The 126,900-nt window shown below is 40.7% G+C and overlaps 8 protein-coding genes and 1 long non-coding RNA gene across 17 annotated transcripts in view; 7 read left to right on the plus strand and 2 right to left on the minus strand.

Annotated features, from left to right (window-relative positions):
- Positions 1 to 2,746, plus strand: part of LOC121176986 (E3 ubiquitin-protein ligase ZFP91-like) — a 5,335-nt gene extending 2,589 nt beyond the window's left edge. For both annotated transcript variants that reach the window (XM_041031160.1, XM_041031161.1), the window contains exons 8-11: positions 16 to 94; positions 336 to 450; positions 608 to 707; positions 1,050 to 2,746. In XM_041031160.1, coding sequence (XP_040887094.1) covers positions 16 to 94; positions 336 to 450; positions 608 to 707; positions 1,050 to 1,872 — 1,117 coding nt within the window. In that variant the 3' untranslated portion in view covers positions 1,873 to 2,746. The remainder of the gene's footprint in view (positions 1 to 15; positions 95 to 335; positions 451 to 607; positions 708 to 1,049) is intronic.
- A 4,259-nt stretch (positions 2,747 to 7,005) lies between these two features.
- Positions 7,006 to 13,991, plus strand: LOC121177427. 2 transcript variants are annotated; one of them, XM_041031763.1, is made up of 8 exons: positions 7,006 to 7,136; positions 8,988 to 9,097; positions 9,274 to 9,358; positions 9,445 to 9,640; positions 9,856 to 10,922; positions 11,032 to 11,831; positions 12,351 to 12,554; positions 12,635 to 13,991. In XM_041031763.1, the coding sequence occupies exons 2-8, from the start codon at positions 9,073 to 9,075 to the stop codon at positions 12,877 to 12,879; spliced, it is 2,622 nt and encodes an 873-aa protein (XP_040887697.1). In that variant the 5' UTR covers positions 7,006 to 7,136; positions 8,988 to 9,072; the 3' UTR covers positions 12,880 to 13,991. The 2 variants fall into 2 exon arrangements, with proteins under 2 accessions (XP_040887697.1, XP_040887696.1); XM_041031762.1 differs by having other exon boundaries at positions 7,014 to 7,123.
- A 756-nt stretch (positions 13,992 to 14,747) lies between these two features.
- On the plus strand, positions 14,748 to 19,473 carry mfsd8 (major facilitator superfamily domain containing 8). Its single transcript, XM_041031854.1, has 12 exons — positions 14,748 to 15,146; positions 15,396 to 15,478; positions 15,758 to 15,801; positions 16,079 to 16,319; positions 16,433 to 16,546; positions 16,672 to 16,816; positions 16,951 to 17,009; positions 17,156 to 17,264; positions 17,388 to 17,522; positions 17,611 to 17,714; positions 17,869 to 18,095; positions 18,231 to 19,473. Exons 1-12 carry the CDS (start codon positions 15,088 to 15,090, stop codon positions 18,435 to 18,437), a joined length of 1,527 nt encoding a protein of 508 aa, XP_040887788.1. The 5' UTR covers positions 14,748 to 15,087; the 3' UTR covers positions 18,438 to 19,473.
- Positions 19,474 to 20,032: 559 nt separating this feature from the next.
- LOC121176945 (tetratricopeptide repeat protein 31-like) lies at positions 20,033 to 29,809 on the plus strand. Of its 2 annotated transcripts, none has more exons than XM_041031087.1 (18): positions 20,033 to 20,205; positions 20,383 to 20,399; positions 21,709 to 21,772; positions 21,943 to 22,184; positions 22,306 to 22,386; positions 22,477 to 22,545; positions 22,630 to 22,815; positions 24,026 to 24,190; positions 24,367 to 24,430; positions 24,561 to 24,651; positions 24,747 to 24,888; positions 25,494 to 25,598; positions 25,881 to 25,980; positions 26,096 to 26,345; positions 26,854 to 26,928; positions 27,070 to 27,172; positions 27,969 to 28,084; positions 28,378 to 29,809. In XM_041031087.1, exons 1-18 carry the CDS (start codon positions 20,181 to 20,183, stop codon positions 28,448 to 28,450), a joined length of 1,968 nt encoding a protein of 655 aa, XP_040887021.1. In that variant the 5' UTR covers positions 20,033 to 20,180; the 3' UTR covers positions 28,451 to 29,809. The 2 variants fall into 2 exon arrangements, with proteins under 2 accessions (XP_040887021.1, XP_040887022.1); XM_041031088.1 differs by having other exon boundaries at positions 20,052 to 20,205; positions 21,714 to 21,772.
- A 3,647-nt stretch (positions 29,810 to 33,456) lies between these two features.
- On the minus strand, positions 33,457 to 58,566 carry LOC121176946 (zeta-sarcoglycan-like). 3 transcript variants are annotated; one of them, XM_041031089.1, is made up of 8 exons: positions 58,528 to 58,566; positions 52,246 to 52,440; positions 49,919 to 50,020; positions 43,701 to 43,788; positions 42,273 to 42,395; positions 41,512 to 41,584; positions 34,612 to 34,735; positions 33,457 to 34,017 (listed from the first exon to the last, which is right to left on the minus strand). In XM_041031089.1, the coding sequence occupies exons 1-8, from the start codon at positions 58,564 to 58,566 to the stop codon at positions 33,826 to 33,828; spliced, it is 936 nt and encodes a 311-aa protein (XP_040887023.1). In that variant the 3' UTR covers positions 33,457 to 33,825. The 3 variants fall into 3 exon arrangements, with proteins under 3 accessions (XP_040887023.1, XP_040887024.1, XP_040887025.1); XM_041031090.1 differs by lacking the exon at positions 49,919 to 50,020; XM_041031091.1 differs by lacking the exon at positions 42,273 to 42,395.
- On the plus strand, positions 36,539 to 39,399 carry LOC121176947. Its single transcript, XR_005893129.1, has 3 exons — positions 36,539 to 36,664; positions 36,766 to 36,905; positions 39,297 to 39,399. It is a non-coding gene; the product is annotated as an uncharacterized LOC121176947 (long non-coding RNA).
- A 1,735-nt stretch (positions 58,567 to 60,301) lies between the features above and the next one.
- Positions 60,302 to 62,801, plus strand: LOC121177064 (dynactin subunit 6-like). Its single transcript, XM_041031261.1, has 7 exons — positions 60,302 to 60,416; positions 60,722 to 60,786; positions 60,913 to 61,018; positions 61,117 to 61,205; positions 61,583 to 61,630; positions 61,950 to 62,092; positions 62,193 to 62,801. The coding sequence occupies exons 1-7, from the start codon at positions 60,379 to 60,381 to the stop codon at positions 62,289 to 62,291; spliced, it is 588 nt and encodes a 195-aa protein (XP_040887195.1). The 5' UTR covers positions 60,302 to 60,378; the 3' UTR covers positions 62,292 to 62,801.
- An 8,035-nt stretch (positions 62,802 to 70,836) lies between these two features.
- On the plus strand, positions 70,837 to 105,426 carry LOC121176975 (RNA-binding protein with multiple splicing-like). Of its 4 annotated transcripts, none has more exons than XM_041031144.1 (9): positions 70,838 to 71,272; positions 84,932 to 85,009; positions 85,754 to 85,792; positions 88,041 to 88,103; positions 91,296 to 91,446; positions 92,724 to 92,851; positions 95,715 to 95,778; positions 102,276 to 102,395; positions 103,038 to 105,426. In XM_041031144.1, the coding sequence occupies exons 1-7, from the start codon at positions 71,210 to 71,212 to the stop codon at positions 95,775 to 95,777; spliced, it is 585 nt and encodes a 194-aa protein (XP_040887078.1). In that variant the 5' UTR covers positions 70,838 to 71,209; the 3' UTR covers position 95,778; positions 102,276 to 102,395; positions 103,038 to 105,426. The 4 variants fall into 4 exon arrangements, with proteins under 4 accessions (XP_040887079.1, XP_040887080.1, XP_040887078.1 ...); XM_041031143.1 differs by having other exon boundaries at positions 70,839 to 71,272; positions 95,715 to 95,784; XM_041031145.1 differs by lacking the exon at positions 92,724 to 92,851 and having other exon boundaries at positions 70,837 to 71,272; positions 95,715 to 95,784.
- A 4,966-nt stretch (positions 105,427 to 110,392) lies between these two features.
- Positions 110,393 to 112,801, minus strand: LOC121177027 (fatty acid-binding protein, intestinal-like). The gene is made up of 4 exons (XM_041031214.1): positions 112,653 to 112,801; positions 112,115 to 112,287; positions 111,623 to 111,730; positions 110,393 to 111,500 (listed from the first exon to the last, which is right to left on the minus strand). Exons 1-4 carry the CDS (start codon positions 112,717 to 112,719, stop codon positions 111,450 to 111,452), a joined length of 399 nt encoding a protein of 132 aa, XP_040887148.1. The 5' UTR covers positions 112,720 to 112,801; the 3' UTR covers positions 110,393 to 111,449.
- Between the last annotated feature and the right edge of the window lie 14,099 nt (positions 112,802 to 126,900).

Below are 126,900 nucleotides of genomic sequence, written 5' to 3' on the forward strand. Positions count from 1 at the left end.
TTTCTGTCGTCATAGGAAAAAGCCCCCCGTGCAGTATGTCCGCTGTGAAATGGAAGGGTGTGGTACTGTCTTAGCCCACCCGCGCTACCTACAGGTTTGCCATCCCGTCAGCCGTAACCATGACAATCCCAAATATTTTTAAAGGCACTTCCTGGAATTGCCCACTGAAATATAATGGATATATTTTCACATATTATGTTTAATCTGTGAACTTTTCTCAAGTTTCAAAATCTTGTTAATGTTCAAATGATTAAACTAGTTTAATCTGTTAAAGACTGTTAGCATTATTGCATCTGTAACTAACTGATTCTCTTTCTGTCATTTCTTTATTTCAGCACCATATAAAATACCAGCACCTGCTAAAAAAGAAGTATGTGTGTGATCACCCTTCATGTGGGCGCTTGTTTCGTCTGCAGAAGCAGCTATTGCGCCATGCAAAACACCACACAGGTGATATGTCTATGTACAAACTACTCATCTGGTTTTGATTAAGAAAATAAACACACCATGTCTGAACTGCTTGAAATCCCTAGTTGAACATGTCAAGCCAAAACATGAAATGAGGTAATGTCTAAAGTTGAATTTCTGCTTTACATTTATCCTTCAGATCAAAGGGACTACATCTGTGAATATTGTGCTCGTGCATTCAAGAGCTCCCATAACCTTGCTGTGCACAGGATGATCCACACAGGAGAGAAGCCAATACAGTAGGCACAACAGTTTGCTTATTTATTTAGCATGGATTAATTTAATATAACCATATAATACAAATGTATAAGCAAAGGTAATGATCCAATAGTATAATTAGTGATCCTACTTTTACTTAAGAAAATTTTGCTGATATTACTAATGTGCTTTTACTTGTTTTTAATGGAGCAATTACTCGTATTGGAGTATATTTAACTACTTTTACTCAAGGATCTGAATACTTCCTCTATCACTGGTTCTGAGTAAATTGCAGTGAAATTGGAGGTGCTGGGTCATAAATGATACTTGAGTGTTTAATCAGTTTGGACCATAACCTGTTCTCTGTCTCCTCCATGTGGCAGGTGTGAGATCTGTGGCTTCACCTGCCGTCAGAAGGCCTCCTTAAACTGGCACATGAAGAAGCATGATGCAGAAGCTTCCTACCAGTTTTCTTGCTCCATTTGTGGCAAAAAGTTTGAGAAAAAGGACTCTGTTGTTGCTCACAAAGCCAAGAGCCACCCCGAGGTTCTCATAGCTGAGGCCTTAGCAGCTAATGGGGGTTCTGTAAGCAGTCCCACCCAGGTCCCAGAGACTGTCCCTGTGCTCACCCAGCCAGAAGGACTCTCTGTCAGCCAAGAGAGTCAGGAAGCGGTGGGTGGTACTCTCACTCCGCTGCAGCAGGTTATGCTCCCGCTCGCTCCACAGACTCAGATAGATGTTTCTCAGGGCCACTTCCTCCAACTGCCAGCGCATCATATGGTGCAGGGAGCACAACAGCAGCAAGGCCCTACCTTGCTGCAACTCACCACTGCTTCACCTGCTCACCTGTCCAGCACCAGCCACCCCCAGCTCATGCAACTCCCTACCCTTCCTGCCAGCACTGTTACGTCCATGACCACCGCAGATTCCCAGAGCACCCTCCTCACCCTGAGTTCCGTCACCACCCTGGCCTCCCAGCAGGCTGTGCAGTGGGGCAGGGAAGCGGACGAAGTTGCACAGATGCCCGAGGAGGGTGAGTTGTGGGACAAGGTGATTGTGGGCGGGGGTCATCAGGATGTTGGGGAAATAATGTGGGAGAGCAACAGGGAGAGGAGGAAGGAAGATGAGGGGATTGTTTGGGAGCGGGAGGGTGAGAGACAGATTCTGTTACAGTGTGCTGAGATTCATGGAGATCATTTAATCTAGATAAACGGCTAGAGAATGAGGAATGTCACGTAGAGTAAGCTGAAGGGACTGAAGAAAATGTCAAAAGTTAAGCTGACAAAAATATTTCAAATAACAAAATTGATCTCCATGGACTATAACATAGTAGTTGCTTACTGTACACAGTTACAGGGCTACTTCATGTCAGGGAGTATGATTTATAATATTATAGATGACAAATGCTTCTTTTACCACTTAATGAATATTTTATAACTTTTGGTTTATCACCCTGTGTTTGTATATTTGTGTGTATGTTAAACATTTTTCATGATTAAACAGACTGAAAAATAATTGTACATAATGTACAAGAAAGTCCAAAATGACATTTATTTTCCCATAATATCACTGTTCTGTTTATATGAATCTTATTGCAGCAACAGCTGCAACCAAATGAGGTTCTCTGCGTGAAGGAATCTTTGTTGTAAAATTATGTGGCTTTTTTTTTTTTTTTACTATGGCATTCTGACATGTATTAAAAAGCATGTCAAAGTGTCTTTGCATTTTGTGACGAAAAGATCTAAATCATCTTCCGTGTTTGTTTCACTTTCCAGAACCCGAATATTGTCACACTTTCCATCCAAACTGTACTTGATGCATTCTGATTTAATCAGTTATTACAGATCCTTGCTTTAATGTTTTTTCACAGTCAGGATTATATAGTCAGCAGTGTTATGATCAAGAAATCCAAGTGGAATTGTCTAAATGGATGAGAAAATTATTTTTTGTCAGCAATTTTTTTTTTTTTTTTTTAAATCAATGTTAAATAATAAAATATACCTCTGTACACTGCCACTACTACTGAGTAGGATTCCGATCTTAATTTATCAGCAAATGTGTTCATAATAACTATAATAAACAAATTATGTTCTGAAATCTTTGGGTGGGAGTATTTTTTTGGAAAATCAGACACTTATTTAAATTGTTAATCTTATCTTTTGATTAAAAATAAAATAAGTTCTCCATAGGGACGATCCAAAAACGAGTACCAAATCAGCTTTTTTGTGATCTCTACCCTGTATTTGTGAAAAAAAAAGAAATTCTTCCTACTTTATTGGTCACAAATATTTATATGCTACACTCCGTGCGGTTCTCCACATTAGCTTGCAGGCAGTGGAAAAACTATTCCTACTATAATGAGCTTTTATTATGTGCGGAAGGATGGGTGGGCCACACGGTGACGTTTTTTTTGGGAGAGAGAGAAAGAGAGGAAAAAAAGGCCCTCCTGTGCATCCCCCTAAAAACGCCCCTGTGGCTTGCGGAACCAATTAAATCCCCTCTGGCTGCGTGCATGCCAACATGAACTCCGACAGAAACGCGCTGCGTTGATTCTCGGTGTAAGGATCTCCGGCTCGTGCTCAAACCACTAAAGTATCCGCGAAGGTTCCGCGTGGTAAAACGTTGTTTCGGGTCCAGCATTTTACGACGTTAGGTGGGGGGGTGGAGGGAGTTATTTCTCCGCTCGGTATTCATCCAGCTCGTTGCTAACCCACCTATATAAACAGGGCTGGAGTGCAAATGGCAGAGCAGGAGCAGCAGCCGATAACCGCGCTGGACGCGCCGGTGGCTGGCCGGTCGCGGACGGGGAGTGCGGTGGCTCTTGCCCGGCTACTGCACCACGAATGTACTCATCTGCTCCAGCTATACGTGAGTTATCAGTTTACATACCCGTTATGTCTACTGCATACTCGGCGGGCGGTGTGGCACACTCCCCTTCCCGTTACTTGTGGCTATATTACAAGCATGTTTTTATACTGGGGCTGCTAGCTACCTGTCGCATCTGAGTTATATATTCGACTTTAAATTGGTGTACACTTAAGGTTCACCAGTATGCACTTATGTGTTATTGAAATGGATGCTGTGGTGCAGTGTAATCACACTAAAAGACGCCCCCACCTCCCCTCCATTTCCCTGGGGCGCCTAATGGGTAGAGTGCATTGGATTTTTCCTGCTGTCATGCTTCTGTGTCTCATCTTCCTTTTAGTACACCTTTTAATTGATCAATATAATCAATGTGGTTTTCTCTCAGTGTTAAATTTGTAGTTGATGTAGAATAAGATTGAAGACACAAGTGCAAAGCCAGTAGCATCTGGTATCAGTCTGCTTTGCAGTGAACATTAATCAAATCTATTTTCCTCATCCTTTCCAGAAAGAGAAGGAGACTTTCTTGTTGAACCACACCCCAGACGGCGGGCGCATCGTGTCCCTGTCCCCAGACTCGGAGGAGCCCAGCACTGAGGAGAAGGTGCAGTTGGTGCATTCAGCTCTGCGGCAGTGCCTGGGGCTGCTCCGCTGTGTCATCCTGAAGGAAGAGGAGGAATTGGGTAAACTGGAGGGCGACTATGAGACCATGAGGAACAATGTCGGAGTCCGGCTGGAGTACCTGCTCCACAGAACCAAAGATCTGGTGGAGACTGAGGACAAGACCCTGGAAGTCAGCCCTGACCATCAGTGTAATGAGGTGCAGTATTTGCTATAGTTAGTTAGCTAACATATAACGATCATCTTCCAGTTACTCATATACAAAATCAAAACAAACACCAGTTGCAGTATTAAATGTAGCAGTGAGAATGATCACCTCACCTCTACAGAGCATTTTACCAGCTTTCAACAAATTGTTTTGGTTTTCCGAGCCCAAACTGCACTGCTTTGGGTCACTCTCTTGGCTCTCATAATGTCATTAAAAATTGTTATTGCAGGTTTAAATGTATTTAATTCTGTGGAACACTGAGTCAGGAATCTAGTACAAACACATTAATATAGAAATGGCCATGTTGTCTCTTAATTATTCTTCCACAACTTGTTCTCGTATTGTGCATCTCATCTCCATTCCTCAAAACTTTTAACGTAGTACAGTGAAACTGCATACACATTTTTAGAGCATCTTTTTACTTTAGCTTACGTATCCACTAAACACCTTGTCTTACCTTTTGGCCCGTATCTTGGTGTAATGAAATTCTCTCTCCTGTGTAGGAAACTGATGGTGCTGGGGGAATTTTTGGGCTCAAAATGTGGACCTATCGAGTTCTGCTGGAGCTGGTTCATTGGGCAGACCATGCTGCGCAGACCCTCCACCTCTTACACACAGAGAGGGAAGGAACAGAAGAGATCTAATTTTCTTTGTTTCAATCCAGCAACATCTATTAATGAACTCACACTACCAACAACACTAACAGCCAGCTTTCCCTTTTAGTTATTCCAAATTAAATATTCAGTAATATGGAATATTCTCTGTGAACACTTAGAGGTTAAAAACTGTACTGCTTAACTAAAATCACAACTAAGCTCCTTTAACAAAGCTCAGCTGACAGCTTTTCCCAGACATTGGTATTTCCACAGCAAGTGCTAAAATGACCTCTAGTTTGCCACAGTTGCTATTTCCTTTGACAAAGAAGTGAGTGCAGACTTTTAACTGTATAAAGGTTGGTTTGCTTTGTGCAGTGGGGGAGTTAGACTGTTTGGAAATGTCTTCTTTTGTATAGTGTGTAATTTATTTTATTTAAGACAATATACCTTTGATGACTAAATATCTGCTGTTCATAACACTCCAAAATCTACTAACTGCTAGAATGTAGCCAAAAATACATAATTGATAAACTGTGACTGATGTGCAGCTGAATCTGTAGCCCTTTGCCATTTTAATAGGACTGTTAGCGCTTCATGTACCACATTATTAACATATCTAATCTAAATAATTCCATGTCAACTGTTTTCATAGATAGACTGAATGCTTGAACAGTTTATTGTTTAAGTGTCATATTTGCTGCTCTGGTCACCAAGTTCTCTCCTGATGTTATACTTGAATGTGCTGCTACACTGTTCACAGGTTTGAACTATTAGAACAGTGGTTCTCAAACATTTTCTGCCGTGCCCTCCTTTGGAAGCTGAATAAATGTTGGAGAACCTCTGTATTAGACTAATATTCGATGGTAGGATTGTACTGTCTGTAGCTAAAAGTATCAAACACTCTGCACCACAGTAACTTCACTGTCGTGTTAAATGCCTGACACAGAATAGACTCACTCCGTGAATGAGCTGTGACTTCCAGACTTGCAGGTGTGGTGAATTTCTAAATGCCATGCTTTTCTTTTATCTCTGTGATGAATAACTGGATGTGCATTGACGATTAAAACACCATCTTAACCCTTGTGTTTTGCTTTCTCAATATTTTTTACCAGTGGAAAGAAAACCAGGAGTAGATTTAATATGAGTTAATATGTTATGACCAATGGAGAAAATCTTAAAAAGTGTGTAGATGATTTATCCAGTAAACCAGATGACATTTGCGTACAGGAAACATGGCTGGGACTAAATTTGGATTTCAGAATAGCTGGATATGCTTGTGTTAGATATGATGGGGGGACTGAGTAGGAGGAGGGTGTGCAACATTTATTAGAGAAGATTTCATTTAGAGAGAGGTGAGAGGAATCAGAAGGGAATGGCAGTCTCTAGTACTGAAGATAGGGGAGGAGGCAGTGTCTGATGAAGAGAAGGAAGGGATGATAGTGAAGGCACTTACACAAACCCATAGTTCTGATAATGTGACTTGAGGAGGCCAAGAGTGGAAGAGTAATGACGAGATCAGATTTTAGGTGTTTCACACTGCCATCTGAATGCAGGACTTGTAATATAAAATTTTTATATTAATGCACTGGTATTGCAACACATTTATATGAATCGTTTTGGACTTTGGTTTCAACAAAATAGTGACTGCTAAAATCTTAATCTAAAATTATCCAGTAGTTAAATTTTTCATACAAATTTTCCTGTTAAATGTAGTGGATTGGAAGAATATTATAGAATAAAATGGCAATTCTCAAGTAAAGTGCCTCTGAACTGTGCAGTGCTAGAGTACTTGAGTGAATGCGCTTAGCAACACCACAGGAAACAGCCTTACTTAAAATCAGAGCATTGATTTATTTGCACTCCCACGTGAACGCATGACATACATGCTCTACTGAATAGCTACAATGCTGTATCTTCGACCGGTGCGTCCATTTAATTTTGACTCTTGATGTTATAATAGGTCTTTATTTTCCTCAAAGGTGGGTGCACCCCATTTTACCATTAGAACCCCAAAGGATGTTGTGCACATGCGCGTTGTGCAATCTACCGGAGCGCGAGAGGTAGGGAAGGGAGTCCTAATGGCGGAGAATGTACGGTCGCCTTTTGACTACCGGGAGCCACCGACCCTCGACAGCGACGGGGATGGGAGCAAACCGCCGCCACCACGGGGGTGAGTGAGCGCGGTGAGCCTCCGGTTTGCCGCCGCGCGGGGTTGTTTTCACCAGGGATTTGTGAGCAAAATGCAAGAGCCCGAGACGCACGCGCCGCTGCAAGCGTGCACGTTTGTTTAGTTAACGTTAGAAGCCTTTATTCGCGTGCATGTCTTCAGCGTTATGTTGCAGAAAACGAAGCGGAGGAAGTGACTTTTGATTGTTTTTTTGGTTGCAGCCGCCGTGTCCTGTGAGGTCGCGCCTTCCCCTGGCCGCCTCGCTTCGCATTTGATCGCCAGCCTTTCATTTTTGATGTTTTGACGGGACAGAAGTCTAACGCTAGCTGCTAGAAGCTAACAGGCTAGCATTTAGGTTTAGCATTGATGTTAGCATGCACCCAGCAGGAATCATCAGTGTAACTAGCTGATCGGTGATCTGCTCTCTTGTCGCCAATATCTGCCGTATGTCTGATTTCTTTGACCGCAGATCGCTGAATATATTATTCACCGATGTCAGTACATTCATGCTCTCAACGCTGCCTGACTGTGCAGCTGGTGCAAATCATGACTCGTGGCTTGTTTGGCTTTGAGTAAACAAAGTTGCTGACCACGACCAAAATGCATCCGAAAACAGTGGACTGTCACCCGGCTCATTGAATTAAGCACGCTTTGTTGTGATAATCAGTCCACTGTAAATGCATTTGTACAGTCTGACGGGATTGAAGAAAGGGGTGGGGCTATTTCCAATAATTTGATTAAAAATCGTAATATAAGTGAGGTAGCTGAAATCAAAGCTTCCACATAGTTTACAGAAGAACAGTGTTTCCCAGTTATGGTCTGTGATTACCACATCTCTGCTGTTTGGGACTGATTTACACCTGGTTTGACAGGTAAACTTGCTGCACGGACGGCAAACCAGCATTATTGGGCTGAAGTAAATTCCTCTGTAAATTCAAGTAAAGTCAAGGATGGCGGTCGGGCTACATTCCTTGTGTAAACTGTAAATGAAATAATGGATTAGTCGATCAGCAGAAAAAAATAAGCTATTTTGATAATGAATCTATGAGAAATGTTTCGAGCAACAATGCCAAATATTCCCTACTTACAGTTTTTTTATTGTGGAGATTTTGGAGTTGTGGAGTCTAATAAACAATAAAAATGGTCAAAAATAGCCATCACAACAAAATATCTTGTTTTGCTTGACCAAAAATCTAAATACCCACAATTTTTTTTACTTTGCAATGATATTTGATGAGGAAAAGTAGGAAATCCTCTTATTTGATGATCTGGAATCAGACAATAATTGCTATTGTTTCACTATTTTTGCTTGAAGAATGCCTTAAGTGTGATGGGCATAATTTTACAGACCAAACAATTAGGTGATTTAAGTAGAAAATAATCTGAAGATTACTTGATATGGGAAATAATTCTTACTTGGAGCCATAAAGTGACATGATGAACAGTGTGTATGTGCAAGCCTTCACTTTAATGTAATATCTGATTTTGCACAGTAACACTGAACATCCAAAACCATCAATATAGGTTGTGCAACAATCCAAATTTCCATAGGGCTTTGCTTTGATTGCTTATGAAATCAAAAGCATTTAAAATTTTCTTAACTAGAAGAACAACAAACACACCGTTGTCATCACTGTTGCCATCATCTCTAGTTAAATAGTTCATAGCCTTATTGTTATAGTGGATGAGTCACCCACCTGATAGACTCGCTCTGTGTGCATATTGAAGTATCGCTTTTCCACCGGTGTCACATCCTTGGCTCGTTTTGCCTGCCCTCCATCCAGACAGTTCCTGGAGGAAAGTCTTAAGCACCGCTTTTTCTGAATGTGTCATCATGCTAAACAAAGCCCTGGTTTTGTTTTTACAGCCGCGTATGTGGGAGAAAAAGGAAGGGGACACCTGTGAAGGTGTGTGACCGAGCGTATGTGACAGAAGATGAGGAGGAGGAAAGCATGTCAGAACACAGCTACAGTCCTGGTATATATAGAAACACACACACACATTTTTGCTACATGCTGTTGGTGTTTTCTAATGGAAAACAAGTGTTGTTGTGTTGTAGTAAGGAGAGGGATCTTCTGTCTTTCAAATATAAGGCCTGTGGTTGTTGATGAATGCTAAAATATGCTAGATTGAAACAGTCTACTCTGCCCCAGGTGATGGCCAGTACCCAGAGGGTGCAGAAGACCGCCTCCCTCCACCTGGCAGTCCCTATTACCTGCCTGACCCCACTCAGCTCTGGTAAAGAGGACGCCATGGTCTCTGTGATCTGCTTCTTTTTTTAGGCAGGGGATCCACGTTGCTAATGTCTGTTTTATATTTTTCAGTGTGCCAGAGCTGGGGGAGGAAGGGGCGAGTGGTGTTCGGGGGCCTGTGCTCTTCCATCCACCACCCAACTGCCGGATTCGTGAGGTCCACTGTGGGACCCAGGTGCGGTTGGTTGTCATAGCAATCCGAGACATCGCCAAAGGGGAGGAGATCACAGTGGACTACAGCCTGACGGACTGGGGCGAAAATGCAATGGTGAGCAATGCAATGGGAATAAGGAAAGTCATAAAATATTGCAAAATGCAATGGAAAAATTATTTTTTGTCATGGGTATTGTGGGCAAAAACAAAAAAAATGGGAATTGTGTATTAAAATTGAACTTAAAGTGTGATGAAAATGTAAATCCTGTTAATATAGCTACACGTTGAGCTAACAGGGTTTGTTTGAATATGAAATCTCTCTGTCACCAGGAGGATGAGGCTGGCCCCCACCCACTGTCCCTCTCTGTTTCTGATTACCTTACTCCCTCCTGGTCATTATCACCCTCATCCTCCCCACTCACCCACTCTGAACCCAGCGACTCTGATCGTGAGGAGGATGAAGAGGAGGAAGATGACGATGATGACGACGATGATGAAGAAGAGGAAATTGAAGAAATACGGGGCCGAATGCTGCGCCGCCGCAAGAAGCGCAAGATGCCAGCTGCTGTCAATTCAAAGAAGAAGAGCGCGCCCACCTCCTCCAGAGGACCTGGGCGCCCGTGTTCATTTTCCCGCCCAGCACCAGTTGCAGCCCCAGTTAGATCCCAGTCCCAGGCCCCAGTCAACACCTTGGCACCCCCAACCACCAACATCAACAATAACATCAACATAAACATTGGCAGCTCCAGCGGTACCACAGTGACCAGACGGCAGCACTGCCCATACTGCGGCCGCCACTATCGCTCTCTGGCACGCCACCTGGAGAAGCACCACGCCAACCAGCCTGAGGTCAGGACAGCCATGGAGCTGGCACACCTCCACACCTCTTCAAATGGTAGCGCCTCACACCCTCAACCCTCATCGGCCTCCACCTCTGCTCCTCACAGTCATTCCTTTGCTGTCCCTCAGCCTTCTGCCTCAAACCCCACACCGCCCTCTCTCTTCTCCAGGGAGAGGGAATCACCAGCTACTCGCTCGAGCACTGGTGCCGTCTCATTCTCCCTCTCGCTTTCACCGCCTGCTTCGGCTCAACCTGCAGCCCCCAAGAAGGGGCCGAGCTTAAGCCCAGGGCCCAACTCAAAGCGCCCTGCACCCCCAATGGTGTCCAGGGTAAAGAGTCCATCACCTCCTCCCCCATCTACTCCAAAAAGGGGTCGGAGGATGAAGAAAGAAAAGCATGAAGAGCCGCAGAAGGTGGAGGTGGAGAGCTCAAGAAGTCAAGAGGAACTGGTCCCACCTCCCACTCCAGAGCCAGATGTAGATCCAGATGAAGATCTGGAGCTGAGTGGGGAAGGGGAAGATGACGCACCAGAGGAGAAAAATGGAGAGATTGTAAGGTGTGGTTGTCTCTGATACACTTTTCTTTCCCATTACATATTTATGGGTAACATTGGTTTTTAGGTAGTGCATTGTGATTTGAACTGCTATTTCTCTCTCTGTTTCCAGCACAAACAGACATCACATGTCTCCACTGCTCTCCTCCCTCTCTTGTCTGGTCCTCTACCTCCGCCGCCAACAGCACTCCTCTTTCCTTTCTCTAACCCGCTCTCCTCACTCTGCTGAAGCCTGGCGCCTGCTCTGCCATTCCAGCCTCTCCCTGCTCATCCTCTACAACCGCCACCGTGAATGCGAGGTGGCCAAACTCACTGTCCAGGACTACCGCAGCCGTATCACCCCACAGACCAGCTCCAACACCAGCTCCCCCTCTGGCATGGAAGCCCTCCTGTCTCCCTTTGAACGCCAAGTCCTCTGTCATCTCCCTCGGGCTGGTGTTTTGGGCAAGCGCGGTCGCATCCAGCCACTAATTCTCCCGCCACACTGTGAGTCCTGCCTGGACCTGCTTCTTCAAACCAGTCCCAATGTGGGCGTGGACCCAGAGAGCCCCTATGTCTTCTCCCGCCCCTACCACTCTCCTGCCACTCCACTGCGGGGCACGGACCTCCTGAGAAACCTGGCTCGAGCCAGCGGGGCCAAGAACCCTGGAGCACTGACAGCGACGCGAGTGCGGCGACAGGTAGCCATCCTTACCCAGCTGCTGCTATTAGAGGAGGGTGAGGGCCAGGGTGGAGCTACCAAACGCTTGGAGGACTTCCTTGAACGAGAATATCATGTGACTCAGAACTGTTCCACTATCATTCGTGACCCAGCACTCATGGGTCGTGTGGGTCGTGTTGTTCTTTATGGAGAGAGGGAAGGTGTACTTTTCAGAGGGATGAGCCTGCAGCACATCTGCCTTGAGTTGGATGGTAAGGAATTACATAATACATTTTCTGACTTCAATAAAAAATGGTTAGACACCTGGGCCCATCTGCTACTGGGTAAGGTAGGTTTGAATTTCTGACATCTGTTTTGAAATGTTAACTCTTTATTTTCAAAGTGAAAGTATTAAATTTTTTGGACTTCCAGCCACTTAAATGACTTTAAAGGGGTCAGATTAAATTTGTTTGTAGTTTTACCAATGTTAAGTCATCTCCTTTAAAGTTAAAAGAACACTAAAGATTTAACTTCATTACAGAATCCAGGACATAATTTAATGGCTTCATTATAACATTACATTTTAGAGCTGAGCAAATTTTGATGGCACAACATGAGTTTATGATAATGACTCTGCCAGAGGGTCTGTGGGTTTTGCATATTTTACAGCCAGATTCTACTAGTATGCACCATTTTATTAAGAAACATTTTTAATCACTAACAGTTCTGCAGTCGACCCTTTTGCTTAGAAAATGTTAAGCTGTAGCCTCTATTTTATCTCGGTCCCACAGTGATGTCTGGAAACTCGGCAGACTCCTTTTCAGAAGATTCTGAGGCAGAAGAAGAGAAGGAGGATGTTAAAGAGAAGGCTGAGGTGATGGTGAAGAAGAAAGGACCGGGCCGACCACCACGGAAGAAGAGAGCACCCATTCCTTCTCCTGTCAGCCCAGTGATAGCTAACGTCCATAAGAGGCGATGTATTCCACCTAAATCAGGTAACTGTCAGTGTGACTTCCCAAACGTCATCATTAATTTGATGATGTGCACCCTTTGTAACACCCCCTTTATCTTGTAGGGAAGCGTGGTGTGCTGAAACGGCCCTGGTCAGAGGCAGAGCGTGTAGCAGTGGAGACTCACCTGAAGAGAAACCTTATGGAGCTGCGGGTCCCTGCGAAGGCGGACTGCGAGCGCTGCCTCGAACTCTGCCCTCTGCTGGTGAGCAATCAGCGAGACTGGCGGGCGATCAAGTTTTACGTCCACAACCGCATACAGCTGCTGAAGAAGCAGGGGAGGAGGGAGAGCGCCGCCGCAGTCTGCTAGAGCAAGGCAAAGTTTTGGCAGAGGACACATACCATAATGTATAAACCACCAGCAATCACGATGAAGAGAAAAACTCTCGGCCATGATGGAGAGCAGCTTCTCCTTCTCCTTTCTTTAATGGGTGCAGCACCTGAACTTAGGTGCTTTCACAGTATCATCACCCTGGTCATAAGGGAGTAGTGTAATAAAAGTGACTAAGCTAAGAAGCAGATGGGTTGCTCCAGAAAAGGATCATTTGTTCTCAGTGTTGGGGATGCCAGTGTCTGTTTCTGAGATGTGTTTTTAAGTGGTTGGACAAGATGTACTTGTAAGTGTGAATATGAGTTCAGACACAGTGAATGCTTTTTTTTTTAAAGGTCATTTTTCATGTCATTTTTACTTTACTAGATAGTTGACAGTGGAGTGGAGAATGTAGGAGATATGGAAAAGAGAAGGTGACATGCAGCAGAGGTGTTTGGAGTGATGCGGTACACGCTTTAGACTTCTAAACCACCAGGACATGCTACAACTCTTGGTCCTTAGTCTAGCATTTACTTCCACAGAAGGCTGATGACCAAACATGAATGTGTAAAGCTTTGAAAGAAGAAACCAATGGTTCTGATGTTTAAAAATCCCCACAGAAAAACGACATGTCTTCAGGACTTAGACATGTATGAACTTGTATAGTTTGTGTTTGATATTGACTGGCATTGCGCCCCCACCCCATGGCACCCAACTGACAAGTGTATTAAAAAAAAGTATTCTTCAAAGTCTTGGACCATGATGCACCTGTGAATTGGTTCTTGCATACCTCTTATACCATGATCATAGTCAGACTAGTATGTATCAAGGCACGCCTACTTGAATTTATTGCGTATCTGAATTTTTAAACAAATTTTATTTCAGATTCAACATATGGTCGTATTCACAATGTAAATACTTCCTAATCTATGAAAAGTATACAGTAGTGATTATAAAGTTAGTATTGTGTTATGGTGTACATACTGTAAATATTACCTGTACTTATTAAAGTGTATGACATTTTGCTGTGTTTTCTTAAACTGGATTGTAAAGTGAGTTTTACACTGTGGGCACAGAGTGAAACAAAGAAAAATGAAAAATAAATACAGGATCTCAGATTGATTGAGTTTATTCAGAAAGCTGGCTGAAACAATGTGCATACATTAAAAAACAGTTTTAAGTTTTAACAGCAGCAACAATAAATCAAATGTGAAGTGAAACATAATTACTTTCCATCACTCTAAAGCTTCCTTGTCCCAGATGTCAAATACAGTATACTGCAGACATTTACTCACAATATATATGGACTACAGCTGTGATCAGTGGTAGTGCCATTATAAATATCCCCTGATTCTAGGTTCTCAGTTGTGAAGATTGTCTACAGTCATTGATCCTATGAGAGTAAATTTAATATATTTGGCTTATGAAAATCATTGCATGCTATTGTAATGAGTGTGTTCATATTTCTCTGAAACATGTAAAACAAAGATGGTGCTTTTAGTAGAGTATAAGAAAAATATCTTTATGTGCAACAGATGTGCCAACATGTGACAGGAGTGTTTATGTGGTTTGTCAATTCTCACGTGAGTCTCCTGCGTCAAGGTAAACGGCGAACACCAGAATATGCCCGGACGTCATACAACGTTGGCTTCAAAATAAAAGCACAAAATCGGAATGATGTAAAAATTCGTGAATCGCATCTAGGCTGCTCAATATACACATTGTCACATTTACAAAAAATATTTAGCTGTGCAATAAACGGCCCATTGTGGAATAAAATAGCAATTTCACCTTGGCACAATTCCGATTTGAAATTATTTTGAAAAGACTAACTGGAAGTTGCTGTTTTAACTGTGATTCACTTGATAATAGTCATGTCTAAGTGACTCGAGTATCATAGTCCGATTTTTAGCTTTAAGGTGGTACTGTCGTTTATGTACGTCGGTTGGAAATTACTCCACTTAACACTATGTGTGGAGTTAGTTAGCCTGACGTTTTTTGTAAGAATGCGAAATGTTGGTTTGAATCGCTAACGTTAGCCGAGACTGTAGCTAGCTCTCCAGAGCTTTTCGGAAGAGTTGTAGCTAGTTTGCGTTAGCAGCGTAGTTCACTGACCTTCTGCTAAATGGCGACATAGCAACATTTTTTTTCTCATCTCCAAAGTCCGGGACAGCGTCGTAATTTTGCTGGGTTTCTGCTTTAACTAAAATGTCACAACTGGCTGACTCTGACGATACCACTCCATTGCTCAGGGACGATGCGAGCAGGTGAGTGCAGTGATCAGTAGCCACTGACTGGGAAAACTAGCCGTTGTAACTTAGGATGAGTAAACATTCAACAGGAAGCTTTGCAAGTGCATTGTTTACCAAACAGGTCGGCGCTGCTATCACTAACATTGTACTGTATATGATGTTATCCATGCATTGTGTAAACCATTTGGGTCAGGTTGGCTTGCTAGTTTTTATAACAGTCGCCTCAAACTACCCGTCCCTTCTTGTCCCCTTGCCTGTGCGCAGTGATGCCTCTCAGGATGAAGATTTCAAGAGTCGGTGGAGGTCCATCCGAGTCATGTACTTCACCATGTTTCTCAGCAGTGTAGGTGAGGATGCCCACGAGTTATAGAGAATGTAACACTTATACTTTTATAATGTTGAATTCCAGTTGCAGAGACACTTCAATTGGGTCACAACAACTTGTGCATATATAGGGAGAAAAGGCTTCCCTCATGTGGTGGTCAATAGTGATTAAGGCGACCTATAACTGCCCTGTCTGTTGAAGGACTAAATCAGAACCAGTTGTGCTGTTCTGCAACTTGATATGCATCTGATTGCTTGTGTTTCCAGCATGCAAATCATCAGTGTTTTATGTATCCTTTCAGGTTTCACTATAGTCATCACATCACTTTGGCCCTATTTGCAAAAGGTGTGTATGAGGAATTATTTTCATTTGTTTAAATATTGTTGGCTGATGAAATTCAGGCTCTTTGTTTTTGATATTCAAAGGCAATTTTAGCAGGGTAAACAGGAAGTGAAAAAAGAATAATAACACTTAATTTTGCATTTAGCAGAAGTACTCACTTACCCTGTGCTCTAGTCAAAGTGAACAGTTAAACAGTTCTAAATACTTGGTCACATCCTGGTTATGTGTCAAATGTGACCCTATACATCAATAATAGGACTTATATTGCTCATTCATACAGATTGATGATAGTGCCAATGCCAGCTTCCTGGGTTGGGTGGTGGCGGCCTACAGTCTTGGCCAGATGGTGGCCTCACCTATTTTTGGCCTGTGGTCTAATTACCGACCACGCAGGGAACCTTTGGTGTGCTCCATCATCATCAACCTGTCAGCCAATATCTACTACGCCTATGCATACCTGCCCAAGACCAATAACAAGTTCCACATCCTCATATCTAGAGCCTTTGTGGGCTTCGGCGCAGGTGATGTGTGAGATTCTTATTTGCTGTACATATGTCCTAGCTATTTGCTACCATATGATGATGTGGTCTGTGTCACACATACCCCTAAATTAAATTTGGTCTTTTCATGGCAGGCAACGTTGCTGTGGTGAGGTCCTTTGTTGCTGGAGCTACATCGCTGAAAGAGAGAACCAATGCCATGGCAAACATGAGTGCCTGTCAGGCCCTGGGTTTCATCCTGGGACCAGGTAAAGATGGCTATATTTTTTGTCCATTATACTATCAGTTTTGTGTATATAGTGTATGTTGCAAAAAAAGAAGGAAAATGATGTGGATTTAATATTTAACATTTGCACTTCTTTGTATACGTTAGCTCTACAGGCATGCCTATCATTCATTGGAGAGCGTGGTGTGACAGTGAAGGTCATAGACCTGCAGCTCAACATGTACACCTCTCCTGCTTTACTGGCTGCAGCTTTTGGGCTAATCAACATCCTGCTGGTCCTCTTGGTGCTGAGGTGAGGCTTATGTAGTTTATGTAGTAAAAGTAACACTTTTGTTGGTTCATGTATTATGCTTCTCAGTGGTCAAAAATCTTCCTTTAATTTCATCACTGATACTAATTATGGCCTGTCTTGACTCTCACTAACAGAGAGCACCGTGTTGATGACAATGGAAGACAAATTCGAGCCATCAACTGCACATCAGAAGGTATGTGTTGTCTCTTTTTTATATAATTTTTCATACAAACTGATGAAAAATTCACATCTTAACACTCCTCACTTTAGCAGCATCTGTTGGAGAATATTGGTCAGTGTCTCTTGGTTGAAACCTTTATTTTCCCCTTTCTCCTGCAGACAGAGTTGACATTAGCGAAGAAACTGAGGAAACCATTGACCAGGTAGCGGTGCTGACATCCAACATCCTCTTCTTCATCGTCATGTTCATCTTTGCCGTCTTTGAGACGTATGTATTTCATTACAGAATACAGAAGCAGTTAAATCAAATTCATATTATCTTATGCCTGCATCTTTATACTCAACTACATATGTTTTCAAGGCCTGACTGTATATGTTTGTAAATTTTCAGAATTGCCACCCCTTTGTCCATGGACATGTTCGCCTGGACAAGGAAGGAAGCTGTTTTATACAATGGCATCATCATCTGCTGCATTGGATTTGAATCCATCCTTGTGTTTCTGGTTGTAAAAGTAGCTTCTCAAAGGTACCATTACTCATGAACCTGTTAATTATGAAGACACCTCAACTTGCTAGAGTTCAGTTTAACACGAGGAATGTTTATTTCCTTCCAGGGTTGGGGATCGTCCTGTGTTGCTAGCAGGCTTGGCCATAATATTCTGTGGCTTCTTTATCCTGCTTCCATGGGGGAATCACTACCCCAAAATCCAGTGGGCAGGTATGCATTGTTTTGAATTTAACAAATGGTTTCAGTTTCTGTGTTGAAGTGAGTAATTGCTACTAATTGAATTTTCACTTTATTTTGACTGGAATAATAAAGCTTTGTTTTTGAGGTACACTTACATATTTTATTTTTCTTCTTCATAATACAGACCTCAAAAACAACTCACTGGTCAGTCAGATATCTAAGGCCACAACAGCCTCCAACAGCTCTTTGGAGCCAACAGGCTGCCCGTATGAACAGACCTGGTGCCAGTATACTCCTGCAATACACCTAGCCCAGTACATCACATCTGACACCTTGATTGGCGTGGGATACCCAGCCTGCAACGTGATGTCCTACACACTGTATTCCAAAATCCTCGGGCCAAGGCCTCAGGTAAGAAGATTGTAGGGTAATGGAATTGTTATTTTAACAAAGTATTTCTCAGATTGTTGTTTTTATTTTGAAATATGATCTTTAATGCATCTTCTGAGATCCCATAATGTGGATTTTTACTGTTGCCTTCTGCAGGGTGTATACATGGGGTGGTTGACAGCCTCTGGCAGTGGTGCGCGGACATTGGGCCCTGTCTTTGTCTCCCAGGTCTATACCATCCTCGGACCTCGTTGGGCCTTTAGCCTCATCTGCGGCATGGTGGTAGGGGCCATCATTCTCCTCGGCTCTTCTTACCACAGACTCATTGCATTTTCTGTACGTCATGGGAGGACTATAGAATAACAGTTGCCACTGGAGAGACTGATGGCAGTTTCCTACTTTTATCCTCAAAGACTTTTAGCCTAAATCCTGGCTATGATGATGGCTTCTTGTTGCTGTTATTCACTTTACAATGTTGCAACTGATAAGCCTTTGAGAGTTTGAAACTCAGGGTCGACCTTTAAACTTAAAGGTGAAGAGATAAGGCCAGGTTATTCCACATGACTTGACCAAAGATGGCTGCTTCACTTTGAGTTCAAAGGGAGCTAGAACTGCAGCTGCACTTTCACCCACTTGTTGTGAAAGAAGCCATGTGACACATATTCACAATCATGTAAGGCATTGCCTTGTATGAGGTGGGGGCATGATCTCAAACAAATTATAGTTTTAAATCGAGTTACTAAATTTTTGTTACTGGAATATTGTAACTTATAGCACAGGCACAGCATTGTTGGTTTTAGGGATAAATTCATTCTAACATATATGAATACAGTGACTACTTTAGCAAAGCATTTGCAAAACCTGAAAAGGGTTTGAGACTATCTTTGCATTAAAAGAGGAAATTAATTTTTGGAATCCACAGGCACATGAGCAGTCCATGTGAACAACCATGACCTACTTAATGGTCTTGAAAATAAATACTGTCTAATTGTTTATTTAGTTTTAACTGACAGAAACTGTGCTCACTGTTGAAACATGTTTGATTCATTGGTTGTAGCATTTGTTATGCTGAATGTACTAAACTTTCAAAGTTGTTATTTTGCAGTTTCACTGAAGAATATCAAAGATGTTAGTCTTACTGTGCGATGATTTTTATCTTGCAAGAAATGTGACTCTTGAGACATAAACAAATATTACATATAGGGGGTATAAATGAAACATTTCCACATTGAGCTGTTTTCCTCAAAGGGAAAATACTGATATTATTATTCCTGTTTCTGTTAAAAGCTCTACTTGTGGTTGTTTAAAACTACAGGTTGCCTGAAATCATTCAGAAAGTGAAGTGTGAATGTATGTGTGCTTTTGATTAACTGAGTGATGCATTAAAGATTTGATGTTATCTTATGTTCCCAATGTCACTTCATTAATATTGTCATTTTCAATTTAATCTGGATTGATAAAGCAATTAAGTGAGAAAATGCTTTTTCATACCTTATATGCAGGATGGAAGATAATAAATAGGATTATATAGATCATCAGGGGGAATTTCAGTGTTACAGCAGCAAGAGTCAGACAAAGAGGTACGAAATCCTCTTAAGAACAATTTACAAAAAATGAATGAAATTAAAGAAATAACATTTAATTGTCATGTATATTACCTTACCTCGAATTGTGCAAATATTTCTCTGAATATGTGCAAAGGAAATAAGCTTAGTGCAACTGTAATGCATATGTACAAGACAATGTAAATTGTAAATAGACAAATAAAAATAGGACAGTGAATAATGTACTGAAATGACAACGTGAAAACAAAAGTAATGTAGAGATGTCCGTCAATGATTTTAAAGAGGGGGTGTCCATGAAAACGCCTGTATGACCATCTGTCCTGCAGGGGGCAGCAACGGCACCATGGTAGCACCACAGCGCGCATGCGTTTAACAAAAGCAAAGTTCTGGCCGTTCACGCGATGTTAGTTGAGAGCGAGAGCGAAACATGTAGCAGAAGTTAGAAGCGAGTAAATATTAGCGTTAAAGTAATGCAACTTAGTGCGCAATTAACCTTAAGTTAATAGTGTATGAAGCTGTGGGATGGCATGTTTTGCTAAACATGGAGTTATTTAGAGACGACACGGGTAAGAAAATGTTTATTTGCCTCTTATAAGAAGTTGGTGGGTAGTTCAGCTAACAAGCTAGCTCGCGCGTTCTTGTTGACGGTAAATACAGATAAATCACCGTCTGAACCTGTTGGTTTTTATTAAACGTTGAAACGGAAGGATTTAACAATGCTTGTTTCTCTCCCTCTTTTTCAGAGTATAATCACATGATCGTAAGTATGCCGTTTAAATGGTCATATTTGATATTTTTACATCTAAAAGCTATGTCATTGGGCAAGCGCCCACATGTTGGCACGTCTGGTTTATGTGTGGCGATAATGTGATTAACATTGGTATAATTCTTGAGCCAGCACGGGGGGGACATGTCCTCGGTGTGGCAGCAGCTGTCGTGCATGCGTGTACAATCAAGCTACAGCGAATTCGTCAGACTCAACTTTGATCAGAGTCTTCCTGGCTATTTGGCTTTTTGGAGGCACATTAAACAGTGCACGTAGCCACTTCCTGTGAATATTTTGCGCTCAGAAGTGCCTTGTGGGCGCATCCGCCTCTCATGCAAATCAGTGAGCCAATCGGCGTTTTACAACACCAGAGGCAAATTAGCTTCATATCATTTGATCGAAAAACATCCATATACGAAGACCGAACTTAATGGTCACAGAGGTCTGTTTACCATGAACTGCGATATTGTTACGCCCCCCTGTTACTGTTACACAGAAGTGGCACATATCCGGAGGTATATTTACACTGTGTCCTGTCTGTTAAAATTCATCAGAAATGTTTTTCTGAACGTGCACTTGAAGCTTTGAAACTTATCCTTTGCTGTTAAGAATGAAGTTGATACTTAAAGATTAATTTCAATGCAAACATTGTTTACATGCAGTATTTTGCAGAATTTTTCACATATGAGAAAACAATAAAACCTTTGCAAAGCCCCCTTTCTTCTGTTGAATGCTACATTTTTTGCATTAGTTTTTATTGAGATATGACTACATGTTACAGTTGCCAGCACTATCTGCAGCCTGCAGTCTGGCCTTGGCATGCATGTTTCTCCTTGTGCATTCTGGTAGAACTTGATATGCAAACAATGAAATACTTCCCTTTGTAAGCAGAATATAGGAGCCACTGGGGAATCCAAAGGCATCATGCTGTCAGCACCCAAAAATCATAATACAAACAATACCTTTAACAAAACCACATCATCTTACACTACAGATGATCACAAAGCTCTAAAAATACTTAGAGCTTTGTGAACTTTATAACCTGTGAAACAAGCTTGGTAACAATGTTTGGGTGATTGGCTTACCTAATGTAGAATACAGATTATTAAATCAGATTAGATGCATTCTTTTGTGCCGTCACAAGAAAAGTAGTGTGAATGCTGATGTTGGTCCAATGAGTCAACGCCCCCCTCCCTGTGCGTAAAGGAAAGTGAAACTTAAGGATGCAGCCTTTTTCCCCCATTCTGATGGTTGTTTGCAACTATGTGGAACTGACTTTCATATTTCTGTCTCTTCTGTCAAGCAAAGGGTTGTGGATATGTTTGAGAGACGTCCTCATTTTCAAAGGATAGTAAGAATTGGTCTTGGTAAGATTCACATTGAAGATTTCACACTGTACATCTGCTACACACATTTAAATCTGTATTCAGTGTTTTATTTGTGAAATTGTACTGTTTTACGCATTAATTGTGGAACTCATTTTATGAAATGTTTTGGGTAACTGCATAGAGTTATAAAACATAATTTTTCTTAACAGGTATGGACTACAGCAATGAGCTAGATGATACAGGTGAGGATGATTATGAAATTGACAATTGGGTACATGGGCATAACAATTTCCATGGATACTCAAGGGTCTCTGACATGAGTAGTGATAGAAGATTTAGAGGACCCCATACAGGATCATCCAGCTCTTTTTATCAGCCTCCATTGCGTTACTACAGTTCAGTTGATGACCTTCCTCGCCCGCTCTGTGTAAAACTTCCGGCAAAGGAAAACGTAAGCTCACTTTTGTTTTGTCTGCCTTTCCAAAGTTTGACAACTTCATTATGATATGAGGTGATTCTGGAAAGTTCTAATGGTAGAAATCTCTGCAATGTTTGTTTTACATTTCTTGCAGGATACTGAAAGGAAGGCCAGATTATTACAAGAAACGAAAAAAAGCAAAGAAAAGGCTGAGAAGAAGCGGCTTAAGAAACAGGTGAGTTCTGCTTCCTCCAGTAGGAGTTTCATAGTAATAAGTGAAGTTCAAATTGTGTAGACTAAGCATTTGTGTGTTCTTGCCTGACAGAAACAGAAGGAAAGAAAACGGCTTGAGAAGATGAAGAAGGAAAAACAGGACCCCGTAAAAAATGAGGAGGTAATGACCATTTGTGCTCAACATCTTTAAAAGTACATCAAGTTGTACTCAGATTTCAACGGGTGTGTTTTTCTCATTTTACAGGGGGAAAATGATGCACAGCAGTCTAAAGCAGAGGATAATAAACCAGTTAATGACAAGTCCAAAGACAATGCAGATTCCAGTGTTAAACAGCTGGCTTCAGCTAAGGATACAGACAACAGTGACAGCAGTGAAGATGAATCCAGTGATGAAGATAGCGATACCAAGGACGACGGCTGTGACTCTGAGGTACCAAGTGCTTTTATTACAGTAATTCAAACACCCATAATAAAGCAGAGAGGTTTGTCAATGGACTATTGTATTGGTGTCAAATGGTTTATGTATGTATGTTATATGCCTTAAATTCCAAAATTGCACAATATAATAACCCTGTTTATACGCTGCCTGGCCAAAAAAAAAGTCGCCACCTGGATTTAACTAAGCAAATAGGTAAGAGCCTCCTATTGGATAATTACTGCATGGGTGATTATCTTTCAGCTGGCAACAAGTTATTTAACCCCAGCTGATGAAACGAGTAGCTTCTCATCATGGAAATAAATCTTGTAACATTGCAGAAGCTTATCGAAACAATGCCACAGCGAATGCATGCCATAATCAAACCTGAAGGCGGTACAACAAAATATTACAGTGTCTCACCTTTTTTTTGGTGGCGACTTTTTTTTGGTCAGGCATTTTATTAAATAGTTAAAACTTTAGATGGGATCGTATGGCTGGAAAAGTGGTGTTGCTTAGTGATTATACCACCACATGACTGTAGAGGGCGATAGAGCTGCACAGGACTGTTCACCTCCATCATGTGCATTGTTACAGCAGCAGGAAGATGAGGCTGAAATTAATAAATTGAACCTCAGCCACATTATTTGTTCCCGTGAACTTAAGATGAGCGTTGTGGAAGTTTTTCCTCCTGCTGGTGAAGAATGAAATAGAGACTTCTGCCGGCCGACAAGGTTTTATTTTCTTTGCAAAGAAAAGGTCAATCAGCACACAAAGCAGTCTGAGTGAAGAAAGACCCCGAACATGGGGAGACCTAGGCATTTATGCATGAGGAACACCCCCTAAGGTGTGTTTCACATCCTTTTGTCTGCTGTAGGTATTGGCATGGACTCCCTGGGGTGTGTCTCACACCTGGGGTATCCTGCAGGATTTTGCATCCAGGCGATAGGTATTAAGAGGTCTAGACACCACAATCTAATACACAAAAAATCTGATATCTTGCTGAAAAAAAGAAGGAAGCGGGGTACCTCATGGAGAGAACCAAATTGCGATTACAATAGGTATTAAGAGGTCTAGACATTCCAATCTAATAGACAAAGGATCTGGTATCTTGGTGAGAAGGAAGGAAGAGATCCAAATTGCAATTACATGAGTTATGAGTATTTTTCATTTCACAGTGTCTTTAATAGATGACCAATTGTGTTTGTTATTTTTATTTTTTAAGGAACTGGACATGACAAGTACTTTTGTGACTAAAGCTGCTCTCATAGCCAAGCGTAAAGTGGAGCAGAAGTCCAGGCCTGAGCGGAAGGAGAAAAAGAAGATTCCGGTTAAAGAACGTAAACCTGTCCCTGAACAATCCAATGAAGACCCAGAGGTTGAAAAGAAGGTGAGTTATCTTGCATGCAAATCAGTGATTACTTTTTTTTTTTTTTTTTTTTTTTAAAGAACTGAACAATGAATTATTGTTCAATCAACTGCAGTTTGGCCATGATACAGTAATTATTTCTTTGTGTCTTTTGGTAAGTGGGAAAAGGTTGCTCATCTCTCTTACTGTTTGAACAGGAGTCTGCTGCCCCTAGCGTTCCCACTTTAGAGGAAAATATAAAAATAAGTACCGAGCTTGCAGGTAAGTTTAGTTTATCTCATGCACACAAGCTCTCATCCAGATATGTTGATTGTGATTTATATATAATTTATGTATGGCTTTGTGTCAATGAGATTATAATTTTAACTAAAGTTTTTTTTTCCGCCTGCAGTTATTGGAAATAAATTTGCAGGCTCTGGAGACTTTAATATGGCTGTGAAATACTTCACTAATGCAATTAAGTTCAACCCAACTGAGTTTAAGTAAGAGCACCTGCTTTACTTCATTCATGATAACTTTACACATGGTGCTTACACAGCCACTGTTGCAGAGTTTAAACCTGTCATTTCTGTTGCAGGTTGTTTGGCAATCGCTCATTTTGTTTTGAAAAGATGCAAGAATATGAGAAGGCACTGACAGATGCAGAGTTGTGCCTCAATATGTGTCCAGGCTGGGTTAAAGGTCTGTTTAGGAAGGGCAGAGCTTTGGCTGGTCTGAAGGTAAATGGTTTCCCATGGAATCTGCACCAACCATACATATATGGAATACGCACCTTGTTTTAAATACTGTGTATTAGCAGCTGAGTGGCAGTTTGTGTTGGAGGCATGTGTGCTGGGGTAGACAAAATAATGTATTATGCATTCAGAGTCTTCTGCAGCAGCACCACATGAGTTAAGTGGTTACACAGTGTTGACTTTACACTGTTATATTGAACTGTGACCCTACAATCATTGTATCCATCAGTCTGTCTTTCTAAATATGACCCACCTTTCAGCAGTGTTTGTAGCTGTGACTAAACAACTTCCAAGTTGAAGTGCTTTTTCATGAGTGTTTACATTGTTTTGTTTACCCTCATTTCATGTTGGATTGACTTTGGGATCCCTTTGGCCTTGTTGCTACACTACTGAATTAATTCAAAGTGTCACTGAGCTGCACAGGCCCACATTATTTACTCAGACTTGTTTTGACTAGCTGTTGCAGTAAACATTAATAACTGAGCTGATTAGTCCAGCAGCATGACAGTGAATGTGTCTGAACTTTGATTTAGTTCCAAGGCAGAGAGCAGGGAGAGCTAATCTTTTTCTTCTCCCTCCTCCTCCTCCAGAGGTACGGGGAGGCTGCCCAGGCCTTCAGGGATGTTCTCAAACTGGACAGTTCATATTCAGAAGCTGAACAGGAACTAATGCGGGTGCAGATAACACAACTAATGGTGTGTAACAGTAACTTTGTGTTTGTGTAGTCACCAGTGGAGGAGATAGGAAGGAAAATGATGTCAAATTTAGTGATGTACTCCATGTAACCCTTTTTTTTTTTGCATAAATACAAAAACACAGCTTTGTTTATCAGTTCAGTAGTCACCTCTTTGAAATTCTAAGTGATCCGTATGAATATTTTTTTTAACTTTGAGAAATACTGGATTGTGTTCACAACTATTCACTAAATATGTTTTCAACCTGTTTAAAGTTAGCCAAGTTTTTTTTCTCCCCTTCAGGAGTATGGTTTCACTCGGGAGCAGAGCTCAAATGCTTTAATTATTCACGGGACAGTTAACAAAGCGCTAGAGGTGCTGTCTCAATTAAACCATCTACCAGGTGAGGATTAGACTTTTTGTGTTTTAGCATCACTTGAGACACTGCGAGGGAACATTAGTGTAGATTTTGTAGAGTTAGTTACCAGTGTGTGTTTGACGCTTTTTCTTGTGTGTAGGAGCTGTTCAGAATCCCACTCTGCCACCAGCTCAAGTAGTGAACGTCACCGGAGTTTCTCCAGTCCTTTCAGCCAACACGAACCCTGCATCCGCTGCTCCGTCTCGTCCTCTTCAGTTCCAGGACGCATCAAAAACATCACTTAAGAACAAACCTTTAGGCTCGGTTCAGAATATGTCAAATGTCCAGGGGCAACTAAAGCCTGTTTATAATCAGGCCATGAAGAGCAACGAATACAGTCGGTCACCACTGTGAGTATAAATTCATTCACTCTGCAGTGTTTGAATGTCAAGGTGTTTCATTTATAACTGACTAATCAAAGGCATAGCTTTTTAGTTTATCACAGTTGTGAGGGCAAAGTACTGAACTGAAGTGGGGCAATTCTCCCTTAAATGGTTAAAACATAAACTTCAACACACAGATCAATATCAGTGATGTATACATTACTAAGCATTATTGATACCAGTATTAGCCAGTATATTCTGAAGGTTAATTTCATGACTCTTGATCGATTCTCATAGTGGACAAGCTTAATTAACCTCTGCTTGTGGTTATTGGTATTGCTTCACCTAACTAGACAGCAGAAAATCACTGAATGATTTTATGCACTTGAAACTGTTATGAATGATGATGGTTTTATTTAGAAAATGGTTTCTCATAAAATACCAATCAGGTTCTCTGCATAGGTTGTGTCTCATATCATCTGTCACCTTTATTTTCTTTAAATGTGTTCAAATAATCGATATTTTCTTCCGACAGGGAGCTGTTTCCAATTTGGGTGGGAAACTTGATTTCTCCAGTAACTGATGCCGAGATAACCAACCTGTTTAGCGAGTAAGAGAACGTTGGTTTAATGTTCATTTTAGTGAGACAAGCAATAACATGAAAAATTGTTTATTTAAAGCCAGCCTTTATGGACAGCTTATTTAAGTCGCATGGTAAGGAAGCGCTCACACATATTGTCTTCTCCTGCAGGGCTGGGGTTGTCTATAGCGTGAAGGTTCTGGTTTCCAAACGATGTGCCTTTGTAAACTTTACAAAACAAGAGTATTGTGATGAAGCAATCCGGCGCTTTCATGTAAGTATGTCCCGAACTGTTTTTAATGGGACAGTGTGACTACAAACTTTTAAGTAGAAAAAGCTTCCCTTCCTGTGAACCCGTTTCTCTGATTTCATGAGGCCAGTTAGATGTGGAAAATGCTTAGAAGCTGCTACATAATTGGAATGAAAACCTACAGTTTCTTTCAGTGGCTTTTGCGGCATTGAACAATCACCACCTTGTCTTTAGATGAGAATGTATTTTTATCACAAAGTGCTGTCACCTGTTGTTCTGCAAGACTGGCGACAAGGCCAAGTTTCTTCTCTTAATTTAGCTACAAATACCCTCTGCACTGGTCCTAATGAGCCCTGCTGTCTCTTCACGCTCCCTTTCCTGTGTGTGCATATACAAGGCATGGTCAGAAAGATCAGACACTGTGCCTATATCAAGCAAATACTGTACGTGATTTCAATTTGGCTACCATCCCCTTCGAAGTAGTCACCTTGTGCACCGATACACTGCCATGCTTATAAAGCTTCCCGGAAGCCCTGTTCTGTAAGCACATCAAGCACCATCTGCGACTTCTGCTGGATCTCCTCCACTGTGTCAAAATGGCGACCCTTCAGCTCGTATTTCATTTTGAGGAAGTCGCAGGGAGCCAAATCCTGTGAATGTGTGCATTGGTTTTTTGTTGCAACAGCACAATAATCACTCCCCACTCCCCTGATTCAGGCGCAGTCAACTTTTTGATGTCACCTCGTACATAAAGAATAGGATGGCTGATTGGAATGTACTTCTCCCGTAATTAAAATTTTTTTTTTGTACACTTCGTCAGGGCTTTGAGTTGAACGGCATCAAGATTGCTGTGAGATACCCAGACAGGATTCCTCATGGCATGGGCATTTCGAAATCTGCCCTCAAAGCTGATGACCTGCAAGATGAAAACGCGAGGTGAGTGCTTTTTATCACGCATTCATTTTAAAGGAATAGTTCATGATCATTCACTTTCTCTCTTTGTGTGAGATGTTTGCCAAGAAATAGTTCCAGCACATGAACCACAAATTGTTGTTTTTACATTTGTTTGTGTATGCAGTAGACAATGCTCAGCTGATCAAAGAATGATCACTTAAAATTAACTGACCTGAGGAAGCTGGTTGTAGTTTATGTGCTGTTATTTTTTCTCACTGATACCAAATATCTGGCATCTTACTCAACTTATCTGCTTACTAATCCATTTCTTACAGGCAAAATGCAGTTGGAAGCCGAAGACCTTTTCGCCCTTACAGACACGACCACAGAGACGACCAGAAGCACTGACAAGGACACAAGGTGCCTTCGAGCTTCCACAGGTCTGACATATCTCAGTAAAAGCAGAATCACTTAACACTGTTCAGTACAAACAAATTAATGGGATCTACAGACTGAAGTATTGTCTGTTTTAGTGGACCACTGAAATCAATGCTTAATTGTTTTTTAGTTTTTTGTTTTTTTTTTCACTGAAAGTCACTGAAAATGGCTCCAACTTAATAGATAATTATCTTAAATATTTTTTGACCAAAGGTGTAAAAAAAAAACTGATCAAGTATTTACAAAAGCTCTTTGATGCCAACTCTGTTAAAGCCTGACGGTTATTGGTATTTTAAATGTCAGTATAAGGGAAAATCAAGTTTATATTTTACATACTTGCATAATTCATCCAACAGCAGCATTACAGCTGGCACAGTGTTAAAAATATCATACACAACTTTGAAGTTAACTTTAATGTTTTTGTTTCCAATTAAATTTTCTTTTTATTTTTTTTCTCGAGATGCAGGAATCATTATTGGTATACTCAGTAGTGATGCTGACCTTATTTACGTAGTGAAACTTACAGGTATTACAGGAGCCTCACATTTACAACTAAATGATCTTTATTCAGTATCTATTCAGAATCATCATCTATTATTCACTATGCTTTTAATGCACCAGTATCCTATCTATCTATGAACAAGGCTTATAATCCTCTATAATACAGCAGGAACTATTTTGTTGCATAGCTAGTTACTGTTTAATTGTTCATGGTTGATTTTCATCTGTAAGATGACTTGGAGATTAGTTGTTCATCAGTGGTTGGTCATGGGGTGGCATATCTTATGTTTTATTCAGACGCCCTGATTAATGATAGAATTTGTCTTCTTAATTCAAGAATGAAAGATCCTTTCATATTCTGAGTTCCTGTCTCATTATTTAAACATGGTCTTTAACCAACAGGGGGCCCAGAGAATAGATGGGCTACTGAATTTATGAGTTAACACCCTGTTTCCTCGAAACACAAGGGACTCATCACGGCTTCTAATTATATTTAGTCGTATTTTAGATTACATGCTGGAATACTACCTGGTGCGTGTTTGCGGCGAGCGTTGTCACTGGTCAAGTTCTAATTTTAAGTATGCGTACACAAGATGTAATGTGAGTTTAAACGCAATTTCATTAACATTGAACAAGTCTCACAATTTTTCTCCAGTTTGCCAAACTTTGTAACCCAAACATCTTCCAACAGGCCGATGATGGATTAAATCCTTTGGGTAATACAGCACCGTGTTGTGAAAAAGACTTGTTTAATTTTGATGGATATGTGTTGGAATGATGTCACATGTATGAACAATTTAAACTGAACTAATAAAACTTGTAACTGGATCCCTCTATGAAACAGATTGCTGCAGGACCCCACCTTTAGGTGCATTTTTTTTTGTTGTTGATGCATTTGAGTGAAGCATATTTCTAAAGAGATTCCTAATAAATTCAATTATGGCAGAGTAGTTTGACTTACAGTGCACCTGGGGCTTTCAAGGTTGCTGGGGACATTTGGCCTCTGTGTCCAGGCAGTAATCCAGCTTTGAACTTGAGTTGATTGAATTTTCTAAATGTAATCTTCAGGTCTACAAGCCAATAGGTGGCAGCACGTGCAAAGCACTGGATCTGGGCTGAATTAGCAAATTGGAGATTCTTTGAAATGGACTGTGTTGAAAATAATTCCCAGAAACCACAGCATAACTTCCTAATAAATTATGTAGATTATGTATTGAATAATGTAGATTATAAACTTACCATTATGGCACATGGATCTGAAGTCCAGAGTGGGATACAGTGCTCTGCTTCTGCTGCACCTGGAATAACAGCACAAGCTGTGTGAATACAGACTGTCCTGAGCTTAATGTGAAACTGCAGTAATGAGGAGTAGCTCTGGTAGGTCTGTGTGCTTTGTGCAAATGACATTTCAGTGCGGCCTCAATTTTGACAAAGTTCACTTTCATCTAACGGCAGCACAGCTGGTTTACATGAAAGTGTACAAGTAGAACATGTATTGCTTAGGAACCGTGAGAAGCTGCATTTCTGCCTGGAACAAACGCCTTGAAAGATTACCTGTTTGCGTTTGATCATGTAACATCAGCCATGAGGCAATCTGTGGATTGAGAGTGATATCGTCAAAATACGGAAGGACACAAGACTGGCATCCTAGCAACATGGCTACATCTACGCATCTCATCACCTTGTTAAGTCTTCAGCAGCTGCATACAACAGCCTTTAGCGGTTCTAAAGATGCAGAAATGTTCCATATTAATCCTAATGTTCGCCCTGAGGATGTGACTTTGGTGCTTATGTCAAAGTGATGTCTCAAAGGTCACAGAGGAGTTCTCCAAAACTAACTTTAAAAATATAAAAATCTTTTTTTGGATCGGGGATCTAAAACTTAAAATTGTGGGGAAGGTTGGCATGGGCTGAAAAATAAGATAGTTTCCTTTTCCAGGACCAGGTCCAATTATTAATCTACCTTCAGTTTTTAAACTGATATGCATATAAAGGCATGAATCCAAAGCAGTCACAGTCTCAGAGGTCTTTACCAAATGAATGTTTCAGTATGATCAGAAATGTAGCAACTGAGGTCTTTAGCTGGCAGCAAAAACATTCATCTCCCTAATGTGAACTGATTATTGAATTTTTGCAAGTCTAGTGCACCTTTCACCTGTCATCCTTCTGACTTGATATGGGCTTTACTGCTAGTGGAGGGGGGGGGGGGGGCGGAGTGAAGTATTAGTTTGGAGATTTGATGTTACTTTCTAAAAAGCCCCCAGGTCATGCAAATGTGCCAAACAGCTCTTTGTCTCAGTGTTAATTATGCGACTTTTTAAGCTAAGTTGCAAAACAGGCAATGGGGCCTCAAACTCCAGCCTCATTCAGGTCTAACTACCCGCTCTGCTTAATTGTCAACAGAATTAAAGCATAGGTTTAAATGGATACTAAAGAAACAGATGCAGTTTGAAAGCATGGCTGTGAGTCAGCACACACACAGCAGCACTAATGCTTCAGCTGGCGTCACATTTTCACAACTCCTGATCAGTTGTCCTCAAAACACCTGCTGTTTGCAGAGCTATTCCACATGCTTTTTGAAAAATGAGATTAAAATACAAAATCTACAGAAGCTCTGGCAACACTGATCTGGCTTTTTGATGGCAACTTTGGGCTTAATTAAAGCCAGAAAGCCTGTGATGTGCACCCAGCCGTGACTGTGCAGCAGCAGGATACAATAATATCTGTTTCTTTAACCCTGCGCCTTAAAGCGCTCTCCTCGGTCCAGTTCTGCTCAGATTGCCTGTGGCAGAGAAAAGATTTTATCATGTTCCAGCTTCCACCAGGTGAAATGCTGAGGCAAGATGCACATCAACATTACAGGGAAGGAGGGGATAATGAAATACAGTATACCAGGTGATAGCATCTGTAGAACGCAGGTTTGAGTAATTTCCACTCCTTTTTCAGGTTGATGTTTGCTCTTCTTATGGCTGCAGTAAGACATGGTTTAAAAGCCCCAGAGATTTCTTCTCTATAGAGTAAGTTAAATTCTAAATATTTTATCCAAAACCTTCCCTTTTATATCTTAAATCTCTCAAAGTCCAGGATAATAAAACTCAAACCAGACTTGGTATGATTGATAGGCCTCTGACATAAATGGTATTGATTCATATCACTTGGCCTGTTTTGTTTTGAGTAATGAACACTTATTTCACCTTGCTTATTTGGATGTTTTTTATTTTTTTATTGTTGTTGTTTTGCTTCACAGCCTTGTTGAACTCTGATATGAGGCTTAAGTGATTAGTGGTGTGACAGAAAATTAATCACCAGCTATTTTGATTCTAAATTAATTGTTTAAGTAATTTTTTTTCAGCGGAAATGATCTGGTTCAGGATTATAAGATGTGTCTGTTTGCTGGTTTTCATTTGAAAAGGTGATGTGACGCGCCCTGAATTGCATGGTCAAACAACTGTTCTAAATAATTTAATCTAATGTGGCAGTAGAAGTTTAAATTAGATGTAATAATACAATTCATGTTTTTTGGATTTGTCACTCTGTTTAGCTGGAAAAGCATCAACACAATATGCGACATCAGCCACCATGCAATCTGGGCAAATGAGATGAATCTCAATTTACACTTTTTTTTTTTGTTTTAGCTATTTGGAGTGATTGTATGGGTGTTTTTTCACTCACAAAAAAAAAAAAAAATGGAATACATAACAATGCCACTGAAAAAAGACTCAGTAAGCAGGAAGTGGACAGAGCAGCTAAGCTCTTGTTAGAATGCCATCACGGCTCTCACCAAATCAGGCGGTCTCCGTCGGAGGCCGATGATGGAGGATGAGGAAGCGTGGCGGAGCGAGACTTTGCGCTCCAGCAGGCCTGCTGACACATGGCTGCCTGCCTCGCTCTCAGCTGCAGTGCCAAGGTCAGCCAGACTCCTGAGTCAAACTCCACAGTGGGCTGCTGCCTCAGAGAGGAGTGCAGTTCACACACTGAGAGGGGGTTTAACATGTAAGAGTTAGCAGGCAATTAAATGAGAACTAACAACGCTCTGCTCCACTACTGTCCAACTGAGTCTCTCATGTTGTGGCATCAGCATCATTTACAAACAAAAAAAACCAGAATACCTTACCTTAAAGTGGGCGTGTCTTTTTGAACGTTTACCTCAACATTTAAAACAGCATGTTTATGTTGTTTCACACGTCTTTATCAAGGTTAAACTTCAAGTACAATGTGTGCCACATAAAAACATGTTTAATTTCAAATTAAACGGCTGCTAACACAGTGGAAAAAAAAACAAATATCTATTGGGAATACTCAAAATCATCTAAATTCTGGAGTGTAAGGGGGGAAACATGACAGAATTGTGCTTACTTCACTTTCTACCATCACAGCTTCAGAAACCTCAGACTCTGACACAGATTCAATATGACTTCTTTCACAGCTGAAGGCACCTGTGTTATGTCTTTTCTTATTCCCTCTGAATCCTAAAAACAGTCACTGCATGTCTACGATGAACCTAGAGTAGAAAAATAAAAGTTGTGTCCTCTGACTCTAATATAAGGTAGTGGAAATGTTCTTGTTTGTATGTGATATTCCTGATTTCAGAGAGCTGCTCTGGCTGCCTGTCCTCAGACACCGTCAGTGGTGAGTCCTGACCTCAGGTAGACCACTGCAGGTATCAGACTCGGATTCCTCTGTACTAATCTGAACTCAAACAGCTCAGACAGTGAAGAGTTTGAGCTCCATCTCCACCCAGTCGAGTTCCACTCTCCGTCAAATGTTCCAGCGGAGGAGACTCAATGTCAGCTGCAGCAGAGCAGGTGTTAGAGGTGTCCCTGATCACCGACACTGCTCCCAGGTCAGCTCCAGAGGCAGATGTTGCTCATGGCCTGGCATGTGGACTTGCTCTCTGCAGGAGAGAGGTAGAGCTTGCCGCTGGGGCAGACACACACCTCGTACACGACCTGCTCCTGGGACACCTGGCTGGAGGACGCTGTGTAGACGCCGAGCGGGAGGCTCCCAAAGTGTATGGTGTTGGCATCTAAAAGAATCTGAGAGGAGAAACATCCAAGACATGCTGGAAGTCATTCAAATAACATCACCAGAGATGCCCTGAAGTGATGCATTACCAACTCAAACTGATAAATGACTGCGGTGCAATCAGGAGTGAAATACAGCAGGACTCATCTGGTGAGTAAGCAGTGAAGAAGGAAACTTCATTTCTCTACTTAATATTTTTATTTGGAACACTGTGTTTAGTGCTAATTAGCAAATGCTAGCATGCTAACACAAAACACTATTGTGAACATCAGCATGTTAGCGTTTAGCTCACAGCACCACTGTGGAAAAATGCAGCCTCACAGAGGCTGCATTGGCCTCACCCCTTTTATTAATATAAAAGGGGTGGACAAAATAATAGAAAATCCTGTCAGTATAACACAATACAGTTCAATTACACTGATCATGAAGTTGAATCAAATTTTCTCTAAAATAATTTCAACAAAAATTTAACATTATAAACATTATTGCTGGACTACTCTTAATTAAAAATATACAACAAATATAAAAAAAAAGTTAAGATGCACATAGGTAAAGGGATGAAAGAGGAACGTCTAATTTTCAGTGAAACTTCTAAGCCTTCTCACCTCTCCCTCTGTTGACTCCAGCTGTAGGTCCTTTCGACCGCTGACCTTCAGCGGTCCCTTGGCGGAGCTCACTTCGACCCCTCTGGGAGCCTCCATGGTCAGAGTACGGGTTGGAGACTCCAGTCTGACAAAAAAAAAAGAAAACGAGCACATGCTCAGAAATTTAGAGCATGAACCCATCGATTTATTCTGTTTATACTTTATTCATTCTGGTTGCATTATTAAAACTTTGCCTTTGAGTATGATTTAATTGTTAAGGATACAAGATTCATTCAAGGTTAAATTGATTGTTATTCAGTTCATCATTTATGAATATCCCTGTGTAATTACTGATTTAGGGCAGGTTGATGGAATTCAATCATATTATATTTTTCATAACAGACCCAAAGGCAGCAAGGCATTTAAAATTGAGTCAAAATGTCTCACATTTGAAAAAACAAACCGGCTTATTGATATTTCTGCTTGACGCCTGCTGCATAAATGTATTTTGGGTGTTAGTTAAACCAATGACTTCACCACCTGTGGAATATTAAAGCTGCTGTTCATGTTTAAGTAACTTTTCTCATTGTTATAATCCAGTATGGCTCCTAAACACGCCATAATTGTATCAGCTGATTTTGACCTTCAGCAACACTGAGGCTAATGCAATTTGCATTTTCCTCCTGTGGACTATTTGTTTACACGGGGAAAGATAAGTGTGAGAGCCAATCAATGTGGAATTTGTTTTCATAACTCATAACCGTTTCAAATTGATTTTCTCCCCCCATCTTCCCCAAATCTGTTTTCAATGAATTTTAAATGGAAGACTTTAAGGAGCTGTCTTGAAATCGCTTAAATCTCCAGACCTTCTGAAAGTGACACACATTTCGGATTATGCGCTTGTGGAATAAGGGGAGAAAAAAAAAAAAAAAAAGAAAAAGAAAGGCAAATGAATTTCATCTGCATTTGAAAAGCCTCTTTGACTTTAAATCAGCTTTCAGTAGATACAGTTTGGAGAGGATCTGTGAAATGTGCCTTTGACCTGGGACTGTTTGTGCCTTACAACCGTAGGAATAAAGAAGACAGATGCACTTTTTATTGTAATTTTCAGAATGTCTTCGATCTTCTGTTGCTCAGAATTGAAATTAAATTAGCAAACTCTCAGTCCATCTCCAGTAGCAACGCAACCTGCCATTTCTTCTCCTGACACCATGCCGTTCATTAGCAAGCCACGAGGATCTGTGTTTTCCGAGTGCCCCTCAGCTTCGCATGTTTAGATAATTATTTCTCAAGCATCCACTGATTATCCACGGCTTGGATGGATGAGTCATTAAAAGAGCCATTAAAAACACTCTGCACTGAGCTGTGCAATGAGAAGTTAGTGATATGTCTGTGATATTTTCACTTCATTCAAAACAGTTCTGTCATCACCCACTAGGCTCACATACACACACACACACACACACACACACACAGGCGTGCAGGAAAATTCTGCCAGAAGACAAAGTATTCAATTTCGAAGAGTGCTTGTTTCAGACAGAGTCCAAAATAAAGCATTAAATGAATTAATTTAAAAATGTCTTGGGTTTTACAACCACCTCAGCCTGCTTCCAGTTTCATATACAGAAAACTTACAATCTACTTTTACTGACTGATAAAACCAGTAACCATCACTATTACTGAGCTATAATTTGAAATACACAGTGGCTGCTCAGGACTTATATTCCATGTTAAATGACACTGTTTTATAACTGTGTTAAAATGTAATGAATGAACTAGAACTTTGTTTCATTGCATGTGTGAGTTTCAGAAGCTCAACATGTTCTGGAAAGAAATGCTTGAATTTCCAATTTAACATAAAGTGTTTACATATTTTACATATATGGTTTTTGAGAGTCTTAAAACTTGAACTAAACCTAACCTAACCTAATAAATTCCTCTATTTCTTTCAGATCCAGTCCCTAAAATCCATCCTCCTCAGTACCAAGCTTCTTGTACCAGAGTAATTTGAGGACTTCTGGCTCCATCCAGAAAACTCCGATCTGCAAAGCCCTCACTACAGATAACCAGTGCGGTATGTGCAGTCATAAACCCTGTTTACAACAGGTTCTCCCGTTCTCTCGAAAATCTGACCAGCTTTTCTTGATGCATTCATGTTGACCTTTACATCCACAGAAAGGTCACGGCATCGCAGAGCTACGGAGGAGAGAGCTGTGCTGGACACGTGCTGATGGCCAGAGTTGATGTCACAGTGGATGAGGCTGATTTAAATACAGCATATCTACTCTGGTCGTTGAGGGGACTCTGACGGCAAAGTAAGGTTTATTTTTATATTTCACTGTCACACACACTCTGTTTTGATGGACTTTATACACCACCACCACCATCATGTTAGTTTTACCAAATAAAATGCATAAATATACACAAAAATATATCAAGTTTACAGCAAACCTGGACTACATCCAACCATCATCTAATTTAACCATCAATGGCCCACGTTTCCATCGTCCTCACCGATTTTAAATTAAACCATCAGTTGACTCAGCATTTAACTGACTTTAGAAGAGTTTCAAGCCTCAGAGCCTGAACTTTTGTGAAGCAATGATAGATGTTTATTTATACTGACAGATGGAGGAGTGAGTATGAAGCAAACCAATTATTACCACTGTATTAGTATGTAATGTCTGCTGTCCAAACATTTCTCTCATGGCCAAGCAAGACTCACACAACAACAAGAAAAACGCCATATTTCTCTACTGCAGTCAAAACTAGTCAATAAAAATACACTTCTGCTGCACTATATCTCAATCCCACCAAACTGGGGCTGGAAAAATCTGACCAGAGCTAAGTGGTATCAAGAAAAGTTGTTCTCCTCTGCCTTTATCTTCTTAATGAACCTGTCACTCTCGTGTGGACACAGCTCCTGCTGAGACTGTCCTGAAAGCTGCTCAGATCAACTAGAGAGGAGTTTGTGTAGCTGGCCGCACTGCAAACGGGCTTTAAACTTGAAGAGGAGGACGAGAGCTCTGGTAGCAGAAAGTTGCACAGAAAATAAAATGAAAAGCTTTTTTCCTCTGATGCCAGGCCTGGGAATGTACCATGTGATGTCTGCACTGTAAGGAACCACAGAGCCTTCAAATCCTGCCTGGTCTGCTTTCGCTTTTAATGTCAGACTTGTCTTACTACAGATTCCCATGTGCTTTTAAACAGCAGTTTTATTCACAGTCCGCAAAAAAAAAAAAGTCTGTTCTCGACACAGCTGAGACCTGATCAGACGCCCATCCACTGTCTGTCCTGAATAGATGTTGAGAGAATAGACATGTCTCTCTGAACGTGAACACACTCGATGACAGAAGTATCACAGTAAAATGTTGAAAGATTCTACACTGCAAACCAGCTTCACCGAGAGAAACACCGCAGCGTTCATCCCACAGCTTCCCTGCCTTTTCTGACGGATGTGAGACGTGCATCAGGAATCAGAGCACCATCCTCCAAAACGAGATACAAAATGTTCTGCTTATGTAATTGACAGAAATATTTTCATATTCAGACCCAAATTTTCTGGAAATAACTGCTGGATTTCTGTCCTCAAACTCAGCACCAGAGGATTCTCTGAGAGTGAGACTGAACTACAGAGGTGACTGTGAGGTGAAGGAGCTGATCAGAGCCTGACAACAGCTGTGACTAAAGGCAACAAAGCTGCGAGCTGGACATGACAAACCAACGCATCTCCCCTGCAGGACCATATCCACTTTATAACAGCTCTCCCCTTGTTTTAGAGACCTCAGCATCAAGGTCTCTGTTCCTGATAGGTCCTCAGCACAGGGACAATTATTCACAAGTCATCATACACAAACTTGTTTCCAAGTTTTTTGGGCACACAGATGACAAAGAGGACGAACTAAGGGAGTAAAAAAAAAAAGAGTGAAATAGGAGCCTGTCAGCTGCAGGGACCAAAAGTAATGGACTATTAATCAATCACACTATTCTACTGTTAACCTTCTACACTCCTGACTTTGCATTGTAACATACTAACTTCACCTAAGCCTAAATGATTAGTCAATTAATTGATTAGATGACTGACAAAATTAAATCAACTTTCATGACTGATTAACATTTGAGGCCTTTTTCAGGCAAAAATGCCAACGAAGGGTAACTGCTGCTTTTCTGTTTTTTTTGTTTGTTTGTTTTTTAATCATTGTAAATTAAATATTTCTGGATTTTATACTGCTGGTTAAATAAAACCTGACATCTGAAGATGAATGCTTAGGCTGTGGGAAATTAGAAAGTGCATTAATTATTATTTACATTTCATAGACCAAGCAAGTAATTAATCAATCACAGTAATAATAATCATTAGTTGCGCTCCTGGACTTTTGTTTTTGCTGCTGCAAGTACAACAACTGTATTTGATGCTGTCACACTTCTTTACCCGCCACATCCCAGTCTCTTAAGTGCATTTTTTAAATTAATTTATTTATTCATATTAGTATATAAAAAGTGTTTATACTGTACCTTTTATTTTTGTTTATACTACATTTTGTGTATGATGATATAAAATGTTCACATGTTCTTTATGCTTCCCTTCCTATGCCGCTGTGTAAGTACTTAATGTCCATTATGTAAACACCTACTACGAAGCTTTCAAAGATTGTAAATCTTTGACAGCTTTTCTAATTATTTTTTTTGCAATTATATTTATGCAGTGTTTCAGAAGCAGCACGACGATGACAAATGAAGACAAACTTGAGTGTGAGTGTGCACAGATAAAGCCCTCCGAGAGAAGAACAGGTGTTTCAAAGGGGAGGAAGATCTCAGGTGGGTTTGTTTGATTTTGCCTCCGCTCTGTTCTTCTCCCAAATTTCCGTTGGCTTGCAGAGAAATAAAACACATCACAAAGAGAATGATCTCAACTTTTACAGAGGAAAAGAGGAGTGACATGGAAGCGAGCCAAGATGTGTCTTTATCATCCAGAGAGGTCTACTGACAGGTGGTGAGTGGTTTGCAAAGAGGGTTTAAGTTGTCACACTTTCAGGGAGGTGGAGTGAGGGGAGGAATTCATGAATGTGAACAAAAAGTCCATAATCACACGCAAAAAAAGATGCACTTTCCATTTTTAACACAAATGTTGGGCTTTTAGAAGAACCTACATGTTTGCTTTACAACATGGTCAAAAAGATTCTTGACTCGCCTGAGTTGGGGGTAATAGAATAGCATAGAAAATGGGTGCATTAGCTCTAATAATTTTCATTTCAGTGAGTCAATCTTTTCTGATACTGTCACCCTAATTATACAGTATGATGTCATCATATCAGATGATAAATTAGATTTATACATGTGTAATCAATCATCAGGCTATTCTGGCTCATAACTGTGTGGTTGTATAATGAAAAGCGTGTCTGCTTTGGTACCATTAGAGGAGTCAGTGCTTCTTTTCTGCTCCATGGTGGTGACTGGGTGTTTATGTCAAATCAAGTTAAATAGGGGTATAGACTAATCTGCCATAACTGCTGGAAGAGTTATGTATTGTGCTCTCAGGCAATGTCACCATTAGTGTGGTGGCATAGTCTAAAGGCCAAGTTGTGTGCATGTGACAGAGCTTGTAGGAAGGCAGAAGCATTTCTGAGCGGCTGTACTCAAAAGTGGGGTGGAAGAACCCGCCGTAGCCACAGAGAGGGGAGAAATACAATAAACATTTAAATACTGGGATAACCATGCACATTTTCACAGTGTTTTCAGTCAGAATTTGCAAGGTAATTATTGTACATCAAAAGTGAAATTCTCAGCAGCTTAACCAAGTGGTGTGGAGTTGGAGTGTGGACGTTTAGGAGTTTATTTAAACTGGAAAAACATTTATTAAAGGCTTGGAAAGTTTTGTTTTTTTAGATTCCATAAAACATTGCCAGTCTTTTTATATATAATACCACAAGATGCTACTGCAGTGATGGTTTATTGAACAGCCTTACAAGTACAGTTTGTGCATTTGCTTGTTTGGAAATATTTAAGTAATTTGTTAGTGCAGGAAGCCAGTCAACAGCCTGCAGAAACGACAGATTTTTGAAAATGCAGAATGCTTTTAAACTCAACCACACAAACATAATCAAACTTTGACAATGTTTAAATTAAACATCTTTGATCAGACGTGCATTTAAATAGGAGAAAATGTGAATCCTGTTCAAGCAAAAGTCACGTTGCTGTTTTCCTGTTCGCTTGACTCTCGTTAAGATTTTGAACACACTGCAGATGGTCACCCCTGAGCTGAGCCTGTGTGTGTGAGTCCTGTATGTGTGTGTGTGTGTGAGTGTGTGTGCGCTTTAAAGTGAACCTCATCAGTATTCCTCTCACTCTGGAGAAATTAGCTGCCAGAACACTGCTTTTTCTGCCAACTTTGATCCCAGCCCTCCCTTCAGGACCAGTAAGGTGGACAACAAACCACACTCGTTATAGCTCGTTAATGGACCGGCACCGGGCTCAGAGCCTCAGGCGGAGTGCAGTGGGGATCACATGCATGGGAGTGTTCGAATCTAATACGCATCTCAACCTTACCCACTTTCTCTGTGCTCTCTCTACGCTTTAATCAATTTCTGCTATAGAGAATAACTAACAAATTAGCTCACCCCGCTGTGAAATTAATATAATGGTCAAATCTAGTTTTAAATTTGTGTGATAACGAGCTAAGCAGTAGAGGCTTGAGTTTACAAGAGGGTGCTTGAGGATAATGATACTGTTAAATAATGGTTCCTGCCAGACCTTTTTTTTTTTTTTTTTTGGGTGGTGGGGTTTCAGTGCAGACATCAACTTTGAAATGCCACGGAACATTTATCATCATTATTTAAAGATCGTCATTTTAATTGAACAGGATATGAACATGTGACATTAAGCTTTAATGAATTTCTGTAAAGTCAAAGAAAATGAACTTACTTCAGGTCTTCAGAAGTCCTCGCCTGGATCAGGGGAGTTTCTACTGAATGTCCAAAAACAGCGCCTTCGGAGCCTGTACATAAAAGGTACACATCGAACCTTCAACACTTTTTTTGGTACCGACTAACATGTGTCTAACACAACATGTGTGCTTTAACACTGTACGTTTAAGCTGGTGTAAAATCTGTCTTTCAAACCCTGGTACCTAAACATCATGAGGGAATTGCTACTGTGCAACAAGCTCAACACACCTTTGTTTTAACTCCCTTCACTTGGCATGTGGTTGTAAATAACTGTACCTCAATCCACAAACCAACCACACCAGAAACTATTGTTGAATCAGCCTCAGAGCTTAACTGACAGATTTCACACCATCCTAAACAAATGTAACCAACTGGCCAAACACAGCAGAGTTTGTTTGAACCAAACTACACGGTTTACTTACTCTTCCATTCAAACATTTTAATTAAATATATCAAAATATGACTGACTGGATTTCATTTCTGCAAAGTTCACATAAAGCGTGTTGTGTTTGACTCACGTTAACCAAAAAAGATATGAAAGTAATGTTTATATCGCTCAAAATAAAATGTATTTTTAAAAAAACTATAGTTTTGGAACCAAAATTCTGGTACTAGTTGTACAAGAGACTAGTAGGATATACAACACCCAGCACTGACATTTACTGTTGGACCATTTCCAGTAATTCTGTATTTCTGATGTATCAAAGGATAGTAAGTGGAGAGTAAGGCACATTTTACCTGTGACTGTGAACTTTTCTGTTGTCATGATAACTTCTTCTTCATCTGCAGTGAACAGCAGTCTCCCTCCGTCTCTACTTCGCACCTCCAGCCTCTGACACTGGGCCTCCACAGCCTCAGGTCCTGCAGACAGACATGTGCAGGTTGGACGAGAAAAACTGTAAGCACTGCCGAGGGCATTTAAGTAAAGTGCTGGAAATAAAACGGCAAGATGTATATGCTAAAAATTCTACCTTTTCGTATTCATTTTGTTCTGCTGTATTGTTCATGTGTTTTACGAATGTTTCTAGGACTAAACATATATTTTACTTTGATATTTAACAAGCATTAGAGACAGATTTCCAATTAACAAGTTGTATTGGTCTGTAATTTTAACATTAATGTTCTCTTTGCACTGTCAAAGGTTGTCTTATGTGTTTCTTGCAAATCAGCTTTAGGAAACTATGTTTGGGCTTGTAAGACTATTAGCAATCTGAAATACTTTGTGAAGTATTTCATTTGCACTGCAAATGAAAGGCGCCCAACAAAGCTGGATCAGCCATGCTTTTACAATAACTGGAGACAAATCAGTAATCTGTTCCGCTGGTGAGGAATACTAATTCCTGTTCTCCAGACTTTGGTGTTTTTCCAGATGTGCATGCAGAAACTTTTAACGTCTCCCGTTTTCTCTCCCTCCCTCTCTCCTCCTCCTCTCTCTACCATTAATCCACGGACTGCGACGGCTTGGGAATTTAATTATTCTCGCCAAGTTTCATCTCATTTCAGGCAAAATGAACTTTCTACAAAAGCAAGGCGCTAATTTTTGGAGGAAGGTCAAGCGTGACCAAAAAGTGTCATATCACCAGTCTTGTCAAATCAGCATCAACTCCCAACTTATGTTGGCTAAGATCAATAGCTATTAATGTTAATAAGCAGGTCATTTGCTTTCCAGTGGTCATTAATCATGTAAATGACTTTGGTAATTTGGACTGACTGATGGTTAAACTTGATGATAATAAGAGGAATCCATTGCCCTTTCAATAAGCGTATCAAAGGTTAGCGTCTGGAAGAAACTACTGAGAGTCTTTAACAGGCACAGACACGAGCACAGAGAATTTAAAGATGAATTGTTGTGCTAATGCTGATTAAAGCCATTAATAAATAGGATTGATTGGGTAATTTACAGCCAGGGCCAGATTAATCTAAGATCACTTTTTAATAAGTTGTACATAGAAAAAGATAGATAGTCATAAGTGTAAATGAACCTGAGTTTCAAATGACACTGGGGCACAAAACTGTTGCTCTAGGGCTTAAAACGACCTCTGGGCCACACCCCAGACAGTGACATCGCAGCAGGTGTGTTTCCCATCACCTGTCTGAGGCAGGTGGCAATTTACTGTTTCAGGTGAGACATCTAGATATGTACAGTGATAAGAACAAGAGACTCACCCACTGTGAGCTGGCCCGTCAGCTGGCCTTGGTTGTTTCTGGCGTTCAGAGTCACGTTCTTTTCTGATCGTAAGACCAACAAGCTGTCCTACAGGAAGCATAAGTGGGGACGGAGAGAGACAAAGAGAGGAAGTGAGCAGAACTTTTAGTATAGGATAATTATGGTTTGTTATTTCTAAAGCTTTGGCTATTGTTTTACTGGTTAAACGTAACACTCATGAAAGCTGGTTGAGTGACACTTGCCGTGTGCCTCCAAAATCTATGTGGCTGTGCTTTCCCAAGTGAGTCTTTCCCGGATATAAACCACTAAATGAAACTAAATAATCTAAAGATGAGTAATGATGTGTAGGTAGAGTTTTAGGAGAAAGGCGGTGGCAGGGTGGTTTAGCTGAAGATGTGTGTTTTCCATCTGTGACAGGCGTAGGTGTCTCCTTTTCTTCACTGCAGACATTGTAACTCTGGACCTGTTCTGCTTTCTGGCAGTTTTGCATTTTGCAAGTTTATGGCTGTTTGGCATTTGAATGATGGCACACGAATGTGTGTCGCTGTGTGCATGCTGAAAAGGCTTTGATTCCGTGCAACCGTTTTACCTCAGTTGTCTATAATTCTGCAAAGAATGAATTTAAAATACGACTAGTTTCTTTGTGGTGAAAAGTTATTGTTCATTAGTTCCCTCTGCAGGTCCCTTGACATCTATTGTAAATGACTGTTATGCAATATGACAACACCCCACCTCCTTATATTTTACAAAGTTCATGTTAATAGTTTTTCTTTGTTGTGTTATTGGTAAATAGAGGTGACATTTATATGAATTCGGTTGTAGTTTCACCCTGAGCCAATAGCTATGCTGTGACGCAGTCACAGGTGTGATTAACTACGCACTCTGTCAAAAGAAGCATCGAATTGTGTGGTGCGTAACTTTGCGGAGGTCATTTGGTTCATTTTCATTCCCGGTTTGCTCCTCCCCAATATAAATGCGCATCATGAACCGAAGTTCTCCAGGAGGCACGGCATCGTGAAGAAATTTGAGTTCTTGATTTGAAGTATCCCTTTAAAGAGTTTATAGGTCTTAAACCGTTTCCCGAGGGGCCGTTACTGAGACACCGTCGCTCTTCTCAACACTTCTTTGGGATCACATAAAAGGCTTTTTAGTCGCTGCGCCTGTTGAGGAAGGTCAAGTGCAGATCAGAGTGAGTGCACATAAATGGAGCTTGTTGTTGTTGTAGGTGCACTGGGCCCCATCAGACTGAAAAATTACCATGGCTGCTGTAAGGCAAAGGATGCTTTCCTGCATACAATGAATAACATCACAGCCGAAAGCAAGAGCACGGCACACTGCTTCGAAGAAAGTGTTTAGAGACAAAGCAACCTCATATGATGCGACTGCCTTCCTGTGAGCGAGTGTAAAATAAAATGCTGAATTTTAAAGCACAGATGAAGAGCTCTGCTCAGGGTTTAACTGTAATCCTAACCAAATATTTGCATAAATATATTTAAATTTTAATTATATTTGATTGTTGTGCCAGAAGCCAATTTGCATTCTGAGCTGAACAAGTAAATATAATATTAAAAAAAAAAAACATGTCACAAGTTGAAAGGGTATGCTTATTATGACTTAATTTCCTCATTGAAATATTAAATCTTGCAGGCAGGCTCTTTGCATACAGGGTACGAGCTGTTTTTGAACATGTTTGCAAGCACATTCAATATTTCTCATATTAAAAAGCCCCTCTATTTCAGTGTAATACCGTTGGCCAAATTAAATTGGTTCTTGCAAACTGAAGGATGTTCAGATTTTTAAGGCACTGCCGCCGCCGCTGCTGCATTTTGCTCCTTTGATTTTATTTAGTGAGAGTTAAACAAGTGGATGGTTTCAGTCCTCATCTGCAGAGCTGAGTTCAGAATTGGTGCTTACAGTCGTCTCTGTCATGTTTATACAGCGCAAGCAGGTGAGATTTAGTGAGGGAGAAGTTTCACTCCAATAAAGGTACACCTGCATCTGAGGCTATTTATAGATCAGTCAGGGTCCCCCGAGACGATAACGAGAGCCAACAGTCTGAACAGCAGAGATTGGATTAACGGTGTTTGGGCACTGTGTTGCTTCATACCACATTGTTTTCAGACTGAGGCAGTGACAGCGCATACAGTCATGATTTTAGCAGGCTTTTCTGTGTGTGTTTTTTAAATACAACAACAGACTGTAACTGCTCTCACACCCAAAGAAGTGGACTTGTAAATTCTCATCTCTGCAGTGTCGTCACTAAGCAATATTACTAGAAGATGAAGCTGGAGAGGGTAAAAAAAAAATTCAGGTCAAATTATTCAGAAATTATTGCTACTGTACATCCCTGGCCTTCTGCTTCTCTTCACGCCCAGCCCCTGTTTGCATCAGTGGACTTCAACCAGAGGCTGCAGGCTAAACACTCGAGCAGCTGATTTTTTTCCTCTCTGAGCACGTTCGAGCAGACAGGAGGAGGAATCTATTTTGACCTCTGTTGGCCTTAAACCGCAGCAGACAGTATTACCCTGATCAATGTGAAAAAGAGGAGCTATTCCAGCACAAATCACTAAACCCAGAACTTGTCTCCTTTGTGTATTCTTTTCAAGTGTTTGCAGAAAATCTAGCAAGAATCTAAACAATGCATTATCTCAACGAGATGAAATATGACTGTTCCCGAAAAAAAAGATTTTGAAACTCCTTATTGAAACAGAAGCAAAGTCTGCAAGGATTCACACATATTCTTGTCAGAAAGATGTAAAAATACAGATATAAAACTTTCTAGGAAAATCTTTTGAAAACTGGAAAGCTCCAGGAAATAAAAAAAAGAAAACCCAACAGTAGCACTGTGGCAACATTATCAAGTCTGACAGAAATGTAAAATGGAAGTTTTCTGGAGTGTCTGAGGCTAACAAATTTCACAAAAAAAAAAAAAAACAACAACAAAAAAAAAACAGCCATTACTCCAGCGTTGCCAGAAACCAAACTGTTAATGGCAACAACATCCACATCAAGTATCACAGACAACATATGACAAATATGTTGTTGACTTATTGAACAAGCGTTATTTGATCCATTTTAAATTTATGGATGACAAAAGTGAAAGGGTTAAGAAATGCCTGCTGAAACATTTGGTTTCTCAAACACTTGAAATTATGAATGCAATGTTCTGCCGGCAGGTGAAATTTCAAGTGTGACACAGATTTCAACAAGCCTGAAATTACAGTCGCTTTGTAGCTGTCAGGTGGGTGAAATTTCAAGTGTCAAACTGATTTCACATGCCTGAAATTATTGTAGTATTGTGGCTTTCAAAAAGGGTAAATTGGAGCTGTTGTGTGGCAATCATATGCTTGAAATTTTAAGCGTAAAGTGGATTTCAAACATTTGATATAAGGTTGTGTGGTGGAATCTTTTTTCCTTGGTCCTCAAATTGACCTCTGTTTGCCATAACAATTCAGATGTACCTGTGCTGGGCTGTCTGTCAAAGCTGACAGGTGGATGGATGGATGGATGGATGGATGGATGGATAGAAAGATGGATAGACAGACACGCATAGGGGAAGCCCCCCGGGGCAGAAAAAATAATATACAGAATATTTAATCCATCTGCCTGTCAGCTTTGACAGACAGCTCAGCACAGTTATGACTAAAAGCTACAGCAAAAAAGAGGCTGACATTAGTCTCACACATTAAAACGATCATAATATCGAGGGTCTGCAGTCCAATTTACACTTGAACCTTCAAACCATAATACCCATAATTTCAGATGTGAAAGAAACAATGGGGCTCTAAATTTCAAGTGTTTGAAATCAGCTCTGCACTTGACATTTCACCTGCCAGAGGCACACTGTTACCAAATCAGAAGTTTGGAGAGGCAGTTGTGACGACCTGGGATCACACACTGCTGTGCACAGCAGGCAGGAAATTTGAAGCTTTAACACCAAGGCACTTGAGTCTGCACTTCGCCACCACAAAGTGGGAAATATTGTGAGATCGGTCATTACGTTATGTAGCATGTAGTCTGCATCAGTCCACAGTCGGGCTGAGCAATATTGTTTTTAACAGTATCATGATTTTAATAACATTAATGTTCATCATCATTATGTAGTACATCGTGTTCAGGGCTGAGTATTAACTTGTAATACTACAGGTTAATACTACAACTACTACAACAGCAATATTTGCTCAGGATCATTAATTTGGACGACAGGATTTTGTAAAAATAACTCAATATTTCCAAATCACCACAATATGGTTTCACTGTATGGCTTAATGACTTTGTGTGTGTGTGTTTGTTTTTTTTTAAAGATATTGTTGGATATTCATATTTATTACCATCACATCCAGCTTTTAAGTGCACAGCCTTTGGCTTTGTGATTAACAGTGTCTTTGCTTTCTTCTCATTAATAGCGGGTGCATTTGTTGACCTGGGTGCTGAGCAGCTGCATGCAATTGCCAGTGCAGCGATAAATGAAGATGAAAAATGGAACCAACTGAACTGAACTGATAACACTTAAGTACAGCCACATACAGCAGAAATGCAGCGGCATGTAATTCAGAATGACTGCAAATTACAAATACATCAAAACATATGCATCACATATGCACATTCAGATAATGTTTTGCCTCAAGGGGAAAAACCTCCATGTTTTATCTTTTGACCTGAAAAAGTGTCTGCAACACTCTACAGAAAACATTAGTTGTGTTTTTTTTTTTTTAAAGACTGGTGAGGATTAGCAGCAGTGTAAACTGTATGTGCACGGTTAACGGCTCTCATTTCACTACATGCTACTGAGAGCTCTGATTTCAGGGGCTACTTAGCCTGTAATTTGCTGCCAGCTATAAGAGTTACTGCCAAAAAACACTGCGGGAGCTATTTCCACTCAGTATTCACAGATTATGGTTTTGGCCATTGATGAAAATTCAAAGCACTGATTGATCCATGAGAAATAAGACTAAAGCTACTTTGAGTTCAGCAACTTGTCTGTATAGCAGCTTGGACTCATTAAAAAAAACATACTATATTTAACTCTAAGATATCTGGTGCACTACAGGAGTCCACTGATGTTTGTGGTAATGGCTTATTGATCAATGGTGGTTATCTGACTGAAGAACAGCACTGTGCACCGTGGTGTAAACTCATTGGATAACCATAATCCCTGCTCTCTCAGTGCTTGACATATTTCCTCAGGTGAGAAATATCGAGTGACCCACAGAGATTTTTGTCCTGCAAATATCTCTGGTGCCGGTAGATAAGGTGGCCACTGCACAGCCTGTCTGTAAAACAAGCCAGTAAAAATGTCTGCAGGTGGTATTGCACCGGGGGAAGAAATATTGGCTTTGTCCAGTGTTCAGCTTGTGCGTCTGCTATGGCCTTGAGGTGTTTGCTACTGCTAAGCACACAAGTGTTATATTTAAATCAACATTTAGCTCCAACTATGACATCAAAGAGCAAGAGCGGGCAATTCCAAGTTGTTTCTCAATCTGCTGTGGCAAATTGTTCCCACTATCGAGCCACTTCCTCCGTCTACGTCCCTCAAAAATCAAATTTACATGGAATCCCAGCTTCCAGTGCTTGAAATTGCTTTCTGCACCATGCCTAATCACTGAAAAAGAGGATGATCCAATAGACTGTCTGTGATTCGTGTGGGAGAAGGATATTTGGATCAACTTTGCACTGGAGCTGTGTTGGTTAATCTACTAAACATCAAAGAGGAGAAAGGGGAGGGTGGAAGTGGAAGAGGGGAATTTATCGCGTGGGCTTGATTGGAAATCCAGCGGGGGGACTCTGGTCCCTCTGTAATCGTCTGTAATCTCCTGTAGGGTTGTATGTGACCCGAGGAGAGCCGAGAGGCAGCCTATTACCCATTTCCTGCTGATGGGAGGCCCTGATAGTGCACTGTTGGGGATGACAGGAAATGAGGAGGACTATGAGGAGAAGAGCATTGGACAGAGAGAATGTAATCTATCCTATCTAAGCACAACTGCAAGGTAACATCAAAGTATCATCAAGTTCGAGCTCAGAGGGAAGTCGGCCTTTGTTGTTAATGAATTGATCACAACTTCCTCAAAACTGAGGGATCAATACTAGAGAGTCTGCTCTTTCTCTGTGCGAGCTTTTCACGTGTGTTTCAGTCGATGGAAGTTATTCCTTGTTCGTCAGTGCTACAGAATAAACAGGCAACTGGAAGTTGGCATGAAGAGCACAGGGAGCCACTTACCCCTCTGGACTGGATCTCGTTCACGTACAGAGGCAGGAGAAACTCTGAGATTCCTTCCAGGCGAATCCCATCCTGGGTCAAATGGAGGTTTCCCATTCCATCCTGAAAAATAATCATGATCGTCAGTGATGTTGTGATTGTTTGATTCAAAGGATTAGAACTTCCCAGAAGCATAAAAAATTGACTCCTGCTGTTGCTCGGCTGCATTAGGCAAAGCAGGAGCTGCTGCGTGCCAGACAGGTCGGTGGACAGGCAACAGCGCTGAGTGACAGGGAAGAAGTAGGACATGACATCGAGGTGACAATGCCACAGACACTCAGCTGTGTCAGGGTGACAGGCTGCATGCAGTGGGAGGCAGACTGAGGAGAGCCAGGCTAATGTGGCAGCTGTGGATGTGAATGTTGAGGAGGTTCATGGAAGAAAGTACGAGATTTAGAAATACAGAGAGATGGCTTAGTACTAATGCGAACATTACTATAATGATGATTATTATTATCAGTGGTGGTGGTATCAGTTGTCATAGTAACATTTGGATGTGTGTGAACAGATGGGCCCTGGGGGACGTGTTTAAAAGGTGCTACATGTAAGTTTTAAGCAACTTCAGTCGAAGAAAAGAAATTATAGAAATAGTAACAAGACAAGAGTTAAACCTGGTGTTGCTTTCCACCTCAGGAGACAGCTCTTAGCAAATACAGGAATGAAGTTTGATGCTGAACTTGCAATGTTTATTGTAGGCCGGTAAGTAAACAGCTAGAAATGCTAATGTTGGCTTTGTAGCAAGAGCAGAAACCTTTACAGAGTCCATTGTGCTGGCAGCACAAGCAGATAGAGATATTGAATTACAGAGTTGGAGTGCAGTGGGGAGAGTTCCATCAAAAATGGTAGAGAGCCAGGACTGGGGACAGACAGGAGGACAAAGTCAGAGGGGCAGAGGAGGTGGGTGGCTCGGTGTGGAGTTCTTTGTGTGTCAGCAGCCAGACGGAAAAGTGAGTCCTGTGCTGAAGTCGAGGTGATTTAGTGGGTGGGAAGAGCTGCGTACATGCTGCAGTCAGTCAGAAGAGTAGGTGTGAGGCAGGACAAACAGGAGGGCGTTACAACAGTCCAGCCATGACGTGCTGAAGGCGTGGAACAGCCCCTCAGCATCAGTGACAGAAAGAAATGAACAGGCACAGGCGGAGTTTCTGAGGTGGACAAAATGACCACTGGCAGATTTTGGTTTTGTGAGGTTTAACAGAAAAGTGTAGAGCCAAAGACAATCCCCGAGGTTACCCCGTTGTCCTTAACAGGACGGCAAAACTTCTGCAGTTTTGAGAACAACTTCATTTTTAAAACCAATGCTTTGGCGCAGTAGCCATGTACACAAGCAAGGGATCAGAACAACTTACAGTGGTAGTAAGCCAGAGAACTATTCTCCAATAGCCTCTTCATTTCAGTAAATGGCTATCAGTGACAACCTCAAAATCAGAAAACACGCCATGACATACAGTAGCTGCTAAGAACTGAATATAATAGCAATAAAAGGGGGAGTAGTTTGGCTTGTGTTTTCTTGTTGAGCTCTGGGAGCAGTAAAGTATATTTTCTGGAGCAACACCAACAGCACTGATAAGGTCTTTCAGTCATGACACAGATTGATGGGGGGGCGAAGGAGTAGAGGAATGATAGCAATAGTCAGGGGACGCATCCGTCACAGAGGGAGGATGCTGCCATTGGGAGTTTGTTGACAAAATGGTAAATTGTGTGCATTGTCCCTGAAAATGTCACAGGAGCTCGCAGCATCTGTCTGTTTGGTTTTCGTCCGAGATAAACACATTCTGTGTCAGCCGGGTCCTGATGCCAAGTCTTTACTAATTCTTTATCAAATCCAGATGAGACAAAGCACACAACATGAGAGATGGTGCCTGTTAACACATTTCAAATGGGCCTGTGTGAATAAATTCTTCCACTATGGCTTTGTATTAAGAGAGGAAGGAAGAAAGGAAGAGAGAAAGCAAGAAAGAAAGCATGCTTGACCTTTGTACTGTTAAATTAATGTTAGTTGATAAAGTTTTCATTAACCTTAACTTACTCAGGCTATGGGCTAAACAAAACAATCGGTTAATTGAAATATAATTTAGAGATTGAAATATAATTGAAATATAATTTAGAGATTAAGTGATAATGGATACACAGTGGACTTTTTTTTCCCAGGGAAAACTAGAAACAGTGTAAAGTCATAAAACAAATGTTGTCTCACATTAATTCATTAACTCCACATGAATTCATTAATTCCAGACTCATAACTTCACTTGTCCAACTGACCCGGCCTCATTTTGGACGGTGCCACTCACCACTGAGAAATTCATGACTTTTATGATCCAGACAGTGAGGGCCAGGTTAACTATCATGGTGACCAGGAGCAACAGCAGGAAGAAATAGAGGCATCTTTTCCTCCAACCGTACAGACCCACTGGGTAGACGGCATCACAGCCTGGTCGCTGGAGGTGCAGGGACTGGGACGCGAGGATAAACTGCTCCTGGGTAATCTGGAAAACAAACACACACACACACACACATAGGAACCTTTATGTTGGCTGCCTGTCAAGGATATTTTCATTTCACAGAAGCAATCACATATTGTAAGCGGTTATTACCTTGCAAGCAGCACTAAAAATGACTCTGAGTCGAAGCTTGGCTGTGTTATTTTACAGTTTTTGCAAAATGGGGCTACTACATTAGGCACAAAAGGTGAAACCACACCATGAATGTAAGCTGGGCACAGCCTGAAACATCCATGTGTGAGAGAGGGATTTCAATCTGTGATATACTAGGAACTTAGGAGCAGAGTGATCATCAGACTGTGTTCATAAAACACAAGGTCATTTGGATGATTTTATTTTATTAAAACAGATACCAAATCAAAGTGCCCATCCTCTTTCATTCCATTATCAGTCAAGATTAACTTAACTAATAATAGGGATTAATGTAAGTTACACTAGTGGAAAGCGAGGCGTTTGGCATTTCTGCTTGTATTCATGTACTTTGCAATGAAAATTCATTTGTATGGATTTAATAACATGTCACGGTTTTATTTTAAATGCTAATTACTTGTTGACATTTTGTCAAACTGGATCCCCGTGTTCAAAAAGAAAGTCACTGTGAGTGACGGCTTCCTGCAGCCGACCTGTTTACTGTTCCCCTCAGGCTGAGATCTTTTTAATGTTACTGCCCATCAGCCTTCCACGGGAAAATGTTTCACATGCCACATGTATTACGGAGGCTTTATAGATCTATGTCCAGGAGAACATGTGAAACAGATGGAGAGGGTTGCCATGGCAGTCAGTCCATGGCTTAAGTAAAGACCAGTCTTCACATATGAAATTCCACATTATGAACAAATTTCCCAATACTCATGAAAGCAAGGGGTGAATTATGAGAAGCCAGAAAATGTTCTCCACTCTGGCTGAGATAGTAACAAGTGCCTGCCAGCCACCGAGAAGCTGCTACATGCAAGCTCTGATCTGAGATCAGAGGGGGATGATGTCTGTCAAGTGCGGTTGTCCAGGCGAGGGCGAGCAGTTGCTGCTCTCCAGCCGATTGTGACCGCGAGCTGACAGTGTGAAACTCCCCATCACAGGTTGCAGGGCTGGCTGAGCTCTGAACTGTTCTGCTCAGCTGTTGTTGGGATGAATTCACACTGAGGCAGCCTGCCATCCCACTCGCTTGCATAGATAATGGATAAAATGTCCAGCAGCAGCAGGATGTTTTATTTTGTCAAATTATGTAAACGACTGTTGTGACCCCCCATGTAATGAATATTAACAGATGACACATTGTACCTTTTGTTAAAATCGAAAGCTGTCTTTAAAATAATTAAAATATTGCTAAGTAATCGTACTGTTTTCCAAAATCTTTATGGCTTGGTGTCTCAAACACTGTGACCACGCTTTCACTTATGTGATTGTCACCTGTGTATGTTGTATTTTCATGAAGTCATTTATTTACATATGTAATCACTGCAGTTGTTTTTTCCCTCTTTTACTTTTGAGTCTGGTTGGATTTGACTCAGTGGTAAATCTGGAAATGGGTTTTTCAGGAGTCACTATTCATTTATAATATCATATATGCTATAATATGCTTTAATTGCGTGAAACACACATCCATAATTGACACACCTGTGCACAGTTTTTTCCCAGAGGGACTCCAGAAGTGTAATGGATGCATAACCCAATTCAGAATCCATGCCCCACATGCTTTATTCACATTCAGCATGTCAATAGCACTGATGGCAGCTATCATTAGACTGTGTTTTCATGACAGACTCTCATTAACCGTGGCAGAGCAAGAAAAGACTCTTTCCCTCAGCTGAAGACTTTTCCAAAGAGGAACTAAATTACTTGACCGAGGTTTAATTAACAGCCAGGACACGGAGTCACAGCCTGTGATGGTTTACTGTATATTACTGCTGGAATAAATCAATGTCTCTCACGAGGGCCTGCAGTTGATGCATGTTAGTGATAAGAAAGCCACAGACACTGAATCCAGTTTTGTACTTTGTAAATACAACTCCTGATTATTTTCATTACTGACTAAGCTACCAGTCGTAGTCTCAATCCAAAAAAATCTAAAAGAAATTCAGCAATATTTGCAAAAATTTTTAACAACTCTTTGTCAAGTAATTCACTGGCCTATTAAAAGAAAATTTCAGTCGTTTAAAATTTAACAAACCAAACTTTAATGTTTGGGCTGTGGACTGAAGCCTGTATTTCCAACTCCTTCCCATTAGTGACACCATTGCTTGGAAGAGCATGAATAACTGGACAGTCTCCAAACAGGACAAGGGTCTTCCACAGCCTTATCACTGCCTCACAACTTAATCCACTCTTTAAGTGACTGTTTCCTTGGACAAACACTTTGGGTCACTTCTGCAAGTGGTGGCAGATGTCTAACAAATGGGTGTTGCGCCTTTGCAGCAAATACAAATGACCCATATCTCTGGCCTAGAAATGTCAGCGATTCCAATTTAACCAGTGATACAGCCGAGGGACAGGAGCATTATGAGGGGTGCTTACACAGTGGGTGAATATAAACAATGCAGTGTCACAGAGGACATTTTCACAACTACAACTTTCCACAACGACGCAACACAGTGGTAAAACCATTAATGGAGATAGTGCTGAGATCCTCAAAGTACATTGAACATCCTTAAACTTAACTGGAATCTATGAGACACTAAAAATGAAATAAAAATTCAAATGTTACCAAAAAAATTTTAGTTTAAAACCAATATATTAGACTATAGCCAAGCCCCTGCTGGACAGATTAGGTCTATTTTCAATCCACTGTTGCTAGGGGAAACTTCAGCACTTGTAATTTCTATGGCAACCCACTGTTCCCAACGCTAGTGGATCCTGTGATTTCTTTGCAAGAGTTTTAATGCATATATTACCCTGGTCGAGTTATGCCTCCTAAAGCTTGGTTATTCACAGAGCAAATGGAGGAGTGCATAGAGGCTGGCGTTTTGTCAATCTGTCATTTCAGCATGCCGGTCACAGCTGACTCTCACAAACACGCTGGACTGGACTGATCGAGATGTCCAACCTCAGCGACTGTGAGAAACTACTTTGACTTTTAGGAAACAAAATATTGATTACGAAGCAAGCTGTGCAGGCATGTCACACCATGGTGAATCCCATTTATCAGTTTATGTCAGCTGTAGTAGGTTTGACAGTTACCTCTTAATATGCAAAAGCATTAAAAAGCGGTGCAGGTGCATCCACTTCAAAACTGTACAATTAATAAATTTGAGCTTTTAACGCAGCAAGCAGGGAAACACTCCTGATAATCATTAGAAAATAGGAGCAGTGGTCAGGTAAAGGTCACTGCAGGGACAGATGGACACTTAAATAAAAGAATATGGATGCAACACAGCCAACTCAAACTTTCACAACCTGCTGGAAGAAGCTAAAAAAGCTGACCTCCTGAGCACTAAAATAAATAAATACATAAAAATAACAGAACCCAGGCTGGTGAGTTGTCTGTCACCCTGTTTCTTGTATCTCAAGAAACAGTGTCAACAGATTATGATGAACAGATTGGTCTGAAATCTACTCAATGCTACGGATGGTTTACCTCCCACAGTCCTGATTACATGTAGTTTCTATTAATAGCAACTAAACACCTACACAGCAACTTGCTTCTCTAAGGCACAATAAGCTATAAAAGCTGCTATCTGTGTAGATCACGCACTGAGCTGGAGAAGGTCCTCATGACCGTATTCATTTTGTCCACACGTGGTATACGCTTAATCAATCCCTTTGTAGTTTCTGTGGAGATCTATGTCACTTTCCTTTTTGCTTTTTGGGGGGAGAGGATTTGAGGGGTGCCGGTCCTCAGAGCTTTGACTAAAGACGTTACAACTGGATCCAGCCAAAGCCAGCAATTACCCAGCAGTCCCTGCCCACTGCCAGCACGCCTCATCTTCACCAATTAGCGTAGAGGGTGATATTCTACATGCTGTTTAGATCAAACAGTGACATGCTGCAGAGGCAGCAAAATGCAGCTGAGAAGCCCCTAATGAAAGAAAATGAGACGTTATTAATGCTTGATAATGTTAATCAGCAAATCGGTGAGTGCTCTCTCACTCAGCGGTGCCACAGGAGTCCCGCAGGGCCGCCGCAGCTGGAGGTAAGAAAACATTTGAGTTGCACTAATGACTGTAAAGCTTGTACTCATCCATCCCAGATATGAACACGGCACAATCGCTGAGGCAGCAGCAGGGAAAACGAATGGACACAATCGTGCTACAAGTCTGACATACAGTATTAAAGCACCTATTTATTTAGGTTCTGTGGGCTTTTTAGTTTGACAGAAAGCCCAATCAAAGAGACAGAGAATCCAGAGTACACGGCTGGAACTGGGAAAGCCAATTATATTTCTCATATGTGCAACTCAATGCATTGATGTAACCATTTCACATTTTGTTGATGTGACAATCAAGCATGTGGGTGAGGGTGCTGCTGTCGATAGTCACTCCACTTGGATGTGAAATCCAATTTTTGCGGCTCCATCATCTCTGGTGGAGTCACTGTATCGGTGGAGCTCGTCAATGGCTTCATCTTTTGCAGCGTGCTTGCCCTTTCTTTATGGATGGATGGCAGTGCACTTCCTTCAGCTGAAAGCAACAAGGTAACTCCACTGTAAGTACAAGACCGGCGGGGATCAAAGATCTTCAATAAGTCCGGCACAAGGAAAGGTCGCAGCTGTTCAATCAGAGCGCACAGCCAACAAGACTGAACATCACAGGGTGTTTGCAGGGAGAATTTCCTTTTGCTGTTCATGTGCAGCTCTGCTTTAGAGGACACTTTCATGAAAAACATTTGTGGTTTTGCAACACAAGTGTGTGCTACAAACCTCATTGGCATTCTGCACCTCTGACCTTTGCATCATTTATTAATGTCGAGAGCTGGTTTTGTTGGGTCTCAGATGTTCGCAGCTCTGTCAGTTCCTTCCTCAGTGTCGATGATGGCTCCAGCAGGGAGGAAAGATGACAAACTGCTGATGTAAACAGACAGACACTTCTGCACAGTGCACTAGCTTTCCTTGCTAATCCTTAGCAAATCCTTAGAGAGCCAACGGGGCCATTTTGGACAGCACCCCATAGGCGTCATTTGCATTCATCAGTCGAACGCACAGGGGAAGTGCCAGCCTGAACACAGCACTATCAAGAAAAATACTGGCACAAGGCATCCAAAACAAAGCCTCTGTTTTAATTAGAGAAAACAGGGGATTCTCACACTTTAAAGTTTCCTTCTTAGAGTTAGAAAATAACATAACTCACATTAAACATGACAAATTAGCTGAAAGTGAAAAGTCTGCAAGTTTGTCTAAGTGGGAAGTGCTAGATCAGCTCAGAGCCAGGGTGAGCGGGAGTGATTTCTTGACTGATAAGCTTGACCCAGCCACTAAGCCCAGAGCTGTGTGTGTGTGTCTCTCTGTGTGTGTGTGTGTCTCTGTGTGTGTGCCTGGCGGACCAATAGATAGACTTGAGTGCCCATCCAAACAGAGGCTCTGCTGTGTGGGTTTCTGACACCGAGCTGCCTTTTTGCACTGCAGCACAGAGAACGAGATGCACATACTGTACCCAGAGGTTACTGCCTCCCCTGCTAGACTGGAATGATAATGAGAAACCATGCAGGCAGAATATTCATAGGCTGTCACATTACTGTGATTCTTGAAGAGGAGAATGCATAGAATATGAGGTATAGTGGAAGAGAGAGATACAGAACTCCAGGCAGGCCTCCTGAGGTGTTTGAGCGCCGGTCACTGGTTATTAATCATCATATTCATGCCCGGAGAGAAATGCAACTACTGCAAGACTGAAAGAGTGAGCAGACACTTTCCATTCATCTTTAATTAGCTGGGATTTTTTTTATGGAACAACTGAAGCAGTGGCTGCACCTGTTGATTCTGGGCTGCTGAATAAAACAGCAAAATATGTAGATAAAATAAACACTTGCGTCCGGTAAACTGAGGTTAAAATAATGGCAAACTGTTCTCCACTCCAAAGATAAACTTGACTGTTTCAGTTTAAATTATATCCAATAGGTACTTTATTGTGGTTGCAAACTTACCTTCAGCGTCTCTATGTCGAGAGTAGCCGACTGCTCCATGTCACAATCTCATTTGTCCCAGTTACATATTTACACAAAGTTCAGACAAGATCAGCCGCCGCTGCGGGAACTGAAAACAGAAACTGCGCTTCTTCATTCCCATTCACAAAAAGAAAAAAGAAAAAATACATATATCCAATGTTTTAGGCAAGTGAGAATTTTTAAAATACATATTAAGAGACCATTTAGTTTTAAGTCTGCTAATGTACCGTGACTGGGGCTCAGACAGGCTACAGTCTAATTAAGATACGCGGGCTCAGATGCTCCGGTCCGCTCCTCAGTTTACGGTCAGTCGATGAGACCAGCCGCTCTCCTTCAAAACTCACCGCTGGCAAGACACACAGAGTTACGCTCACGACTTCCGGTAGCGAAATTAAAAATAAAAGTCTTGAAAATGAGCAATCGCATTGATGCCCGCTACATTCCCTCTCACCAACTTTGTGATTGTGTTTGATCAGTTTTATCTTTTACTTATTTGATGTGTATTAGTGTGCCTAATTGGAAAAAAGGTTTTATTATTGCTTTTTCAGTTGTTGTACTATTTACATCTGAACTGTCTTATCATCAGCTTGTCAGTCATCTCTGACCATGTGCTCTACCTGTGAGCACTATACAAATAAAGACTGACTGATAAAGACAAATGCAAAACTGAAAATTAGTACAAAGCAACAAAACATCTCAACACTGTGAAGTATTTTAAATGTTTTAGAATTAATAACAGGCATTTCTAAGCATTTTGAAAATAAAATGGTAACTTGATGAATAAGAAGAATTTAAGGCGCTGTCTGTAATGAATGAGACTGGGGAATTGGGACTTTTTTGGGGATGTTTTTCATTTGTCGTGAAGTATCGCCTCTGATTTATTCTGAAAGCAAGGGACGTTCAATTTCCGATTTGATCATAGTGAATTCTAGCTGACTTGGCAGAATTCAAATCCCACTGAACAGATTATCCGCTGATTAAAAACCAGATTCATGAGGCCAGAGTTTGTGGCCGGAGCCACCAGTTCATACCACCATGAAGACATCAGGGAAAAAAAATCTCCATCAGTCTCTTTCCATTTACGGGTCGTTTTACAATCACTGTTAGAAAACAAACTTTATGCTCTAGCAGAATGTTATGATGGCATGATTTTCCATGATTTTCCTTCAGTATTTCCCCCACATACGGAAAATTTAACAGGCTTATTCTGCAGCTGAATCTGTTCCCATTGATTAGTAAATGTTGCACCCTGCAGGACACACAGTGATACTGCAATGAGAGATGTGGATCAATACCGTATACAAGCTGAACTTGCTGTGTGATTTGGTGTGTGTTACTATTAAATTGCCTAAAATACGCTGCCCACTTTTGTATTGTGTAAGTGTAAGAGCGCGGACTAATAATGGGATTTTAAAAAATGTCTAATTAAAGGAAAAACTTATTTGAGATCCAGTGTATTGTCTGATTTTATGAAATCAAATAATAAATTCATTTAATGGAATGAATATAAATGGAAGAATATAAAAACTGACTTGAAAAAATAAAATTATATAAAGTATTTTAACCTTTTTTGTCCTTCACAAAATTAATCATATGAAAAATACTAAAAATTTAGATTAAAATTTAATCTTACGTGTTACTTATGAATCTAAAATGTTTGCACCAATTGAAAAAAAAAAAAAAAAAGTTAGTTAACATACTGCATAAATACAGTAGAGGGCAGTAAAGTTTCAGGCTGACGTTTCCAGACAAACGCAATCAAACCAGAGCTCCAACATCTGAAGCAGGGTTAATAATCAATTGTCGACAAATTAATTCCTCACCGCAAGGATGTCAGACGCCAACAAGCAAATAATGGCACAGAAAAGGTACATGGTTATATTTGATCAGCGTTAACCTTTTATGTCTCGAGATCATGTTTAGGATCAATGTAAGCGGTCAGGAAATAAAAATGTAGTTTCTTTGTTTAAAAATCCTGCAGAATCACTGATGGCGACACCCATATTTATAGGTCGTGTGGTCGGTAATTATTGTATTTACCAACTCTGTAACAGCTTAGAGATGATTAGTCGCAGACTGGTAGGATATTTCCTGCCGGTTATTCTGCCTGTAATGTAGCGTTTATGTTTACAATGCATCATTGGTTTGAATATTTCGTATAAATTTCTCGCAGTGCTAAAATTGCAGCAGGGGCTGTTGTGTGTGTGGAGAGCGAAATAAGAGGAGATGTGACCATTGGTGAGAACTTTAATTTCATTACAAGCTATAACCATTTTTTATACAGTTAATCTTTTATCCATGTGCCGCATGCTACTGTGAGATAAGACACTGTTCAAAATCTTTATTTTTTATATATTTTTTCAGGTGCCAGAACAGTTGTCCACCCCAAAGCAAGGATCATAGCAGAGGCAGGCCCCATTATCATTGGAGAGGGAAATCTAATAGAGGAGCAAACCCTTATTATTAACAGGTAGTGTTTGTGTGTGTGTGTTACCATTCTCATGATAATTTCCCTGATCATGACAGTTTTGACTCATTTTTATCTTTCCATATGTGCTTTGTTTGTAGTTATCCAGAGAATATAATGCCAGATACCGAGGGAGTTGAGCCAAAAACCATGATTATTGGGACCAATAATGTGTTCGAAGTTGGATGTGGTATCCTTTGCAACCCCCCCCCCCCCCCCCCCCCCCCCAAAACCAAAAAAGTTGATAATGTCTTACCATAAACATATCACAAATATTTCTGTATCTGAGTTAAAAAAAAAAAAAAAAAAAAAAAAGCAAAATAACATCAACAACAACAACATTCCCTTCAGAAAGACCAAAGATGTGTTTTTAGGTCATTTAGAAAGTGTTGTCATTACAGAGTTTGTCCACCAGAGAGCACTGAAAAGATTATTTCAGCTCTAAACAAATTTAGGGCTCAGATCCTTATATTGTTATCAGTATCAGTCAGGCTGTAGTCTGCATTGAATATTAATTATTTAAAATTGCTAATTTATAGATTTAAATCCTCAATGATTCTGCCACAGTCTCTCAAGCTCTGAAAATTGGAGACAATAATGTGATTGAGTCCAAGGGTAAGTACTGTACTGACTTAATGTATCCTTCTAGGCCAATCCAACGTGGGCAACATCTTCTGTCTTCATATATGTAATTTTATATTTCAGTACTGATATACAATATGTTATGATTCAGTAGATGTTCTGGAAAATCATTTGAAAAACTGTGCATTGATAAAATAACCTTCCAGTAATGTTTGTTATTGGCTAACGGAGCACGTTTAATATGTGATAAATGAAGGCTGCAGTGTAAGCACAGTGTATTCCTTCATATTGCCCAACCTTTCTCTCCATTCTATTTTTCTAATACACCTTTTTTTCTAATGTTAAATCCCAGCTGATCTCGGGAGAAATGTGATTCTCACCAGCGGCTGCATCATCGGGGCGTACTGCCAGCTCAACACATGCGAGGTCGTGCCAGAGAACACGGTTGTGTACGGCTCAAACTGCATCAGGCGTGTGCAGAGTGAAAAGCCACAGGTCAGTTCACCACTGATTCTTGCTTATGCCCCCAAGTCACGAAGCTTCCCTTGGGTTGTGTGCGGAGTTGTGTAACCTGGGATGGATTTTTATCTCGTAGCCTCAGACTCTGCAGCTCGACTTCCTCATGAAGATTCTGCCCAACTACCACCACCTGAAGAAGACGGTGAAGGGGAGCAGCACGCCTGTGAGAAACTAACACAGTGTGAGCAGACAACAGAAGCTCACACACACACACTTCCCTCAACTTGCACTTGTCTTACACTTTAGTGTTGTTCCCTAATGTCTAAAAGATTATGCCAAGCATTGAGAATGACCACCACACATTACATTTAGACCTGTATATGAGGAACACAATCATTCTTTTACATATCAGATTATTTCTGGTTTTGCACTTTTGCTTTCAGATCAGTATTATGACTATTTACATTATATTTTGGACATGATAAAATGCTAAATCTACAGTGCCATTTTCATGTTAGTCAGTTATATTAATCTATATTTATAATTGTTCCATAAATATTGCAATAATGGGTCTAATGAAGATTGCATATAAGCTTGTATTCTGTTGATTTTATATATTCTATACTTTGTGTCCACAAGGAGGGACTATTGAGCAACTGATAGCACACCCTCCGTACTGTCTGCTCTGGTAGGAAGGCTTTGTTTCATCAAGTGTTACCAAATATCAAATTAAAATATTATTTATTAATAATAAAACTAAAAATATCTGTGTTATCATGTTTTTTGTGTTAAAAATAGTCATAAAATTTGTTTTTGGGCTGAAAATAGCTGCTGCAAATCTCGCGTGCATCGGTGATGATAATCTGATTCACCATTTAAAAAGTACAATCACTGGGCAGAAGTGATGCCTACAAAGATATCTGTGGGTGTGGTAGTCCTCATCTTTGATTCGGTGGGTTGCCAGTCCTGCGCCATCCCACCAGGGGCTGCCAAATTGGTGCCGTGGGTACAGTGGGAATTCCACATAGAGCATGGTGTATTGTAATTGACATGGGTGTGGTTGCAACTTGCGTTTGGACTGTAGGATGGGGCTGAATAATGCCTGGTGCCCCCCCCCGTCCTCATGGTTAAGCCCCTTGAGTGGTGCTCCCATCTGTGCCACCGACTCACAGATTTGGGTGTGGATGGATGTGTGTGTGCGTGTGTGGCGGAGAATCAGTAGCATGTCACGGCCTGAAACACCTGACTTAAAAAGTTCAGATGTCACATTTTACAGTTGTTTCCGTTAAAGTCTTCAAGCTGTAAAACAAACTCAAGGCCGCTGCTCCTGCTCTTCAGACTTTAAAGGGTTTGTGTCATGCTCAATGGGAAGGGCGCTGCACAGTACAGCAGCTCCCTGTAGGAGGCCCACAGCTGGTGTCGCACACTGCCAATACTCATTTGAACATGTCACGGTGGAGTCCCACGAGGAGTCCACATCAACCAGGGGCTAATTATTTCAGCAGTGGAGTGCAGCCGGGGCCATGTCTAGGCTCCTTTCTGTTCTCACTTCTTCTGTTTTTTTTTCCACTACCATCATTTTTATTTTGGGGTGTTGCCAAAGCATCAGTTTACTTTAATATGACAAGGAAGACAGATGCTGGGCACAGTTGCACGGATGTGCAGAGTGACAAGGACCTCATGGGGGGCAAGTGTGGCCTTTTAATCTGCGGAGGGTTTTCACAGAGGCAAAATGGCTGTGATGATAGCAACTCATGGCAGGAATTTGAGAGGAAGTTCAAATGTTGATCTATATTTGGAAGCAGTTATTTATACCTCTCCCTTACTGTAATGTTGGGAAACTGAGTTATTCAGCTTCCATTCATTTGTTAAAGTAGTAGTAGTCCACATTGTGGTGGTATTTGCTTTTCTTTTAACAGGATTATCTCAAGTCAATGTTTGGCCTTAGCTGCAATATGCAGCATTCTCTAAAGAGTCAATAATATCTTATCATAAACAAAGAGAGAAGCATGAGATTTTAGTTTGGAATTCAGCACCGGATACTGAGCAGGTTGCTGCAGAAATGTGAGTGAAACACACGTTTCTCCTGAACCATGTGGAAACATCAAACTATGACATTTTGCTACAAAAAAAAGAAAAGAAAAAAATAGCATCAGTTCTTACTCTTCAGTTTACTGTTACGTCTCTATTTTCAGCAGCACATGCAGGGCAAGTCTTGGTGTAGTCCACTACAGTCAGTCACGTTCAAACAGGCCACCAGTTGGTTTGGGAGGATAAAGGCTTTCTGACAGCTGACCTTTGCAGCCAGGTCCACTCCACCTTTGAAAAGCGAAATGTGACCTATAGGCCGCAGTGATTTCCATTGCAATCCTACAGAAATAATTAATTTCATCACAACAGGGACCCAGAACAACTGGATGTCATTTCTTTTTAGCCATGCTAGCAGCATGACTGTGGATGGCAACGGTCAATTTGTCCACCACTTTGGTCCAGACTGAAATATTAACTGTTGGATAAATTGCTGTGAAAATTGGTACAGATACCTACATTCCCCAATAGCTCTGGTAGTCCCTTACCTTTTCTTCAAACGCCCTCACCAGGTAAAAAGAATTCAGTTTGTCTAATACTTTACATTTTCACAAAATATTTCAAAATATCCTCAGCTTTATGTTTGGTGTGTGTTGGTAGATCTCAGAATGTTTAACACACTAAAAGAAGATGGTGAACACGGTAATCTTCATAACTAAAACATCAGCTAACATCAGCATATTCACATGCTAAAATTTAATGCAGTGTAAAATAAATAAAGTACACCACGCATACATATGCATAGACAATATGGACAAAGTGTGCACAGATATGTTTGCATGTGCATATGTACATAGATTTACATGGTTTTGTAGTAGTACATTTTTTTTCTTTCATGCTAAGTGAACATATAAAAACTAGCAACAGGATGAAATGAAATGGTAACTTCACAAAAACATGACAGGACAATTACACAATGTAAAAGAGAAAAAACCTGAATTGGAAATAATAGATTAAAAAAGATTTAAATTCACTGTAAGTAAAGGTCAATGTACAGATTTTTGCAACTCTGCAAACTTCAGAGAGCAAATTAACTTCTTTTTTTTTTCAAAAACACATTGTTCAATAAAGATTAAAGGCGGAGGGAAAGACAAGGACCTCAGGAGCCGGGTTTTAGTTTAACCTTTTATTGGTTCCACTGCACAACAAAAGAGAAGATATAACTTAACGCACTTCCCCTTGACCTGCTTTAAGACATTTTCGGCCGACCCAACAGCATTAGAAGGGAACATTATAGTCCATTACGTAGACCTGTGTCAACATTTGGGAATTCAAGCCTAGGAGACATACTTAGCGTGGCCTCTGCTCTCTACTCAGCCCTTGTTCTGCCCACTGAACCATGAAAGCTTATAGCACAGTGTAACGACACACACTTGTGCCTCTTTCTTGTGTTTCTGTACCTTGACACAACTGCAGACTGTTTCATATGTGAAAGAAAAGAAAAGTGGTTTGATGAGTCTTGGGTCTTGTTCCTGTCTCTTGGCTTGTCGCATTTCACACATGGCGGCTCACGACGACCCCGTCCATGCCCTTGAGGATAAACTCATGTTCTACATCACTACTCAGTAATGCAGCGTACCTAATCGCATTCTTGTTTCCAGACACCCTCTTCTTTAATTAGAATTTTTTTGGCCCTCGTGAAATGTTAACTTAACCTGGAGTCAACTGCTGTTCCAGCAAACAAAGACACTGCGAACAAAAAGACACTTAGGTTTGTAAGGTGATATGTTCTTGAGGGATTATTTCCTGGCACAGGCTTACATTTCTTCCTGTGGGTATTTGTTGAGTGATAGTAAGCAGGGCATAACATAATGTATGTTATGAATTCAACATTAGAGATGACAGTGCTGCTCAGCTGGTCCATCACTTTGGTACAGATTGAAATATCTGTATAACTTCTGGATGAATGCTGTGAAAACAGAGACATTCATTGTCCCCACAGGATGAATCCTGCTGTTTTTGTTGATCCCCTGGCTTTTCCTGTAGCACCAGAGGTTGACATTTTTGGTTTTGAATGAAACATTTGCAGAAACATTGTGGATCTTACTGACATTGAATTCTCAGTAGTGCATTAGCATTGCCATTCTGACCATGTTGCTACAGCATTTAGCTCAAAGCACCTAAAGACAAACAGACACTGTATAGCAGTTGTCATTTGATGTGCAGTTTTAGGAGGGTCATGGTGGTCAGAAATTTTAGTCAGCTGTCTTGCAGTTTGAACATTTCCATGGTCTGATTTCCCATGTGACTGCTGACAAAAGATCCATTACTGTGAGCTTGTTTTAATAATATCAAAGTATATTACTAAAAACTGTAGTCTTCACTGAGACTATTCTGTGATAAAACTGAACACCCTATTGTCTTCATCTTCTAAATCATTATTGTTTCTTCTTACATTATTTTCATAATAGAATTATGCAAAGTAAAGCTGCCTTCCTCTATTTTTGTCAGCAGTGTTGATGTTGCAGTCCTCTTGTTTGAAAAAACTTTATTGGAATTGTCAGAAGACAAAATGCTTGGGGTCCAGGCTTATGTTCAGAGTAAGCAGTGTTTTCCCAGCTTAGCAGGGACACATGCACAGCCTAGAAGAGCTGCTAGGATGGCTGCAAATTCTTAGTCTTGTTAAAGTGCAGAAGAATTTATTGCAGCAAATGGCATCTCTGACAGCAGAGAACTCAGCAGGCTGTGCAGACACCGCTTGAGAACATGCAAAGGAAATCAAACAACCTAGACGATTAAAAACAAACTTCAAAAGCAGGTATTGTCATTTAATGGGATTTTTATGTCACACAAAGGTCGAGTAAACAGGGCTTTTGTTGCGAACAAGCCACTGTAAAGGACAGAGCAAACTAAAACAAAGCACCAAGCCTCTCATGGCCAATTAGAGCAGGTCAATCTGACCACAAATTGCTCATTAGTGATCTTAGAGGAAGATCAAAGGGCACTAAGCATAAGGGAGGAACGCTGCGTATCAGTAAGTCAAAGGAATGGAATGGCCTGGCTCTAAGCCCAATGAGAGCCACTTACCCCACATCACTCAGAAGGGTGAAGTGTGTTGCTCTGCCAAACACAGGGCTGCTGTCAGGTCGACATGCGGGCCTGCTTGTTTTTACAGATGACCTCTGAATGGATTGCAACATTGTTCTCCCCCCCTCTTTTTTTTCCCTTTGTGGTTGTTTTGGAGGAAATAACTAACAATGTTTTGCAAGTGATAAGGAGTGTACTCTGCTACCGAGTTGCAGGAATGCAAAGAAAAGGTCTGAAAAAGAGGAGTAGACGAGGCAACATCTTTTAGTCACTTCCAACTGACTGCGAGAACCGCAGGGGACCTCCCTTGGCGATCCACCACTGGTCAATACATCGGCATTGTGTCATGATAGATTCCTGTTTTGGTGCTCATATCAAGCTGGCCTTTTAGCTATGAGTCAGTGATCCAGAAGATGATATTGGATAACCTGATTTGTGTCTCAATCTTCAGTCCTGCCTTTGTTTCAGCAGAGGTTCTTGCAATATAGTTTTTTTTTCCTGGGAAACAAAGGATCTCTGGTTCTTAAAGAAGATGCAGATGATAAGGGCCCAAAGACAGAAGAACAGAAAATTATTCTGACTGCAGTGTGTATATTATACTATATATTTTGGCCATTTCAGTATATTAGTGAGCTTTGTAGTGCTTACCTTTGTACAAAACCACCCGGCACCTGTAGCTTAGTGCACAGACATGAGAGTGGTATCAATCTTCTCATTAGACTTGCAGCAAAAAATCTAAGAGGCATGTTTCCCACAAATGTTGAACTATTTCTGTGAAATTATGTGAAATTAACATGCATGTCCTCTGTCTTCCCATCAGATCAAACTAAAGCAACAAGGCTTCTTCGACCAGTTTAGCCGACATTTCTGCATTTTTTTTTTTTTTTAAAAACTGGCAGTCCCCTAGATAACATAGAGATATCTTGATGTAAGGCTGGACCATGTCAAAGCTTGCTGACATGTTACCCAGGACACCGTGACCAGACTGTCTCCTAGCTGCTCTTGTGCTCCCCTCAATGTGTGTGTGTGTGTGTATTTGTGAGGGGCCACCCTCCCTCTCCGAGCATCAGACCACACAGCTCAGCCCTGAGACCTGTCAAACACAGCTGGGACACCCCCCCCTCCCCCAATCCCCCTTCAACTCCTATCCTTTCCTCCTCCTTCCTACCTCTCCTCCCCCTCCGTGCTCCCCAGACTCCAGCAGGAAGCTTTGATACAGGGGTGTTGAGCAGCAAGGGGAACATTTCCATTTTTATCTGCTTCGAAGACTCCAAGACCCTCCTCCCTCTCTCTTCATCCTGAACTGCTTCTCATCAGCATAAAAGAATCTGCCATGTCCCTTCTTCATTGTGTATGCTTCAGATGCAGTGTAATTGATATAGACATGATCGGGGAGGGGAAAGAGCACAAATCTCTAAGACCGATCCACGATGACTGTTTTTCCTTCTTTTGTTGCTTTTGAGGTGCAAGTTCAGCAAAAACGACTCGCTCGGTTTTCTGCACCGGCTGTCACAGAATGCGAGAGTCTGTCCGTTGCAATAAATGTCATGCAACATATAGTTAAAGTCTCCACTACCGAGCTCCTGTCAGCTCTTGAACTTTTCATCGCAAAATACAAAGTGAAGCAGTTGCTCAAAATAAATGTTTTGAAATGGGGGGAAGCGTTCAAGGCTGCCTTGTCACCTGATCGCTGCTTTTAAGGCTGTTTTGCATCCTGCGCTGTAGACAATAATAGGTGCGCCACTAAAGTTTTTAGTGTTTGCTCATCTCCACTGTTGTTGAGACATCACTTCCATAGCTCCAGGGTCTGGCTGTTTCTCCACTTAAAGGTCATAAATCAGATGGTCTTGGGTGAGCTCACAGTGGATTAGTGCAACTTGTTATCATATTCCAGTCTTGTGCAATTTACAAGTGTTGTCTCCAGTGCATCTTTACACGCACAACCTGCCCTGCTCATTGTAGATTTAGACAGAAATATTCTATATCAGTGATGTCTTAGGGGAAATATTTGCCTGAAACTATTTAAGGGCCTTGAAATGATCAACTGAGAGCCATGTGAAATTTATTAAACAGTCAGGTTGATAATTGTCTGTGTCTCCTGCTCTGTGCATCTTTACAGATGATGAATTATGCTGAGTGCTACATTTTATGGTGTTGAGACAGGGAAAGAAAGAGAAAATACTCCTGAGTGTGCATGCCTTGATGGGTAACATCTTGTGATTTCCAGATTTATGATGGAAACTGATGGTATGTAATGCTTGGTTAAAGGTTAAACAGGTTAACATTATATAAAACGGAGTGACTCTTCAACCGCGCACATAAACAGGAAACTGTTGATGGGTAAAACTAAATATACACTACTTTCAAACAATCTGGTTTCTTCCCAAGAAAGCAACCAGTTAAATACAAACAACAGAGCTATTAAAGACAAGAGCTTTAACTTGTATGGGAGGGCAAGTTTACAAAAAAAAAAATGAGAAACCCCTCAACAGAATGAGTCACATGTCCTGCATGACCTGCTGCTAATCAGGGTACAAATAACACTGTTGTGCATCTTCCATAATTTGACTCATTTCTTGACCACATCATAGAGGGCTCAGATGAATGCAATTTAAATATAATTTAGATTAAAAGATTATGAAAGGCAATGTAATAATCTCACAATAGTTTGACTTGCAGGCCAAGGATGTAAAGCTACTGACTCCAAACAAAGAGAAGAGATGTGCCAGATTTAGCCAGCTACTTCTCATCTACATTCCCCATTTATAGACACAAATAAATAGGAAATAAATCAATAAGTAAATCTGAGATGTTACAACCTACACTAGGCCTTAACATTGAATTAAGTGTTGCTATCTAATGCATACTTAAGTTGTTTTATCTTTTTCAATACGCATAAAAACTGAAGTGTAAAAATGACAGTTTGTGGTTTTTCTGGAGGCTAGATAATTTCTTAGCCAGGATGGTTAACTTCCTGGAGCTTTGTTATCACTGTGACATTGTGGGATTAGCTGTTTCTCCCTATCCCCAGTGTTTATGCTGAGCCAGGCTAACTGGCTGCAACCTTCAGCTTCATATTGAACAGTCAGCTGTTGTTGAAGCCTGCTGGTCTTTTCATCAAACTCTTCCAAGCATATTTCCCAGAATGTGGAACTACTCCTTTAAATCTGACCAACAAGATGAATAAATAATAGTTTCATCATAGGCTGAGTGTAATGATGGCTTTGAAGCAGCATTTATACATAATGGGAAATGAAATGAGAGAAGAACTTCCCACAGAACAATTAAATAAATAAATAAATAAATTGTGAAAAATACGAACACGCAAAAACACAATAAATAATAATAATAATTATTATTACTAGAGATGTTTTTGCAGTTTGGGGGCCGGGGGTTGGGTGTGGGGGCTCCTGACTTCAGTATTTCTATAATCCTAGCCACAGCCCTGATCTTTCTTTACATTACAGTGCCTTTACAAGAATGTTGCTGTGACTAAAATAACATCCAGCTGGTCCAAAAGGTGACTGGCACTGATTTTCCACTGTCGCTCTTCCAGCACTTGATAAAACTTGATGAAGCCCAGCAAACGGTGCATCCCACACTTTACCACACCCTAAACCCCTCCCTCACTCCCTCCCTCCCTTCCTCACGCGGAGATGGGGAGAGAAGTTTGCCTGCGGCGTCGGTCCACCGAACATTTACTGTATTTCATTTGGGGAACTGCAACAAGATCCTCTGGAGAAGCTTTTCAGGGAATGCCGAGGAATATCCGACAGCACAAAATCACCTCTCATAGCTGAGTTTTTTTTTATTTTTTAAAAATATCTCGACTCATCATTGATGTCGCCAAACTAGTGGGAAGCTCGGGTCAGTAGGACAGCGGCCGCACGCGGACTGTTTGTCTGTCGGAGGGTGCCTTTTTTCCTTTTTTAATTTTTTGTGGGGGTCCTGGAGATCAACAGAGCGAAACAGAAACGAAAGACGACAAGAGAAGTAGAAGACGGTCCAAGTGAAAGTGAAAAGAGAGTCCGGCTCAGAATGAATAACAACAAAATCGAGAAAGAAAACGAGCAGAGTGAATTCACCAACCACGAAGAGGAGGTGAGTGTCCGCACGCGAGCACCTACCTGGTCTCCGTGCTGTTCCGGCGCGTTTTATTTTAATGTTTCGAGCCATGACCCATAACGATGGCCTAATAAAGAGATTCAGACAAAACCCGCTGTCCCAATGGCGTGTTTTCAACCAGCCCAGCTTATTTTATCACCTATGGTATTCCTGTAATGTTCCTATAGTTGTTTATGCGCCTCTTTTTGTGCATTTGTAGGATTTTCTGTCCTAAAAACCTGTTTATACCTTGTAAAAGTTTTAAGTCTTGCTGTTATTTTATTAGCCCAGTGGTATGGTGCATTCACAGCATTTATTATGGGGTTTTCCTAAAGGCAATATGTCTTTATTTCACTTAGTCATGCACCTGTCTTCCATTTTTTTTCACTTCTTAGACATTTAACTTTCATTATGTCTCTTAAAATTTTTGTAACCTTCCTCAAGCAGCAGCAATGTTTTTTTTTCTTTTTTAAACACTTTACAACAAGGTACAACAAATAATTGAATACCGACTGAGGTTAAAGTGAGGAACAAGGCAGGACTTGATAACTGATAAACCACTAATAAGTAGTTCCTGAGTAACTCTAAAGCCAGGACTGCATTGAAGATAATCATAAGTTACTTGACAACAGACTTAAGTGTTGCCAGATCTCGCTTACTGTACCATAAAACCAGGCTCCACACGGCCCTGAAAAACACTGGTAAAGGGAATTCTGAGTCAGGGCGAATTAGTTTTCACTGAAGCCGAGGGAACAATTGAAGTTCAGAAAACTGCTGCTGCAACACGTAGGCAATAAGTCTTTGTGACCCAGACCTACTGCATTACAGTCAAGCAAGAGAAGCCTCACTATGGATAAGAACTTAACTTCATCTTAAGACTGCAGAATGATATTGTTTGTCCAAAAAATGCGAGGTTATCCGTTTAGTTTCTGTGGAAATGCATTTCTTCTCTGACATGCTGGATAATAGCCCAGTTTCTTCCTCCTCTCCTCTGTAAACATTGCACAATCTGTATCCATAATATCGCCTTCTTGGTAAATAAGTTTGTAGTGGTGCTCTTTGCATGAGGCGATTTTCTTTGGCACAGGCGTATTTCTATTAAAACGACAGACTTGTTATTTCAGAGCCCCACACATCCGCAGCCAACTGATGTAAGAGAGGTATATGAGATTATATCTGATATTTCTCTTGGAGCAGCTTGATTAAGGGTCCGTGTATTGTTCGTCACTTTGTAACTGAATAGCCAAACATACTGAGCCTGATGTAATACCATATTTGGTCCATTGCTGAGGTTACTATGGATGCAAGCAGTTACTGTAGCACCACACAGATGAGGTAAAGACTCAAGTACTGACTTCTTGGAAACCTAATGGAGAGAGAATTCGTTTTAAAGCTGCACTCACCTTTTGACCTTGTGTACTCACTATAAAGTACTGCACTGGTAATCTTTCAGAGCCAGTTTATGTAGCAGCACATGACTCTAGGTCTGCAACTAGTGGTTATTGTCAGCATTGAATAACATCAATCGCTTTTTTCAGTGAATTGATTAACATATCAGTCTATGAAAGGTCAAAAATATGGCCGTCAGAAGTCCTCAGAGGCAAAGATGATGTACTCCACAACCCGACATATTTCATTTACAATCCTATAACAGAGAGAAAAGAATCAGATTCTCATAGCTGTCAATAGTTTTCTGTTGCTCAATTAATCGACAGATTGTCTCAGCACTACACAGGCTCAACATATTTGCTTCAGTTGGAAGAGCGATGGTTTCATCTCATTTTAACTAAAGAACATTATGTGATTAATCTCCATTTACCAGCTAAGACATTGCTCAAGCACTCGGCGCCTTGTAACTTTGTTTTAAAGTTAAACTGATTAGTCAGTTAATCAGTTGGTTGGTCAACAGAAAATTAGTGACTTTAGGCAACAGTTTTGATAATTGAGTAATCATTTCAGTCATTTTTTAAACAGAAATAGGCAACATGGTGATTTCAGCTCTTCGAATGTAAGGATTCCCTGCTCTTCTGTACTGTTTTTCCTGATATTAAATTAAACATTTTTGCCTAATGGATGGGTTGTCAGACAAAATAAGCAATTTAAAGACGTCATTTTGGGACCTGGGAAATTGCGAAATTTGATAGACCAAACAAGTAATTGATTTATTAGGCAGATTAGTCCAAAATGAGAACAATTGTTAGTTAATTTGCAGCTTTTCTGTTTGTCTTTTTGCTTCTTAATGAATCCCTTAAAGATGTTTTAAATTCTGTGGTGTCCACATGTAGAGGATCTAGACGAGACTTGTCCCTTGCTTTGCGTAAAAGGCAGACACAGAGACGGAGTGAGCGATGGCCAGAGGAATCTAATGGTCGTGGAAATGTTTGGAAGTCATCCAGACTGGCAGGGACTTAAATTTTACTCAGGTGAATTAATGGGAGGTTAGACAGCACCGCTTTATCTTTGGTGTAATGATGTGTGTTGTATGCAGGGGAGCAGCAAGTTTTGAGGAGACTGTACCACGCACACACATTCACACCCACATATACAAGCAGGTGTGAATAAGTGCAGTCACACAGACACACACACTTTTGCAGACAGGTGTGGATATTAACACAAAAACACACATGAGACCAGGAATAACATGACTAATTTCTGAGTAAGACTTGCACTTTTTCCACTATTCATGAACATGTACGTTCAGTATTTCAGGTCACTGTAGTGTTTAACTTAAGTAAAATACTAGCTGCTAATTTGACATCTTGTTTACAACTTTTGTCTTTAACTCTTTTAACAATTTTCCCATCCTGGCTCCTGTGCAGAAACATTCACTAATGTTCTCCCTGTCAGCAGCACTAAATGTAAAATGCTAAAGAGCTTTGTGCTTAACAACGCTAAAGTAACCATAAACTATGACCTTATGAGAGCCAAAGTTTAACAGCCTTGCTGGTATGACTCTCACATGCTGAACAACAGCAGCAGCATTTCCCCCTTCTTGCACAGTGTAGTATGCGACGCAATGGATCACTGATTCGCACCAGTAAAGCGCCGTAGCGAGCTTGGCTTCTCATGCCTGCTTCATTGCTCAACCTCACACGCCATCATCAGTGTACACCAAAGCTCGACGATGCTTAGTGTTTATCTTCTGTGGACCAGTGCTCACCAAACATGGTCTTGTTGCAGGCAAGGTATGCAGGTCTCAGCCCCGGCAGCATCTAATCTTGCGAGCTGGTTTGATAAGCTTTATTATCGGGTGTTCTGGATGCTTTCACATATTGTGGCACTCAGCGGCCACTGATGTACTCGAGGTGACACACCTTCTCTCACATGGTGAATGTCAGAGATATGTTTTGATCAGCTGTGGATTCCAGACCTTGTATGGGAAAGAGGAGATGGAGGGTGGATTTAATTTTGTAAGATTTGATTTTGTAAAAAGTGGATTGAAGCCGTTTTCTGCAGAAGAACCGAACATGGTTTTGTGTGAGGTTTTGTTCATTCTTAACCGTGGAGACAGTGATGTGAAGTCCAGTCATAAAGACTGAGGTGAAGTGACAAATTCCAGGCGTTTGTGTTGTCAGGGTGGTAACATATTATGACAGAGTGCATACAGGGAAGGACCAAAGCCAGTTCACCAAAAGTTAATCATATAAAAATTGCATGTGCTTGTTTTAGTGCCAGAATGATTAGTTGATTAATCGATTAATCAGTTAGCTGAAAGTCTTTGGCTTATGAATTAATACATCACACCGGGCACAAGGCCTTTTTTCTTTATTTTAGTGACCAAACAATTAATCAAAAACATAATTAGCAGATCAGTCATTATTTGCAGCTCTGATTTTCATATGATTTGATTAAACATTTGCTGCTTTTCTCTTTTTTTTTCTTGTCATTGTAAATTGAATATCCCTCAGTGGGGACAAAAACAAGCAAGAAGAAGACGCCACCTTAGACTGGAAAATTGAGACATACATTTTACAGATCAAACAGTCAATTCAGTTGACAGAAAAAAACAGCAGAAAAAAACAGCAGTTTAATTGAAAGCTGAAAATAATAATTTCTTTCTATTATTGTTAGGCTGATTTTCTTTTAAGGGATCGTGCACAGTAAAGAGAGAAGGGGAATAATGGTGGAGGGAGAACGCTGCAGGCATGCAGTACAGGTTGTGAGTTTATGGAATGCATCCTAGCTATCCAAGTCACCCGACTAAGCTTGACCTTTAGCCTCTTTGCTGTCAATTTCCCTCAAGCTAACTCCTGTTTATTTAAGTCGAGACCTGTCCGGCCTCGCCACTGCTGGAGGTCCACCGTCAAACTGCACCTGATTTTTGACAAATGAGTGAACACAGAGTATTTGGGCTTTTGTTGTTTCCTCTACAGGATGAAACTACCTTTACTTGAAATCCCAGTTCACAGTGAAACTGTGTTCCTAGATGCAACACTCTAACACAGCAGGGGCTTGAATCTTGTCAGACATCTGTTGATTCTAGTTCTTGGCTCACCATAAACGTGTAAGTGGATCTTTACAAGTGCCCAAAGAGAAACAGAATATCACTCAAGCAGAGTTCAGCAAATGCAGCGTTTCTCCCTGGGGTGTAATTGGATTGTGCTTGGCCTGCTTTGGGGATCCACCAGGTCCTCTTCAAATAACAGGTCATGTGGTCAGCGTGACCTTTTCGTTCGAGAGATGTAGGTGGGGAGCTCCGCTGCTGGAGAAGCACTGTGAAGCGGAGGGAGGCCAAGCCAGCCTGTAGCACGGTGGCGTGGGCGTGTGTGTGTGTGGTCCGTATGTGTGCATGTATCTATGAAAAGGGCACACAGATATATTAACGCTCTGTGACATGAAACATTATCGGAGGGGGGCTTAGAAGGTAAAGTGGCCATGATAGGGCAAAAGGGAAAGCACACAAAGAATCTCACGGACTGTCGAAGACAATAGACACACCGATTTACTGGAATATTCTTCAAATCACACCGTGAAAAACAAAGATATACCTTGAAGTATACATTAATATAAACAATAAAAAGCCCCTATACAGGCTCACACAAATAGTAAAACCCTGTCCCAGCTACCCATCTGATAGGTTGGAGTTTATTTATAAAAGCGCCGGGGGAATTGTCATCTTATCTTAGCCATTTGTCAGCTGTGCGACAAGAGGTATTTGAAAAGACAACAACAAGGCTTAGCGTCAGGAACGGCTGGCAAAGGAGCCTGCTAAACTGATGTGAGAAGAAAAGAAAAAAGACAGTGTTAAAGACTTGTTCTAGATATTTGAATAAATATATCTACAGCTATATAAAAACAGAAACTGACCAGGAGGAGTGAGGCTCTTATATGGTGCTGCGTTCCTTAAAAGGCCTGAGTTGTCAACTTTGAGTTTGCTTTGCAATTAATGAGACACCACGCGAGCGAAGGAAGTGTGAGCTTGTGCCTAGACAGCGTCAGCCATCTTGTCGTGCTTTGTCATACTGTATTTATGTGCTTGTGCAGTCACCTCTATTTAATATTGCTTACTCACACGCTATAATTATCCACCTTACAGTAATCACCATCCCCTCTCTGCCTCTCTTTATACCTTCCTTCACACTCCTTTTATGTTCTGCACACTTTTTTAGTCAATAATTCTCAAATTCATCTCATTTCTTTTTTCTGTCCCACTTCATCCATCCTCCTCCTCCTCTGCTCCCCCTCTCCACTTTTATCTCCCTTCCCCTCCATTTCCTTCCCTCCGTTCTTTCCTACATCCCACCCTTTTTCTCCCTTCTCGCTCTTTATCTTGTTCTCTTGCTATTTCCTCCCCTTTTCTCTCCCTCCACCCGGTACTGTTTATAATTTGCTACTCCTCTTCTCCTCTTTCCTACCCCTCCCTTCTTTTTCATCCATCCTCTCTCACAACCATTTTAGTCCCAGTGGACACTCTTCCTTAGCTCTTATCGGCCCATACGTTGAAAGCATGTCCCTGAGATCTCTGAACAGAAAGGCCGTTTATGGTCATGGGAAGGACCCTAAAGACAGAAGCGAGCCAGGCAGAACGGTAATGAGGAGAAACATGTCTGTCCGACTATCCAGCTGCGTGCCAGCAACCGTTTGGCTGGCCATCCAAGGTCAGACAGCTCAAGATTAGCTTGGAAAGGTGCGACAAGAAAAGTCTGTGGAAACGCCCCACTGGATTAGCCCATTGATGGATTAAATGATCAAATTGAGGCTAGTTTATTGTTATACTGTCCATTTTTAAGCTGTAATGTCATACTTTTCCAGGAAAAGATTAGATTTCTTTATTGTCACGTCACAATTTTATTTATAAGTAGAATGATTATCAGATCCAAAATGATCGACACAGTATGAAAATAGCCAATAGTTTCTGTCCTAGATTGGCTTACCCTTACCATGCAAAACCATCTAATAAAGTAGATTTACAGTATTTGATATAGAGGAGCTGTTTTCCCTCAGATACATTTAAGTAAGCAGCTTTTTCTCAACAGTGGCCATAAGTGATAGTAATGGGATAAAATGCTGAAATATAATGTAACAGTAGCACAAGTAGAGAAATGTCAGCAAAAGTCTATCAAATGTTTGCTGTCATTAGCCACCATGAGCTACTGGTCATAGTAGACCATGTAAGGCCATACCTGCGAAACCCCTGTATTAAATTAAGAGAGAGTGCTTTTTATTGCTTATAAATTCAACCTTTTATTTTTTAGAGGCAGACCAAGTGAGTTTCTAAAGTTACACAGTCCTGCTTTAAACTTGATCGGTAAAGACTAATTTTATCAAGCCATAAATGTAAAACATTTGCTGGCACCACCTTTGCACATGTGAGTATGTGTTACTTTTCTCTGTTTTATATTCTGGTACAATGAGCAGCATTTGGGCTTTGAGACCTTTTTGTAGAATTATTCAATTTTAAGACATCAGCTCAGGCTCTAGGAGCAGACATAGATAAACTGATAACAGAGCAGTCGTTTTTGTGGCAGTCCTAAATGTGGACTCTTCAGGGCTGTCACTGACAAACACAAAGAACAGCTGTATTATCACATGAAGGAAACAACAAATCAGCAGCAGGCTTAGATTTCTTCATGGAGACACAAAGGATGACTGAGTATCCACTGTTGTTTTTTTTTTTTTTTTTTTCCACTGGCACCAGACACTTTAACCCTCTGCCCACCCAACCTGAAAACCAAACAGTTTAGGGTATCCACTTGGGCAAGCGACAACAAAGAGAGCCCAGGAAAGGCTGACGCAGACTTGGCCGGTTAGTTCACGTTAATGAACACTTTGGAATGTTAAGTCCATTCATCGAGACTCATCAGATAAGAGGAAGGAAGAAGAGAGCAAACTAGTACGAAAGATTTTGACGAAGTCTAAGCTGACAGCAAAAGAGGAGACTGACAGTCTGTGAACTGGTCGGTCTTCTCTTCCACACGTCATCCAACTGGCACCTTAAGGCCTTTTCGCTGAGGTCAGAAATGGTCGATGAAAAGGAAAGAGCACGTATGTGTCATTATGTTTCACTTAAGACAAAAGAAACTGTTTTAGAGAGAGGAAGAAAAGAGTCTGAGCAAGAGAAGGAAAAACACGGTGAAGTGGGCGCTTACTTGCTTTTCCTAGGTCATTTGTTTTAAATGTCTTTTAAAGGTTAACCTGTTGGAACATTTACAGACCCTTACTGAGCTGTAATTGTTGCTCAAAAGCACTTGTGGGAGTAAGCGAGAGGGAGAAAAACAAAGAAACTCTCCTCTCAGGGCTCGCTCGTGACGTTTGGAGGGTGCTCAACCTCACAGTTGACCCATGACCTTCGCAAAAACCCGTGCCTAACCTCTGACCTCTGACCCCCAAATGCGAAACTTGACCCGTTGAACCCTGGTGATTAACAGACAAACGGAGTCATCCATTTATGGTCGTTTGACACCTCTCAGGCCTGCAGTCTCTCACTCTTCACATTCTCCGACACGGAAGATGAAGGAAAAAAAAAACTTGAGAGGATGATAAAGGGCGATTCCAACACAGAGCAGTGACAACTAAGATAGCAAAGGAGAGCACTTGACTGATGCAAGAAAACTCTGCTTGCCCTGAGCTCACATGGGCTTATGGGTAGACTTTGATTTTAGGTCGGGCACAGCGAACGGAGACTTGTGTGTGGATTTGAAAGCAACCAGTGTGGGTGTGCAAGGAGCGATTTCTTCTGAGCTTTTCTGATTTCATATGCATATAATTGCAGCATTGTTGCATGCGCTCACACGCCACAACAGTTTGGCTACTGTACCCTCCCTTTCTGAGCTTCAAGGTTAGAGCTGTGTCCTGCCACATCTGGCTTGAAGGACCTGTATCTATTAACTTGGCCGTTGAACACACACACATAGACACGCAGGGAGGGAGAAAGAAACACATAGTAATCATCTCACATTGCACCAAGGTCGTGTCCCTCATTTCAGCCAGAGTGAACTTCAAAAACAGCACTCAATTAAAGTCAGAGCAAATATCTGAGAAAGTCACACAGTGCGGCAGATTATTTCAAGGCTTTTCAGTTACAATAGGTGTAACAAATTTTACAAGTCTGCAACGCAAGCTGAATAGAAATGACACATGAATAAGTTGGTAGGTCATTTAATTAGACAAATCGAGTCGCCTCATAATGTCTGACAAATTGCCAGTCTACACTGGAGGAAAGTTTAAATATTTTAATGCAAGTTTTGTTAATTAGAGCTTCACATTGGCAGTGGAATGGCTGTTTGGTGGCAGGCTGGTCTCTTTGTTTCAGGGCCTAAGTAAGATGTTTCCTTTACATGACATTTCATTAATAAAGCCTCAAAAACATCATCCTCTGGCTGGTATTTTTAATGCCAGAGATTTTAGCTCAATGCTAAATTTATCATCTTTTGTTATTTTTCTCCTTCATCTGGCTCGGTTGAAGGATAATTTTGGTCTATTACAACTTGGATTTTCTTTTTTTTTTAGGTTTTGATGGGTAGAAATAACAAAGTTAATTGGTAAGATCTCTGAACACATCAACATCATTAAATGAGTCTGACAGAGCAAGAAACACGAGCGGTCAGATGATCAGACAAGTTTGAAACAAACTTTCAGGTCAGTCAGACTTATCCGGAGGGGAAAACAAAGCTAAACAGTAAAAATTATTACCTGCATTGTCCATTGTAAACATCCAAAGCCGACTTCCTGGTTCAGACTTGCAGTACTTGTCATTGAGGGATTATTGCACATAATGGTGTACGTGCTGTTGGTTGTATTTTTAGTTCCAGCTTTTCTATTATGAAGGTTTTCTGCTTTTCTCAGTTGTATGACAGTAAACTGAATAATTTTGGGTTTATGATGTTTATGATGAGCATATTTTCACTGTTTATAGTTTACGTTATCTCATCAGATAGAAACAATAACCAAACCTACCAAAATAAGATCCAAGTTGTGATCGTTATCCTTTAAGATAACACCTTAATTTAGCTGTTGAGTACTGTTGTGAGCACAGTTCTCCCGCCCCTCCTTATCAATAGAGTATCAATAGGGTGATGACCTCATCCGGGGCTTGTGGAGTCAAGGATCTCTGATTAGAGGTGCATTGATCCCCTGGGACTTGCTGCAGAAGTGGCCTTAATAGGATCTGATGTTTTTGGCCCGGGGCTCCGCACTCTGCTGTGCTCGGCTAAGGCGTTGCCAGGGAACTGCACTGGTACGCCGGCTGTGAAGTACTCAGCTGGCTTGTGGTAGGTAGGGACTGCTGTTTTTGATTGAAGCCTGCATGCATGTTGGTGTGTGAGCACGCCATAAATGGTCAATGATTCAAAGGGCCCGTAGCAGGCAACTCAGCACTATGGAAATGTAGGTATGTGACTCACGAGGAACCAATAAAACAGTGTCTCTAAAACGTAATAAAACAGTGGCAGAGGGTTTATCTTTGCTTTTTACGAATCTGCAGAATCTGCTCAACCCCTGGCTCGACCTTTGGTTTACTTTACTACATCATGAAATCCTGATGTCTCACTTTACCTGGTGGCAGCACACTTATAACTCTCTGCCTTTAGGAGCTAGTCTTAGAGCATAAACATAAATAAAGACTGATACTGTAATCAACAGCAGATGTCTGCAGGAGAGAGCTGTTGACACATTTGCCTGTGAATCATACCGTATACAGCATGTGCAGTCAGCTCCGCACCGGACACACGGCGAAACGATCATATATCACAACAGCTGACGTCAGGAAGTCTCAGGAATGAGGTCCCGACAAAGCCAAGAATGTCCCATTGTTCTGAGTGCGTAGAGTACTCATTGTTGTGTGTGTTTGTCTGAACTTTTTGCTGCATATACAACTCTCAAGTGTCTGTTAGGCTCATGACTGAAGATAAGGGCTAAATCAAAGATGTGATTTTAGATGGCTTGGCAGGGGAGGGATAGATGACTAAGATTTTCTTAATATGTGCACCTACCACCCGTTTAGGTAGTGTTGGGGAAAATGTTAAGGATCAAGTTTCAGCAGACATGATTCAATCTAGAAATACACCAATATTATTACGATTATAATCTCATATGAAAAGTCAGAACCAGAACATTTTCTTTGTAGTGTTTCCAGTGTTCAGTTTCGACTTGCATCCACATAAAGTGAAGCAACAAGACTTAAGGGTGAAATATAAATCTGTCACCTAAACAGCAGCAGATCTCTTTCCTCTGTTGTTTTTGGCATGTGCAGCTTCAGCAAGAGTCCTGTCTATGTTAAACTAAAACAGTAAAAACAAAAATGAAAAGAAAACCAATCCCTGATAGAAATTTCAAACCTAAAGCCTTGGTGCCTGTCTTGTGACTTGTCTGTTTACTCCACAGATACCTTTTTGGATTTACAGATTCAGCAATACTTGTTTTTTTTTTTTTTCCATCACTACACTATTACTTTTATCAGCCTCAGCAGTCTGTCAGTGACTGGCCTTGCTTGTGTCTGATTGATGCCACCCTGTTCTGACTCTTTGTTCCCATGTAACTCCATATAAGGAGGCCCTCAATAGAGTTTATTTAAACAGACCTGCTAGAGACAGAAACCAGCGATGGCCCTGCAGGATTCAGCTCGGCTCAGATAAGATAAGATAAGATAAGAGTGAAGGTGAGAAAGTGGCCGAGGTGAGATTTTTTTTGGCTGGATGGTCCGTTTGGCTCTCACCACCTATTGCTCCCCCAGTTGCTAAGCTCCTTTGTTTGTGTGTTACTCTGCCTTTGGCATCAGTGGTGTGTATCAGGTTACATGTGGGAATGAGGTGTAGTGTTAGTTCAGCAGTTCCTTTGTCCCCCGAGTTGTGAATCTACTATCTAATGAATCTGGGAGCTCTGAATCTAGTCTGTGTAACTGCATACTTACGGTTTTATTCTAAATTCCACCTTAAATAGAATCGAATTATTGATTAAATAATTAAATTAAACTTCCAAATCCACTATCACAGTGTGGATGTGGGTGTGTGGGGTGGAGCTGTTGGAAGCAGGTTTGATGCACGCAGTGTATTGTTTGATTTTGATGTCTCCTGTGCTCTAAAGCAATTATTTTCCTGCACCAAGCCAACTTTAATTATCTTATAATTCCACGTAGGAGGTGTGATTAGTGCCCATATAGAAAATACAATTGTCTAAACAATTTATAATTTATCTTTCATTTCATGTCTTCCCCGGTTATCTTAGTGCCACTGTACTGGAAAATGGGAGGATTTAAAAAAAAAAAAGAAAATCATTGTTTTGTAAAGCTTTAGAGAGGTTAAATGCAAAAATAAAGCTCTTGTGTTAATAGGAGACACATGTTGTAGTTTATAGTTAGAAATACCTGTGTTAACAACTCTTTCCTGGACTGGCCCTTTATTAAGGACAGACACATCTACAATTACACGTAACAAATAGAATTTTCCTGTTTCTTTGCCTCCAAAATGTAACCAGATCTGCATTCATAAGCTGTGACAGGACGTCTCAGCACCTGTGTCTTGTAGTGCTGCTATGTCTGTGTTTACCAAATGTCGATGTGGGTGCTAAGGTGTCTGCATATGCTGAAATAAGTACACACAATGCTTTTTAGACATCATATGCCAGCCAGGTTGCCAATTGTGTAATTTAAGGAGTGACTCTGCAAAAAATAAGAGAGGTGACAGTTTTCGCCTATTTCCTCGGTTAAAGTGTCAGTGTGCCATGAAAGTACCTGCAGTATTGTAATCCCATAGCCATTTCAAGCAAGAAAACCCGGTTTCTGTTTTCAGTCAGAAAATAACTTTTTGTCTCATGCCATTATCAGGTTCTTGAAGAAATAGGAACTGGAATTTTGGGGAACACTTTTAGGAGCTAAGCAGCTGCTGGATTCTTATTTATTGGACAGATATGGGAGCTGTATCAATCTTCAAGTGTAGTTCACAGCAATAAATCAAATAAGCATAAATCAAACCGTGAAAAAACAGTCGTGACTAGCTATGCTGCTAGTCTGTGCTAATAAAATAGTGTCCATCAGTTATTTGACAGCTACATTTAATAAAATTATGGATTTACTTTTGTTTTTTTCTTCAAATATTAGGACTCTGTTGGGTCAATTTTACCTTATCTGCAGTATCTTTGGTTTCTGTCTTAAATCATCAGTTTTTTTTTTTCCCAGTTCTTTAAAAAAAAAAAAAAAAAAAAAAAATCTGTATTAGTACCTCTGCTGTTCTAATCGACAGTTGTTTTTGACATTTAAGTGGCAGGTCTTAAGAAAGAAACATGTTGTCTTAAGAAATATGTTGCTCAACCTCACTCTTTAAGTTTTTGTAGTGTATTTTGTAGCACATTCTCTGGCACATTCTCCCCATAGATCCCAAAGCAGTATTTCAAGTTTATCCCTCCTCTCAGCACATAAGATGAGTTCACCCTCACCCACCCACTCTCAGCTGTCTTGTATCTGCTACTCAGCAATGTCATCTACCTTTTTTTCATCTTCACGTTTTTTTTTCATCTCTCAGGGTTGATGCTGAGGTTGTAGGCTTCGTATGCAGTTTAAAATGTTGGCCTAAGAAAGTGTTTTCAAAATAGAAGTAAACTGAGAATTGCTCACTAAAAAAAAAAAAAAAAACCCACCTAAGATTTTATTTTGAGAAACCTAAACTTTACCTGCAGTAGACCTCACACTACATTCATTTTACTCCTCTGTCAACAAGCATAACATAATAACCACTTCTTTGCTTGAAGGCACATTTGGAGTTACTCTCTTGTTGCCTGCCCCCCCCCCATCTTGTCTGACTCGTTATGGACCACAACAGTTGCATTTTCCTTTAGTCCTCCTTAGCTAACATACACATGGTAATTCCCCAGCAATTCCAGCTCAAGTTGCAAGTTGAAAAGTTCAAATGTAAAACAGAGGCTAGAGCTGTGAGGGAGGATTGCCATAAAACACAGCAGGCCGTAGATTACACAGGAGAACACAATACACTTAGTGTAGAAAGGTATGATAGGGTGTGTGTGTGTGTTTGCTGAGCTGAAATACATCCCTATCAGTATCTGAAGAGTCTGTCTTTTTACTGAAAAGCCAACCCGGGGAACTATTTAGCTCATGTTCACTGTCCTTTTCCTCATAATCTCATCTTTTACTGTCAGGTATGCAAGGTAGCTATTTATAACCACTGGAGGTTAATGAAAAATACATGATCTCTTTCTTGTCTTCCTCAGGTCCGAACGCTATTTGTCAGTGGGCTACCACTGGATATTAAGCCGCGGGAGCTCTATCTCCTGTTCAGACCATTTAAGGTATGTTTGTATGTTTTAAATGGATGGGCTGCAGCTATTCTTAGCAGCTTTCTTTCCAGCAGTCAATGGGACCTCCATTAATGGTGATGAAATAAACGGCAATGGAAACACTCCCGTGAGGTTCAAGTGTCTGTGTTCCTAAAGCCGAGGTTCAATCACATCTTGATCCATGAGGAGCTTGAGTGTGTGTGTGTCTCATGGAAAAACAGCTCGCTGCCTGTGATACAAAAACAAAGCGATTTGCTTCACTTCAGAAACTTCACTTTGTCACAGCACATAGAGTCCTAGAGTTCAGGTGAGCGCATGTATGTATTTGAAGGCTTTTTGGAGCCAAAATAATTGAATAATGCCCTTTAATGGAGCAGCAACAGCACAGTTAAAGTGAATAATGGGACAATTGCTATGCATCTAATCCCTCACTTAGATAATGCTCATGGTATGTACTCTGGTTTATATCGTGAGTGTTGAAAGCAGTGAATCTCGATTAATCAGGTAAGACGTAACAATCCAGTCCATATGGTCTTCATAAGACCATATGGTCCATGAAACAGCCCAGCTTAGTCAGTTGTGACTCTGCAATGCAAAAATATAGAACTTAGTTATTATTATGCAATATTTTGGCACAAGAATTACGTTTTGCAACCTTTTGCTCACTAGAATCAATAAACTACATCAAATTCTAACTTTTGTCTTTGTTAACAGGAACTTTTCTGACAGCTCTAACATATTCTGTCTTTGTTCCAGGGCTATGAAGGTTCCTTGATAAAGCTCACTTCTAAACAGGTATGCTACAAGACACACTGAGCGCTGTGTTTCCATACAAAGAAACTAATGAATGAAGCCATCAGTCAGTCTCTCGTCATGCTGTTACTGTTTGCATTATGCAATCACTAGCTCATCAACACCTTTAATTTTTTTGTCTTTCTTTTGTCCTGTTTTTTTCCCCTCTTGCTGTTATCGGCTTCTTGACTATGATGGATTAACACTCTTTGTCAGGAAGTACCTGGAATAGGAAAAAAAAAGTTTACTCGGGAGAGGGAAGGGGAAAAAGTGTTGCACCAACTTGCCTTTGGCAGTCAGATAGTATGCTTGTAGTCGCAGACAGTCAACTCCAGTGGGATGTGCGGGGATGGGAAGGGAGACGGGAAAGAATTTTGAGGTGTCAAAGCGAACGTTTTGACAAGAGCAGTACTGACGGTTGAGTTTTGCCTCCAGGGGCGCAGGACTGAAAATGAGCTCAGCTGGCAGGTGTCCACATCCAGAGTTAAGCAATTTAGCTTCATGTCAGTGTACTTATTACCACATTACACTGTTTCCCATAAAGACATGACATGCTCATTAGAAGGGTTTAGGGCAATTTGGATTGAATGTGCTGAGTATAATGCCTCTAAAACTAAGAACTAATAGTGAAATTTCTTCAGGACGAGTAAAATCCTGGTGTATGGTTTCAGATTTTCCCTTTGTTGTTAAATTTTTGTTAAATCATTTATTAGCTTTTGTGTGAAAGCCTTGTTTGTTTGCTTGTTTTTTTTTTAATCCTGAACATCCTTGTGTTGTGTCTTGGATCACAACTAACAAGTACCAGGTGTTAGCACTGGGTGTTAGGTAACCCTCCTAAATAATTACCAAAACATTTGCTGATTAATTTAATGTTGATTAAATAATCGATTGATTGGCCGAATGTGAAAAGGAAAAGAGGAAACACTGGCCTTCACTTAACCTGCAGTATTTTACATTTCATAATCTAGAATATGTGGTTTGTGCAGGTTTTGCTCTTTTTGTTTTGTCTGTTTAATGAATAAGTGAGACACTCAGCAGCTCTCTGTGCACTTTGGCCACCTCACCTCATAGTTTCTGCATGGCAGATGTCAGCTGATGCTTATGTTCAGTCAGTCAGGTCTCAGCTTTTTTTTTTTTTTTTTTGTTGGAGCGACACTCCTCCTGACTAATGGCAATGACAATGGCGACGTAAATCAATCGATCTCCCTCTCCCTTCCAGTCAGAGAACACACAGCCATCTCCATATATAGCAAGAGCCAGATCTCAGACCCTTTCTATTTATATTCCTGTTACGCTTCCTTCTCCTGACGTCTTCACTTAGTCTTTCTTTTTTTTTGAGTTTCTTCTTTTTTTCTCCTCCTCCTCCTCCTCTACACTCGACTTGTTCAAAATTCCCATAACCCTATCCTGCTTTTCCAGATCACACACAGCAGTGCAACCTCATGGGAGCAACATGTTTAGAGATTTGGTTTTCTCCTCACCCCCACCTCCTCCTAACATCCCCATCCACACACAAACAGACATTGCAAAAATGTGTATTCTTTGTTCATATCTGCAGCAGTGGTTAGAAATCTGACAACCAAACCTACCTCCTTGTCTTTTTATTTTTTTGCTTTTCCCTCTCACTCACTCACCTTTACTAGTGCGGGTGCCAGCTCCAAAGTGATGCCACCAGAATATAAAACAAGCCCCACTGAAGTAGATGTGAACACGAATATATTGCATGATTTTCCACTGACAGGCCTGTTCGAGGAGGTCTTAGAAACTATTTCTACCTCTCGCCTCGCTTTCTTTCATTTTCATTCTCACCTTTAACCTCTAAATTCTGATTCTCAAGACCTCCATTTGTCTTCTTTTTTCTCTGTCTATCTCTTCTCCTTTCTATCCTTTCTAGCCCCCCCCCCCCCCCCCCCCCCCCAACTGCCTGTCTTAAACTCACTCACACGCACTTTCTCCCTCTCACATTGCCCGTATTTGGGCATAGGGGAGCTGAATGATGAACTCTCCTTGTACAAAGTAAGCGTCCAGCCTCTATTTCTCTCTCCCTCTTTCTCTCCATGTCACCACGACTTTATAAACAGGGCAAAGAGAGAGAGAAAGACAGAGAAGGAGGGGGGTGGGTATGATAAGAACTAAAAAAAAAATATATAAAAAAGAACAACATGTCTATGTCACTCAGACAGAAATGCAGACTCAGTTTTCTGCCTTAAACCATGTTTCTTTCTTTTGTTCTGTCTTCTTGTCTCCCCAGCCAGTGGGGTTTGTCAGCTTTGACAGTCGATCAGAGGCGGAGGCTGCTAAGAATGCCTTGAACGTAAGTGTCATGCCCTCTCCGTGCTCCTCTCAAGCACCAACTCAGCGCCAGTATATCTTGTGATGACTTGGAATCGGATCTTTCTGCCGTCTGTGCGAATGCATTTTATATCAGGGGAATCCAGACATTCCTACATTACATTCACATCCAAAAAGCCAGAAATGGTAGCAAAGACAAACATATCGTGGCTGCTCTAAATACTGTATGTCTGAGCATTTCTGTTTAAAGCATTTTTCTTAAAGGTTTGCCATGGATTCTGCAAGGTCAGGAGGAAAATTAGCACTTCTTCCACATATAAATAGAAGATATTGATCTAGGATTTAATTTTAATCTCACTTATTTCAGAATGGAGCTCAGCAGAAAGCCTTGATGAGGCAGATTCAAATATAAAACAGAGCCCATCCTCACAGGGTTTTATTCGGCTCTCTTGAAACGAAGTATAGATAGACTGTAATGAACACCAGCTCTCACACAGCTTTATTTTCCCAGTGTCTTTTTTAACGCGTCTAGATATACACCACCTCTTCTATTGCATCTTGAGTTTTTGTTGATCCCTTTGTCACAGAAAAAGATCAGTTTTATCATCCTCCTAAAGTGGGACCATGACAGCGCAAGCAGAAGCTGTCAACTTTCAGATGTCGAGATATTGGTGTGCATCAAACGCAGAGCAGAGAGTTGAAGAAAGGATAAAAATTATCATCTTATTATGAGCCAACAATAGACTGTTTCCATAGAATCACTCAGTAGGGCTGAGAATTCAACAGTGCTCTTGTTTTTCGGGGAAAGCTACGTCCCAGGGGTCATATGGAGATAAGCCAGAATTTGCAAACATCTATCTGCATATTGAAATGTGAAGAAGACAGAGAAACTGTTGGAAAGAGGGGATTTGTTTGCTGTTATGATAGTTCTGTTATATTCCACCTAAACTATGAACAGATATAGCCTCTAAAAGAACACTTGATTCTCGCTGTAGCACCATTACAACAGTTCTAATCATCACCAAAACAATACATGCAGAAGTGCAAAGGGAGTGCTAAGAAGCTAAAAAAAATAAAATAATTTCAAGGTAAAGATTCAGCACAGTTCAAACTGAGATGTGCACAGGCCTCATTATATCCATGTACCTTATTATACCTCTGCAGCCTCGACTGGCAGAAGCTGTGAGTGCACTGAGCCAAGGCAATCCTAGTTAATTCCCTCTCCTTCATGAGAAGAGTCATCCCTCGCTTGTTTCAGCTCAGCTTTGCCTGAGCCTGCAGGGATGAGCCGAGAAGCCCATCCTCACAGCTTCTCACTCTTTTGCCGCAGAGAACTTTACTCTTGACTGCTTTTCTCCTCCATTGATCTGACCTTCATGTTTTTTTCTGCTGGTCTTTCGCAGACAATCAAAATAGGTGGATTAGAGGGTGTTTATAGTCGCCGGTTAAATTCTTCCTTGCCTTGTTGCTTCCAAGCTAACCAAACAAATGGCAGCTTTGTTTTTGGATGAAGAAGACCTTTGTCTATGTCACATTCCGTATTTTCCCTCAGACGAAAGTAATTGAGAAGAAAAATGATTTGGATTAGTGCACATGTGGAGTTACTTGATGTAGATCGGAGAGAAAAACGACCTTTACTTGGCTTGTCGTGAGCAGTGGTATGTCAGAAGGCTTTTAGCGTTGGCATCTCGAGAACTTACCAGAATGTTTGGCTCACTTAAAGCAGTGATGCTTTCTGTGTGTTGGGGTGAATGGGGGGGATTTGGTGTCATGATATTAATTTACAGTTACCGAGTTCAACGGGGAGCATAGCAAGGTCCTTGTGGCTTGCCTGCCTGTGGTATAAATGACATCATGCGCCAGCCAGGTTTGTGTCATCAGGTTGTGATTTTCGGTTGCGGGTATCACCCGTCATCACATGCACTGAACCAGAATAACACTGTAATCCACAGTGAGGCGTTTACAGCGAGCTTCAAAGTCTAAGCAACTCAAAATGTCCTCTCGCCGCCAAGATATCGGCAGTAAATTCTGTTGTGAAATGGTGAAAGATGAAAAGTATACAAAGTGACAATTCCAGATATCAGCCAGGTCCCATCGGACGTCTGAACAACGCACAACAAGGCTGAGAATGCAAAACTGGAAGATGTGCATGATAACTAACTCCTTAACAGTCTAAAATTAGTCTGCTTCAACACTACTTCAAGCTACAAGACAGCAGATCTGTCAATGGCTCTCTGTTATTTATAACATCACTACATCAGTGGTGTACAAAATCATTTACCCGTTTCAGGTATGGTTGCTAAAGTCTTACTGACGTAATGTGTAACATCATTAAGAGTAATTTTGTGGTGAACTCTAATCTCACTAAACAAAGACACCTCCCAAGATTTTGACTTTTAGCAAACTTCCAGGAAGACGAGGAACATGTAAGAACTCTATAAACAACTTGTCTTCATTCATCGTATTTGGCACGGACATGACAAATATGTTGTAACTGTTTGGAAGAATTGAGTAATACCATAATACTCAAATTTAATCTGCATTAAAAAAAAAAAACAATTGATAAAATCTTAAAATACATGAACTGGAATGCCCCATGTTAAAAAAATGCATTAACATGGATATCTGCAAATTAAGTTTTAGGTTTTTTTTTTATTTGAAGGAGCCACACTTATTTCTTGGCTCTCCACTATGGATGTTACACAGATGATGAAACTGTGTATTTGAGGTGAGGTGAGGTTCACAGAAATTCAAGAGAGCTTAACGAAGCCATCACATGCCCTAACCACACTGTTCTGTCCGTGACCAAGCCTTGCACAGAGCTACAAACTGGCAGGGCTTGTTTCCGAAGTTCATTTTCGGGAGAGACGGGGTTAATTGACTCGCTGTTGGAGCACATCAAAGGTTCTTCTCAACAGAAATGAAGGGTGTCACAGTATTTAGAGCCATTTGCCACACTAAACTAAAAAAAAAATCACGATTTCTCAGATACAGAGTTGAAATGGTCAATAACACACCTTTACTTTAAACAGTCTGATTGCATCTCAGAACCAAAACACGTATTTACCATTTCAGCCTTTGTGAAAACACATAAAATTTTACTATTTTTTGACTTTTGAAATTTTCAGAATATTGTGTTTTATGTGAAGAGCACATAGAAAAGCTTTCCATGAAACAATATTTTTTGCTGACACATCTTTCCATTTGATCTCAGGGGGTCAGGTTTGATCCAGAAATCCCCCAGACCCTGCGGCTGGAGTTCGCCAAGGCCAACACCAAGATGGCCAAGAACAAGCTGGTTGGCACTCCCAACCCTCCTCCCTCCCAGCAGAGCCCCGGGCCACAGTTCATCAGCAGAGACCCATGTGAGTACTCCGTCTGTCCCTGAGCTCGTCTTACTTTTTGTTTGTCTGTGCTGCTGCGTCCTTTGCCCATTAGTTTCTCTTGTTTTAGGTGACTGCACAGCTGTTTCCTTTTAGGATTTTCTTTTTTTATCATTAATAGAAGAGTGTTTTTGCTTCAGCTGTATACATGAATAATGGAGACTGATTTGGCTGCTACTCACTGAAAAGTTTTTTTTTCTTTTAACTGTGTTGTGTGTTTGCTCCTCAGTGAAACATTGTCATGTTGTGCTTTCAGGATATTTTTCGTAGTAATCGGGTACGAAAATGGTTCTTTGAAATCAGACTCTGTGCACCTTTGGCGTAGTGGGTTAACTTTACTAGAGCTCTCCCCCTTTTTTCATTTAGTTAAATATTTTTCTAAGGGTTAAGGATTCTGCAAGAATCAGCCATTGATAGTTGAACATAGGCCAGCTGTGGTTGTACATTCTTCCTGAATGACCAAACTGCTCTTATCTTGGATCTTTTTTTTTTTTTTTGCCAGAGAAAGGGTGTGTACATGAGGCCCCAGTGGAAAATGGAAGGAAACGATTAATGAAACCATGACGTAATCACCAGGAGAGAAATTGCTGTCATTTCCCGATAAGAGATGTTTAAATCAGCCATTTTTTCTGATCATGCTTTGATAAACAGTTACCAGGATGAGAGCACAGGGAAAATGCTCCTTTAAATTATACAGCTATCTGATGTGTCTCCAATGAGTTGCTGTTTTTTTTTTTTTTTTTCTGATTCTGCGTTTTTAAGTGTTCACACACTCTGTGCCACGCTGCACTGTCACCTCTCTCTTCACTCATGCACTATGCTCCTTTTTTCCACAGTCACTTCACACACGACTCAGTGAGCAAATCATCATATCTGAGATGGTTTCCTCTCATCCCCTCCTGAAATAAGTCAGCTACACTGATATTATGCTTTTGTGGTTTCCATTTTTGGAAATGGCAAAAAAAAAAAAAAAATTACATCATCCTCCAAACTTCATAAAATAATCTCTGTTATTAAAATGACTACATTCTCACGCTAAGCTGTGATCTGACATTCATTTTTTGGAGGAGGGGTTTATTTACCCATAAGCTGATTTAAACAAATCAAATGAGAGGAAGCTACTTCAGATAATTGATACTCACCTGTAGTTCACCTCCACGACCATCACCACTGCCACCACCTCCACCCTGTCTCTCTAGCCACCCACCCATCCACTGGCCGCTCTCCTCACTCCACTCCTCCTCTTCTTCTTTCCACAGATGAGCTCACAGTGCCTGCTCTATATCCCAGCAGCCCAGACGTGTGGGCCTCATACCCGCTGTACCCGGCGGAGCTGTCGCCGGCCCTCCCACCCGCTTTCACCTACCCCTCCTCGCTCCACGCTCAGGTAACCTGAAAACCCACCCTTTCCTCCCTCACTACCGCCACCACCACCGCCCCCCTCACCTCCTCCTGAGCCCACTGTACAAACAGCTGCCGCCGTCAGCCCTGGAATCATTTGTCTGTTCCATCCACAGATGCACCTCAAAGCACACACCACACAGTCACTGTCCTGTGCAAATTAATAAAAGAACAGAGTGGCTGCAAAACGGTTAAATCAAGTATCTACTGGATAAACTTGAAATGTTTTTTCAGGGAAATTTTCTATTTCTGGGAAGCTCAAGGGGGGCTTTTAAATGTCTCTGCACACAGTAATGTTGAATGGTGATCCTAGCTTAATTCATTGAGAACAATGGGAACAGGTTGGAGCTCTTTCAAAAGTAGCTAAGTACATATTTTTTTTTATAGTTTTAACAAGTACAAAAATATAAAAACAATCACATTATAACTTCAAACTACCATTTCGAAAATACTGGTCAGTCATGTTCATCTGTGTTGAACACGGCTGACCAGTACGCACCATAAAAGCAGGAAATGAATCATGAATTTGACATAATTGAATTTGTTTATTGATAGTGAAATTAGTGACTTTATAAATATTTAATGTCCAGAGTGTAGTCCATTCTTGCAGATGTGTAATGCTGTTTTACCCCTCTCTTGAGAGGAGCTGCTACTTGATCCCATTAACTTCCAGGAATCGAACTAAACTAAACTAATCTCGCTGTTCACCAAACCCTTAAACTGCATGTGCAGATATAAGGAAGGCGTCCATGAGTTTGAATGACTTATAAGACCTGTAAGTAGGAAGATTCCCTGGATAAATAACTATCCTGTAGATTCCAAATGGTCCATGTTCAAATAGGAGAAGTTCATTGGCAGTTTTTGTTGATTGCAACCAATCACTAGTTTTCCTGACTCTGAGAAAATAAATAAAAATTGCTCCCGCTTCAATCTTGAAATCCTGAAAACTACAAATATATGATCGATAAAATCATTTAAAGTTTTCTGGGTCTTAAAAATCTAGTTGTTTGACAACAGAATGAAAGCACCTAGTTGACTGAGACGCTCAGCATATTTTCATAGTGATAAGATTTCGAGATCAAGAAAGGCTTGAGATGAAAAATTCTGTCTAATATCACATACCACAGCTTACAGTTTTCATGAATCAGTAACGGCTCGTATCATGTCACTTTATTTATCACAACTACTCACACACACACTCACACACACACACGCTCCTGAAATCTTCACCTCTGTAAAAGGTTTGCATCATCATTTGATCATCACCTACTTCATTAATTAAATCCCTCTTTTTCCACCAACCATGATCCAGTTTATCGAGGTCTTCTAATCTGCACAGCTCCACTGTGAGTTCACATAAGAATTCCTTATTGATCTCTTGAAATTCTTCTCATGAAGCCTGTTTGGTGCGACCTGACCCTGATAAAATCTCAGCATTAGATATACTGTTTCTGAATTTTTGTTTGCTGGTTGGTTTTCACTCTTGCATTGATCTCTCTTGCAGCATTTTAAGCTCAAAATGTTACAGTATCCGAGTTATCTAGTGTCTTTCATCTCTGCTAGAGAGTATACAGACTATATTTCCATATATAATGCAGATGCTAAGGTTATTTAAGTATAAAGGCCCCTAGCAAAGACACTAAAGCTGAAGCTCAGCTGATGTCAGAATTTGAAATAAGTGCAAGCTGAATCTGCCTAGGTGGCATTTTTCCATATGCATCGGATGTGTGAGCACACACACTGACTCACACAAATAAAATCTGGCCTTGTGATTTCAGTAGGGGGTTGTGGTTAATGTTAGCATCTCACAGCCTCTTTTGACCTAGAGTAGATGCCGATGTGAGACTTAAAAATGTGTACATAAACGGGTCTTACAGCGCACACACAAGCCTAAATGATCAAATTTAATTTATGTTAACGTAAGCAAAGCTCTCAGGTTCACTGGTTAATCAACTGCTGTCATCCTTTCCAGTGAGAGCACTGTAATGTTGTTGGATTACTAGTAACCTTCTGTTGTGTGATGTGAATTTCATTTGAATATGAATAAAAAAGATGATTGTGTAATGTGAAAGTTATTGATGACATAAGAAAGAGGCAAATACCTTTATTGATCCCCTGTAGGGCAAAGTCAGTTTGACATAAAAGCAAAAGGGAATGTGTCAAAGACAGAAATCTTCCTAAATAAATGACTGTACATCAGAAATAATTAAAAAACAAACAAACAATAAAATAGATCTGTGTGTGTGCGTGTGTGTGTGTGTATATATATATATATATATACAATGTATACAATGTTTGTGTATTGTTCAGTATCTGTGGTGATGACAGTTTAACTGTGAGGGGTGTATGTGGTTGTGAGTCTCAATCAGCGGAGGTGGGAGGTACCAGGTGCTGTGGCTTTGTGGAGTCTGATGGCTGATGGCACCAGAAAGCCCCCAAAGCGCTTTGAGGCACGTGTCTGGATGTATCTGTGGCTGAACCTGCTGCTGGGAATATATATATATATATAAAACTGTGAAACCCAACACGTGGTTTTTACACTCTGGATTTTGTTCGAATTAAACAGATGAGAAAAATGTGTTAATTATTTAGTTTTGGAGATGCTGATAAGGTGAATAAGCAGATTTCTTAAAATGTGAAACTTAAATGTGCAGTGAATGTCTTTATTCTTTGAAATTACAGGGTTTAAAAAACGGCCGTGTGCAGTGAGATCCTAACTTTTAATGCATCACAATTTATCAGTGAATTTAGTATCACATTAAAGTGTGTAGGAATATAAATTGTATATAGTCATATCGTTTGTATGCACGTGCATGTGTGTTAATGTGTGTGTGATTATATTTGTTTAGATTCGCTGGCTCCCACCTGCAGATGGAACTCCTCAGGGATGGAAGTCCAGGCAGTTCTGCTGAAGTATGTGTGAGTAACAACTTGCACACACACACTCAATCCTCGGCCCTGCTATGACAAAGAAGTGTACATTTCCCTGCGCCGTGAAAATACTTTGGTAAATGTTATGACACTTTGTTTAAACAGGCGCAGAGATGTTCCTAAACATATGTCAGGAATATCACTGGGTGTTACTCCATGCGCATGGCGTGTGCGTCATGTGAGCGCCCTCTTTTTGCCCCCAAACCTCACATGAAAAACCTCCATCGCTCTAACAGCCAAACGAACCAGTTAATTAGTCACGTTTCTGCTAGTGAGCACATACCGCTCAATAAAACGAAACAATTTAGCCTGTTAGTAGTAAATGTGGAAGTGTTAAACCCAGTCAGTCAATGAAACGGCAGCCGCTCCTCGCACATCATCATAAGAGATGAAAGGTGCAATTTAAAGGGAACTCCATTATTTTCCCCACTCAGGTCACAGGGTACAGAGGCTCGACTTTTCCCATTGAAGTGATGCTTGATCTCTGGCATCAAAGGCAGCGAGTCAAACAGAATGTACAACGAGCTCCGATGCCGATGTTTTAATAAAACACACGGGGTAGAGCTCAGCAAATATGACTAAAATGCTAATACAAGCTGCTTTGATAGGTATTATAACTAGTGGTGAAAGTCGCTCAGTGCATTTATTCAAGTACTGTGGCTAAAATGCTCGGTAGAGCTGAGGAGGACTGTGGAGTCTTGTGATAATTCTGTGGCTTCATCAATGCCCCTTTCACAATATACATACAGTTGTTAATATAAAAAGCAATTTCTAAGTAAAGATTGTAGGTGATTATAATTTTGCATGATGTCAGGTATTATTGCACTGAAATTAAATTGGGGAAGTAAATCAAGGTTTAAGATTATACACTCTGAGCAGTTTTTGTGCAGGATCAGAGGAAGTTATTGGTTCCACACAGATCTGCCAACTGGAAGGACGCCTGATATTTATTGTTCTTGTATGTGAGGGGAAAGTTTATTATTGTGCACACGCTCTAACATCGCCATAATAAACACTGGATATTGTCCTATAACAGGGCTGGTACTGTACCGCCGATATTAGGGCATGTTTGTCATTTTGTCAAACCCTGGCAGGATGAAATACATTTTTTAATTTAAAAACAGTTTTTGGCATTTCTGCATTATGACAAAGTACACAGTGGAGAATTATAAAGAAGATGGGACAGACAGAGACGAAGGATGTGATGCTCCAAAAGGTCATAAATGTGGAATATGCACCATGAACTGCTGAGGTACCTGGGTACTGCCAGAAGGGCTGTTTTTATGAATCTTTATTAAAAAATGATTAGCATGGGGCTTTTTAAAAAAAAATGGATTACAGATGAATTAACTTTAGCGGAGCTGCAGACAGTACCCAAAGCAGTTGGTTTCTAATAAGTGCTTTGATAAGTACATGAGTCCACCGTAACCACTCATGAGCTACGCAGCGCATGTGCTTCGCTCTGTGGTTCAGACTAAACTAAACGCTGTTGTGCGTGTAGGAAAACAAAACCACAAAGCACAACAAATCCCCTGCTGGTCTGTGTATCTGCGTTGACTGACTGTGCGCATGTGTGTGTCTGCACCCGGCGCCAGTCACACTGTCACCAGCACCCTCCCTTCAACGTCTCGGGACAGGAAGAAACATGTTCTCCCGACCCCTTAGGGAGTCACTGGGGAGTGGGTGGGTGGTGGTGGTGGTAGGATTGAAGCTAACATTCATCAGGCTGTTGATTGGTGCTAGTCCTCTTCTGCCTCTTTCTAACCCGGCATCATAGCTTACCTCTCTATTTCCAGACACTTAAACATACTACATGAGGAAAAAAAAAAAGCTGTTGGAGTAATTTGATGTTTTGGGGATTTCATCTCTGTCAGGGGGCAAAGGAGGAAGGGAGTGGAGAAGGGAGGGGCTTGGAGGAAATAATTACTCCTCTATCAGGCCAGGAGGAAGTCATTTGGTCGGTCAGGCTGCCCCAGTGGATATTAGCCCCTCAATGAAACAACAACATCCCCACATCCGGCTCACAGTGGAGGGTGAAGTGAAGTTGAGACATCCAGTCAGAATATTGTGATAATTACAGGCAGCTGCAGCAGATATACACATATACAAGACACGACACACATTCAGATAATGTAGTGTGCAGCCACATGCCCAAACATAAGGCCTGTCATAGGCAAGTGCACACACAACCTTATACACACAAACACAAAGGTTCAGTTCATCCAAATCAGATATTTTTCTCTCATTTCTCCTGGTATCTTTTTATGCTGACAGTTTTCTTCTACATGAAAACCTGAACAAATTCATCCAAATAAATCTTTACGACTATCACTTTCTATTTGAATACTATTTCACAAGAAGTGCAAAGCACATAAAGGCCAAAGACACACATAAACACATTTTCACAAGAATTTCACAACTGACAAGTAAAAGTTTCACTTTTTCCTTGACCTAAAAATCTGCCATGTAACGGTGAACTGAGCTTAATCACACTATGAAGCACATCTCCTCTGAAAGCATGCTGACATAGTAAAATCTAATGGTACTCCTGGGTCACTGTATTTCTCTTGTAATCATGAGTTGATAGAAATGCTGGTCGTTCCCCAGTGAAAACTGTCAGTGTTGTGTTAACTCTGCTGCTTTGTTTGTCCCTGACGTTGTGCAGCTCTGCAAATAAACATTTCATCTGTAACAAACCTGGTGTTATTCGGCCCCTTCTTGTCTGTTAAATGGATACAGTCAAGTTAGAAACACAGTTACTTGATGTCTTGATGTGAGCCGTGACGAGGGTGTTACTTATTTGTCCAGTGCAGTCTGCGAATCGTGGAGCTTGTGAAACACTTCGAAGCGATTTTAGTCGCAAGAAAACAAGAATAAACTTGAACCGAGATTACAGAGAAGAGCTGTCTGTGTTGCTCCACTATTGTACAATCTGTCTGCTGTTGATGGGTCACGTGTATTGACAGAAAGTCAGCATATGTTAATTGTTACTCATGCTGAAGGCGGCTGGTGACAGTAAAGCTTCACAATGGGAATTCAAAGCACCGCAGTCCTGAGAGGCTTGTGGTCGGTCAGTGGTTGTCTTGGCATCTGAGGGACGGGGATCGCTCATGATCAGGGAATGTGGCTTTGCCTTAGGAAGTGTGACCCTGGGAGGCTTAAATGTGTGTGTGTGAACAACCGAAAGCGAGGAAGTGTCTTTAGTCATGGCTGCTAATGAGTTGTCCTAATCATCTGGCATCCTGCCTGTCAAAGGAAGTACCATTTGGTAAACTTTATGTGCACCAGTGGCACCTCCTGCAAGTCGAAACAGGCATCAACCCAGGGCAGACTTTTTAAAACATACTGTATTGTAAGGTTTTGTTATTGTATTACCACTGGGGGCTTAAGCTAGTCATTCATCTGAATGTTTGTGAAGCTGAATTTTATTTGACATTCATGCTCTGGCACAGAGCTAGGTCCAAAGACAACCTAATAGTGGACATTAATGCCTAGTGAACTGGAGGGAAAGGTAATCCGGATTTTCCATCTGACAAGACATGTTGGGGGAGTGTAGTGTGCGTGCCCCTATCATGCATGCTTGTGTGTGAGCCTGTGTGTGTGTATGTATGTAGTCTGGCTGCCTGCCCCGAGGACCTTTTTGGCCAATAGCCCGACAAAACCAATGGTTCCTGTGCAATGTTGGACTAACTCCCAGTGGAGAGCTGAGGGCCAGCTGGGGCCCCTTCTAATAAGGAAGTGGGACTTTATTCCTTCACCCCCCCTACTGATACATGACACACACACACACACATATATAGACGGGCATACAGTGTAGCTACACTGTGGCCTCGTCCCTGCACGGGGTCTCAGGAGCTAGATACATGTCAGCAGCTGCATTCATCACCACCCAGCTCCAACAGCTATTGCTGGTATGTGAGAAACACAGCCAGGGCCTAAGGGCTTTTCTCCAGATTAAAGGGGCTTCAGACGGGGCTCTTTTTCATGGCCGTGCTGCACAGGTAGAGCTCTTAAAAGACCCTACTGAGTTTTTGCTCCATTACTACAAATCAGCTATACCTTATATTTTCACTAACCATTTCTGAAGGCAGGCTACAGTTTTACATTAGTGGCTGTTTTTTTCTGACAGTTCCAGGCAGGTGGTTTATTCATTCTGTCCTTATGACATGAAAATCAGTGCTGTGAAATCCATCGCCATAAACATCGAGTCTTTTTTCTTGTCAGCGTTACATTATCACAGCATGGTAATGCTGTTGAAGTCCAGATTGATTTGATTTGTGTAGCTACCTGCACTCTGTCGCTTTGCATCAGTAATGAAATTTTGACCATGACTCAACTGATACTGGATTTTTAAATTTGATATCAATATTTGAGAGTCAAAAATGACAATATTTAAAAGGTTAATTATTAAATTAATTATACATATAATAATTTTTAAATTACTTAAATAATTAATTATTGATCAGATAATTTTCTGTCAGTTGGTCAATTAATTCAGTTAATTCAGTCAATTGTTAAACAACAACTTATTAGGATAAGCAACATTTATAACTTTTTGTGGTGACATTGAGTTTTATGTACTAGTTTTTTTTTTTGTTATTTATCAGATAACTTATAAGTGATGCAAAAATGTCTGGCATGTTCTGGTGACAAGCTAAAACCAGGAGATTATATCTGTAACGTCGATTATCTCGGTCAGGCTCTTATTTTGACAAGAGCAAATGCAGATTACACAGCCTAGGAGTGTGCTAATCATCCTGAAATGAATGAAAACCAGTGATGCTCAGAAAAAAAAATACATTCAAATTTCTAAAAGACAAGTAATAAGTGGTTTGTAGTAAATGGGTTAGCACTGAATGGTGGAGAGAGAGAGAGAGAGAGAGAGAGAGAGAGAGAGAGAGGAATGCTCTGCCAAATGGTGGGTATAAATTTTAACAAGACTTCTTTTCTCTTCTTCATTTGCAGCACGAGATCGATGATCACTGATAACACAGGCAGGAGCATTTGCCTCATGAAGCCTAGCTGAAATAAAAAACGAAAACCGTGCACACATTCATGAGAAACCACGTCACCTCCCACATTCTCAAACACTGCTTGTTTACCTATCTCACGTTAAGCGCCAGGAGCCGAGTTATTGGATGTAACACATTAAACCCGCAAATCACTAAACCCGTTTCCTAATCCACACAGACATGTTCAATGATCAACCCAATCTTTAACCTTGGTGTCTCAGCCAGAACAAATAGCGTGGTCTGGAAGTATGTGTCGCATCAGCTTAGCCAAGCGGCTGGATAACGCATCGATTCCCTCATCCTTGATTGAACGCACAACGGGGCATTAGCTAGGCCAGCCGTGCCCTCTCAGAAACGCACTGCTCTCTGGACGGGGAACAGTTCCCAGCTTGTCTCCCTTCTTTGCCTGCAACAGTCTTGTCTGTCTCTTTCTTTCTTTCTCTTAAGGTCATGTTTGGTTTACTAATTGTTTATTGTTCCAAAGAGCCTCTCTCCCTCCCCTGAACCCGAGTTACCACGGTCTCCAAGAGATGTCTATTTTTGGTGATACATCTGGGGGTGGGTGAGGGGGTCGGAGGGTTGACCTTTCCCTTTGGTCTGCTGCGGGGGGATCATGGGAGATATGGTTGTTACGCAGAAGTTCAGCATAAGTATTTAGGACTATTGTCAGCTAACATCCTGTTTGTCACAGCTGGCTGGATTTTGAGGTTGAAAGATTTGGTAAAATTATCTTTTTTAAAGGGCACTCCACTAATTTTACATGTCAGAATCAGTTCACAAGTCACATGGTGTGTTATACATCCTAAGAAACCAAGACCATAATGTCTTGTGTGGCTCTGGAGGAGCTTTGTTGAGAGAAAATTACTTTAGAGGCGTACCACTTAAGTAATCTCAGTGTGGGCTTGGAGAATGCACATATTAACTGAGAGCCTGTCTCACAAACTAGTGGTGTGGAGTTGGAAAGATGTGGGCGTTAACCAGCCAGAGAGCATCTAATGAAGGTTGGTATCAAGTTGCATTTTGGGAAGTGTAGGATCCAACATTTTTGGAGCGTGAAATATACTAGAGGAGTATAAGTCAGGATATCTTGGCCTCTGCTGCACTGCTTTTTGAACACCCTTGTTTTAAGTTGTCTTTTGAATCCCACAGCCAAATGAAAGTGCAATCCTAAACAACTGGAGTATCACAACAGCATACTCATCACAGATGTACTTTGGCATAACAGTGATGAAGCAGCTTTAAATTGTGACATCCCATCTGGTCTAAGTGCAGTGGTGACACACTGAGCTTGAGGTATGTTGCAAAAGCTGGAAAAACTGCAGATGCACTTCCTATATTCAGCCCTTAAAAATAACTCTGCACATGAGTGTGCAAAGTAACACTCAGAACCTCAGTGTTTCATCCACAGTCAGGATGCTGTTGCATTAAGATAACTTGAGTAAAACTCTGTCTCCTCCGTGTGCCCAGGTTCCTGATGTGTGATGGTGGCCGTGGCCGGCTGTGACGGGCGTTGCTGATTGCCTCTCATGTCCAATTAGAAACCGGGAGGACTGACCTGACCCCAGCTCTCAGAGCAGCGTACCGTCAGTGAGTTTATGGCTCGGACTTCATGATTCCAACATTGATCCCAGCAGGCGAGGACGAAAGGTGTAAATCTCACCTCACTGCCAAAGCGGCGTGCCTCTCCCTTCTGGCACAGAGTCTGATTTGAAAGTGTAGATTTGTGGAAAAAGCTGTGAAAGCACAGTTTATTTATTTTTATCTTTTTTTTCGGGGGGTGGGGGTGCGTGGGGCCCAGTATCGCCCTGCCAACGACATCTGCTGGAATGAGCGTAACCACACCACGCCATATTGACAGCGTGTCAACTTTCATCTGTGTACGTTTCAGCTTTGGCTCAACAGAAAATGTTTTGAAAACAAACCCGGAGTCGCAGTATTAGATATTTGTGGGATACAAGTCTGTGTGGTCTTGGCATCACAAAGCCAAGTGTGAGAAATTGAGGAGAAAAAAAAACATTTTGTGTGTATGTTAGTGTTTGTGTATCAACACTACAATATCTACCTTTGTGTGTGCGGTTTTATGGGCGTGTGAATGTGCTTGTCTTGCAACAGTTCCTCATGATCCCCTGTGTTTTCATTAGTGTACAAGGTTTGTGTGCGGTGACCATGACAACCTCACCCCTTTCCTTTGTGTCCCTCTTTCTCTCTCTGTGTCTCTCTCTGTCTCAGGCAGCAGCAGCCTCATGGGCCTCAGGACATACTAGACCCCAGCCTCCATCACACATCGAGCCCCTCGCCCACTCCACCCCACTCCACCATCCCCAAAGTCCCTCCAAGTCTTTTTTATACTGTTACATACTCAAGATTTACTGGCAGAGCTTTGGCTACACCTCCTCTGACACCTCCGTGAAAGGTACCGGGCATGCATGACAAAGGTGCACACACCCTTTGTTTACCAGTTGACTGCATCGCCTGTCTTAACATTAGCAGGTCTCTTGCTTTGCATTCTGTATATGCAAGTGTAAAGACAGCCCATCAAAGGAGTGCAAACACATTTTATGCAGCCACTTCGCAAGGCCAGATGTGTGGAAGTGTGGCTAAAGCCCTGCTAGATAATGTTATTATATTACTATAATTATTACTATTCTGTATATCATTCATATTAATGTTATTATGATTATTAAATACATGTTGAAGCATGACTTTGCAAAAAAAAGAAAAAAAAACAATGCTGTACATTTTTAGATATTTTAAAGAAATACAAAAGGTATTTTTGTAATCAAGACAATGTTTGAAATGGTTCTGTTTGATTGATTTATGTTGTGCTAAAGTGTGTGAGGAACTTTCATATGTTCTTTTTTCTTTTTCTTTTTTCTTTTTGCCCTTCGTGTTTTGTGCCATTATAAAATGTTAAGTCGCCCTGCTATACCAAAGCAGTCTTCTCGGTTTGCTCCTGTCTTTTCTACATACTGTGTGGATTTAGGTTTGCCCATGTGTGTCTTTGCGTGGCGTCTTTACCTGATGAAGCAGACATATTAGTGCTTTGTCTGATGTGCTCTGGTTCAACTGAGCAGTCAATGCTAACGCTGAGTGACAGAAACACTCCTGATCCAACTCATAATTTCGCAGTTTGAGGTAATCAGATGTGCTGAAAAGAGGCATTGACAGGAATAAGCCATCGGTGGTGAAGGTAGAGTGACCCCAGAGACTGCAATACATGGCAAACCGAGCCCTGCTATAATTAGGAATTTGCCCCTTCATTGTGTAGCAGGAGGACAGCAGCACAGTATAGAGAAACAAAAGACCAAAGGCATTTTCTTTTACACTGGAGAGCTATCTAGGCTAGTGGAGTTATTCCATTTCTGACTGCTTTGTAGTCTTCAATCTGATTTCTTATGAAGTATGACATTATTTTTGCTGCATGTCTCTTTTGGTGTCACTCCAAAGAGCCATTCTGCATCTGAAAGGATACTCACTTTAAGCAATTTGTCTCTTTTGTCTATTTTTAGGGAGCCAGTGTGATTCAACCTGCTTTTGTAAATTTTGAATTTACATAGTAATGATTGGAGTGGAGAAAAAAAAAAAAACAAATCTTTTTGTAATCTTGTGTATTCTGGGCCTGCAATAACGTCTTTGCTGTGTGACATATCATCGAGCGATAATATTCCTGTGACATTTTGACGCCGAAATTCTCATTCATGTCACATTTGTACAAAAACAAACCGTGATTCTTGTACTTTTCTGATAAGGCTAAGTCACATTTCACAGTGATGTGACAATCAAAAAGCGAAATAAGAAAACAATCTTCCTTGTAATGTTTAGCCCAGATGTGTACAATCATATTGGACTGGTTGAATCATGTAGTCAGTGTTTGTAATGAATAATAATAATAATAATAATATGCACGCACATCGTATCGACTGATTTTCTGAAGCAGTTTTTGCTTTTACAGACATTTTTTAAGCCAAGTGTGGCACCAAATTTATTAGAACAAGTATTTATAAGGTGTGTGTGCGTGTGCGTGTGTGTTTTTTTATGGGTATTATGTTTTTAAAGTTCATAGAAGATGCCCATCATATAATTCATTGTAAGTATTACTGTAAGTTTAATTGTATATTCATTTGGTAATTTTTCTAGAGCTTCTTTTTGTGTTTGTATCTGACTGATTGGAACATACTCTATGTGATATATGAATACTGTTTTATCTACATAAGTCACTGTGAAATTCAGAGAAAAACATGCTCTTTGAACGAATGGATCTTTTTGTGTTTCGTCAGCAGTATGGTACAGAAGTTCCTGGAAATTAATATGATGATCCCTCCTTTTGTCAATGAAAAAAATACTCCGTTCTTGTTTCAGTATACGGTGTGCGTACCTGTGTGTTCTGTGCATGTTCACGGCATGTGTGTGTTCTTCTTTTCTTTTTTCTTAATGCATACAGTACTGTTGATATTTATGTACTTTAGCCGCTGTAAGGAGAAACTGTATTTCAGTGAATTGCAGAGGTGTGTTTGTTTGAAACCAAAAAAAAAAAAGGTGATCAAAATGAGAAGTTTTTATGAAAATGTTAAATGAAGGCAATGAGGCCATCTGCCATTAAAGATTGATGTCATCCTTGCTTTCATGATTACATGATTGTTTGAATGTATGTGTATATACGTGTATGTGTGTATATGTATGTTCCCTAATAATTCTGCCTAAAGGAAGCATGTACAGGATGTGCATTGGTAGGTGAGTTGAAATGGTCCAAACACAGAACCTTGTGAAATTTGCTGACTGACTTCTTTGTATGTGGAGGATTCGTTGTTAACGTGTACAAACTGAAACTGATCTGATAGTTAGGACTTAAATCAGCTTAGTGTGGTTCCTTTGATGCCAATTAAATGTTCCAGTCTCTGTAATAGGATGTGATGGTCAGTGGTGTCAAAAGCAGCACTAAGATCTAACAAGACAAGTACAGAGACAAATCCTTTGTCCGATGTAATTAGGAGCTCATTTGAAATTGAGGAATCACATCCACAATTCCTGACGTATGTCTATTGAGGGTAGGACAAAAGACATGTAACATTACTTGAAAATAGAAGTATGATGTCTAAAAAAAATGTAAATAAAAACTAGCTAGCTTGTGTAATTACCTGAGAAATACAGCTTCAGCTAGTTGAAAATCAGGTCTGAGGCTCCATGAACAGAGAGAATTAAGACCAGATTTTGACATTGTGACTGTACTTATCCATATAGAAATCTACCTGCATGAAGGCTCAATTTTCTCTTCCTTCTCTCACACTTGTCATTAGGTAACACCTCCCCCACAATCCCAGGAGGCCATCAAAACATGATGTGGGTTCCTATAAAGTGGTATGTGTACCAGGGGAGCTGGAGACCTCTCCTCGCCCTCTATAAGAATAGCCAACCTAACCCAGGGGCCGGCTACTCCTGAGACAAGAGGCCACAGCCAATTTAGTTTCTCTCTTTGCTGTCTCCACTCTCTTCTGTCTGCTCAGTCACACCAGGTGGCACACACCAGCTTCTCACATGACACACACTGGTCCACACCTGGGGGTATTCACACAGGGTGTCAGAGCAGAGTAAAGTGGGAAATAGAAATGCTTGTGTGTGCGGACGTGCAGGTGAGGGGCCATATTCATCTGGGGACATGCATGCATATACCCAACCGGCAACACTTTGTAATGGTGTTACTCCTTTTGACAAATCCATTAAAGAAGTGTTTCTGTCCCCTTTCACTCATCCTTTTCCAAGTGTCCTTGCTGAAGAGTGTCTGTATTTTATCTGATGCCAAACAGTCAAATCTACAGTTAATTTAAAAATCTTCTCCTGCTTATCTTTGGATTTATCCAGTACTTGGACAATCAGGGCCTGTATGTTGTTTTCATTTCCTTATCAACTGTTTTGCTTGGCTCACTGCAGTAAAACACTGACTGCTCACTGTAATAGGCAACCATGATATGTTATCTTACATGGAGCAGACAGTGTCTAAATACTCTGCAGAACCACAATGTGTCCGTGAGCCATTTAACACTTTTAAATAGTTTTACAGGACAATAAAGGCCTGAAGGGGGTAAATCTGTCCTTACTAACCCAGATAATAGTCAGAAAACACAAGGAACAGCTTTGCCAGTAGCTTTGTGAGGCTGTACTTAAGCTAATGGAAATTACTTAATGCTTTAATGTTTTGCAGGTATAATGCTTACCACATTAACATTCTTAGTTGGAGTATCATGATGACATTTTGCTGTAGTACAGCTGATCATGAGGGAAATGTCAGTAAGTAGATTAAACATTTTGACCTGATGATGGCACTAGATGAAAAGTTGGGAAAGTAGTTGTTAACCAGATTTGTGGTCAGTGTTGTGATCACACTCATTAGTATTTATCCTCCGGGGACCATTGATTGTACAGTATTTCATGGCAATCCATCCAATAGTTGCTGAGGTATTTATTTATATTAAAAAATAGATGAGCATGTACAGTGGCATGAGTCCTAAATCATCCCCAGCTCTCTGTAGGCATTTGAAAAGGCTCAGATACAGTACTCATCCCTGACTAACTGGTGACTCATCATTCAGCAGTCTGCATAGTGTCTGCAAAAGTCTGCACAGTCATTGTCTAAACAGTGATTGGCCAAAAGGGGGCTGTTTCTTCTTGGAAACATTACCCTGACACTCCCCACCACGCTGTACTCTTTCAGATAAGCTGACGACTTCAGAGTGAGTCAGTGAATTTGATTTCACAGTGGGTGGGGAAGGGGGGGGGTCGTTAGAGGGGTGGTTGGGGGGGGGGGATGCATTCTTCTACCTCTGTCCTTTCTGCACTCCACTCGTCCGCACTCTCAGTCTTTTCTCTGTCCACCTCTCAATATTTCTCCTCCTCCTCCTCCTCCTCTCTCATCCGCAGCTTCCACCTCCCTTGGGTGGGCCCCTGCGCCCTCGGTCTCACAGCAATCAAAACACTGAGGGCTAACTCTCCCACTGCTTTCCTGTTTCTCACTGATTTCATGCCTGTACAATCCACTCTTCGGTTATAGATAAGTGCAGGAGATGTTATTTTAATAATCTGAGTTGAGATCCAATAATAGTGTAGGTGTGTGTGTGTGTATCTCTGAAATAATTTTGTGAGTGTGTGTCATATGATAACTTGACTGAAGATGACATCATAGAATGGCCGAGGCTCTTTCTCTCAGAATATGAAGAGCTCCACAGCGCTACCCAGTGGACAGGATAAAACATTACAGCACCCACCTACAGTACAGGACACCTCTCCCATGGTCAGTGCTGGGTGGATTAAACAGACCCTTTACTTTGGTAAAAGTAGCAGATGTAAATGTAAAAATACTCACATATTACAAATAGAAATCCTGTATTCAAAACATTTTAACTGCTGTATACACTGTTGGTTTGTCTAAGCTGTAGAAATTATAAACCTATTTGAACTTAATCTTCATCTGGCCTAAATGCAAACTCCAAATTTGAAGTGGAAGAAGGATTCAGATAATTCATTTCAGAGAAAGTAGAAAAGTATCTGCAAAAAATATATACTTAAAATATTATTGGATTATCATTATGGGTGCATTAATATTTAAGTGGTACTCAATGATGTAGTTTGTCTAGGTGAAGCTAATTTTAACAATAAAGTCCATCAAGTTTACTTGCTACAAAAATCATGTTCAGATGTGGTGCTTGGAAAATGCACTGTGTTTATTGAGCTTAATCAAAATTAACATAATTTTTTTAGCATCCTATACTGAATATACATATTAGTTTTATTTTTTCTGTAAAAAAAAGAAAAAAATGAGGAGAACAGAGGCAAAATATGTGTATTGTGCAAAAATGTGCACATCGGGTACTAACTGTAATATTCGACCCAAATACAATCTTATTATAAAAGTACTGCTAATTTTAAAATGGAAAGCATGAAAATCACTTTGACTGCAGATACAATGACAAAGAAAGGAGGCCCACCAACCCATTTCATCTTGCACTAAAATCAGCAGGCTCACAGTCCTCGAGCCTCACAGTATCTGAGGCGTCTCAGAGGACTTCACTCCCCGCGGCGGGTTAAGGGGCAAACTGGTGTTCAAAGCAGCCCTGCCTCTGCCAGATTAGCCTTGTGCGCGTCAGGCTTATACCTCCATGAAAGAGGGTGCCACTCAGGGCTCAGTTGGGCGGGGGGGGTTGTGATCGATTGGTGCGACACGTCATCTCAGGCTGCCCAAATTTGGATTGGTCTCTGTAAGGATGATAATACCTTTGCTGTTTATTAGTTATCAATTGTGTTTGGATGAGAAGGCCTGCTCTGTTTTAAAATGGATTCAGCAAGAATGATGTACAGTAAAAAGACAGTCGGGTTAGACAGTGATTTGTCCAGATTAACGATTCCAAGAAAACTGTTCTTATTACTGTTGAATTTTTTTTTTTTTTTTTTACATGTTTACCACTGTAGTGAAAACAAGTTTTCTAATGTGTGATATATACTGATGATGGACAGTATTCTCATTCAAACTGTGATGTACGCAGATTTCAACTGAAATATATGGAAGCGCATTTCTGTCAGGAAAAGAAAACACTGCTCATAATAAAAATAAAATATTCATGTTGAATTTTTATCTGGTAATTTTGTCCTCCCAAGTCAAAGCGACTTACTGTGCATATTTATATTTTTATAACTTGATTACTTTTCTGTCTTCTTGGCAGAAATTGGCTTCCATACTATTGCCAAACCCTAATATAAAGCATAAAAGATATTTAAACACATCCCTTGTGAAATCCACACGTCAGTCCGTATAACCAAGTATAAATACTCCAAGTCTGTAATAATAATATGTTTATGTATTTTGCCCTCAAACATCTTGTTGCTAATCCTGAAGAGTTTTTAAAATTTTAAATAACATTTTCAGTGGTTAAAGGATTACAGCTTTCATTTTGTACTGAAGAATCTCGTGCAACTATACAGTGAAAGTAGGCACAGGTCGCCCTCCTGTGGTCAAAGAGGCTCAGTGCATATCATTTATTTCCCTCTCGTGCCTGAAAAGCAAAGAGGGAAACCTCATGAGCATTTTCACCACTGAATGAATGTCATTATCCACAGCATTTCAACAGCTCTGTCATGTGAGAGACCCTAATTTCCCTTATGTGTTTTTCTGTCTATCTGTTCAGACCCACTGCTGAGGATATCACCCGAAGGCCAGCACATGACTGCACAAGACCCTGCTGTCGTCATGTGATCAGACTCAAGCCATGGTGTGTAAGAGAGACTTTTGAGTGTGAATATGCTGATATATTCTCAGAATCTTTCTCTTTATCAAGACAGCGATTACGAACCGATGATGCCCATAAAATGTGATCAATGAGACGTGATCTTTGAGCTTGATCATGATGACTTGATAACATTTGATGGCTTGACATAACTGGCCTGGAGGCAACATGACTTGTAACTTTGAAAACTCTTGTTACATAACATAGACTTTCATAATTCATTCATCAAGCTTCACTCACGCAAATCCTCCTTTTAACTAAACGTGTGAAAATGACAAATAGTAAACTCATGTGACACATTAAAACTGCTTTATTGTTACAGATTATACCATATAATATGTTAGAACCATTAGTGCAAATTGACGTTTCCCAACTGATTAATGGCAGAAAACAACATATTATATATCTCATGTTGTGTGACACTGTTATTGTGCTGCTTTAGGCTGCTTCCCATCACAATGATGAAGACTAGTTAAGTTAGAGTAAGCTGTGATGAAAATGACATTTAAAATAATCCAAAAGCCACAAATATTTCTAGAAACAATGAACCCGTTACCTCGGATAATCCGCAAACATGTGAACAGTTTTTATTGGAACTATGTTGCACCAATAAAATAGTCCATGTTCTGTGGATTATCCTGAGCAACAAGGGCATTGTTTCTGGAAAGACATGCAGCTGATGACTTCAAATGATATTTTTTCAGTGCAGGGAAACTCTCCTCCATTGTAGGGTGGCAATAGAAATCTAATAGAAAATCTCAAAATCTGGGCACACAAATCCAAAACTATTTGCATGGCTAGCTGCCACTAGAGGTAAATAAGAAAATATGGTCTTTGAGATGTGGGTGACCTGATCCTTTCTGGGATGCAATTTTTTATTATATTTAAGGCACTTTGACTGCACAGTGACAGCTGTTCTCCCTCAGTTTGTTTGTACGTTAGGTTTGCTGCTTCTCATTTAGTTGTCATCCTCTCTGAGTTTTTCTGCTTGAGTTAATCACCTGCTTTTATTCACCTAGTCGTTAGTTCTCTCACGTTTTTAAAGAGAGCCGCTTGAAATCGTTGATTTGGTCTTTTTAGCTTGTTTGTCTCCTTCATTCTGAATCGAGATGAGCTTCTGTAACTGAACCTGTTTGCTGTCTCTGAGTTTGGGTCCACACTTAGTCTTCCACACTTTGATATTGTAAACACAAAACTCTGTGGATGATGATTCTTCTATCAAAACTCTGAAAAATGCCAACATTTTGAGGTATATGCAGTAAAATCCCATCAGAATACACTTGATTTTGCCATGACTTGTTAGAAAAGAAAAAAAAACACATCTATATCATGTTGTCTTTATAAAAATAAAATATGAACTTCAGTCTCCAGGTTACTGCTTCTTGAAAATCCTCTTAGCATCCACGCCATCATAGTTGTAGCTCTGTGAGGAAGAGACAGAGGTGTGTTACTTTATGGAGACATTTATTGAAACCAGTCTGCAGTAATTAACATATTGCATTGGAACCGAGTTTAGATCGATGAGCCATGTCTGGACCTACTGACCTGTACGAGCTCTCCTCCCACCACAGCTCTAGTGGTGGTCAGGACCTTGTTGTTGTCTTTCCTGGTGAATTTGCCCTTTAGCATGTCACCCTCCATCTCCCACGTACCCTGGTTAAAAATATACAGTTGGTGATAAAAGCTCCTTGTGTTTTTTTATGTTCTGTTACATTTGTCTGTATTTGCCAAGTTTTATTGGCAATAGTTGTTTGCTTTTGTTGGGTTTTTCCACATTCACTTAACTCTCATTCCAGCTGCTACACAGCTATTGCAGCGTGATTATTCACTGGAACTTTTCCACAGCTTTCAGCATTTGCTTTAGCTGGCTTAATTTGCCCTGTCCTCATGAGTGATGTGTCCATCACTCTTAAAAATAAGCCATATTTTCCTAAAGCAAACAATAACTGGTTGCATTGACTTTATGAAACAGCACCTGGACCGGCTGCTGTTGGTTTTAAGTTAACGTCTGAGTCTGCGCTGCTTCAGGACACTCACTGAGACTTCAGTGCCATCAGCCAGGCTGTAGTCGAAAGGGACGCCCAGGGTGAAGTCGATGTCCTTGGTGCGGAAGGTGCTGGACTCTTTGATGTGGAACTTGTCCCCGGTCTGCTCGATGATGAGCTTCAGGTTGTCATGTTCTGCCAGCTTGCGCTTCACGACATTAATGCCTTGTAAAGCAGGAAAACATAGAAATACGTAGAAGCATGGTTGCAGTTATTATATGGTATAAATCATGTGTTGAAAGTACATTTGCTCTCTGAGTATCACACTGTGTCCAAGCACAAAGAAAGACCTTAATTTAGCTACTGCTATTATTAATGCTATTATTATGGGTTGTGCCATAATAATCACGTCAAACTTATCAAACACCTCACTGCAGTGTGTGACAACCTCATGGAAACACATGACACATTTGCATACGCTGGCCTTATGAATATAAGACCAGACATGGAAGAAAAATAGAGCTGAGGTACACCATGGCTTGAGTGATCCATTAATTGTGAACCACACACACATGCACATATATACTTACCCATTTGGTCCATGAACTTGTCATAGTTCTCGTTGCGGTCGACTTTCCAGGTTCCATTGAATGCCATGGCTGCAGGCTCGTTGGGTTGAAGGCAGCTGGTGATGAAGCACTAGCAGACCGTGGGATTGTGAATGCCCACTGGCCTCCATTTATATACGGGCCTCCCCTCCCTCTCCACCCCGAGCTGGCATGGAAGATGCTCTCCTTTATCTCACTGATTATCTGTCTGCTGATGTGGCCATTTAAAGACTGTGTCAAATGTAGGGCGATGGCCGTGCAACCTCGAGGATACACTGATAAATAACTGAAGGGCAACTCCCCTCAGTGAATATGGCACAGTTAAACACTGTCGCACTGTTCTGCAGGAGAGAAAAAAAATAAAAGAGTGGGCTGTTTGCATGACTGCCCATGGCATTCACTCAACTGAGCCCCTTTCTGTTCTCCAGTCTTTTCTTTGTCTCCCTGTTTGTGCCTGGCATGAAAATGAGTTGTAAAGGACTTTCTATTTGACTGAGACAACTTGAGCTGGCATGGTTACAAAGAGTAGTGACCCAGAAGAAATAATAAATCAGAATGGAAATGTTTGTACAGAGTTAAAGGGCCACACTGGTGTGTACGCAAAGTTTTAGCACTACAAGCCATGTTTACTTGATAACATATGTGTAACATTTGATGATTTTCAAATACATGAGCACTGTCTGCAAAATTTTAGTTGATATGTAAAGTGCCAGTAGCTGTGATTCACCCTGTGTCCTTGGATCCTGGTCAGTGTAGCTGCATTCTTGAGAGGAAAGCTGTGCACTTGGGGCTGGACTGTGAGATTATGGACATTATGGAAAATACTGAATGCATTGTTGACACCTGAAGAGGTCCCCTCAGTCACTATGAGAAGCCACTTCTATTCAATATAACAGCATTAGCCGAGGAGCAGTTTGGGAATGACAGAGGTAAATCTAATATGTTGGAGCAACAGAAAGACATCTGTATGATGCCATCACAGTTCACCAGTGTTGCTGCCATTTTCATGTTCACTGCATGCTGCTTGGTTAAAAATACAAAGCTGTAGGATCCACAGATGAATGAATATGACTTGTCTGACATTGCATGATGGATGTTAGATTACTAAATTTATGGGGGAAACCTAATTGCTGGATTCAGTTTATCTGATTGATGAGCTTTAAATGTTCAGTAACGTAGACGAATAATAGATGTCCTGTTTCCAGTGTCACTACAGTATAGATGGGTAAACAATTAGAGTTTAGTTAAGTTCCTAAGAGGTGATTATGTAACTGATATCTCCTGAACTCTTATAAATGGTAATCTGTTAATTTTGACTTTAAAACACTACTCAAGGTGATTGTTTGATAAAGGTTTGAAGTGTTACATATAGATTTTCTCACAAAAGTCAAGTATGATGGACGGAAGTCGTTTCTGAGCTTCAGCGTGGTCTTTACCTGGGCCTCCTTCTGCAAGTGTAGATCTGGATTTAAATTGACGCCACGTGTATAAATACGCTGAAGCATTAAAGGCTGAGAAATAGAAATTCTTCCATTTCAAATTAGCTCATTGTAAATTAAATTATTTTATTTGCATCGCTGGAGGCCATTATCATAAACTGACAACAGACTTACAGTTGCAAAACCAAGCAACTATAAAAAGAGATGTTTTGCAATTCATCTCAGTTCAAGTAAATGTTATTAAAAAGTAAGGATGGTATTGTGAGTTAGTATCTGATTATAGCTGCGTCTTCTCTCCTATAATCACTTTTACTGCTGTCAATAAAGACACTTTGTACTTTACTTTTTATTCCCCTCACCTGATACAGTGTGTACTATAGACTGTGAATATGATACGTTTAATGTGGTAAATCTCAACCATAACGCAATAAAGACAGATGGTATTATGTAATTTGACTATTTTTATCAATAGGAAAACCACACCCTATCTGCTCATCCTCCACCGCCCTCTCTGTGTTGTTTATGATGAGAAGTATATAGCAAATGCAGCCTGTAGAGATTTCTCTCTGTGTCTCTGGGGCCGATGTTACACTTTGAAGTCACACGGATATATAATCTCACTAATGGCTTCCTAAAACATATAATTAGTTCAATGATTATTTTTCCGCATTGCCGTGCCCCTGTGGTCTCAGTTACCCTTATTACACACCTGGCGCTACTGTATGTCATTCTATAGTAAAATTTATCTGCTCATTGCATTAATTAACACTTGTCTGCTTTTTCCTGTTTTCTTTGCACATTTGTTTAATTGGACAAACAATAAACTACATCACACATAGGCATCAAAAGAAGCTGTAATCCTCAGAATCAATTTAACTGTTTAACCCTCATAAACTCAGCTAACCTGCTTCACCAGGACTGTGTGGGTGACAGCTGCCTGACAGCATAAGAAAATTAAAAAGTTGGCTGTCATTGCATTTTGATTGAAATGCTGCTAAATCTTTATTGGTGCAAATATTTGGGGGAAAAAAGCATTTCTATAACCAAACCTTGGATGACATACAGAGCCATAGGTGTGTCTGCTCTCTGCTGTGACCAGTAACTCCTCTGATGTAGTACGCCATCTTGTGGACCACTGATGCAGTTGCTGTGTGTGCTTCACGTCCTTTGTTGGCAAACTGACAGAGATGTCAGGGATGCTCATGTTCACACTGTAAATTATGCTCCAGAGATATTCAGATTTGGGTTAAACCTTTCAGGAGTTGCGTTATCCCTTTTGCTCAATTATGCTTAACAAATTTTACAACCGCTCTGAAGTATTTGGAGAATTTAATCTCAAATGTCGCAGGCGTGCATATTTAAAAACAGCCCCATGAAATTTTAATTACAGCAACTAAATCTAAAATTTCGGTCAGGGTTGGTTGGCATTAGATAGTGATTTCTACAGCCTGCAGCATCTGACTGCAGTCCAGAAAAGCCCTGGATACATACATACTGTAAGAAAAACACAATCCTGTCCTAAATATATCCCTGGTGCCTCTGGAGAGTAAGTGAAAGTCAATATTATTGAGGCTCAGCAATGAGGCAATATTTGAATTTCAAATGAGCCTCAGACAGTAGAGAAAGCTCACATTCAGTCACTCTGACAAGAGTGTACGTGAATAGTGAAGAAGTGAGCACATGACACGGCGTTGACAAATAGCCGGGACATTATGCTGAATGAGAAACAGTGTTTCACAGAGGGGAAATGGGATAATTGATCCAAATTAGGAAAGAGTGATGTAAAGCACTTTGTGAGCGCCAATGTAAGGCAGAATGTGAGTAGTGTTAATATATCTTCTCAAACGAAGTAGGGACTTACAGTATGATTCCGTATGAATAAATACGACGATTTATGCACTCAAATAAAGGAATCTGTGCAGGTCCAGCTGGTGGAGAGCTTTTGGAAGAACACCACAACAGCAAGAGTGAAATGATTTAAATTCATCCAGAGATACTTTATTATATTCCTTTCTGCATAGCTTAATGGTTTGAATGCTTAACAGAAAAGTTATAGAATTTTTAAAACTTCCCCAATCCAGAAAAAAAGAAGTCCTCAAAATCATGAAATATGTTAAAAACAAATCCTCGTCTTAATTGTTGGCTCTCTTCTCGGTAATAGCTTCTCCCCTATCTCCCCTATTCAGTCGTTCACCCTTCCATATTTATTTTCCTGCATCGACGATGCGTTTCAACTCGGAGAGAGGGATTACACGCCTGGTTTGGCCTACATCCTACAGCCCCTGCTGGGACTGGTGCTGCCACCCACCACAGGACCTGGGCTGCTCTGGGGCTACCAGCATGGCCCGGGTATGGGTTTACAAATGACCCGAGACCAGGCGCCATGCGGTGCCACCCCTTGAGTAGACCTCTAAAACAACCCTGGCAGGTCTATATAGAGTATGTGTACTTACAGTACAGTTGAATGACAGCATTACACCACCCTTTGTTAAAACACCAGTATTAACGGCAACCTACATGCTACTGTTTGTGTAAAAATAAACTTTGATATTTAATTGTCCACAAGTAGGAAATTTGATCTTATGGTGGTGCAAGAGGTCAGTGTGTCACCAAAAATGTAAGTAGTGTATTAAAGTTACACTGAGAAAATAAATAGTCATATGACATATTGTGGTATTCATAAGGGTTTCGATGTTTATGTGGCTTTGTAGATCACCCCATAAAACTAATGCTCTAACAGTAAAAGCAATCTTTCCTAAATCAGATCTAAATTAGTTTCCTGAAGCATCAGCTAATTACTTGAGTTCACAGTTTCTCAGCAGCAGAGATGAGATATACGATGGCCATTTTCCAACGCTGGCATTGTCGATAAATGCGGTAAATACCACTGGTTATTACTCTTCTCACTGGGGGAGGATCAGCTGACCTTATCTTTTGAGATGCAGTGGTGAGTTTTGTAATTATCTCTAGTAATGATGCTGCAACAATCTATGGTTCTAAGTATGGAGGCAGCAGTGTGCCAATAACTGACACCCCAATAATCCAGAACTGAGAGGAAAATAGCTTCAACATCATCCTCCTGCAGCTTGGAGGGAAGCTGCTTCTGTCTCTGTGCAAAAAGCCAAGTTTAGCAAAACTGTTTAAAGGATATTCACAGAAATACACTCATTTATTGTGATAACATGACAATTATAGGACATGTAAGGCATCTTTCTTCTTACAGGTTGGTGAAGTGGTTCATTTAAAAAAAAAAAGTGAAGTCATCACAGGAAATTCCCAAATTTGAAGTTGAATCCAGATCTGCACATAAACTAATCACCTGTTCCTGAGACCATGGCCAACTCTGAACCAAATTTAACTGAAATCTGTTTAGAATATAGAATAGCCCCCAAATGTATGAAGTTTTATGAAACTTTTTTCCTGAAAGGTCCACAAGTTTGTCTGCTGTATATGTCTGTGTATAAACACTCGTTTAGAATGGCAGAAGTCATATTGTAGCACCTAAGAATGCTCTCAGAGTTCAGCAATAAATATAAAATGTGTAGCTATAATTCCCACACTCCTGCTTGATTGAAGAGATGTTAATTACAATCATCTCGTCTCCTTTGGTTGATTTTAATTTGCGCTCGGTGCATTTGACCCAATTTTGTTTTAATGAAGTTGGCATTTTCAGTAAAGTTCAGATGACTGAAATGTTTCAGCGGAGACAACTTTGTGGTTTCCATACCGAGGCCGACGCTTCCACTTTCAGTTTCAAATCAGAGATTTTACTGTATATTAAATGGACTGTTTCAAATTTCAGTGCAGCTGACTGTTCTTCTAAATGTCATCACTGCCTTTGTTCTTCTCATAACTTAACACCTTCTCTTCCACAGCAGATGTCAACGTGTTAATTGCTCAATCCAACATATGGGCAACCAAACAGAGGCTTGTTCATGATGTGTGTGACCGTGGTGCAAACCTCCAGCCCAAGTCGTTAAAGTGCTTAATTGTCATCAATAGCCACTAGTTATCAAATCCTCCACAATTACTCTTCCACAGGGTATAAGGTGACTGTCCTCCAGCATCCTGTAGGTAATATTCTGTGACAAACGTTTTCATTCTCACAGGTCTTCTAATACCCTCGTAGTCCTTCCCACCTAATCTTGACATTTCCTTTCCTCTCCTCGGTCGCAGAGGGGTTTTGTGCTGAGAGGACGAACTCTAAGCTCTTAATTGCAGGTGGTGTGTGTGTACTCTTTTCCCAATCCTAACCCCTTTTGTTCGCAGCGCTGTGGGAGAAACAAAGGTTCCTTTTTTTACTCCGTGCCTTGACTCTCAGAAGCAGTGTGGGGACGAAGAAAAGATTAAGTCAACATTTCTCATGACCTCTGAGGCCTGGGGTTGGAGGGAGGCCTGTGTAGCACTTTACAATAGGCAACCTGTCAGAGGTGTGTGATCGTGCTTGTGTGAATTTAACAAAAATGAACTTTTACTGCAGCATAGTGACAAAATACAGAAATCAAAACCTCTTAAAAAAAAAAACTTCACAGACAAACCCGTTCAATATCATTTTATCTTTCAAAACCTATTAGTGCGCCTAATGTTCAGACATTTCCTCAAAGCAGTAATCAAGTGCTAATATAATTCTGAACGGTGCTGCTCCAAAAATCTCTCCCACTGAGACTGAATGAGTCATAAAGCACGGAGCAGGCTGCTACAGTTAACTGTTGTTGTTCATTTGTTTCCCATTACAGAAGCTCCATTTTGGCTAATTAGTCCTGACAGTAACTTTTCCCTGCGGTGTTGATTAGATCTAATTAATGACTGCCGGCAAGATGGAGGACTGGTGCCCTGAAGGAGCCATTTTCATACATCCCTGGGTAATTGAAGCTGTCCTTTTTTGCCACTATTTTTCCACTATTTAAATTTTGTGTTTTTTTCTTCTTATTGTTTGAAACTTTTTTAAATTAAATATTCTGTCAACAATCTACGGTTATGCAGGCATTATAGCGTTATTCAGAGCATTTTATAATGTCAGCAGAGGTCTATTGATTTTATGTGATGTTATATCCCTGTAGGCTAGTTGTGCCTTTGAGCAAAGCGCTGATCCCCCAACTTCAAATGCATGAATATGAAGCAGGCTGCACTGAAAAAAAAAAGCAAAGACAGGCAAACTTTCTCTGTATTAATCAAATTTAAATGGAAATGGAAATCGACTACTGCAAGGTGATAATGTTGTGACATGACTTTGTAAGAAAACGGAAGTTTCTTTAGAAATTTTGGAAGTAAACGCCTTTGACCCCAGTGCTTTTCTCCAACATTGCATCATATAATCACAATCTTTCCATCATAACTCATCCACAGCTGCCTGCCATCTCCCATAATTCCTGTGGAGCTGAGAGCTGAAGGGGATTAGATCTGAGGTGAATGTCTCATAGGAAAACACCATGCCAAACTATGCATGTTTCAGGGGAGCAGATCGTCAGGACGATCTGATTAACAGTGTGAAAACGTTCCTAATCTGTGATGACTTGAAACCTCCATACAAAAGCAGCAACAGCCAGAAAGAGAGAGAGACAGGAGATGAGATGATTAAGCTGGAGATGGAGTCGTCACGTATGTTCAGCATCTGCCAGCAAGTCACAGCAACAGTGTCTCAGCTCTTGAAGTGACTGGTCTCATCAAAAAGTAGCACAAAAAGTTGTATGGCAATGTGGCAAACCTGTCAGCTAACAGCTCACATTGCGGATTCAAATTACTTTGTTAATTAATTCCAAAGACTTGTAGTCAATATTTAGTTTGTTCACATTTTTAAGTGATTGCATTCAATCACAAATGCACTTTACTAGATTGAGCAATGAGTGAAATCTCCATTTGGATAAAAGTCCAATATTCTCTTCGCTTTTAGCTCAGTTTTTTCCAACTTTTGAGGAAAGAGAACTGCTAACTTTGTCCCGTTTGGTAGATTTATCATTGCTGAAAACAGCTGCCTGCTGCAGCTGGGACCAAGGTTGATAAGGGCGGCGAGACTGAATCAAAACCGTAACATTGCAGGGTGTGAAACCAAAACAATGATACAATGAGCTAAAGACACTAAAACAATCCTCAGAGCTGAGGGGAAATCTCTGTAGGTTTGTTAGCATGAGTGACCCCTTACGTATTACAGGAAGTTTTTTAATCCATTGTTGATACAAAAATATTTATTAGAGTAACTTTAAATAACCAACATAATGAAGCATCTTATTATTTTTCCTTTATTTATATATATATGTATGTGTGTGTGTGTGTGTGTGTGTGTCTGTCTGTCTGTCTGTCTGTCTGTCTGTCTGTCTGTCTGTCTGTCTGTCTGTGTGTGTGTGTGTGTGTGTGTGTGTGTGTGTGTGTGTGTGTGTGTGTGTAACCTGCCCATATAGATATCCCATATTTTCTATATGACTTGCAGTGTGTAATAAGTGTGTGGTTGTGGAGGGATATGGGGGCTCCTGGTGAGTGTTGCAGGGGCTGGTGTCAGTGTGTCTCAGAGCCCCTGATGTTTATCTGGAGATACTCTGGAGTCTGATCACGGACTCTCCTGCTTCCATCACCACCTGCTTGCAGAAATCCAAATAATTACCTGTGTGCTAATGTGGGTGGTGGTCCTTATCTGCAGCCAGTCGCAATGAAGCAAGATGGAATCGCTGCCATTGCTCATTTCTTCCAGGATGAGGAGCAGAGGGGAGCTCATTAAGGAGATGAATTCATTTGGATGGGTTTCTAAAACTGATTTAAAAAAAACCCTATTCTATTTAATTCCATGACAATTCCATGATAACGCATTTACAATTCCGCTCTTTCACTTATCTTTTTTTTCTTCTTGCACTGATTAAGATTAAAATAAAATCTTCTTGTGAAAACTAGACAGACCTGACTTGACAAGTTGACTGGTCACAGATCTCAAAGATTAACTTAGCTACTGATTGACAGAGACAAATGGACTCGTTCTGTTGGGAAAAGTGTGTCATTCATTCAAGACTATAGGCTTGTTGACAGAACAGTGTTGATGAGTAATGGTCTACAAATTTCTCTATCTGACTGATTCCTTTTGCCTCGCAGGTAGTGATTTCAAGAGATGGTTTGTTATATAGTGTATATGACGGACCAATAAAATACAATAAAATATATAAGGACAAATAAAGTATGGGGGATGTGGATGTGTTAGCCCAAACGCTTAAATAAAACAAAATCACAAATGCAAATGTTTGCATGCGAACATACTATACGTAGACGAACACGGTAAACATAATAGCATAGACTCTTAGTTTTGTTCCTCCGTGTTTCAGTGTAAACAACCACAATAATAATCAGATAATTAATGACTATTTTTTTTATCATTTGAACCTAAGTATAAACGATTGGAGCAAACTGTGAGTCCTTGGAATGACACTGACAGGAGGCCGGCTAAGCTCTGGCAGATCTGGCCCATTTTGCTCCTGAGGTATCGCTCCACCTGTTAAAATCCTTCTCCTCCCACCACTCTTAATGCCCAGCATGACACACATACGACCGGGCAAGACTCCGCGGGTCTCAACAACCCTTCCTCAAACACAGGGGAAACATTTGGGGATTACGATGTTTGTTTTTCAGAGTCAATCATCTAGAAAATAGAGCCCCCTGAAAGGGTGCCCAAACCAATATACGGTCACTTAGGCACAGAAGGCTGACCAAAGAGCACAGTCAGGTGGAAGAAATACATGCATGCTGGGAGTTGAGAGTGTGAATTAAAACTCGCCCACGGATAAAAAATGTGGAACAACCTTTCTCACGTTTCCAGATCTGTTAACAATAGCTGTCAAACTGGCATAAGTAAGTTGTTGCTTGGATATGCAGGAGCAAAGGAGAAAAAAAAGGTCGTAGTGAGTGATTTGCTTGTTAACATTCTCATTGTGAGGCTGCATAATTTTGCCACATTTTTGATGTAGAAAATGATGAGATTTACTCCACACACTCTCCTAATGCTGATGAGTCTACTTACGCAATTACTCACACAAAGTTCTGTCTGCCATCATTATTCTCGCAGCTGTAAATTATTCATGAGATTGGGATCTCTTGAGCATGTGTCGCCTGCAAACTCAAAATCGCATTTTGCATTTGTACACTTACTGCCAAGTCATGACATTACACATATTGAGATGGATGGCAATTACTGTTCATCAGCGTTCAGCAGAATTTATTCAGAAAACGATTGGGGACACTGAGGACGTGAATGCTTGGAGTGCAGTGCTTAAACATGGTATTGAACTACATAGAATATTTAATATGGGGATGCATTTTGAGCAGTAAACTTTAATTATTTTTGAATGTTATGCTTAAGAAAATGAGGATTTCTAATTGAGATTATCGTTGTTTTATTGTTGTTATCTCATGCCTCTACTGACACGCCTATACACTACTTAAACTGGGGAATGTGCTGCAGTCTGACTCCCACACTTCACTGCAGCCCATTTAATAAACATTCATGTGCATGGCAAAATCTGATTACCCGAGGCAGTTTATTTCTAAACCTTTGGAATTTCACAGTGCGATCGCGAACATGGCATTTTGGAATTCCTTAATATAATATCCAACAAATATTTGCTTTCCTGTGCTAAGAAGGCATGGCTAACATGCCCAAAACAGCTTTGCACTTTTGTCAAGATTCTCGTCTGTATATGTGTGTACATGCTGGCATAGTGTTTTTTACTAAGAATGTAGGGCATTGGGTTACTGTGTATAGAAGTCAGTGAAACGTTAACATAGTGTAAGTAGATTAATTAATTAATTAACTAATTAAAGATAAGAGAATACCTTGTGCATGTACTAGAATAGTAATTTCTCCTGTTAAGATTCAGGCATCTGCATTGAGTGGTTTGAGTTGTTTTTCTGTGCATTTCAAAATGAACTCACCAGTCTTACTTTTAAATGCCCCTATTTAAATGCCTCTAGCTAAGAGTTGGAAACAGAACACATGTACATGGACAATTCCCAATATAATAAGATTTAATTTTATGTATTTACATTGATGTTTGATTGACCTTGAATTAAATTTTGCCCTTTCAATCTGACTTTCAAAGGCACAATGACTGTTTCTTTAACGAGTAGCATTTGTTCAAAAGGCCACAAAAAGGTCCTTGTTCAAGGAATTTCACACCTTATTAAACTAAGCTCCTTCCTTGTAGTTTTGCTCAGATCAAAGAGCGATCATATTGCACGCAGCCAGGTAAATCCACCTGCTGATGGAGAACAAAAACTCTCCTGTTGTCAAAAATCTCCTCATTCCCAGCGGAACATTTGAGGCTGAAACACATTAGCTTGCCAGATGCCAACATCAAGCTGAACCTCACCGAACCACTTAAACTTGGAGCTTAATTTAGTTTCTGGCTAAATTTAATTCAAATTTACCAGGATACACAATCCAGGATTTTGAGACCTGATGTGAAAAATTCCCACATGTTCACACCATTGTTGAAAGCAGATGCACTTATGAAGCAGTAGAAGCACTGTAGGAGGTGAAAGTTTGTTTAACACTCTCTAATGAAAGGTATCACAGTATGGAAAAGATAGAAACACAAATAAACTGTAGCGCTTAACAGCAATGTGCTATTACCTGAAAATTCACCTGCATTTTTCTCAGTGGGCTACTTCTAACAAGTAGGTGTTTTTCCCTGATGAAATCGCACTTTGATGTTTTTCCCTGTTGTGTTGGGCTTTTGTTGCGCGTGGACAGCCCATCTTTATTCTGTGCTAGCAGGGTAGCAGGGCTTCAGAAGCCTTTCGAACCACTATTTTCGTGGTTTAAAGCTTTCATCTCATTTGCTGGTCGAGGAAGTGTCATGCTGTTGTGGAGTGATGTTTTGTTTTGTTGTGAGGGGCAGCCCCAGCTTGCCACCCTCATCGGGGGGTTAAAGCACCCTGCTTGCTATAGGAAACCAGGCTGACCTTAATAAGACAAAGTCCAGGCATTGATTTGACAAAATAGTATTAGGAATTAGATGTTGCAGCACAAGCAAATAACAGCTGGGGTAAAAACAATTCTCCCAACAGGGGGCGGTCATCCCTTTGGGGACCCCTGTACCCCCTGCCTACCTGAGAGGATCAAAGCCATGTCTTGAGGGAAGGGCAAATCTGTCAAATTTCAGGATGAAAACTAAATCCTTCTATTCAGAGGGAAAAGAGGAAACATGCATTAGCTTATTAGCTTAATAGGCAAATAAGTGGTATCATTTGAACCATAAAACAGATTAAAACATTAACAGAATTATGTAGTATCAAGGTGCACTTACTAGCTTCTTTTCCCAGAGCTTTCAAGTATATCTCATAATCTTTATCAGTAGACGTTCACCCAGTATACTCAGATTTTTTGTTGCTCTTTCATCTTTCTAAAATCAAACTTCTAACCAGTGATGAAGTCTCTGAGATGTGCTCTAAACTTCTGAAATAAAAGCTAGTGAGTGAACCTTGAGTTTTAGATCTTTTTATGTTTAAAACTAGTATTTCAAAGGATGAAATTTAACACTTAGTCAGAATCATGTTGTCATTTTTTTCACAGCTTTTCTTACTATGAATATCAATCTACTCTCAGGTATTCATAGAAAAAAGCTACTTAAAAGTAGATGAACTGAGGCCTGCCAAAGCTAAGACGATGTTAATCACTTGTCAAAGGGCTCATTATTATAGGAAAGGGACAGGCTTGACAAGAACTAGACAAAAGCAACACAGCAGAGGCACTTCAGTTTCAATGAGTGGCTCTGCTGGTGTAGGGGTGACATCAGAGGTCCTCTAAGCTGTCCTTTGTATCCTTTCCCCATACTCCTCGTCTCTGAGGCCGTCCCCCTCGTTCTCACCAGCAGGTTGTTTTTTTGTCCTCTCATTAAGCCCTGATCCCAAAATTAGAAGCTCCTCCAAACAACACATCCAACCGTGCTGTGACCCTGTATGTCAGGGATAAGACACGTGGATGTTTTGGTGACAGGTATGCAACCCTGTCTCCCAGTTTGTTGCCCGCATTACTGTATGTTCACTGTTTTTTTTCCAAGTTATGTTCTTGAACTGCATAGAAGCCATAGGGAGAATGTTGGGACAGAAAGGGCAGGATTTTGACACTGGAACACAGGGTTCGTGTCCTGTGGCCTGTTTGGTGTTAGAGTTTAAAGTTTAAACGTGATAGGGTTGCAGGTGCGAAGTTGTGGTAAGTATAGTAGCATAACTAAACTAAGTGACAGTACTGTGAAGAAAAAATGTTACATGGGCCGAATGTTACAGTATTTGAAGATGGCACTTCATTGTAATGCCAGTAAGTTCATTCACTTGAAACCCTGCACTGACTTTTAACGTTTCATGGAAAATTATCAGCCACCCAAGTGATCAGTTCAACAACAAAGTGACTGAAGGTGAATCATGTTACTAGTTAAATAAAGCTGTAACTTGTTTTGTTGCTAGAACACAAAGCCCTGATACATACCAGAGGCTTGTTTAACAGGAACCACTGGTGACTGTTAAATGCCTCATGGCTTAATCCTTAAACACTGAAGATTCTCTCAAACCTCATACCAACAGTGATGTGGCAGATTTACACAGGTCTACTCACACATAGAAAAAAAAAAGTTTATTCTGAGTTTGACATTAGATCCTGGATAAACTTCAGACATAGTGATCCAATAAAAGTGGCTTACATCAAAGCCTGCAAACAGTTTTATAACTTCAAATAAGCTGGAGTACTTTCTCACACTCTCTAAAGCTTCATGAGGAGGATCTTAACCAAAATGTGAACGATGGCAATGATAAGCTATGTTTGCGATTCAGGGCGTCATGATCAGATAAATTCCCTAAAGCCTGTGAACTCAAGGTTGCAGTTCTTAGAATCTAAAGCCCGCATTGATGCTGGGACTCCAGTTGTACAATTATACAGCATCTAAACTGATAAAAGATCCCATTTATCTTTGGGTTTGTAGATGGGAAGGAGTAGGATCTTCAAAAAGTTCCCCAAAGATCCACAGAGTCCCCCATTTGGAAATGTTTTTGAAAATTGTGCTTTGTTCACACCTGTGGTCAGGACTTTATTTTGTATTTTTCCTTTATCTGAGTGTAATCTACATGCAGCCAGCATTTTGCAGTCCATACTTCTGAATAGACTGCAGTGTGTATTGTTATCTGTTCCTCTGTCTCTGTAGCTGACTGGCTGTGGTTCCCCAGTGGTTTTGAACCATAACCAGGTGTCAGTCCATGTAGATGCATGTTGCTATGGTTTGGTGCCAAATGCACTAAATGTGAAGGAAACAAATGATATTATAAATCCCCATCTTCGTCTTCAACTAATGTCTTGCCACATGATACAATATATCGCAAGTTCTTCAGTGAAATATTTAGTGGCTTTTTTCCCCATCACAAATTATGATGCATTGTGCTGTGCATTTTTAGTATAATTGATTATTATAGTAAATAAATAAATAAATAAATATTAATCTTCTCCTAATCCTCTGCATGACCAACATGACTGAGAAAATGCATTTGTTTATACTTAAGTTTTGTGCATTCATGCTGTGCTTCTGTACTGTGTACTTTTTAAATACATCATTAGAGAGGTCTTGCTGGTATTTTGCGTTTAGATAAATGTCATGTTCATATTTAATGAGGAAACTGCCCAAAATAAGAGCTGTCACAATTTTTTTGGGGGGAAGATATTTATGTATACAAAAACTGTTTGTTGAAATTCCATTAGTTAAAGACTTCAATTATTTTTGAGACTAATATAAATATCTTCAAATGTGTATCTCATTGCAATTTCCAGTTACTTA

Source organism: Toxotes jaculatrix, chromosome 23, assembly GCF_017976425.1.
Source record: "Toxotes jaculatrix isolate fToxJac2 chromosome 23, fToxJac2.pri, whole genome shotgun sequence".
NCBI classification, from domain to species: Eukaryota; Metazoa; Chordata; class Actinopteri; family Toxotidae; genus Toxotes; species Toxotes jaculatrix.

What these genes read in the sequence shown, in the direction of transcription:
- LOC121177427 (XM_041031762.1), top strand. Translation starts at nt 7,032, where the DNA reads ATGGCGGAGAATGTACGGTCGCCTTTTGACTACCGGGAGCCACCGACC. An exon ending in CCTGACCCCACTCAGCTCTG is followed by an intron (nt 9,359 to 9,444) that starts GTAAAGAGGACG and finishes TATATTTTTCAG; the next exon opens with TGTGCCAGAGCTGGGGGAGG. An exon ending in AAAAATGGAGAGATTGTAAG is followed by an intron (nt 10,923 to 11,031) that starts GTGTGGTTGTCT and finishes CTCTGTTTCCAG; the next exon opens with CACAAACAGACATCACATGT.
- mfsd8 (XM_041031854.1), top strand. Translation starts at nt 15,088, where the DNA reads ATGTCACAACTGGCTGACTCTGACGATACCACTCCATTGCTCAGGGAC. An exon ending in TTTGGCCCTATTTGCAAAAG is followed by an intron (nt 15,802 to 16,078) that starts GTGTGTATGAGG and finishes TCATTCATACAG; the next exon opens with ATTGATGATAGTGCCAATGC. An exon ending in ATCTTTGCCGTCTTTGAGAC is followed by an intron (nt 17,265 to 17,387) that starts GTATGTATTTCA and finishes GTAAATTTTCAG; the next exon opens with AATTGCCACCCCTTTGTCCA.
- LOC121176945 (XM_041031087.1), top strand. Translation starts at nt 20,181, where the DNA reads ATGGAGTTATTTAGAGACGACACGG. An exon ending in ACGACGGCTGTGACTCTGAG is followed by an intron (nt 22,816 to 24,025) that starts GTACCAAGTGCT and finishes TTATTTTTTAAG; the next exon opens with GAACTGGACATGACAAGTAC. An exon ending in ATAACCAACCTGTTTAGCGA is followed by an intron (nt 26,929 to 27,069) that starts GTAAGAGAACGT and finishes CTTCTCCTGCAG; the next exon opens with GGCTGGGGTTGTCTATAGCG.
- LOC121176946 (XM_041031089.1), bottom strand. Translation starts at nt 58,566, where the DNA reads ATGGAGCAGTCGGCTACTCTCGACATAGAGACGCTGAAG. An exon ending in AGAAAAGTTCACAGTCACAG is followed by an intron (nt 41,585 to 42,272) that starts GTAAAATGTGCC and finishes TTTTATGTACAG; the next exon opens with GCTCCGAAGGCGCTGTTTTT. An exon ending in TGGAGTCAACAGAGGGAGAG is followed by an intron (nt 34,018 to 34,611) that starts GTGAGAAGGCTT and finishes TTCTCCTCTCAG; the next exon opens with ATTCTTTTAGATGCCAACAC.
- LOC121177064 (XM_041031261.1), top strand. Translation starts at nt 60,379, where the DNA reads ATGTCAGACGCCAACAAGCAAATAATGGCACAGAAAAG. An exon ending in CAAACCCTTATTATTAACAG is followed by an intron (nt 61,019 to 61,116) that starts GTAGTGTTTGTG and finishes CTTTGTTTGTAG; the next exon opens with TTATCCAGAGAATATAATGC. An exon ending in TAATGTGATTGAGTCCAAGG is followed by an intron (nt 61,631 to 61,949) that starts GTAAGTACTGTA and finishes GTTAAATCCCAG; the next exon opens with CTGATCTCGGGAGAAATGTG.
- LOC121176975 (XM_041031144.1), top strand. Translation starts at nt 71,210, where the DNA reads ATGAATAACAACAAAATCGAGAAAGAAAACGAGCAGAGTGAATTCACC. An exon ending in TCCTGTTCAGACCATTTAAG is followed by an intron (nt 85,010 to 85,753) that starts GTATGTTTGTAT and finishes TCTTTGTTCCAG; the next exon opens with GGCTATGAAGGTTCCTTGAT. An exon ending in GTTCATCAGCAGAGACCCAT is followed by an intron (nt 91,447 to 92,723) that starts GTGAGTACTCCG and finishes TTCTTTCCACAG; the next exon opens with ATGAGCTCACAGTGCCTGCT.
- LOC121177027 (XM_041031214.1), bottom strand. Translation starts at nt 112,719, where the DNA reads ATGGCATTCAATGGAACCTGGAAAGTCGACCGCAACGAGAACTATGAC. An exon ending in CAAGTTCATGGACCAAATGG is followed by an intron (nt 112,288 to 112,652) that starts GTAAGTATATAT and finishes CTGCTTTACAAG; the next exon opens with GCATTAATGTCGTGAAGCGC. An exon ending in CTGATGGCACTGAAGTCTCA is followed by an intron (nt 111,731 to 112,114) that starts GTGAGTGTCCTG and finishes ATTTTTAACCAG; the next exon opens with GGTACGTGGGAGATGGAGGG.